Genomic DNA, 144,179 nt, shown 5'->3' with positions numbered 1-144,179 from the left:
TCTTTGGTTGGGATAGCAATTAATACATGTACTGCATTATATTTGCTTGGAAAAATGATTATGAAACGGGATGCGTATTGCAAAGATGTTTTTTTAATGAAGAAGTATTTGTTGTTCTATAGATGGCTTCTTAAGCCAGCAGCTGACTCAGCTGATGATGAACTATCACACAAAGGTATGATGTCTGGTGCAGCAAGGCTGATGTCTACGCTGTCACGTTGGCGGCCCTGACGTTCTATTTCTAGAAAATGATCTTCAACTTTTGTCAAATCTCTGGTCTGATTCTAAAAAAGGCTCCGTTTGTCAACCCTTTAACATGTATGAGTTTGAATGTTGTGTTATGTCTTGCCACTAACCCTTTTGCCCAGATAAGCTCAATAGGATTGAGCTCACAATGTCTGACTGGTGTACGTAAAACAACGTGTCCGTGCTGTGCCACCGGGACATCCGTCTTGTACTTTGGCTGTTTCTAATTCTTGAGTTAAACTTTCGTCTCGAAATCGACATTGCAAGATGTGAGATGTGTCTGCATGGTCGTGTTCAGACTACTCCTGGTTTGCGCGACAGTATCTGGTTCCCAGACGTCATGATAACGGGCGTTATCCATGACAATGGCACTGGGGTTGTTTGGATTGGGCAGTAGCTTATGTTCCAACCAGTCTATGAACACATCATCATTCATGTCCTCATGATAATCACCTATTTTCTTTTTCGCCTCGAAAACTAGCTCGCCTCAATCAATAAGCCCAAGGCCACCGGTTCCGGGGTTCAAAACAATGACACGATTACCTTTTCCTGGTGGTACTATGGATGCTTTTTGTCCATCTGACGGCAGCCATATGTAGTCAGTGGAATGATTCTTATCCACCCAGGTTTCATCAAGGTAAATGACCTGGAATGCCTGCCTGCGATAGTCATGAATGACGCAGAGATAATGTGACCTCATAGACAGGATGGAATACTTTCCCATGAAAACTTCTCGGTCATCGCCACGTGCAGTGTATCGAAATCGTGGAGAGCAATAATTAATGTAGTCCGAGAAACATTAATTGTGTCTTTACTTTGCCGCCGAAAGTCGGGGGTACCTTCTGCTCATAAAGCCTGAGCAGTGTACGCCTAATCATCCCTTTATCAAAGTTGTCGAATATTCTTTTCCGTCCGGGTTTTGTTTTTGAGACGGCCCATACTTTCTTTGTTTTATTTATCATACTTTGGACCGTATGAAAGCCCCAGAGTTTGGGTACTTCGGTAATACACCCTACCTAAACTCATAACTCTTCTCTCTCTCAAGTGTAGAAAATGTACCTACTACAGACTCCATGTCGTGAGACCGCCTCCGTGGTCTAGTGGTAGAACGTCCCCAGCTGCGTCATACCAAAAGACGTTAAAAATCTGGCGCTCGGCATTAAGGGGCTTAAACAAGGACTGGTCGGCTCGGAGTCAGTATACTGTGTCTGAGTGGGGTACTCATGTTAAACTGATGCATTGTATCTCAGTGTGCTAGCACTATAAATCGGCATCAGTCCGGACTAGTACAAGCAGCCAAACACACATGCACGTGCATGCACGTCGCTATATAAGTGCAATAATCTTGGACGCGACGTTAAACCCCATTTCACCTCACCTCACCATTGTCGTGAACCATGGCAATAGGAATGCACGTGTAATGAACGCATCATGAGTCATGGGAGCAGTCTTGACAAAACAAATGCAGCGTCATATTGTTATTTTCTAAGATGCACGTCTAGAATTTTCTCCAACTGACTTGTTTTTTGTGTTGATTAAATGTGTTATGAAAACAACTGATTATTTCCATAACGGAGTCTCATACGCATTATTCTATTTTAGACTCCCCTCATTAGACTTTGGTGTGATTACAGTTATATGACGACGGCCTTTAAATCATTGAATCTGGACCAGACAAACCAGTGATTGATATTATGAGCAACGGTCCACGCCGACGGTGAACCTCACACGCCATCACAGGTGTGATAGTGTCCATTGTTTACATGAATGTGTAACGTTGAATGTTGAATGTTTGTACAAGCAAAGATATGTATGGATATATATGCAGGTTACGATTATAATGATGATCGTAGATGATGAATGGAATAATAATGTATTATTTTTTATGTGATTGTTGTTGTCTCTTACGACAAGCATGGGTTGCTGAAGATCAATTCTAACCCGAATCTTCGCGGGTATTTTTGTGCTTGAATGTCTCATAACTTTTCGTTGTAGTGTGTGGTGATGTCACATTAGGCCATTCGGGCCGGGTTCTGTCCATCCACTGTCAGACAATATCTTCTCTTCCACATGGGGTACAGCACGTTGCATCTTAATAGTATGTGTTTCTTCTTCTTCTTCTTCTTCTTCTTCTTCTTCTTCTTCTTCTTCTTTCAAGTGAGGTCAACTCATGACGCCTTGTTTGGTGTCAACAGCATATATGCATTTCACAAAGCGCAAGGATGTATTTAGTCATTGTTAGACCGTACCCCTTTCGGTCCCAGACAAATTCTGTGGTCAAATTATCAAATGCATGCGGCTAAAAATACAAACTTCTGCGGTACATTCTGCGATAAAACCATGACCTTTCCCCAACAAGATTAATACAAACCCAAAACTCGAATCTAAAACGAAACGAAATAATTCCATAAACTGTCATTATCAACAGTTATCGTTGAATTATGCAAATAAAGTTTGGCTGATATTTTTGTTTGTTAGATGTTACATAGTCTATGGAGTCAAAATACCACAAGAACGTTTAAAAGTGAGAATTATCTATTTCAAATTAAATTTTATTGTTGGATCCATATTTTGTATGTTTGAATCGCTTGTTAAAAGCATCTTTCGGGCGAAGAAATAGATAGAAAAGCTTGAAAATAATGCACATAATGCAAATTAGTTTTTATTATCCAAAAGGTAAATTCCGCGATTGTTACATTTTATTCAAGGCTTTCTGCGATCGCGGAATAGCAGTATTCGTCTGGGACTGCCCTTTTGCCAGGACACCCTTGTTTTTAACGGCTACTAAATACAAAGGTAGACTAGTCCAAACCATAATTCGTTCATCCTAACGAATGGATGGGGTCATCATGTGAGCTTAATGCGTATAAGTCAGTTATTGGTAAGGCTGTTTATCATATAACGGGAAGTGTTATCGACGTGATAACCCAATCCGATATACGTGGCCTCACAATTCGATACACCAAATGGTCTATTGGCAGACCTTCTTTGTGAGATATGTTCAGGGATGTACTACATAATGGCATTGTGTACTTTATAACTTTAGATAGTGGTATCCCGATGTGTGAGTGCAAATGTAAACAGTCATGGCTGCAAATCAGTTGGCACTATATCCTGCACTGGGCGGTTTACGCAGGTGTCATATTCCTACGCGGTGCCTAATGTTACATAAAGAAATACGGCAAGATGATGTCAACCATGTCTCATGCCGCAGGCTTATCCCAAATCTCTGTGTCCATGCCACAACAGTCACAAATTGTTCGAGGCGGGCGTTGGTGCCCTCGGAATTATGTCTGTTTATGAAAAAAGGAATGAGCAATCCTTGAAAGGGTTCATAACCACATGTACACCTGTTGCTCAGCGTACGGCATTTTGCAATATAGAGCTAATGAACCGGCCCCTGTTCCTCTTCCTCCGCCATGTTTGTCCCACGTCGACGCCATGTCACGCCCCAGGCCGTCGATTCACGTCGGTTTCGGTATCGTGAAGTGCAGCTAGCTCAGTAAGCACACTATTTTATGGCTTGAGTTGCTGCAACTGGTAACATTTGTGACGGAAACAAAGCTGCAACTGGTAGGACACAAAGCACCTCTATTCACAGTTACCAGCGACCGCCTCCGTGGTCTAGTGGTAGGGCGTCGGCCCGGAGAGCGGAAGGTCCGCGGTTCGATCCCCAACCGCGTCATACCAAAAGACGTTAAAAGATGGTACTTGTTGTTACCCTGTCTGGCGCTCGGCATTAAGGGGCTAAACCAAGGACTGGTCGGCTCGGAGTCAGTATACTTTAAGTGGGGTATTCATGTTAAACTGCGGCATGGTATCTCAGTGAGCTAGCACTATAAATCGGCATCAGTCCGGACTAGTACAAGCAGCCAGACAAACACACACACATACATGCACGTCGCTATATAAGTGCAATAATCTTGGACGCGACCTTAAACCCCATTTCACCTCACCTCACCTCACCTGGCGTTGACGTTTTACATTCAATTATAATAGGATGGAGGTATTGATAGTCAAGTAAATATAGAAGCGGGGTGTTGTCATAAACATTAATCTTTGAAGATACGACAACGTCATCAAAGATTGCTTTGCGACAATTAGAAGCATAGTTTCAATTCGTACAACTGCTACACCGACAGCCTCCTTCTTCTACATGATGTCGTGACTGTTGGCCTTTTCACCAGAAGTCGCAGACGATTAAAGAAGGCCTGTCTGGTATGACTCTCCTCTCCCCATTCCAGGTAGGTTGTCGTCTGCAGCATTGCTCTCAGCGACTTGGTCACGTGACACGGGTCTATGTCTTCAAGCATCACCACCACCAGGAGGCGCTGACCACATTCTATGACATGCCGTTGAATTAAATTCAACTCAAACTGGCACCAGTCACTTTTAACAAAGTTATTCGACAGAACAATGATCATCTTCCGGCTGTTCTCAACACTATGAGCTATGTTGTCGACTATCAATCTTCCCACTTCAAAGTCTCGGCTATGGATGCATAATTTGAGTCCATCGGATCCTTCCAATACAGGCATCAGGTGCTGCCTCACCCAGGCCAGGTCGTCGTAGCTGTACGCTACGAAGACGTCGTACAGAAACTGTCGTCTGTCTACCACCTCCCGTTCACTATGTTTCATCATGAACACCCGATACATCAAGTTCCACCCATAGTGGTAGAGGAGAGACAGGGTTACCAGGAGAGTGATGAGGACAAGGAGGATCATCAGGACGCTCCAGCTCAACAGACACTTCTGTTCGGATATTTGCACATCTAGGAGGTGGATGCCATGCAGGTCTCTGGGACTATTACAAATATAGCCTTCTTTGTGCCATTCAGCTCGGAATAGATGAGGGTCTCTTTGAAAGGTTTCAATGAGCCACAAAGATTCGCATCCACATGAAAATATGTTGCCGGATAAATCTACATATCCAGATCCTTTCATGAAATGAGGTGGGAAGCACGACTTATTGACTGAAGTGATTTCGTTATACGCCAGAAATAGATGTGTAAGTTCTGTCATGTTGTTAAAGACGCCTGGTTGTACGTTTTTAATTTCGTTGGAGCTCAAATCAAGCTGAATGAGATGCTTAAGATGGCTAGAAATGGCTCTTGGGATGTCTTTAATTCTACAATCTCCTATATTTAACACCTTAAGATTGGCCAGGTTTCGGAATAAAGTATCATAGTGCACATCAAGTAAATTTGGGAATTAATTAGAATTTAAATTCAAGGATTGAAGTGAAAGGCATTTTTGAAAAATCTTAAGAGGAATTTCCTTTGACTTATTAAAATGGATATGGTTGTTTCGAAAGGAAATGTGTTGAAGAGTCGAGCTGTTGAGTGCTTCGTGTTCCATCTTCCTCAGGGTACATCCAATAGAAGACAGTCTGAGACTTGTTAGAGATTTCAGACCAGAAAATTGATTATTCTATAACTCCAACAAAATGTTCCCATCCAAGATCGGCTCCCTTAAATTATCGAGGCAGTCATATTGGCTCTTGGACAAAACGCGTATATTGTTAAACATGATTTCTAGTCGAGTCAAATTTGGAAAGTGTGATGTTTTGTTTCGACACAGTTTGGGGAATTCTTCTAACCGATTGTAGTCGAAACAGAGACGTTGTATATCTGTACATAGTCCGTTCTCATAATAGACATATGAGTAATGGAGTTTGCTTGAGATAAACGAGTCCTTTCAGTGGTTCAAATAATTCCACTTGATACATCTTTAGTTGGTTGTTGACAAGGCTGAGGGCGAGGTTGGGGGGATGAGCTAGAGGGAGGAAGAAATCTTGAGGGAGGAAGAAATCTTGAGGGAATAACGTCACATTCATAAGGCTGATAGTCAGACTCCTAATTGATACGTTCCCAAGGCTGGCGACAGCTGAATCTAGTGAACCCATGCTTATGTTGTTACTGGAGAAAACTATTCCATTCAGGTTGAAGAAACTATTGAAGGCATCACTAGAGATGAAGGCAATACGGTTGGCGAACAAGAGCAGAGATCTCAAGCTGGACTTGGATATGTTACGGAACATATCTCCGGTCACATTGGTCAGGATATTTTGGTCTAATGTCAAATACAGGGGAAGGGACTTGTTGGGTGGCTTTGGGATGTGTGTGAAGTTACCACCTGAACAGTTCATATACACAGCATGGGTGGGATGTGGTCGACAGAGGCATTGTCTATTTGAGCACAGTTTCCATATCATGTCACCATCGACGCCGAGCAGCCCCAAGACACACACCAGGGCGACACTGGACTTTACCAGGAACATTTTTATCAGTTCAAGTTACCTGCGAGGCCACCGACCTTCCTTGGGACGTCTTTGTTCAACTAGAAATTACGGATCTCTAACGTCGGATTTCCCTGTGTGGCATGTGATATTGGTGCAGTTCTCCTACTCGGGAAGTTGATAGACCTCTTGAATCAAGTCTACAAAATAAAAGGCACGTTTTACTAACAACAGTAATTTAGTGTCGTACCTAAATCGGAATTCAAACTTATAATTATTTTGTAGACTATAACGATTGACACATACATTAATCAACGGAGACTAATACTTTCTATTTAAGAAATTACTTATTCTACTGTCTAAATCCGAACAGTGAGCACACCGGTTTAATTTTACGTTTGTTTCTCCATAAATTATGATGCAGGTCTCAGACGTTTACCACTTGGGTGAAACCCACGAGCAAGGGTATGGTGCTGACAAACCTAGAAACATACCGAGATTCGAACCCACAAACATTGGTTTCTGGTATACCCAAGGGACGTAACTCTGCATATCGAATCGCGGCGCCTTAAACGACTGGGCCACCCGAGCCCACCTATTCAACTAAGAATATAGTAGGTCAAACTCGACTGTGGCGTCACCATTGTATATCTGTGGTGGCGTAATAGATACTGCAGGACGTTTATGGTGTTCCTCGTCTTGATAGTGCTGAAATATTGTTAAAAGCGGCGTAAAACCTCACTCACTCACTCACTCACTGTGTCGGACAACAAGGCACGCCGCTTGTGAAGCACTACCGGGTACGATACAAGGCTTATAATCAATGTTATGAGATACAGGACACCTGGGGTCCACTCGAAGTAGGAAGAACATCCTTGTAAATGTAAGAAAGATCGATAGTTGCGATATTGCCGTCGTATGACAGGAGTTGGCTGCTTCAGTTAACAAACACACATTTGCCTGTGGCTGGGTCTACGTGTAAAGCAGGACACGTGTACCCTTTTCGCGAACACCTCGTGTCACGGAGTTTCAGTGATCCATTTATAGAGTTTTTATTACTTTGTTTTTCCTTCTACCGCCAATGGAATATATTTCGGCAGATAATCAAGAATGATAATTCCAGGTGTTGACGTTTTGAACTCCAACATGGGACTGCGGGGAAGTGGCTCCTTCAAGACAATGCAGGTGCAGGAGTCCGCTTCAGTGGGAAATCCCAAAATATACGAATAACGGGATGGGACTGGGAACGAAATATAGATCGATCACACATACCGTACTCGACGTAATAAGCGCCCAGGGCGCTCTCAAAATTAGGAAAAGGGGGCTCTTATAAGAATAATAGTTTGGTGAAAAATAAACTGAGTTGAAAGATAAATTTCGTGGTTGAAGCTGACAGCCTGAAATGTTTATGTACGACAGATATATTTTTTCAGAATTTAATTGCCCATAATTAAGGGTACATATAACACATGAGTGCGTATTATACGCTAAAAAATAAGTTTTGTGTACAGTGATCAATCGGAAGGGTGCCAATTGGGATTGTTAACAAGCCAATATATTATCGCCGTGGACACTTATTAGAGCGGGGCGCTTATTACGTCGAATACTGTATACTTGAAGTCTGGCAATAAATTGTATGTGATACAGATGCGCAATTGCAGATGAATGGCTACGCCACTTTACGCGGAGTCTACGTCCATTTTTACCGCCATAAATGCAAAAAATAATATTAAAGTCAATTCTTAAATGAATAGGTATTTTCGGATGTGCGATATATCATGGATATAACCGTCGTTGGATATATTGTGTATCATTGTGTAAATTAAAACACAAACAATTTACCATAGCGTACATATAGCCGAAGTGTTACGATCTTTCCTTGGTTGAAGTGTCTGTATCAAACATAAGGAATAAGTACTTTAGCCACACGATTCCTGCTAATAATATGGTTCGATTATGGAACACCGTTTTCTGTGAACTTTATGAAAAATACTCTTTAAAACAACAGCGGATATTCGGAAATAACTTCATATTTCCAAATTTTATAAAAATAGTTCTAGTATTAGTTGTATGATAACGAACGAATTGGGAACACATTACAGCCGGTTGGTTGGTTGTTTAACGCCGCACTCAGCAATATTCCAGCTATATGACGGAAGTCTGTAAATAATCAAGCCTGGGTCAGACAATCCAGTGATTTATATTATGAGCATCGATCCACGCATTTGGGATCGATGACATGTATCAACCAAGTCAGCGAGCCTGACCACCCGATGCCGTTAGTCGCCTTTTATGGCAAGCACGGGTGTTGTCGGGCTGAAAGATAAACTGACGACCCAGACGCCTTGATTAAAGGACAACAAAGGGTTTCAGTATGTTGTATCGATGGTACTGTCCTGTGACCCTCCCTTGCACAATATGGAGTGTGGTTCGCTCAGTCACAGTTATGCCCACACTATAACCGATACACCATCGAATCAGCTATGAGTTCTCAGTTTGAAATTGGTTTGACGTTCATTTCGAAGTCGCCAGACACGACCACGCCTATCAAGGAAGTGCAAAGTGAGTCGGGACTCATCTGAATACATGACACGTGACGAGCGACGCTTGACATATTTTCGGCGTTCTGTACGACGTCTGTTGGAAAAATGACGTTTTGTTTGGGGTGTCACAACACGTTGCCGTGGAGATGAGCTGCACGTGGACGATTTCTAATCGTCTGACCCGTAACTCGTACTCCTGGTGAAACAGGGCAACAATTTGATTCGCCGTTTGAGCTGGATTTCGTTGAGCCTTGTTTGTCAATCGATCATGTTCTCTTGTTGTTGACCTGGGACGCCCTGAACGGGGTCGAACCTCGAACGGTGTTATCGAACGATGAAATCTTTATTATACTGTAATAGAGTGATATTACAGTGTAATAAAGAAATTGTTAGCCATAAATAGTTCATTGTCTGTTAGTAAATCACGATTGTATGCTAAGCAGATTCAATAAGATTGACATAAATAATGGTTCACAGAGATTAATCGACCTTTCTTGAAAGTAAAGGACACACTACGCCTGCCTGGTTTCCTCGGTATGCTGCGCTGGCTCAGTGTGGCGCCAGCGCAGCATACCCAGGGAACCAGGCTGACCCTACACACGTATGTAGTGTTACCTTGGCCCCGTCTCTAATATCAAAATATAGGAGATCTATACTTTTCACAGGTGTGCCCCTCCCCTGTATCGGCATTAGCGTAGTGTTTTTAATTTTGGCCTGTACCGGCTCCTAGCATGGTGTAGGTTGACGACGAGCATAGGGAGCCGGGAACCAGCTTAGTATGTAGTGCTGCTGCGTGAGGTACGAGAAAACTATTGGCTGTGTTTTGGTGTTGATTTTAATACAGATATAAACGTTCTTGTTTGTCTACAACACTTATCTTTGTTCTAATACTTTCTATTACATTAACATTTCACGATCCCTCACTTTTGTTCAAGAGTAGACTTGAAGAAATAACAATGTTTATATTTCATCCAATGTCTCCCCCGAAGACGATTCACATGTTGATATCCCTTTCACGTCCCAGTTTGATCAACAGCGTACATCGAACACCAAACCGTGTCGGCAACCGGCGGTAAAGTGTTCGAACATCAGTCATACATATAGAACCAGATTGAATGAGACAAAGCACGCATGCCTATCCGGTAGAATACACTTAATTCCTGGTACTACGTAGCTCTTACGTCTCATTGCTCCTACTGGGTAATGGGCGAAACCGCAATCAGTGGTTCATATCAAGCTTCTCACAGCGATAGCCCGTTCGCGGAGCTCTCTATACTATATTACCGAGAGTATAACGAAGGTGTTACGCGCTGGGGAGGAGCTTGGGTTCATATTGGGAAAGGGAGGTCACTCTTATTTGAATCGGGAGCTATCTCCGTTGTTTTCGTATTTGCGAGAAATGGCGTCAGTCACGTTGTGCGTTGTTATTGGTCGAGATTTTAAATGGCCATCTAATCCATAAGGTAAACCGTATTCTCAATTAAGTGTTTATATATCAGTCCACCCGTACTTTTCTTAGTGCCGATAAAATGTGCGTCCACTTCCCCCGTCTTATCTAGTGATCGAAACAAGTGGGCCCGCATTTGTATATCGCCTAGCTTCGTTAGCTTTAATTAGTGCAGATAATCAATTCCTAAATGTTGACAGACTTTCTTCTGTCATAGCGATTGCAACAAGAGGCACCACATTTATAAATCGCGAAATTCCAATTATTGATATCCATTTTCTAAACTGTGGGACCGGGCGGTCGGGTAGCCTAGTGGTTAAAGCGTTAGCGCGTCACGCCGAAGACCCGGGTTCGATTCCCGACATGGGTACAATGTGTGAAGCCCATTTCTGGTGTCCCCCGCCGTGATATTGCTGGAATATTGCTAAAAGCGGCGTAAAACCTCACTAACTCACTCACTCACTAAACTGTGGGACCACATTTGTATATCGCCTAGCTTCATTAGGTTGCTCAGTTAGTGCTGAATATCAGTTTCTAAATGTGGTAGCTCCCGATTCAATTTACGTAATATAATTTTTACAATATAGATCTTGATTATCGATCAGATCGTCTTGACTGGTCGCCGCCATTTTGCTTGAAGCAAATGCAAGTGATATGAGAGATGAAATCTGATTGGTCAATCGGAGGGACGCTAGGGTCGAGCCCAGAAATTCCATCCTAGTTCGGCAAGGGTAGAAACTGGACTTTTATAGTCAGTTAACGCCCTTGCCTCGGGAGGGTGGGTGCTGATACACCCAGTATCACGACTGTTGTCTAACGCGGCACTCAGCAATGTTCCACATAAGCATTTGTACAAACCAGAGACTAATACGCTAAGTTCAAGATTAAAGGGTCTAAATGATGAGAAGCATCGCTTTTCTGTATTTATTCGTGCTAGGGAATTCTCAGGGGTTTCCCCCCAGAAATATGATAGTAATCCGTCAGTGTTTACGTCATTTCAGGACTACAAGTTCGTAAAAAACGCATGAACGTCAAAACGTGTCGTTACTTATGAAATTTTCGTCCAATGGGAAAGCCGTATTTTGTGTGAACTTCAGATAAAACACTTATTACGTATTCAAAATATGAAGTTGAAGCGGGATATGAAACTCGTCCCACCACATGCGGACGTTTTTTAGCATGTAAAACACGCTGCCAATCAACTGTGTTATTCTTTGCGAGGACGTCACACAGGCATGGTGTCTTTAATCAATATGTATATCTAAACCAATTCGTTGGTGATGAATTTCAGTGTGGTATTCTCTCTTTACTTCTGATACATATTGTGAATTTGGTTATTGAATACATGTGCAGTTGATATTATATATATTTTCAAGATAGTCAAACACGGTCATGACCAAAGTTGTATAGACTAAACACCGGTATGTCATTAAAAGGAGTGAGTGAGTGAGTGAGTATGGTTTTACGCCGCATTTAGCAATATTCCAGCAATATCACGGGGGGGGGGGGTGTATAAAAGACAACTTTCCAAATCTCATGAGGAAGCAAGAAGAACAATGGAACATTGACCAATGTGTGTATTTGTTTTGACAGATTGAAAGCTATTCATGAACACTCGGTGAGTGAGTGAGTATAGTTTTACGCCGCATTTAGCAATATTCCAGCAATATCACGGTGGGGGACACCACCAATGGGTTTCACACAATGTACCGATGTCGGGAATCGAACACGTGTCTTCGGCGTGACGAGCGATCGCTTTAACCACTGGGCTACCCGACCGTCCCTGTTAAGAGGATTAACACTTGTAGCTAGACAAGACACCGGTATGTCTGTTACAGAAAGCAACATCTTTCCTCCAAACAAATATTTTTTTAAAAACTTATTTACATATGAATATGAAAACCAAAATACAGTATTTATATAAAACTAGGATTTGTTTAATTATAAATAACATATATTACACTGACAAGAAAAATAAATTATCATAATATTCTAATTACAATTTATTATTTTTCACTATAAATTATGACGCCCTACACATCACTACAGCGATATTGTGACTACTACATATATTCGTCCTATGCTATGAAGATAACTTATAATATTCGCGGATTTTTACTACAAATGGCCGTCGGCATTTGACAAAGGTGAAACGCACATTTATTTCGGTGTGCCGCCATAGTAAACATCACTTTCGATTTCCCTCCATCAGCTGAAAAGCTGAAATACTATTCAAACCAGCTTTAAACCCAATGCATGCTATCGCTGCTGTTTCGACATAAATGTGTGTTTGAGTAATTATATATCCCCCAACTACTGTTAAACGTGAGCGAGTAAGTATGGAATACTGTAAGGGACATTCTCGCCATCTCGCATTCTCGTGTTTTGGGCATATTTAGCTCGTTTCCAAAGATCGAGATAGCGCGAATGCGAGATCACGAGAATGTCCCGTACAGTATTCCATACGTAATGCCTCTTCTATGAACAAGTTCTGTCTTTCAGCAGGAATTAGACACCAAATCTTTTATCATCTTCCTTGATCAACTTTGTTTAGGTGTTTGAACCAATAAAACTGATTTTATGAAAATCGTTGCAGAAACGACCGGGTTGATCCTATCAACCTGATCTTACGAAATTCGTAGCAGATATTGTTTAAAATTCGTTAGGTTAAATCATTTTGATTCTCAAAAATAATATCTACAAACAAATCCTTGTCTAGGGTGTATCGCATCCTGAAAATTGTTAGGTGCGACAATTTGAGGTGGTTGTATTTGCGGTCAATTTGACATCAACTTCGAGGTACATAACAACGAATATGATCTGTTGACTTTAAATGGACATCTCACTGTTGATGAGGATCAGCTTTTACAATTGTAATACAGATGAACGGGTGAACGTTATATATTTCACTTATATAGTTTGTTTGTTTGTTTGTTTGTTTACTGTTTAACACCGCACTCAGCAATATTCCAGGTATAGGACGGCGGTCTGTAAATAATCGATTGGACCAGACAATCCAGTGACTGGCATTATGAGTATCGATCTACGCAATTGGAATACGATGACATTCATCAACCAAGTCAGCGAGCCTGATCATCCGATCCCGTTAGTCGCCTTTACGACAAGCATGGTCGCCTTTTACGACAAGCATAGTCGCCTTTGACGGCAAGCATGGGTTGCTGATCATGAAGACCTATTCTACCCAGGATCGTCACGGGTCTCACTTATATAGCGACGTGCTGCACAAATACAGATCATGGTGGTGAGTGCGTGCGTGATTTCAGTTTATAGCCTCTTTGAAAATTATTTCAGTTTTATCACGACGTGCTAGTTTGATATTTGGATAAACGCCTGAAGTGGGTTTCAGAAATATGTGGCGCTGATAAACGAAAAAACATTGTCAGATACATGATCATAGGTTTCTGTGCGCAATATGTCATCGTGCAGCGCCCTAGACGACTGGGCCGCCCGTGCCACAGGAATTTAGTAGTGAGTGAGTTTGGATTTACGCCGCTTTTAGCAATATTCCAGCAATATCACGGCGGGGGACACCGGAAATTTGCTTCACACATTGTACTCACGTGGGGAATCGCACCTGGGTCTTTGACCGCACTGTTGGTAATATTATAAGGAAACAGTACTCATTATAATGTGACAGTGTTTCTGTTGGAAACAAACTTTATCCTTGTCGAAGCCATGTTAAGTAGAAATGTTGACGTAATACACACGTGATTGTTGACATATATGTATTGACGTGATAATGTACACTGAACCAAAAATGCTTGGGATCATGAATATTTTTTAGGGGATAAATATATTCATGATCCCTATCATATTTTTGGTTCAGTATATAAAGTTTAACAAAATTATTTCGTTTCAAAGGTAATGAGTTTATTTTTCTTACCACCGTTTATGAAACATCTCACCAGAAAGGGACTTCACACATTGTACCCATGTTGGGAATCGAACCCAGGTCTTCGGTGTGACGAGCGAATGCTTTAACCACTAGGCTACCCCATCGTTGACTCAGAGAAAACTGTACTTGGAAAGATGTGTAAAGTTACACGTATAGTGACTGTTAAATTATTATTAAGTTCTGTCATTGAACATCGTAATATACACTAAAACCATTTGTCTATTTGTTGTAGGAATCCACAGTAGGAATACAGTTAAGACAAGACGTTTGAAATCCGGATTGAAGATAATACTGAAGAGGCCATTAGCCTGCATGTGTACATAATATTATATTCGGATTCACAAAGAATTGTAACCGCGTACTAACTGTAATCCAACCATTTATACCAAACATTTATTCAAATGTGATTACATGTCAACCGGATGGCATTGTTCTTCGCGAGCACCTTGTGTCATCACTGATGGTCGAATTAAATAATTTCCACAGCTATTTGCCCTTTGCGCCAAGTGGAATCGGTTTCAGCAGAAAATCTAGGCTGGTTATTTTCTTGCATTGACAGTTTATATTTTGTTGTTACAAAATGTTGACATATGCAAAAAAACAATAACATTACAAAAAGAGATTTTTGCAATCCGGATTGAAGACAAACACTGGAGAGGCAATTACCGTGCGTGTATGTCATGACAAAACATTATTTTCGGATTCACTATCACAACGTACGAACTGTAATCTTTATTGCACCCCAACGATGTAACCGTAGAAGGTGATACCGATTCCTCAAGGATGTTAACTGACTTGTATCAGATGCAATATGACACATTTGGAAGTTTGAAATATGTGTTTGTACTATCATACTAGTCCATGCCTGGGCTTTTTATAACGGGTAAAAAAACGATGCTAATATAACGGATCACTATGAATATATATATGTTCCTTTTCCCCGCTAATATCCTTCCGAAGTTTCAGCGTTAGGAATATAAGCGACACAACTCTTTCTTTAATCCTAAGAAGTCCATAGTTCGAATCCGACTATGTCATAAGTATGTGTTCATGAATCACTATCAAACAGTCGTGATACCAGGTGTTCGTTGGGCAGTCGGGTAGCCTAATGGTTAAAGTGTTCGCTCGTCACGCCGAAGACCGGGTTCGATTCCCGACATGGGTACAATGTTTGAAGCCCATTTCTGGTGTCCCCCGCCGTGATATTGCTGGAATATTGCTAAAAGCGGCGTAAAACCATACTCACTCACTCAACGAGTGTTCATTAAAAAGTGAGGGAAAGAAACCAGTGCACATGTGAAATAGCTTTCAATCTGTGAAAGCAAATACACACATGGGTCAATGTTCCATTGTTCTTCCTGCTTCCTCGTGAGATTTGGGAGGTGTCTTTTATTTCCATCACACGATTTTAGATTCGAGTTTTGATTGTGTTTACACAGATGTTTAGTTTTGATTACACGCAATTGTCCGGAAGGTTCTCAATGTACATGCATAGGGTGTTATTTCCGAAACAATATGTGTTTCCATAAGTGAAAATAAGGTTGCCTCACGTTTTACACACTGTGACGGAGCTGTGCTCCAGTGATCAGGGGTGTCATAAGATAAGAATATAGTGATAAAGAAGACGTGGTAATAAGTTCACATGTTTATTAAATAACCGCCAATTGTACACATGGTAAGATAAGATAAACCCAATCTGCGCAAATTAATTCTATCGGCGCAAATATACAAGCAATCTCGCTACAAAACTGTATTACAGCAATATAAAGGAGAATAGCCAAAACAACACTTTGACAAGATACGGAACAGATGCGTAGACTGCCAATTAAGTCGGCTGCGATCAATTAACACCTGAGTCAATTAACTCCACACTCTAATGAGTGAATAACCTCGGCTGAGGAAAATAACGGGAATTAAACACCCCCAAAAAAGTCACTGAAGACTACAAAATAGACGATTACGTCTGAATATCAACTAGTCTTAATCCACTAAAGATTCTGTCACCTTAACTGAAAAAAAATACTAAAGTTCCCATATAGTTAGTTAATCACGGGAAGGTTGGTTATCCCCGGATTACTAGAAAAACACCAGTTACTAAGAGCTTAGAAATCACGGGAAAGTTCGGATTACCAGCAAAACTAAGTGTTACAAATCCTAGTAACTAAGTTTAGTTCAGTACAACCAGACAAAGTCAAAATCTAGATCGACATAGCCCCGAACCCGCTTAATGACGAAACCTGAATTTCGACCGTGACCACTCTAGTAGCGAGACAATCGTGAACTTTTTAACGAAGTCTGGAGGGTGAAGATATAAAATCTGGAAAGACTCTCCTGAACCGCCGGGGAATACAACTGACTGGGGCCTCACTAACGTGTGTTTCTGTGACTTGACTGATGCGTTGTCATCGTACCCCAAGTGTCTGTGACTTGACTGATGCGGGGTCATCCTTACCCCAGTGTCTGTGACTTGACTGATGCGGTGTCATCGTACCCCCAGTGTCTGTGACTTGACTGATGCGGCGTCATCCTTACCCCAGTGTCTGTGACTTGACTGATGCGGTGTCATCCTTACCCCAGTGTCTGTGACTTGACTGATGCGGTGTCATCCTTACCCCAGTGTCTGTGACTTGACTGATGCGGTGTCATCGGACCCCCAGTGTCTGTGACTTGACTGATGCGGTGTCATCGGACCCCCAGTGTCTGTGACTTGACTGATGCGGTGTCATCGTACCCCCAGTGTCTGTGACTTGACTGATGCGGTGTCATAGGACCCCCAGTGTCTGTGACTTGACTGATGCGGTGCCATCGGATACCCAGTCTCTGTGTCTAGACTGATGCGGGGTCATCGGATACCCAGTCTTTGTGACTTGACTGATGCGGTGTCATCATACCTCTAGTGTCTGTGACTTGACCGATAAAGGTGTCATCGGACACCCAGTCTCTGTGTCTTGACTGATGCGGTGTCATCACACCTCTAGTGTCTGTTATTTGGCCGATAAAGGTGTCATCGGATACCCAGTCTCTGTGTCTTGACTGATGCGGGGTCATCGGACCCCTAGTCTTTGTGACTTGACTGATGCGGGGTCATCGGACCCCTAGTCTCTGTGTCTTGACTGATGCGGGGTCATCGGACCCCAAGTCTTTGTGACTTGACTGATGCGGGGTCATCGGATACCCAGTCTCTGTGTCTTAACTGATGCGGTATCATCATACCTCTAGTGTCTGTGACTTGACTGATGCGGGGTCATCCTTACCCCAGTGTCTGTGACTTGACTGATGCGGGGTCATCCTTACCCCAGTGTCTGTGTCTTGACTGATGCGGGGTCATCGGACCCCTAGTCTTTGTGACTTGACTGATGCGGGGTCATCGGACCCCTAGTCTCTGTGTCTTGACTGATGCGGGGTCATCGGACCCCAAGTCTTTGTGACTTGACTGATGCGGGGTCATCGGATACCCAGTCTCTGTGTCTTAACTGATGCGGTATCATCATACCTCTAGTGTCTGTGACTTGACTGATGCGGGGTCATCCTTACCCCAGTGTCTGTGACTTGACTGATGCGGGGTCATCCTTACCCCAGTGCCTGTGACTTGACTGATGCGGTGTCATCGGACCCCCAGTGTCTGTGACTTGACTGATGCGGTGTCATCGGACCCCCAGTGTCTGTGACTTGACTGATGCGGTGTCATCGTACCCCCAGTGTCTGTGACTTGACTGATGCGGTGTCATCGTACCCCCAGTGTCTGTGACTTGACTGATGCGGGGTCATCCTTACCCCAGTGTCTGTGACTTGACTGATGCGGTGTCATCTTTACCCCAGTGTCTGTGACTTGACTGATGCGGGGTCATCCTTACCCCGGTGTCTGTGACTTGACTGATGCGGTGTCATCCTTACCCCAGTGTCTGTGACTTGACTGATGCGGTGTCATCCTTACCCCAGTGTCTGTGACTTGACTGATGCGAGGTCATCCTTACCCCAGTGCCTGTGACTTGACTGATGCGGTGTCATCGTACCCCCAGTGTCTGTGACTTGACTGATGCGGTGTCATCGTACCCCCAGTGTCTGTGACTTGACTGATGCGGTATCATCGGACCCCCAGTGTCTGTGACTTGACTGATGCGGGGTCATCCTTACCCCAGTGCCTGTGACTTGACTAATGCGGTGTCATCGGACCCCCAGTGTCTGTGACTTGACTGATGCGGTGTCATCCTTACCCCAGTGTCTGTGACTTGACTGATGCGGTGTCATCGTGTCCCAGTGTCTGTGACTTGACTGATGCGGTGTCATCGTGTCCCAGTGTCTGTGACTTGACTGATGCGGTGTCATCGTGTCCCAGTGTCTGTGTCTTGACTGATGCGGTGTCATCGGACCCCCAGTGTCTGTGACTTGACTGATGCGGTGTCATCGTACCCCCAGTGTCTGTGACTTGACTGATGCGGTGTCATCGGACCCCCAGTGTCTGTGACTTGACTGATGCGGTGTCATCCTTACCCCAGTGTCTGTGACTTGACTGATGCGGTGTCATCGGACCCCCAGTGTCTGTGACTTGACTGATGCGGTGTCATCGGACCCCCAGTGTCTGTGACTTGACTGATGCGGTGTCATCGTACCCCCAGTGTCTGTGACTTGACTGATGCGGGGTCATCGGACCCCCAGTGTCTCTGACTTGACTGATGCGGTGTCATCGTACCCCCAGTGTCTGTGACTTGACTGATGCGGTGCCATCGGATACCAAGTCTCTGTGTCTAGACTGATGCGGGGTCATCGGATACCCAGTCTTTGTGACTTGACTGATGCGGTGTCATCATACCTCTAGTGTCTGTGACTTGACCGATAAAGGTGTCATCGGATACCCAGTCTCTGTGTCTTGACTGATGCGGTGTCATCACACCTCTAGTGTCTGTGACTTGGCCGATAAAGGTGTCATCGGATACCCAGTCTCTGTGTCTTGACTGATGCGGGGTCATCGGACCCCTAGTCTTTGTGACTTGACTGATGCGGGGTCATCGGACCCCTAGTCTCTGTGTCTTGACTGATGCGGGGTCATCGGACCCCAAGTCTTTGTGACTTGACTGATGCGGGGTCATCGGACCCCTAGTCTTCGTGACTTGACTGATGCGGCGTCTTCGTACCCCCACACGTGGATCGCTGCTCGTGTTATCAGTCGCTCATTCAAGAGGTGAAAGGTGATCTAAATACAATGTAGAGATCGAGTTCTGATAACGAATGTTGACAAAGAGTACTTAAATGCATCAAGAAATGTTGACAATAAGTAATATGAGATTAGATGGTGACAACAATTGTTGACTACGAGTAGTAAGAGGCTATATCAACGATGATGATGCTGATGAGTGATGACAATGAATAGTAAGGTACCGAGTATAGTAAGATTCCGAGTGTTGACAATGAATGTTGACAATGAATAGTAAGATACCGATTGGAGTCAATGAATGTTGACAATGAATAGTAAGATTCCGAGTGTTGACAATGAATGTTGACAATGAATACTAACATACCGATTGGAGTCAATGAATGTTGACAATGAATGGTAAGATTCCGAGTGTTGACAATGAATATTAAGATATTGATTGGAGTCAATGAATGTTGACAATGAATAGTAAGATTCCGAGTGTTGACAATGAGTGTTGATAATAAATACTAACATACCGATTGGAGTCAATGAATGTTGACAATGAATAGTAAGATTCCGAGTGCTGACAATGAATGTTGACAATGAATAGTAAGATTCCGAGTGTTGACAATTTATAGTAAGATATCGATTGGAGTCAACGAATGTTGACAATGAATAGTAAGATTCCGATTGGAGTCAATGAAAGTTGACAATAAGTAATAAGCTATTTGATATATCAATAGTTGCTGACAATGAATATTAAGATATCGAGAGGTGACAATGAATAGTAAGTCTGTGACAAGAAAATCAAGTGATTGACATCATGAACATCGATCTAGACAACTGGGATACGATGACATGCATCAACCAAGCCAGCGAGCCTAACCACCCGACAAGCACAGTCGCCTTTTACGGCAAGACTGGGTTGCTGAAGACCTATTGCAACCGGGACCTTTAGGGTAAATTATTAGTAAGAGATTGGGTGATAGACACTGCAAGGAATATACTAGTAACCGATTCCATGTTTCGACTTAAAAACATACGTTATATCGTAATGCTTTTTAACGGTAAAATATAATGAGTGAGTGAGTGAGTCTGTCCACAAGATGTCGAAGAAAAGCTGTTGCTGTGTGACGATGTTCTGCAGCTGCTAAGCACTGATGGTAAAGGACCGTAGACGATGTGTTGCCTTAAAGTTTGCCTCTTCAAAATCTCTCACTTCTAATAATGAAATTCCATGCAAGCTACGACCCATCCAATCAAAATGACATAACACCCGTGTCAATGTGACAAAGATATATTCAAGGCCGCGCTACACGGAGCGACCTGAGTTCGACAGCATCATTGAATAACTCGCCAACATCTGGTGTCATCACTGATTTAAAGCGATCCATTCATATAATTTCCTCCGCTATTTGCCATTACGCCCAATGAAATCTTTTTGGGCGGATAATCGAGACTGGTTGTTCTCTGGTTTTGACATTTTATATTTCCGACAACAGTCGCGCTGAGGTCGCTTTTTAGAAGGGAGCCAAGGAACACATTAGTCAAGCCTGTCCTACTACTCAACATCAATAGTCTCGTGTGATTTCAGTGCGTTCTTAAACCTGGATAAAATTGTTTTCTTGAAAACTCCCACGAGGATTGGATCACAGGCATCGCTTGTAGCCAGCCTGATTAACTCCTCAATCACCTGTCGGATGATCAGTCGTTCACAGGTGAAGTATTTCCCAGTAGACGTCTTCCTCCGCAGACTAACATTCACATACTTCATCTCAACCTTGTCAATAACGATCGAGATGCGTATCAATCAAACGGTGTTTGCAACTTTGAAGGTACATATTTGTACACTTCCATCCAGGAAGTGATCCAAAATGAACATGACGGATAGGTAGGTAAAGGATATACGGTGTTTCGTCTAGACAAGACATCTTCGTCTCGACGATAATCGTTTTAGACAGTTCACAATCTTTGTCTAAATAATACGCCACACTTCCCTCATCTGATAAAGCTGGATATACGTATACCCACATATATCGTCATCCTGTACAAGATATACGTGCATGTTTTGGTTACACTGAGAGACTGGTGAGTGAGTGAGTATGGTTTTACGCCGCTTTTAGCAATATTCCAGCAATATCACGGCGGGGCACACCAGAAATGGGCTTCGCACATTGTACCGATGTGGGGAATCGAACCCGGATCTTTGGCTTGACGAGCGACCGCTTTAACCACTAGGCTACCCCAGCGCCCCTGAGAGACTGGTCTGCTGGCCTTGGTACTCTGGCCTCACGTACCCTGAAAGTGTTTGTTTTTCACCTATCTGCTGTGTACACAGGAAAGTTAGACAAGGAACCAAGTTTAATCACACAAAGACAAGCTTCGAACGTTGATTCAATCTAAATCCCTTATATGTGTTAATATGATGATATATTCATGAATCTTTACCACCCTGAAAAGGTTGACTTGAGTAATTGTTCATCCCCAAATCCACCCTCAAAGGGAGCTCGGCTCGGACGAACTCGAAGTCATAGTGTTACGAGTGATTGTGAAGCACATGGGTATACCTCAAGAATGATTCAAATCAGTCATTGTTTGCAAGAATTGTTTGATTTATTCCAGTCTATCAGTTAACGATGGGCCTAATGGCATGTGAACAATGCCCCAATTTCACAAATGGTACCAATTACAACGTCCAGGTCTACTCTGGAAATGGGCATAGTCCCCATTTTAGTATCTGAATGACCTCTTATTGATCGCTTTGTACCACAGCCTAAGCCTGATCGCAACGCCACAACATCTTACACAACTGTTGCTTAAGAATGATATATCGCCAGTCACCGGTCGGCCTTTCCATTCAGCGTTATTAATGAGTGAATGTATTTTGAAATGTATGTGACATAATGTGGTTGATTTCGGCCATTAGAAACGATGTGCCAATATGAGACAAGAAGTGTCTATTGAGCTGGAACGTCCTGATGATCCTGGCTGGTGCCAGTTTGAGTTGTTCCGAAACCTGGCCAATCTTAAGGTGTTAAATATAGGAGATTGTAGAATTAAACACATCCCAAGAGCCATTTCTAGCCATCTTAAGCATCTCATTCAGCTTGATTTGAGCTCCAACGAAATTAAAGACGTACAACCAGGCGTCTTTAACAACATGACAAAACTTACACATCTATTTCTGGCGATCACTTCAGTCAATAGGTCGAGCTTCCCACCTCATTTCATGAAAGGATCTGGATATGTAGATTTATCCGGCAACATGTTTTCATGTGGATGCGAATCTTTGTGGCTCATTGAAACCTTTCATAGACACCCTCATCTGTTCCGAGCTAAATCGCACAAAGAGGGCTATGTCTGCCATAGTCCCAAAGACTTGCTTGACACCCAACTCCTAGATGTTCGGATATCAGAACAGAAGTGTCTGTTGAGCTGGAACGTCCTGATGATCCTCCTTGTGGGCTCGAGTGTCCTCATCACTCTCCTGGTAATCCTGTCTCTCCTCTGCTACTACAGGTGGAGCTTGATGTATCTGGTGTTCATGATAAAACATAGGGAACGGGAGGTGGTAGACAGACGGCAGTTTCTGTACGACGTCTTCGTAGCATACAGCTACGGCGACCTGACCTGGGTGAAGCAGCACCTGATGCCTGTATTGGAAGGATCCGATGGACTCAAATTATGCATCCATAACCCAGACTTTGATGTGGGCAGGATGATAGTTGACAACAAAGTTCATAGTGTAGAGAACAACCGGAAGGTGATCAGTGTCCTGTCGAACAAATTTGCTAAAAGTGTCTGGTGCCAGTTTGAGTTGAATTTAATTCAACGGCATGTGAATGAATGTGGTCTTTCAAAGAGACCCTCATCTATTCCGAGCTGAATGGCACAAAGAAGGCTATGTCTGTAAAAGTCCCAGAGACCTGCATGGCATCCACCTCCTAGATGTTCTGATATCAGAACAGAAGTGTCTGTTGAGCTGGAACGTCCTGATGATCCTCCTTGTGGGCTCCAATGTCCTCATCACTCTCCTGGTAACCCTGTCTCCCTTCTTCTACTACAGGTGGAACTTGATGACACTGGTGTTCATGATGGGATATACAGAACAAGGTGTGTTATTTGCTATTCGTTATCATACTTTATGAATTGTTACGTGTCGATTCCCAAAATTGAAGCAATATGTTAACCAAGAAAGAATTTAGTGTGAAACCAACAAACAACAAACAGATGGTGTACAATCAAGACATGTATAACAAAATTCACTAGGTTTACAAATCAATACACATTACTGGACAGCAATTAAAATTGCTGTACACAACAGAGTGATAGTACAATATTCAATAGCATTATATAATATGATGGCAGTGGTCAGTATTAAATTTAAAAAAACAGTGGTGATGGCAAAAGTCTGTGATATTCACCCAGCAGCGATAGTGGCTAAGCTTCCGAGATAGGCCTGGGATAGAATTCCAGGGTGAAAAGTGATCTTCACACGAAAGCTGTTCTTTATGCAATGAAATGTGAGATGAGACAGGCATGCTCCACTTATATGGTCTGACTAGCTTCCAGAACTTTCCACATAGTACCATCACATCACAGAATATTCCAAATGTTTCTATAACGGTTGACATCCAACCATGCTAATCCGGAAGTTTCCTCATCGCAATAGCATTTAAATGTGGTAACATCCTCACCACTTCTTACATTAACTAGTACTACATTCCTGACAATTAATCATTGTCCAAATACAATGCAATGAGCTTCTACCGAATCTCAACAGAAACAATGTAATACAGTTACAATCATTGTTTAACGATAAAATACACTGCCATATAACCATTATAATCTCACTTCGATACTCGAAGCTTTGTGTCAACCTGATTAGATATTCCCGTGTCATGTACCCGTCAGGGGACATACTGGTCCTGCAACTGCTACTTGTAGTTATTATACACCTATTACCACGTTACCCCATATTGTATTAAACCTTGAAAACCAGCTCATCGTCCAAACCTTTTGAAGCGGTTCTATTCCAAACCTAGGTTTTGAAATGGAACCCTTTTAAACCTGCTTAGAGGTTTTACATTTCAATTGTATTATTAAGTTTTAATGAAATGAATTGATGGAATGGCTTTAATACTGTGACACGCTGTATTGATTTCACTATAAGGTTTATGGGTGTTTTATTTTTTCTGTTATTCTTGCATTTAGACGGTTCATAAGTTGGATAAAGCACGCCTCCTCGGTTTTGATTAAATATGTAAAACCTTGAGCTCGGACTTTTCCCTCGCTCGCGGTTTTACATTTTCAACCAAAACCTCGGAGGCGTGTTTTACCCTGTACTTAATACATTGGTAAGTTTTAGAGGGAGATGATAATATTTATATATCAAAGATTTGGGTTTTTTAAAAAGTATATAGCCCCGTGTTTTCGTTCAAGTTCCTTTGTCAATACAGTTCATGTTCTGCAAACATGATAATATTTATATCAAAGATTTATTTTGTAAAGTATATGTATGCCATTATGTGTTTGCAGACAGCCTCGAGTCTTCGTGCAAGTCCCTTTGTCAATACAGTTCATGTTCTGCAAAACATCGGAGTTATATTTCAGATAGTGTATAATGGGCAATATCAGTTACACGTTAACACATGCACAGAGAGGCTGTATCTGTGATCCTCCAGCGATGAGAAGAAGAAGGACATGTGTGGACAGTCGGCATTGTGAACTGCATCTTTACAAATTGACGTATTTTGTATGTTTCATGCCAGATTGTGTAAACTGAACATTGTAATCATGACATGGTGTTAGCGTCGAAACACTAATCATGAATGTAATATCCATTATGCGTATTACATTAGGGTCATACAGAGAGTAGGCCATTGAGATTAGAACAAGTATTAACTATATGTGCATTATACAGTAAAAGGACAAAGGAAATGTGTTTTGAGGCTCAACGTGTATGAACATAGGCTTATGACTTTGACCCGCCTTGCTATTTCTGGCATGTATATAATTCGGAAATAAATGTGATGACCTGTGTATAGATTAAACCTTTTTTAAAAAAAGTCAGTCGTCTTTGTAGAGTAAATGCATATAAATGAAAGCGACAAAATATTTCTATAATCATAAGACATTACTGCCAAAGGCAGAGTCCATATCATAAACATGAAATGGTGACTATATCAACAAACACATGCAAAGTCAAGGCAATTGTTTACCTGAAAAACATGGGTACATAAGAGGGAATGGCATCGGACATCGTTTTTGTCACTGATCAAACTCTGTAACTCTGATCAAACAACTTATGAGCAAGAATCAAATTACGATCTTTAAAATCTTCGTAGAAAAAGCATGCTTGATTGCATCTGAAAAGTGTGAAACGTGGACACCAAAGATTTGAGCTGCTTGGTTATTGCTCGATATAAAGGGAAAGTTGACTTTGGAAAGTTTAAGTCATCCCTAATTTTATACAGTCTTGTGGAAAATATTTTTTATCAGTCTGAGTCTTTATACAGAGATCTAAATATGAGTGAGTGAGTTGAGTTTAACGCTGTTTGGAGCAGTATTCTAGTTATATCACGGCGTGTCAGCTTAATGTGGGATGAAAGCCCGAAGTGATGCAAGTATCAACCGTTTACCACTTCGGTGAAACCCACAAGCATAGGTATGGTGCTGACAGACCTAGAAACATACTATACTCACTGTCGAACAGGGATTCGAACTCCCAATCAAAGGAACGCACCTTTGCACAGCGAATTCCGGCGCCTTAGACGACTGGTCTAAATATAAAACAGATGAGGCAGATATCCGTTAATGGCAGTTAACGTAGGCGCAAGATAAGAGCCTATAGGAACATCGTAGTTTCCTTTACGGATTACCGAGACAGCTCTTTCGTCAGGCTTAGAGAGGGGTCGGTCGTGTAGCCTAGTGGTAAAAGCATTCACTCGACACTTCCGACATGGGTACAATGTGTGAAGCCCATTTCTGGTGTCCACCGCCGTGATATTGCTGGAATATTGCTAAAAGCGGCGTAAAACCATACTCACTCACTCAGGCTTCATAGTATTATATCATCGTCGTAACACATGCCATTACTGACTGCTGTGGCGTCTGTGGGTTTAATTACCTTCATTAAGGTTTGGATTATAGTTACTTCTCTATGTAGTGTACTGATATGTGTATCATAAGAAGTTATTTTATGCCCTTCAAGAGTAGCATGTATTCACTGTATTCACTATATTCACTGTATTCATTGTACTCACTGTATTCACTATACTCACTGTATTCACTATACTCACTGTATTTACTATACTCACTGTATTTACTGTACTCACTGTATTCACTGTACTCACTGTGTTCACTATACTCACTGTATTTACTATACTCACTGTATTCACTGTACTCACTGTATTTACTGTACTCACTGTATTCACTGTACTCACTGTACTCACTGTATTCACTATACTCACTGTATTTACTGTACTCACTGTATTTACTGTACTCACTGTATTTACTATACTCACTGTATTCACTATACTCACTGTATTCACTATACTCACTGTATTCACTATACTCACTGTATTCACTATATTCACTGTATTTACTATACTCACTGTATTCACTATACTCACTGTATTCACTATACTCACTGTATTTACTGTACTCACTATATTTACTATACTCACTGTATTCACTGTACTCACTGTGTTCACTATACTTACTGTATTTACTATATTCACTGTATTTACTGTACTAACTGTATTTACTGTACTCACTGTATTCACTGTACTCACTGTATTCACTATACTCACTGTATTTACTATACTCACTGTATTTACTATACTCACTGTATTCACTATACTCACTGTATTCACTATATTCACTGTATTTACTATATTCACTGTATTTACTGTACTCACTGTATTCACTATACTCACTGTATTCACTATACTCACTGTATTCACTATACTCACTGTATTTACTATACTCACTGTATTCACTATACTCACTGTATTCACTATATTCACTGTATTTACTGTACTAACTGTATTTACTGTACTCACTGTATTCACTGTACTCACTGTATTCACTATACTCACTGTATTCACTATACTCACTGTATTCACTATACTCACTGTATTCACTATACTCACTGTATTCACTATACTCACTGTATTCACTATACTCACTGTATTCACTATACTCACTGTATTTACTATATTCACTGTATTTACTGTACTCACTGTATTCACTATACTCACTGTATTCACTATACTCACTGTATTCACTATATTCACTGTATTTACTATACTCACTGTATTCACTATACTCACTGTATTTACTATACTCACTGTATTCACTATACTCACTGTATTCACTATACTCACTGTATTCACTATACTCACTGTATTTACTATACTCACTGTATTCACTATACTCACTGTATTCACTATACTCACTGTATTTACTATACTCACTGTATTTACTATATTCACTGTATTTACTATACTCACTGTATTCACTATACTCACTGTATTCACTATATTCACTGTATTTACTATACTCACTGTATTCACTATACTCACTGTATTCACTATATTCACTGTATTTACTGTACTCACTGTATTTACTATACTCACTGTATTCACTATACTCACTGTATTTACTATACTCACTGTATTCACTATACTCACTGTATTCACTATATTCACTGTATTTACTGTACTCACTGTTTTCACTATACTCACTGTATTCACTATACTCACTGTATTCACTATACTCACTGTATTCACTATACTCACTGTATTCACTATATTCACTGTATTTACTATATTCACTGTATTTACTGTACTCACTGTATTTACTATACTCACTGTATTCACTATACTCAATGTATTCACTATACTCACTGTATTTACTATACTCACTGTATTCACTATATTCACTGTATTTACTGTACTCACTGTATTCACTATACTCACTGTATTCACTATACTCACTGTGTTTACTATATTCACTGTATTTACTATATTCACTGTATTTACTGTACTCACTGTATTTACTGTACTCACTGTATTTACTATACTCACTGTATTCACTATACTCAATGTATTCACTATACTCACTGTATTTACTATACTCACTGTATTCACTATATTCACTGTATTTACTGTACTCACTGTATTCACTATACTCACTGTATTCACTATATTCACTGTATTTACTGTACTCACTGTATTCACTATACTCACTGTATTCACTATACTCACTGTATTTACTATACTCACTGTATTTACTGTACTCACTGTATTCACTATACTCACTGTATTCACTATACTCACTGTATTCACTATATTCACTGTATTTACTGTACTCACTGTATTCACTATACTCACTGTATTCACTATATTCACTGTATTTACTGTACTCACTGTATTCACTATACTCACTGTATTCACTATACTCACTGTATTTACTATACTCACTGTATTCACTATATTCACTGTATTTACTGTACTCACTGTATTCACTATACTCACTGTATTTACTATATTCACTGTATTCACTATATTCACTGTATTTACTGTACTCACTGTATTCACTATACTCACTGTATTCACTATATTCACTGTATTTACTATACTCACTGTATTCACTATATTCACTGTATTTACTATATTCACTGTATTCACTATATTCACTGTATTTACTGTACTCACTGTTTTCACTAAAGGCCAATGGAGGGGGTTAGAGGTTATTAATCGATGCAGAGGCGGATCCAGGATGTTCCGTTTGTGTTGTGTTTACAATTATGGTTGAATTGAGTACTCGTAGTTTATTAAATATATCCTAGGCCTATTTAATTATCTATGACATATCGAAAGTCTTGCTAAGATCCGCTCTACACATACAGGTTGGGCATTGTCTTGCCTTCACTATATCAGTATCAGTATGGTTAAGTTCCAAATAAGACAGGTCAGTGTGGTTAACTAACATCTTTGCTGTAACCAGGCTCTATGGAATCTGTACAATAGCTTCAGTGTGCTAAAGTAATACGTTTGCTGTGTGGCATGGAATCCTAGAAGGGACATCGTCGCGTGGTCGCACTTACCAAAAATTAGCAAAAGGTGTCAACATTAACCACACAGTATTATTGTTATGTCGCATTGGCGTCCTTTCAATAATAGTTTTGATTGCACCAAAGGACTACAAGGCCACAACGCGACAATGAGTGAGTGAGTGAGTTGGGTTTAACGCCGCTTTTAACAGTATTCCAGTTATATCGCGGCGTGTCAGCTTAATGTGGGAGGAAAGCCCGAAGTGATGCAGGTCTTAGACGTTTACCAGTTCGGTGAAACCCACGAGCACGGGTATGGTGCTGACAAACCTAGAAACATAACTGGGGTGAACCGGGATTCGAACCCACGATCATAGGTTTCTGGCGTGCCTAAGGGACGCAACTCTGCACAGCGAATCGCGGCGACTTAGACGACTGGGCCACCCGTGCCCCCCAACGCGACAATGTCCCTTCCAGGACTCCACAGTTGTGAGAATCAACATGTTAACAAATTGAGTCAAAGTCTGATCTGCCAGAACCTCTTCACTCTAAACATATCAAGCATTGCTACATAATAGTCATATAATGAATTATCTGTATCTAAACATTGGAACTTGCATAATGACGTTGTCATATATTTCGACAACATTTTGGTAAAGGGATATTTTACGATGCCACAGCTGGTTAAGACTTTTACCAGTCTATTTTTTCTATAAAAGCATTTAAGTACCTTAAATGAAATAAACGACAGTTTGACCATGCTCAGATGACCTTGTCAGGAAACGAACATGATTATGTCAAAGAGGTGATCTATCAGTGACTTTTCATGTACCAGCATACTGAAAACATATACCTTCAAATAGTAATATTAACTTTATGTTTTTCAACTACAAATCAGTAAAGAGTACGTTATAGAAGACCCCCTTGGTATCGACTTGTCTGCTGATTACCAACCGCTCTGTATCTCAAGTCGCTCAGTCATCTCAAGGCCTTGAGTGTCATCTCCAATGTCATTTGGAGTTCAATCAGAACACACTGATGCAACCTGCACTTATTGACCTCAGTGAAGACTATGACTATAAAACAGGCACCTCCCGATTAGGGCTTCTATTCCCGGCTTTATTCAGACTGCTGTGTAATTATGTTCTTCAGGTAGAGTGTCAGGCATCCACTTGTTGGTCAACAACAACACTAATCAACTCAACCTTCTGACTGGGAATCACCTCATTATCTGTTGTAGAGACAAGTGTATGATTGGCAATACCAGGAGAAACAATCGATGTCGTCAACACAGAGCCACATCTTCACCTTGCCGATGTGATTATCTATCATCTCAAACTGGCTTCCACAAGTGATAGAGCTTGGGCAAGATCAAGCGAGAACCTTGCACCTGCCAACATCAGTGAACTCTTACCGATTTACTCTCCTCAACGAACTCCCCGATCTCAACAACAACATATCTTCATAGTTCCCCGTGTTAAACATTTGTCTCATATGCTGAAGCGTCTCTGTGGAACAAACTGCCGGAAAGTCTGGAATCTGCCCCCACTATATCCACTTTCAAATCTCAGCGTAAGACATTTCATCAGTCTTACAGTCACTAACGCGCAGAGAGCATATTTAATTTGTGAATTGTTGCGCTGTATAAATGCATGTATTATTATCATTATTATCATCATTATTATCTGCAGATTAGAATTTTAAAAATGCAGCAAAGATGGTTTCGGTGATCCTTGCACGGTGAGGCTGGTTAGGTTCATCACCAGCTCAGGGCCCTTGCCCCCTCTACACGCAGCCCAGACAGCGAAAGGAACTTCTCCCAGGAAGCACTGCCTAGTCGAACCCATCCAGAACTTTTAGGAGAATGTGAAGACTCACCAACACTGCAGCTTTCTGCATTACCCACATTTTGTATTCCTGGCAGCAAACTCTTCCAATGTCAGTCAACAGATTTGGAGGTACCAAACCTAAGGTACTGAGAACAATGGTGAGTCGGGCAACTTGGATGCAAGCGTGACATTTCGAAAGTGAGGTCCGCATATTTGCCATGTTTTTCCTGAATCTTGTCACCCATGATTATAATTATTATTAATTTTATTATCATTTGTATATGTCCTAGGAGATATCGCTATAATGAAATTGCATCACAGTGCTTTGCGGACCATTGTGACGTCATCGGCTTTTCTGCCACTGACGCTGGTTAGCAATACGTTTTACACTAAGAGACACTTGTTATTACTGTTTACAAACTGAAAAAAGTGGGAAGAATGAATCTTAGCGTTTTAAACTTTTATCGACTTGTGATGAGGTTGATATCAAAAGACACAAGGGAGATTTTAACAATAGTGGTCTCCGGATAGTTTATTGCAAGAGTGAGCAGATAACGTTTTTAAAGTCGTTATGTCAGAAGACACAAGTGCTTATTTCAATGAGAACCTTCAAGAGAGTTTGTGTTTATTCATTGACAATAGTAGGAATCACGCCAAAGTGTGATATTATAGGAATCAAAACTCTGTTTACAACCCCGTTTCAATAAACGAAATTCAATGTCACACGTTTTGTATGTATTTACATACAAGACAGGTAAGACATGTTTTTGTGCCAATTTGCTGCCATGTGGAACCAGGCTTTCACAACCAAGGACTGAATTGAATGCACGTGCTAAAAGAAACTGATGCTGAATGCAACTGAACTCACTCACTCACTCACTCAATCTCTCTATGATACGAGTACAACTACAGTAAACTACGGTTATAACGAACTCGAAGGGACCACTAACTTTAGTTTGTTATAACCGTAGTTCGTTATAAGCATATATACAGCATAGCTATAGCAAATAGTCGGGACAAAAAATGGGTTCGTTATATCCGTCAGTTCGTTATAAGCGTGTTCGTTATAAACGTACTTTACTGTATTCAAGACACAAGCGCATGTCAACCCAAAATTCTGCCCTTCGTAATTACAAAGAACAAATGAATCTATTCTTCACAGCCTGAGTTACATTATTTAACAGGAGTGGAAGTGGTTTCCGATGTATTGTATTGTGTCAGGTTTTATACACTGCAGTGGCTTTGGATGCGTTAAACTCCGCACAAATATGTAGCTGTGGCAATGAGTGAGTTGGGTTTAACGCCGCTTTTAACATTATTTCAGTTATATCACGGCGTGTCAGCTTAATGTGGGAGGAAAGCCCGAAGTGATGCAGGTCTCAGACGTTTACCAGTTCGGTGAAACCCACGAGCACGGGTATGGTGCTGACAAACCTAGAAACATAATCGGGGCGAACCGGGATTCGAACGCACAATCATGTTTCTGGCGTGCCCAAGGGACGCAACTCTGCACAGCGAATCGCTGCGCCTTAGACGACTGGGCCACCCGTGCCCCCTAGCTGTGGCAATGACTTTCTGCCCAAGTGATTACATCAGTATGAACACGGAGTCACTGTTGCCAACTGAAAGATTGTTTTTCCCGGTATTGCCAATCATACACTTGTCCCTACAACAGATAATGACTTGATTCCCAGGCAGCACGATGAAGGTAATTATTGACGGGGGGTTGTTGTAGCGTATCATGTGTATGTCTGACACACTCCACCTGAAGATCACAATTACACAGCAATCTGAATAGAGCCAGGAATAGAAGCCCTACTCGGGGAGGTGTCATGTAGTCTTCGCCGAGGTCAATTCGTGACGGTTGCATCAGCGTGTTAAAGCCTTGAGATGACTGCGCGGCTTCAGATAAAGAGCTTATGGGGATCGACGTACAGACAACTTGATCTTAACGAACATTGTACAGGGTTATCTGAACTTTGTGTCGGGTAACTACAATTTCATTTGGCAAGAAATGTGATTTAATTACGCCACGGGAGATGGATCGCCAAGGAGCGTTAATGAGAGATATCCTGTCCATGTAGCTTTTCCACGTGGTAGGGGCGGTTGGGTAGCCTAGTAGTTAAAGCGTTCGCTCGTCACCCTGAAGACCCGGGTTCGATTCCCTACATCGATACAATATATGAAGCGCATTCTGAGAGAGAGTATTTATGGATGTGAGGAACACAATGTTTCGGAGTACAGTAAAGTACGGTTATAACGAACTCAAAGAGACTACTAATTTTAGTTCGTTATAACCGTAGTTCGTTATAATCATATATACAGCATAACTACAGCAAATAGTCGGGACCAAAAAGTAAGTTCGTTATATCCGTCAGTTCGTTATATGCGTGTTTGTTTTAACCGTAGTCTACTGTATACACTTACTCCTTCATCAGGTGAATGACTGCTAGGATACAGATAGCATATATATTTAGATGTAATATACGCGTATACTCCAAAACGTTGTGCTCCTTAAATAAAGTTGATATCCATGCATTCTCTCTCTCGTGTCTATCACTTCCAAATGCCAATCAAGGACGAGCCTATTCCAGGTGTCACCTGCCATGATATAACTGAATTATTTAATTACAGAACAGTAAACTACGGTTATAACGAACTCAAAGGGACCACAAATGTTCGTTCGTTATATCCGTAGTTCGTTATAAGCATATATACTGCATATATACAGCAAATAGCCGGGACCCAAAAAACAGTTCGTTATGAGCGTGTTCGTTATAAACGTAGATTACTGTATTGCGTAAACCCATATGCCTTCATTAAGTCATTCCAAATTTTATAAATAAGAATTAATGGTTGTCGTTCATCAGACAAATTTAGCGGAGGGAATATAGTAAGTTGTTGTTTTCTTTTGGTTACATCAGCCCTGATCGAACATATTGAGAAAAAAAACATGCAAGGCACCGGTAGGGCAGGACATGCTTACTCTTTGTCGCGAACGCTTGACGTCATCACTGATTTTCAACGATCCATTCGCATGTTATTTTCACCACTTTTTTGCCTTTTACAACCAATGGAACGTTTCGGCGGATAATGGAGACTGATTATTCCCTGGCGTCGACGTTTTATATTTAATCAGTTCGACTTCACAGTTCATGACACATCTTACAATTATAAAACATGTGCAGATTTTCTGCACTGTCAGGTTTTAGAAGGTCGAGAACAGAAAACATATATATATATGTATACACACACACACACACACACACACACACACACACACACACACACACACACACACACACACACACACACACACACATACATACATACATATATATATACTCTGCAAAGAGAAACACAAAAGTAGTAAAATCGGAAATATCCAAACAAAATTATTACCAAAAGTGAATACGTCATTTCTGCATGGATTGGGTTTGATTTGTGTGGAAAAAAATGAGATAAGGAAACATCGCACAAACACAACCACGTAAGAGCCTGGCGCCGAAACACACTAACATAACATGCACGCGCAACATCACTTGTTTGGGCTATTAAAAAGTTGGGTTTTCATTTGCATGCCATCACAATCTCACAGCGGGTGAACAGCGAAAACATGCCACGACTGACGGAAGCCCATCGCAACAACGCCATCGACGATGTCAGCCTCTAATGGTGGCAATACAAGATATTGAACACAGACAATGAAAATCTACTGTTCCATGTGTGTCATATGGAATCTGGGTAATTGAGAATGATAGGTGCAAATTTTGAACAATCGATTACCATCTGTTGGTTATATATAAAATACATCTAACATCAGTAAATCAGAGTGGGTAAATCAGTAGGAGGGGATTGGCTATTTGATGGATATTGAACGATATCAGATCATCGACATACCTGAAACTTTAGTTAAACCTCTTGGACCAAGTCCCTTGTTTTGACTTCGCCAATCCGAGCTAAAAATTCCAATTCATGTGCATAAAGAAATAGACCAACAACAAATGGAGCACGATTGTGTCCATGGGGATGCCTACTTCTTGCCCAAATGTCTTACCTTCAAATTTTACACGGATGTTATCAAAGTTCAGCATTTCACATATTGTTTTCTAAAAAAAAAAAAACTTAGACAAATTAGACATACGGTCACTTTTCATGAGTTTATAGCTATGGAATCATGTCCCGACTACTTTGACGCGGTAATTCAATGTACAGAGTTGCCTCCCTTATACGATCCGACGATCGTGGATGAGTCGTTCTGGTCTGTTGGAACAATGTCCGTGGTAGACGTCATGTTGGCTAGCACTATAAATTCGGCATTAGTCCGGAGAGTACAAGCAGCCGCGCACGCACGCACACACGCACGCACGCGAGCACGCACACAAACACACGTGCATGCACGTTGCTATATAAGTGCAATAATCTTGGACGCGACGTTAAACCCCATTGCATCTCACGTCACCTATTCAATACGGCGTTAAACCAAGCTCAGTCACCCACTATGTCCCTTGGACGTTTTTTTCAAATTCTCATAACAAGAATCAAGCATGTTTGTGAACCATATTGTATGATAAAGCAGTTTAGCCATTCTTGAGTCTCTACTCCATGCGCGAGTCTTACTGAGACAGCTGCCCCAACCGAGAGTTATTTGCGTTATCGAAACACGTGGCTCGTCACACACAATGCATGCAGTGTGATCAGCCACTGGAAATACTTCACAGACAATCATCTCAAGCTCTGGCGATACTTCACATACAATCACCACGACCACTGGAAACTTTCAGATGACAGAATCACAAATCTGATAAAACTCAAATTTTCACATGAGAAAATTCAAACCAAATATTTCCTGAACATTCCCACAAGGCTTTCTAAAGTAGCTGTTAATTGATTCCTGCGTTGGTGTGATCAATAAACGATTAGTTGTCCCTTAAATTACAGGGAGGGTTATAAGGTCGCCTTTGATCATCCCCCTTTCCGACTTCCAACCGAGAGACTGGGCACGTGGGAGACATTGCATCAGAAACACAGAGGAAACGCAAGACTGGAATCAATGGTAGGGCGTCGAGTCTGTCAGGGGTTGATTCGGCGGCACATCACTCTCCTTGTTAATGTTGCCAAGTCCTCCACCAACATCTTTAACATTCATTGAATGATGCCAAGATGGCAGTGTTGGGAACGCGGTTGCATAATGAAGTCATTTGCTGTCTTTAATATTCAGGTAGAGGTATGCATTCCTACTTCATCAAAATCCTTGGCGTTTACTGGTGATAAACTAACCGAACTTTTCCTACCAGGTGATATATTCAGTTTATACACTGGCATATGTTGAGTTTTACCTTGAACAATATCGACCGTTTAAGAAACGATGCAAGAATTTCAGGCCCGAACGTGCATAATGTATTCCTTCGACATCAAACGATATAACATAGTGCCACTGTACCTTGTATTATCCTCTGAAACAGACTCCATTAGGCGTAAAAGGCCAAATAGCGATGAACATTATATGAAAGGATCGGGAGTTCGTGAAAAGGGTAAGCATGTCCTGCTCGAACGGTAGCACCCGCCACAATTTGCAAAAATGTAAGTGTTTGTTTTTTTGCCTAAGTCCATGGCCCTAACTCAAAGGTCAAAGGAAGGTCAAAATACATAATATTGCAAAAAGCGGAAAAGTGGGTTAAACATGCTAACTAACTAGACTTATGATGCTAACTATACACATACCAAAGTTCATTAATTATGAATAAAATGGCTGAGCTAATGCCAACATTAGTGTGTCTGTTATTGAGAAATAACACGTTACTTTCATGTTAGCGGTAGGACAGGACTCGTACTCGTTTTCGCGAACACTTGGCGTCATCACTGATTTTCAGCGATCCACTCATATATCATTTTCATCACTTTCATACCTTTTACGCCCAATGGAACGTTTCGGCGGATAATGGAGACTGATTATTCCCTGGCGTCGATTTTTATATTTAATCAGTTCGACTTCACAGTTCATGACACATCTTACAATTATACAACATGTGCAGATTTTCTGCAATCAAGTTTTAGAAGGTCGAGAACAGAAAACTTGCTATATGTATGTATAGCAACTAACTTCATAACAGTCATAAATAAGTTTTTCAATTTGTTTGCCTTGGAAAATCGGATTCAAACCTCAAGAACAAATGGCGGTGTCGTCAGTGGTGTTAACAAACACAAGAAGTTGTAGCACCAATGGTCTACTGGAGCATGGGGAGAAGATGATTACGAAAGACTACTCAGGACGGACGCTGGGCGACGGAAAATAAGACACGACATCATCTCTTCACTTTTAGTCAGGTGAGCTAAAAACACAACTTGACCCAAATGGCTCCTGAGCCTTATGATTGATGGTACTTAGTATTAAATGGTTGTATGTATATTTTACTAAAACAAATATTGAACTACAAAAGATTTCCTATGTACCTGTGTTTTTCATGTTCAAGATCTGAAGATAAGTTTTCCTGAAAATATGCGTTGTCAAGCGTTGATAGCTTTCGCACGTAACGCCAGAGGTGTGCAGTATATGAAGAGCTTTCGTTGTGTCACTCGCTATGATACAGCTGGAATATGCTGAAAGTAAAAAACATACAATAATTCTCATTCATGGGCGGATACATGGGTGTGGGGGGTTGTGTGGGTGCCCCCCCCCCCCCCCCCCCCCTCCTTTTTTTTATTTCGAAAAAAATCTTTATTTCTGTATAAATTATCACCAAAGACAATAAACAGATCTTAAATGTGCACCCCCCCCCCCCACCCACACACACACCCCACCCAACCCCCCACACACCCCCACACACCCACCCCCACACCCCTTTTCAAAAAAGCTGTATCCGCCGATGTCACTCACTTATAGAAGTCAAGCAGAGGAGGGGGCGGGGAGTGTTGCCCTGGTATCGGCTTTGGTGCCAGCTTAATCCTCATAAAGAGTTGTTCAAAACTAAATCTCTGGATTCCTACTGGCAGCCACTTAAAAGAAACAGATGAACTTATCTGGTCTGACCATATTTATTTCCTTCCTGGCACTTTTCTAACTCTCTTCAATCTCAGAATAATTTCCAATTCACACGCATAAAACACATTTAGTCTTTACGAACTACATGTTATCGCCTTTCACCAGCGCATACAGGCGGGATAAGCTGTATGAACGTACAACATATTAAGGATGTCGTAATTCCCGGTCTAGGCTTTCGAAATTGGAAATCAATAGACCCCTTCAGTGATTCGAATTGAGATCTCTCCGCACCAAACTCTTTGAAAAGGGGGTGATATCATTTCTGTACAGTCGTCTTTTCATTCGTGTCCTGCAACATACACTATACGACCTTGGATCTCGTGTTTGCAGTCTGTTACCAAAGGCAGCAGTACTTAAGGATATAAACATGATAATACGAGTGTAGACTTCATTAGCAAATAGACCCGGAATACGTGATGGCCTCCTTCGTTGATTTCTCGGAATTGAGGGCTATATCCAGACAAGACTGTAAGGACAATCGAATCAAAAAGGGCAATTGCTACAATTTTGCGTTGTTATGAGTTAGTGTCTACTAATATTGTATACTCGGACGAAATACAGAAAAACACGTGACATGTTTGTTTGGTTGGTTTTTTTCTTTAACGTCGCACTCAGCAATATTCCAGCTATATGACGGCGGTCTGTAAATAATCGAGTCTGGACCAGACAATCCAGTGATTGATATCAGGAGTATCGATCTACGCAATTGGGTGACGATGACATGCATCAACCAAGTCAGCGAGCCTGACAACCCGAACCTGTTAGACGCCTCTTACGACAAGCATAGTCGCCTATTACGGCAAGCATGGGTTGCTGAAGACCTATTCTCTCCCGGATCTTCACGGGTCACGTAAAATGTCAAGAAACATTGAGAACATGTATCATAGGCACGTTTGTGGGATATGGGTTTTACTACATTGGTACACAGTATCAGGGGATTGGTTGTTGGCTGTGGTGACTTTCTTGGCGTCCTTTCTTCTCCTGGGTACTGGATTTGTATAGCATCAGGAGATTTGTTGTTGGCTGTGGTGACTTTGTAGGCGTCCTTTCTTCTCCTGGGTACTGGGTCCGCATAGCATCAGGAGATTTGTTGTTGGCTGTGGTGACTTTGCTGGTGTCCTTTCTTCTCCTGGGTACTGGGTCCGCATAGCATCAGGAGATTTGTTGTTGGCTGTGGTGACTTTGCTGGTGTCCTTTCTTCTCCTGGGTACTGGATTTGTATAGCATCAGGAGATTGGTTGTTGGCTGTGGTGACTTTCTTGGCGTCCTTTCTTCTCCTGGGTACTGGATTTGTATAGCATCAGGAGATTGGTTGTTGGCTGTGGTGACTTTGTTGGCGTCCTTTCTTCTCCTGGGTACTGGATTTGTATAGCATCAGGAGATTGGTTGTTGGCTGTGGTGACTTTGTAGGCGTCCTTTCTTCTCCTGGGTACTGGGTCCGCATAGCATCAGGAGATTTGTTGTTGGCTGTGGTGACTTTGCTGGTGTCTTTTCTTCTCCTGGGTACTGGGTCCGCATAGCATCAGGAGATTTGTTGTTGGCTGTGGTGACTTTCTTGGCGTTCTTTCTTCTCCCGGGTACTGGATCCGTATAGCATCAGGAGATTTGTTGTTGGCTGTGGTGACTTTCTTGGCGTACTTTCTTCTCCTGGGTACTGGATTTGTATAGCATCAGGAGATTGGTTGCTGGCTGTGGTGACTTTGTAGGCGTCCTTTCTTCTCCTGGGTACTGGGTCCGCATAGCATCAGGAGATTTGTTGTTGGCTGTGGTGACTTTGCTGGTGTCTTTTCTTCTCCTGGGTACTGGGTCCGCATAGCATCAGGAGATTTGTTGTTGGCTGTGGTGACTTTCTTGGCGTACTTTCTTCTCCTGGGTACTGGATCCGTATAGCACCAGGAGATTGGTTGGTTGGTCTCACTGGTTGTCGGAACGAAATATTTCGCAAAGTGGCACAGAAGACGTGTGGTCCTCGGTCACGCTGTGCACTATTCACAACACAGGTGCTTGTTAATGATGCTTGAGTGCTCAGCTTTATTCTGTGATCTTAATATATCACTACATTGTAGTAAAGCAATGACCAGGCTGCATATTGGAGGGGGCTTCAGTGACCCAACCTGCATAGCCGCTGCCCGAGAGTCAAGTCCCGACTAACAGAAGCGTACTATATTTAACCCCAAGGTGAATCACTGTCAGACTGCCGGGGAATATATAGCACATTAACTCCCTTTAAAAACCCATATCTCACAAAAGTGCCTCTGGTACATGTTTCGTGAAACCATCTTTTTCATATTTAGAGGTTACTTTCCATTAGTCAAATTTCCCTTCATTTCGAACAATATTCCACCAGCTTCAACCTGTCTGTGTCTACATTTGACAACTTTAAAGGTAGAATCGAACATGCTGTTTCTTTGAAGATTTCAAGGAGCGGCTTACGACTCTCAGGCCTTAGCAAAGCTTTCAAAACGTTTTATGGTAGATTCGGCTCTTTTGGCCTTCAACAGTATGGCTTGACGACTTTAACATTCATGAACGTTAGGGGCGGTCGGGTAGCCTAGTGGTTAAAGCGTTCGCTCGTCACGCCGAAGACCCGGGTTCGATTCCCGACATGGGTACAATGTGTGAGGCTCATTTCTGGTGTCCCCCGCCGTGATATTGCTGGAATATTGCTAAAAGCGGCGTAAAAACATACTCACTCACTCACTCACTCATGACCGCTATTTGCGTTACCGTATTCGACGTAATAAGCGCCCAGGGTTCTCTCAAAATCAGAAATAGGGGGCTCTTATAAGAATATTATTTTGGTGAAAAAAGATTTCGTGGTTTATGGTGACAGCCTGAAATGTCTATCTACGACAGATATATTTTCCAGAATTAAATTGCCCATAATTAAGGGTGCATATAACACACGAGTGTGCATTATACGCGAATAAATAAGTCTTGTGTACATTGATCAATCGGAAGGGATGCTAATTGGGATTGTTCACTAGCCAATATATCAGCAAGTATCGCCGTGGGCGCATATTAGAGCGGGGCACTTATTACTCAACTTAACTTGAGAGAGTATGTTACATTTTTCAAGACAAGAGAAGACTTATAACGCTATACAATATAGTACAATACCATTCGCTGTAGTACAACGCAACAAGTAATGGTACAATACCATAAAATATGGTACAATACGGTTTAGATATTGAACATTACATTTTTTAATAAAACAAGCTAACCGAACATGCGACAAACGCTTCAAGAATATTTCGGCGTCCATTGTGCCATATCATATTTCAAGTTGAGTTTATGAATATACCAGTACGTATCCATGTCTAACAAAGAGGTGATGGGTTAGCGTAGTGGTTAAAGCGCTCTCTCGTCACATAGAAGACCCGGTTTCGATTACCCACATGCGTACAATGTGTGAAGTCCATGTGTGGTGTTCCCGCCGTAGTATTGCTGGGATATTGATAAAAGTGTCGTAAAACCATACTCACTCACTCACTATTCTGAAACATACTAAGACAGAACGGAAGTGAGATAAGCTGCTGCTGCTGCTGCTGCTGCTGATGATGATGATGATGATGATTATGATAGGTGTAGAAAACAGACTCAAAGCAGTCGAAACAGTTCAACCATCATACGTCTCTGCTAGTGCATAACTTCCTCATCTGACTGAAACCAGTCCAGAACGACTGTTACCAGTAACGTTCAAGACCGCGGTCTCAAGTTTGTGCCAAAGTGCCAGTGTTAATTCCGTCTAGTCTGTGTCTAGACAGTACCGTCTTTAAGGAGAGCCAGGAGGTCAGTGAGGAGATCACACGCTCCGAGCTGCTTGGCTGTCAACTCATCTGGATAATGACGTCAATTTGAAGATCATTGATACAATAAGGACAAGAAACTGGTTGTAACCATGGTGATATGATTGTCTTTTGCCATCTTTTCTGCGCCTGCGGTTTGTTTTCTATCAATTACGCGTGAGGCTGATATAAGTTATTGATGATTTTGACATCGTTGAACTTGTAATAATCCTCCAGAAAAATCCTCCAAACCTTCTCCAATGTGACGAAACCAAAGCAACTTTCATTCTTTTACTGCTGATGCGTGTGTTTGTTCAATGGCGGGGAACTGAACGTGCGTGGATAACCAGTGCCGGAAGTTGGGGAGGGTGCTCGTGCCTTGTCACTCATTAGCTACAGGCCATCAACAAACAGCGTCAAATTAGTTCCTGTCATTAACGATCTGTCATAACTCCAGAATGTCGGGGGTCTGCCTTCCGCTGTAGGGAATGTCTGTATGAACTCGCTCATAGACGGTCACTAGGGACATTTGGCGGTGGGGTAGGCTAGTGGTCAAAGCGTTCTCTCATCACGTCGGGTTCGTTTCCCCACATGGGTACAATGTTTGAAGCCCATTTCTGGTGTCCCGCGCCGTGATATTGCTGGAATATTGCAAAAAGCGGCGTAAAACCATACTCACTCATTCACTCACTCACTCACTGGGGGCATTGGGTTTAACCCAACTTCCGTCGGTACATAAGCTAAACATTCAGTGTATATATTATAATACAGTTTTCTGCTAAGTAGGACCCAAGACGTGTTTCAAGAGATGGTTTGAAACGAGAAAGACGAGTGTTCCATTCTTGTGTATAACTTATGGAGTATTTTCTTGGTCTCACACACCGTGTTTTCGTCGTGTTGCTGTTAATTCATCATACTGCGAATGTTTCAAAATCCGTTTAAGAATTGTACGGCTCCATAAAACAATGGCATGGGTAGCCGAGTTGTACTGGACACCGCAAATCGATGTGCAGAGTTGCGTCCCTTGGGCGAGCCAGAATCCTATGACCGTTGTTTGGAATACCAAAAATCGCCAGTATAATGATTTTGGTTTGTCAGTACCTTATCCGTTCTCGTAGGCTATAACTAAATGACAAACGTGTCAGACCTGCTCCAAGTTGGGATCTCTCACACAATGACCTGAAACGTCGTGATTAATTTTCAAAACGATGTAAAGCCCAACTCATTGACGAGAACAAAGATTGCCTTCGCGGACACCTTTCATCGTTGTAAGAGTACTATGAATTGTGAGCGTCGGTCTCTGTGAATTCCCGCCTTGATATTGCTGAAATATTGCTAAAAGCGGCGTAAAGCTATACTCACTCACTCTGTGAAGTTGTCTCTTCCCTGGCAACTAAGGCCCTGTCCCACACAGCGATCGTAGAGTTGCGACAGTCGTAAGTCTATGTTGAAGCATGGGAGTTACGATAACCTTAGCACTGCGATCGTGTTGTGGAATGGACCCCAGCTGAATCTAGACCGTTTAGACTTTGGAGTCATGTACATCTACACTAACGAAAGTTCAATGTACCTTGGTACTATCGCATTACTGTTGGAGTATCGTTGTAACTATTTCAGTACTTAATCTTTTATATCCTCAAAAAATGGAGGGGCTCCATTTCTTTGAGAGCGCTACGAGTGTCAATGCATCAAGGCTTTAATTCGATATCCATCACGCCCTCGCTTTCGTTGTACGAATTTGAGTCTGATTACAATAACTACATCTAATCATTACAGCAGAGAATTCTTTGGGTTTAATGCAGACATATCATTGTTGAGAGAGCAGAATTCGTCCACGCAATATGATTCCTAACACAGTAATTGGTCCAGTCCTGTCCACGATCAGAAGGCTAATGGCCGACCCGATGAGCTAGCGTCAGAACATAAACCTAACGCCGCACTGCCAACACCGACATGCACCATGACTGTTGAATACAACTGCAGATAAAACATTGTCCAAGGTCGCCGGGAGAGAGGCGGTACATTAGACCGTGGATGCAGAGACACTTTAAACCGGAGGCGGAAACCGCTGGGATGGGATAGCATTGTTACACGACGGGTGAGTTAGGTTTAATGAGGAATTTCTCAGTTTTATTGTTTGATAGTTCATTTCCTAAGTGGGTCCTTGTGCCACAAATCTTCCTTCGTCCTGTGGGTTTTGTAGTCATTGCAGGTTTACTTGCATGAAGTGGGGTCAGGGTGTTCCACTCGACTAAAGCGCTGAATTTCGCTTTGCGAAGTTGCGTCCCTTTGGCATTCCAGTATCCTGTAAATCCTATATTCTCCCTGATTGTGGTTCTTGATTTGTCAAAACATTACCCCTGCTCGTGGGTTTCACAAAAGTGGTAATGTCCAAGATCTGGCAAGACGTCGTGAATACAGACCGTCGATGTATACAGAAACCAAACAAGCAGTCGTGAATACAGACCGTCGAGGTTTACAGACACCAAACAAGCAGCCGTGAACACGGACCGTCGAGGTATACATAAATCAAACAAGCAGCCGTGAACACAGACCGTCGAGGTTTACAGAAACCAAACAAGCAGCCGTGAACACAGACCGTCGAGGTTTACAGAAACCAAACAAGCAGCCGTGAACACAGACCTTCGAGGTTTACAGAAACCAAACAAGCAGCCGTGAACACAGACCGTCGAGGTTTACAGAAACCAAACAAGCAACCGTGAACACAGACCGTCGAGGTATACAGAAACCAAACAAGCAGTCGTGAACACAGACCGTCGAGGTTTACACACACCAAACAAGCAGCCGTGAACACAGACCGTCGAGGTTTACAGAAACCAAACAAGCAGTCGTGAACACAGACCGTCGAGGTTTACAGAAACCAAACAAGCTACTGTGAACACAGACCGTCGAGGTTTACAGAAACCAAACAAGCAGCCGTGAACACAGACCGTCGAGGTATACAGAAACCAAACAAGCTACTGTGAACACAGACCGTCGAGGTATACAGAAACCAAACAAGCTACTGTGAACACAGACCGTCGAGGTATACAGAAACCAAACAAGCTACTGTGAACACAGACCGTCGAGGTTTACAGAAACCAAACAAGCAGCCGTGAACACAGACCGTCGAGGTATACAGAAATCAAACAAGCTACTGTGAACACAGACCGTCGAGGTATACATAAATCAAACAAGCAGCCGTGACACCCATGCATTGACGATGGTGAACTACATCTTACGATCCGAAAATACACAACGTTTATCCATAAAACCTCCACAACGCAATTTCAAAACACTTTTGGTTTGTAATTTGTTTTCTACACAAACTATAAACTATTAAGTCACATAAGCATCCCTCCCAAGTAGACGTCCGTTGGACAGAAACGATACATGATTAGTGAATCTCCGTGAACCCTGAAACACAGCAAGCATGCCCCCTGTTCCTCATCTATCTACTATGTAATGAAAATATATTTTGTCTATGTGCGTGCTGGAACCCATATTTATGACTGCACTACATGTGACATTTTATCTAAAACGCTACACAATCGCGTATAAATGATGCTATATCTTGCGTGAGTGCTCCGTAACAGTCAAAGGGAGAGCCCTAAAACTAGATCTTGGTATCCCTGGTGTATAAAGAGTGATCGGAACTTTAACTGCAAATAGGAAACTCAACACCCGAATGTTACTTTTCTATATAATTTGACGATGTTTTTTATGGCCTGGAAGGGTCTTTATATCCGACCGCTTTGTAGCTGGACCAGCCAAATAATGTCATTACAATGTCTCTTCGAGAAGCCGGGCACACTACACATTAAAGTGATGTTATTCTAACTTCATCGTTGATGGATAGCTCAAGGCTTCAATCCGTACAGGGTAATTGCATAACAGTAGCGTGAGTGAGTATGGTTTTACGCCGTATCAGCAATATTCCAGCAATATCACAGCGGGGGACACCAGAAATGGGCTTCATGGAACCATGTCGGGAATCGAACCCGGGTCTTCGGCGTGACGAGCGAACACTTTAACCAATAGGCTACCCAACCGGCCCATAGCAATAGAACCCCTTTACTCCGGACTGTATATTTCCCAACGAAACCCTTTGGATCAACAAATTTACAGTTTAACGAATCTTGTGCATGTCCCTTTAGACAAAAACGTTCTAAGCCATCATCGCGTCGTTTTCGGACTACGGTGATATTGATAGTACAGGTACGTAGACATGTCTTATTGTCTTATGTGATAAAAAGTACGCATTGAAATAAAATAATATTCAACTAATTATATTAGTTACAAAGAGGACATACACATAAACAGAAGTCGATCCCCATCCACCTCCCTTCATAAATTTCCGGGGGCACGGGTGGCCCAGTCGTCTAAGGCGCCGCGATTCCCTGAGCAGAGTTGGGTCCCTTGGGCACGCCAGAAACATGATTGTGCGTTCTAATCCCGATTCACAACAAATTACATGTACGTTCCTAAGTGAGATAATTATCCGGTTCTAATAAACCTATGTATTCTTTATACAAATTGTATCTTGAACTGGATTGTATCACACCATTCCAAGATTGAAAATTCACATTAGCAACATTTCTTAACTTCTTATGGGAAACAAATCAACTCTCATCATCCTGCGAAGTCTAGAAAAAGCCAAATTCGTACAGTAGATGTATAATTGTGGCAGCTACAGTTGTCATAAAAAATGTGCATATCATTGTTTTCTTTGATATAAGTTTAAGCCAGTATTTTATAATACGACTGAGCACAAGGGCCACCTTGTACTGTACACGATGAGGTGTCTGGTGACCAACATTTAGTGCCTGTTGAGCGTCTTTCTGAGTGGGCTACACCGATACGTGATGTTGCCACTGGTAGAAAGTACAAACTGAAAAAAAAGAGAAAACAGATTTGGAAAAAACCCAACTCTGTCCCAGATAGTTGTCATCAAATGTCTGGCTGCTCTACGTGAAAGATGTGTAGGTGTTCCCACTAAAATAGCTTCAAATTTACATAACCATTATAATATATAAGCATCGCTACATTAATTTATTATTTGAAAAAGAACTTGGTAGGAAGGAAACATAAAATAATACCATATATGGGGCCAATGTGTTAACTGGGGAGGAAATCTGCCCAAACCACGCATCAGTACTTTCTTTTGGTTTGACTCTAACACCTGAAGACAGGTCCTTCCCCTTTCTTATGTTTACTATATTCCGAAGTCCCATAAACATCCTTACAAATAAAGAAACATTGCTGGTTTATGTTCACAGTAACTATTTCAGACAAGCGAAAGAAATACCATCTGAATTCTCAAAAATTCAAAGGATATAAATTATTTGCAATGTAAGAAATGATCCAAGTTCGTTTATGTCACAACATTTGATTTTTCCACTTGGCACACGACTATCCCACACGTCAAACCACACGAAATCCATAGGGACATTAGTCGCTAAAAGTGGTGGTCATAGCTATAATTTCATTTCTATCTTCAAAGGCTCAGAATAATGTGTCAAAAAAGAAGTAAATGTCTTATGACGTTGACTGGGAAAACAATATGTGAAACGCTGGACCTCCTCGTCGAAGGCATCTGTGTGAAAAAATGGGTTAGCCATTTAAGGTTGTAGGTAGGCATCCCCATGGGCACCAATGGTGCTCCCTTCCTAGCTGATCTGGGGGTTTTTATGCATAAAAATTTCTTCACGGATTTACAAACATAAAAAAGGAATTTTGCCAAAGCAAATGTCATCTGAAGTTTATACGGAAAATCTGTGAACTGTCGGACTTCCTCACGGAGTAAATCTATGTAAAATGGGGCACTCCCCAATGGGCCTCACCTGTTCCATATTAAGATAAATGCATAACAATTCGGAGTGACATAACAGAACTCTCCACAAGACTGTGAACAGAGGGATGACTTCAATTTTCCAGTAGTCAACTTTCCTCCATGTCCATCAATACAGGTATTCCAGCAGCTCCAGACTTTGGTGTCTACGCTTCACAACGTTTGAGGTATAATCGAGTATGCGCTTTCTACGAAGTTTTCAAAGAGCGATCTACGACTCTTGCTCAAAAGTTGTTTAATAGTGGTTGCATCATTCAAGGTCTAAAGTTAAGCTTACAAATGTTTTGTGGTATGTTTTTTTTGTTTATATGTGTTTTGCCGCAACACGCAGCAATATTACAGCTATATGACAGCGGTCTGTAGATAATCGAGTCTGAACCAGACAATCCAGTGATTGACATCATGAGCATCGATCCGCGCAATTGGGATACAATGACATGCATCAACCAAGTCTCCACCAGATCCCGTTATTGGCCTCTTACGGCAAACATGGTCGCCTTTTACGGCAAGCATGAGTTGCTGAAGACCTATTCTAACCCGGATCTTCACGGGTATGTGTGGTATGTATCGATACTGCAATGGTAAATAACCCTGACACTCTCAACTGTATCCCGAGCCTCCATGGTGGCAGGTAGTTGTTGTACTAGATGTTGGTACAAGCAGGTATGGCGTCATCTTTGCTTGGTCGTTTTGTTTGTTGCTTAACGCCGCTGTCAGCACTATACAAGCTGTATGACATCGGCTTGGAAATAATCGAGTCTGGACCAAACAATACGTTGTTTGATGTGAGCAACCACCAACGCCATCGGAGTAAGATGACATGCGTTGAACAGTTACGGAACCTGAGAAACCGATCGATGACGTCGGCGACTACACAGCATAGGTCGCTGGGGACCTACTTCGCCCCGGAATTTCCGCGGGGCCATGGCGATATCAGAAAAAAATATAGCATATCATATTTTAAACCTTTATAAGTCCCCTTGGACTCTCGGTCATCATGATAACCTGTACAATGAAATTTGTTGATGTCAGCATAAATGAAATGTGCTCTCAAGTTCAGCACACGCCAAGATATGGGGTATGTTTATGGCCAAAAGGAACATGACGAATGAAAAATCACTTTTATCATAAATCTTTGTGCAAATATATTCATTACAATTTCCATGCATAGATCTATGTCGGGACATGATGACCTAGATTAGTTGTTTCTTTGATTTCATGTTCTAGTGGATAAATCGTGTATATATATTCAACTGTTTCGGTGGATAATCGAGACTGATTATTCTCTTGTACCATCTACGTAGATGTGGCACTAATACGCTTCCATACATATCAGCTGCATTGTCTAAATCTGCCCATCAAGTTTTCAGACGACCTTTTCCATGAGACAGTTGAACCAGTGTCAAATATATTACTCTGTTGTTGTTTTTAGTTTCGCACACAACACATTAAAGTTCTGATGTCAAGGCGGTAGCACGTCTGTGGGCTCTAAAAGGGAATTGAGTTACCTTTGTTGTTTTCTGTGACAATATCGGACCAGACAACACGCTGATAAAACTTAACAAGTATATATCAAGTATCGATGCGATAAAGACAGCTGTCTGCATCTGAAAATAAATTAGTAGTTTTATTGTATTGAGTGTTTGATCTAACGTGGGAAATGTAGAAGGACATGTGTGTGATTCCTTTGCCATTTGTCAATATGTCTGGTGGCATTTCCCAATTGTATAGATTCCAACCACTTTATATTTTTTAATGGAACTTTTATCAGCATCATATCGGGTGGGCTTAACGATAGCATCGAGCGGCCATTTCACAAACGGCTTAGAGTAGCTTTGTGTATCAAAAACACAGCCAACTACGCAATGTTCACATTTAGTTGGTTTGCGGGAGACGTTATCTCAAGATGTGCCGTTGACGTGTGCAGAAGGAGAATGCCACTGTGACTTATTTAGATCACGTGTTACTTTAGGTCGTCCAGCCTTTGAGTATGATTCGATGACTATCTTTAAATTGTAACGTGAGTTATATTCCGGGGGAATCTTTTCGTGAAATCTCTTCTCAAATAACATTAACGTCTGACAGGGAGATTCTAACGTCGTGTGCTAACGAAGCTGGTGCACGTCAAAGTGACAAACATGAGTCTAAAATAACATATTGATTAAGAGCTGTCTGAACCAGTTGTGAGGGACGTGCAGAATCGGAAGACGATAGGGAAACGAGATGGCCAGATTTGTAGAAATGTCACATCTAATAGCAAAGGATCTCTTTCTGATAATGTCACAAAATACGATATCGTGGCGATTTATTTTTACCTATGGAGCTAGAACAAAGACAGCGTCGGAATACATCGTGGCCTTGGTTGTGAAGTTGGTACCTTGGAATACTGAAACTAAAGAACGCCGGTGTAAAAACAGCGTTTCAAAATACAACCAGTGTCACTTTGTAGATGTTATTTAAACATTCCATCGAATGAATCACCTTGCTTCACTGTAAACATTTTGATTGACTTTCTTTTGCAGAACACATGATGACAGAAGTACGAATTGGACTTGAATTGATTTTATTTCTACATTTTAGATACTGATAACTATTGTTATAGCAAAGAGGGATATGTAGCAGGTTGTTTTTAACCCAGGATGTGGGTAAAGTGAAATGGTGTTCAACCTCTCGTTCAATATTATTGCACGCGCGCGTGCTTTGTGTGCTTTGTGTGCTTTGTGTGTGTGCTTTGTGTGTGCTTTGTGTGTGTGTGTGTGTGTGTGTGTGCGCGCGCGCGCTTTGTTTGTGTGTGTGCTTTGTGTGCTTTTTGTCTCTGTGTGTGTGTCAGAGAGAGAGAGAGAGAGAGAGAAAGAAAGAGAGAGAGAAAGAGAGAGAGAGAGTCAAGGTAACAACAAGTACATCTTTGAACGTCTGTTGGTATGACAGGGTCGGGGATCGAACCACCGACCTTCCGAGCAGACGCTCTATTCACTAGACTTCAGTGCATTTATATAGTTACTATTCAGAGACGGAATTGTTTTTTATTCCTAAGTCGCGGTGGCATGTAAAACATGAAATTAATGCGAATACTGTGAGTGTCAATTGCATTGGGTATACTGTATTTATTATTCAGTCGAACTGTTATTCACTCCATACTATATGATGGAATTATAAGTCTATACAGTCATTGTTTTAACGTTTGCTGGTTGGCTTCTAGAAGTCAAAGGTAGATCGCTCACATTAATTTGGTGACGCATTTCAGCCTTAGCAGACGACACTCGCATTAATTTGGTGACAAATTTCAGTCAAGTTGCCGACACTCGCATTAATTTGGTGACGCAATTTCATGATTTACAGCATTGTGTATCCAGTGATGGTTCATGTGTTGAATTCATGTGTCTCACAAACGACTGAGTAAATTGGTTGTTTACGCTCTGAACGGTATTTCATGTATATTACGGTGTATGACCTTAATTTGGAGGAATGCCAAGCCTAATGTAGGTTGTCAACGTTAACCACAACGAGGTGACAGACATCCGGGAACTACCAAAGCAGCGGATCCTGGCACAGCTTACAGCCAGCCGTGCAGACCGAATATGTTACATACGAACAACTGCCTCGAATAAACTGAGAACAGAGCCATTAACCCTACAGACATTTTATAAACTAAATTTATTGAGCACTAGTCCCATATTTATTTGAGCAGCTACATCAACTGGGAGAAACGGGTCATATATATTTTAACCGAGGTTTCGGTAAATGCCAGCTAGCTTGTTATGAAATTCAAACGTCAAGGCCAGAGAATAATTTGTCTCGATTATCTGCCGAAACAGCTTTTCCTGCTGATTGAATCAAATTTTAAGTCACACGAGCAGTATTATCGTCACGAGTACAAGTTGTGTACACAAATAAGAATACTTTTGCTTTTACGCCCAATGAAATCTGTTTTGTCGGATATTTGAGACTAGTTATTCTCTGGCGTCAATATTTATATTTACCCAGTAGGCTATTCCCCGAGTTTCATTAAATCGGAATCATACACACACGATGGTTATATCAATTATCCATTGCTCGGCTTTACCCTGATAGAGAAGTGACGGTCTTTTGAAGACAGAGAACAGCATTATTTACATTTACGTTTTTTAACATGAAAGGATAAAGCCTTTCACAGTTACTTTCAAGAATTGTTATCTGAACTTCACTTTTTAAGACATTGGTATACTTTATGATTGAAGTTAAATGATCCATTGTCCGATGACGTCAGTGAAATTGTAGCTTACGTCATTGCCTTATGCATATGACGTCGAAGTGTAGCAAGGTACAATAACTTTATGCTATCAGTCAATCAGGACTAAAACTGCGAGGGGATTTGTCAAAAACAAGAATTCGTCGTCACGGTTACGAACGTGCAAAACCAATGCATACTTTGTTCTATGCTTCAGATTACATTGATAACTGTCTCATCGGGTTTTTATTTTTATAACATATCATGATGACATAATTTCCTTTTCAAATAAGAGGCTGTTGGCTGTTGGCGAAGAGTGATCTCGGTAGTATCAGACACGAGTTGACATTGATTCCATGATGGTAACCCACAACACATCACACACCACAAGTGCTGTACCAATCGATAACAATGTGTCACCTCACTTGGATAAGAGTAGGCAGTAATAGGGATAATGCATTGGATGTCCATTATCGACCAGGATCGACACGCACCTCTACCTATGACACTGCAATGGATGGGGTTTGATACACACAGATCAACAGGAATCGAAGCAGCCTCGAGTGACAGGACATTGGCCATGCACCACCTGAGATCAAACACAACCGGTTCAACCAATCACATATCAATAAAAGGATTTTCTTCAGTGTGGGGAATGTTTTCGGGAACTTCCACTCTCTTGAGTACACCACGTGCATGCTGTCTTGTGAAGTTTGTATAAACTTGGGCTGTAGGTGGATAAAGAAGATTCCTTCCGTGAATAAGCGATTTATCTTGTACGTGTATCATGTGCCTCAGGCTAGGTGGAACCTCTCTTTACACGACTTTACACCAGACAAATGTTAGGGACTGAGTATACATTCAATATTTAACCAGCAATTAGACTGCATCGATGATGGCCAACGAAAGTACATTGGGCGTCCGAGAAAGACACAAAGTCATAAGCTGATCTAGTTGAGGTCGACTTCAAGCAAACCCCAAATCATTTAGTCTGATCTTCAAAAACCCTCATTTATTCCTACTTAGGAAAACATCTGTCTCTGTGTAAAATATCTGAGGAAGGACATATTGATAGGCTTAAGGGGAAATAAAAGCAATAGAGAACATTTACAAAACTTAACCCTTTCTGAAGAAAGTTTTACCAATATAATCAATAGTCAACTGTGCCTAACCTCTGACAAGCTGCCCTTGATCATGAAAGCGTGGTGTTGGTAAGTATTTACAAACACCTATTCAGACACGTTCATTATTGAGGAACCCTAGTCATCCAGCACAGCATCATTCTGGAACCTAACCCATCAGTTACGTACACCTCAGCATGGGTGTATCATTCTGGAATCTAACTCATCAGTTACGTACACCTCAGCATGGTTGTATCATTCTGGAATCCAACTCACCAGCTACATATATCTCAGTAAGGGTGTCTCATTTCCGAATGTCACATTACGTGTATATCAGCATGGGTGTCTCATGCTGGAACCTAACTCTTCAGCGACGTACACCACAGCATGTGTGTTTTATTCGAGAATCTAACTTATCAGCTACGTACACCTCAGCATAAGTGTCTCATTCGGAAATACAATTCATCAGCTAAAGTACACCACAGCATGTTTTATTCGAGAATCTAACTTATCAGCTACGTACACCTCAGCATAAGTGTCTCATTCGGAAATACAACTCTTCAGCTACGTACACCACAGCATGTTTTATTCGAGAATCTAACTTATCAGCTACGTTCACCTCAGCATAAGTGTCTCATTCGGAAATACAACTCATCAGCTACGTACACCTCACTTTTGCTGTCTCAGTCTCAACAATGCGTTATCAGGTCATATCACATGCATCATAACACGAGAAATCATTATGAAGTAGTGATTAACCAACACAAACCCATTTCGTGATCACATTCATTTCTGTAAACATTACTTGGTCGTTTAAAGATTATTTTTACAGTTTCATGGATTGCGCTTGTTTTGATCTTTTCTCAATTCTTTGCATCAAATGCCATTGAAATTTCTTCAAACGGCTGACCGCAAGAAATATTTCCATTAAAAGACGCCATCAAAGTAAGAGAAGCAATGCTGCTGACGCAATAGCCTGGAAACATGGAGTCGGATCAACATACTTGACAAGACAGTGGACAAACATCGCGAGTGCAGCACCGAGAGTTGTACCGTATTTATTCCACGGGGATTCTCCAATGTTATATTGGTCTGCATGATTGTCAGGGTATCTTACACAGAGAGTACCGGTAATGTTCAAAGTGTTGTTCTTGTGTGATGGTTAATTGTTGTATACCTGCTATCATGCATAAATCACAGTGCTTTCACGAATGATGGATCGAATGAGTTTGGTTTAATGCTGTATTTTCATATTTCAGTTATATCTAAGAATGTCTGTTAAACCCACGAGCATGGTGCTGCCAATCCTAGAATCATCAGAGGACATCCGCCCCCAGTGTCAGCAGAATGATGTGCCTGTAACCATACATCAGTGACAGTGGTTAAATAATGAGTGAGTGAGTTGGGTTTAACGCCGCTTTTAACAGTATTACAGTTATATCGCGGCGTGTCAGCTTAATGTGGGAGGAAAGCCCGAAGTGATGCAGGTCTCAGACGTTTACCACTTCGGTGAAACCCACGAGCACGGGTATGGTGCTGACAAACCTAGAAACATAATCGGGGCGAACCGGGATTCGAACCCACAATCATAGGTTTCTGGCGTGCCCAAGGGACGCAACTCTGCACAGCGAATCGCGGCGCCTTAGACGACTGGGCCACCCGTGCCCCCGGTTAAATAATGAATGTATGGTCCCTGTTATGCGTGTTATGTCCCTACAGTGTTTTCATAAATCGACCTCACTGCTTTAATAGCGGATCAACAGTGGAGATAATTTTACACAATACTCAAGGTGCTTGAATAACGATGCACCTGTTTTCCTGTGTGTACCTCATCTAATAAGAATAAGTGAGTGAGTGAGTGAGTGAGTTTGGCTTACCTATTTGAACGGTATATCACGGCCTGTCGGTTAACGTGTTGGAGGAAAGATCAAAGTGATGCATGGTTTAGACGTTCACCACTTTGATGGTGCCGATAGACCTAGAAACATAATCAAGGCGGGCCGTGATTCAACCAACCACTATAGGATTCCCGGCACGCATAAGGGACGAAACACTGCTCAGACAGTATGTACGCTCCACCAGATTGTTGTAAGATGACTTCAGTGGTGATAATCTCTCGACTGAATCACATGGATCCAAAGTGCATTGCTTTCCTTCCTGTATGGTTCAGTACCGACAGTGTAATGACTTCGACAAACGTCAGGTCCTCTTTTGTGTGAGTGAGTGAGTTGGGTTTAACGCCGCTTTTAACAGTATTCCAGTTATATCGCGGTGTGTCAGCTTAATGTGGGAGGAAAGCCCGAAGTGATGCAGGTCTCAGACGTTTACCACTTCGGTGAAACCCACGAGCACGGGTATGGTGCTGACAAACCTAGAAACATAACTGGGGTGAACCGGGATTCGAACCCACAATCATAGGTTTCTGGCGTGCCCAAGGGCCGCAACCATGCACAGCGAATCGCGGCGCCTTAGACGACTGGGCCACCCGTGCCCCCGGCTCAGTGAAGGTATCGGTGTCCGTCGTGACACTGTGCTGTCTTCAATAAATAACTCCTGGGGAGGAAAGGAATTACATCGGTACCGACATTATTTAACATTAAATATATATAAGCGACCAACCCCTTTCCATCCTTATATGAAATCGAGGACATAGTACGATTCCAACTATATCAAAATTATTTTTATTTATTATTGAATCACTATCAAAAAGTTATGATACTAGTTGTTCGCGAAAAGGTAAGTGTATCCCACCCCACCGGTGGCATCCATCAAAAACACCTGCAAAGGCAAGTCAAATGTTCGCCTAAAACACGAGAATATATGGTACAAAATAGGGAAATGCATCGAACATCATCTTGGTCAGTGATGCATCAAATTTTGAATGTCCTCCACATGACTATCATAAATCTCTGCACCGCTTTAACAACACGCGTGTCATAAGCATGTGGGTTGACCGACAACTCTTCTGGACAACTGTGGAGATTCCATGTAAGAATAAAGGTCCCCAGCAACCCATGCTTGTCCTACGAGGCGACGACATGAATCGTGTGGTCAGGCTCGGTAACTTGGTTGATTGCATGGTGTTGTATCCAAATTGTGTGTAGGTCGATGTTCATGATGTCAATCGCTTGATGGTCACATACAGACTCAATTATTTGCAGGTCTCCATCATGTATCTGGAATATGTCTGAATGCGGTGTTGAACAACAAACAACAAACAACAAACTTCTGCGCATTCGTTTCGGAATCTTGAAAAACAACCTTCCATGGTTTTTCCAACTTCTTGCTCTCTTCTTAAGGACAGACCCGTGAAGATTCGGGTTAGAATACACGTAGGTCTTCATCAATTCATGCTTGCCGCCAAAAGGCGACTATGCTCGTCGTCAGAGGCCAATAACGGGATCGGGCGGTCAGGCTCACTGACTTAGTTGATGCATGTCATTGTAACCCATTTACGTGGATCGATGATCGTTACATCAATCACTGGAATGTCTGGTCCAGACTCGATTATTTACAGACCGCTGTCATATAGCTGCAATATTACTGAGTACGGTGTTAAGCAACAAACAAACAAAATTCAAATTTTAAGGACACTATTTTACGCATTAAACAATGACATTTGTGTGTTATCATTGCGTCATACTGACCTGTCAGATCGCTCGTATAAGCTCCGTACACCTTCCGCAAATGGACAATATTTTACGCACGACAACCTGAAGATACACCTGTCAATTTAGCTTATGGGCTATTAAACATTGAAAATTACTTTGTACAGGAGAGAACTATTTCTTGGGACTTTGGCAATCTTCACGGCGTAGAGTGATCTCGACCATCCTGAGCGACAGGTTCTATTAGTAGAATAGGATATGCTCACACATTTCGCTAATACATGGTAGCAACATTGAATTATACTATAACCCGCCAGTGAAAGGGGTTTTATGAATTAATTGCTATTGCTTGGTTTCTTTTCAGAAAAGAGAATTCATTCCTTGAAGCATTAACTTTTATTCTTATTTGCCTGTTTGCCGGATTAATTCCTTTACATTGAATGTTAAAAATGATAAAAATGATACCTGAAAAATATGCATATACAAGCACTGGTTGCCTAACAAAGCAATATTCCAGCTATATCAGGCCTGTAAATGGTCAAATCTGGGTGAAATACTTCAGTGGTTGATAGCATGAAGAACGTCGGCTCTACCGTAGGTTGGTTTGTTGTTTAACGCTGCACTATACATTTGAGCTAAATGACGGTGGTTTGTATATAAGTTAGTCTGGACCAGAACAACCAGTGGTTGATATTGTGAGCAACGACCCATGCCGTTGGAGTACGAGGACACGCCATCAAGAAAGTCCCCGAGCATGATCAAGTCATCCGATCCGTTTGGTCGCCTCTTACGACCAGCAGAGGTTGCTGGGGAAATATTCTAACCCGGGTCCCCATGGGTGTGGCTCTTAAGACAATCATGGAGTTATTCGGATCCATTCTCTCTCGGATCCAGACAGTGTAAGAGACGATGAATCTTTTATAAGGTTTATTGAACGGTGAGTCTATCGGTATTAGGAACAGATTGTGGGTTTGTGCTTCTTGGCGAAACAATTTTCGAAGTAACCTTCTTGAGGCCTACTCACAAAAACGATCATGTGGCCCAGGGACAAACAACAACCTTTGGCTAAAATAAATACAAAGTCACACCTAGACGGTGACAAGAATGCCCGAGTCGAAACAAATCACGGAAACAAATCAGCTTAATGGCCGATCCCTACATCCCACCATAAGGCGCACTGACTTTATCATCATTGCAGTTTATCATCAAATTGATCATCATGGTCCACAGACACAGCATCATGTTGTGAAAACACCTCAAAGGCTGTTTAGTTTGAAAAAGCAATACATTAGATTAACTAGTGAATGAGAATGCATCAAGAATCCATTCTGATAATGGTCTCCTCGTAAGCCTTATCCGATAGGATGCTTTGGGTCATTCTCAAGGCCAGGTTTGCGTCACTCACAACATAAACGACTTTCCCAGTGACACGCACCGTATGTCCTCTGTGCCTCCACCTTAGATGTTCAATCAATAACGATGGGCCGTGGAGAATCCGGGGCAGAGAAGGTACCCAGTACCCCATGTCTGTTTGTTGTTTAACGCTGCACTCAATAGTCAAGCTGTAGACGGAGGTCTGTAAATAATCGAGTCTTGACCAGACAATCCAGTGATTGACAGCATGAGCATCTATCCACACAATTGGGATACGATGACATGCATCAGCCAAGTCAGCGAGCCTGACTATCCGATCCCGTTAGTCGCCTCTAACGAGAAACATTGTCGCCTTTCACGACAACCATGGGTTGCTGAAGACCTATTCTGACCAGGATCTTCACGGGTGACCGTGAGGATCGGAGGGTCACAATGTATGATCTGGTTGATTACGTGTCATTGTATCCCGACGATGTGCTCATAATGTCAACCACTGTTTTGTATTGGTCCAGACTCGATTATTTTCAGCCCCCGTGTTATAGCTGGATTATTACTAAGTGTCGCGACAAATCATTTATTTTCTTATTTTTTATGACTTTAAAATTGTACTCGTTTGTATACGTGTTTTTTAAGATTCGTAGAGGCACAAGCTATAGAGAGTACAACAGGAGTAGAACATTTGAGTCCTATTGTATTAGCCAATGAATGCTGTGTAAGATGTAATTGCACGCACGATCTCTAAACCACCTGATGGAGGTGCCCCCGTGCCTCTCTCAAGGGACACTACGGTAACTATAGTTGCATGGGTGAACGACCTCTCACGACTTGTCCCTTCTGACGTCTCGTGTGACCGCCACGCACCCTGTGTATTGGCGACTGTATCGCCGACAGTTATCTTGATTTACTCAAAGCTTGGCAGAATAACTCGTGAATTATTGAATAGTCTCTCGTCGCCTTCAGCTGCCAGTCAGGTGCACAGAGAAGGCGCTGGATTAAAAATCTTCAGAGACGCTGGCACCATTCAACGTGTAACTGAAATCGGGGACCCCAGTCGTGACATGTGAAACATGTGCTACGTGGCATGTGATCAACCACAAGCTGCTTTGAAAATTTGTCACGCAATGCTGACGATTTTTTTCAAGGTTTTTAAGCGTAACTTAAGCTTAACATCAACTTTAAACGATTGTCAATGGAGAAAATGGTCGCTATCAGGAACATGGATTGATTGTTCCCTTTATAGCTGAGCTATATCTAAAGTCGTAGAAATGTCTGTATATTTCAATCGAATTGTGGTCCATAAATCGCCTGATTATCTGATCCATACAGTCAATGAAAAAAATAGTAATATAATTTTCTTTATGGTAAATGAAAAAGATAAAAATATAGGTATCAGATAATCAGGCGATTAATGGTCCATACAATTTGTTTGTTTGTATGTTGTTTAACGTCGCACTCAGCAATATTCCAGTTATATGACGGCGGTCTGTAAATTATCGAGTCTGGGCCAGACAATCCAGCGATTGAAATTATGAGCATCGATCCACGCAATTGGGATACGATGACTTATCAGCCAAGTCAGCGAGCCTGACCACCCGATTCCGCTCTTACGACAAGCATGGGTTGCTGAAGACCTATTCTACCCCGGATCTTCACAGGTCGCTGGGAGAACAAGCCTTGATGACGACCCTAGGCCTGGACGTCCCTCAACTTCCATCAATGAAGATTCAGTCATGGAGATAGAAAAACTTATACTGTCAGATTGACGTACGTATGACCATTGCTGAACTTGAGGAAGACAGGTATAAACCATGGATCCATTGACACTATTATTCATGAACATTTACAGATGAATGAGATATCTGCTCGTTGTGTGCCAAAGTTTCTAAATTCTGATCTTAATGAAAAAATAACTGACATTACAAGAAACAAATTAGAGCTAATTGAGGAGGATTTCGTCAAATTCCAAAAGAGATTAGTGATGGGTGATGAAAAACGGATCTACCACTATGATCCAGAGTCAAAATGTCAATCCATGGAATGGCACCAAAGAAATTCAAAAGTCTTTAAGATCAGTGAAGAAAGTTATGGCCACTGTATTCTGGGATGCAAAGGTTGTGATCCTTGTTGGTTAAAAAAGACGATTACCAGTGCCTACTATGCTGATTTGCTTCATTGCAAGAGAGATTCTATCAAAAAAAAGAGGCGAGGAATGCCGACTGCTGGAGTTTTACATTTTCATGACAATGCCTCTTCTAACACCGAACGACTTGCCAAGGCTGCTGTGCGACAATGTGACAATGTTCGAAGAGCTTCCTCACACTCGACAGACCTGGCAGCAAGTGATTTCCATCCGTTTCCAAAACTGAAAAAAACACCTTCCGTCAAGAGCGCTACGAAGACAACGATGTCCAGGTAGTCCTGACAAATGCACCAGATATGAAAGTTTGTTGTTTAACGTCTCAATCAGCAATGTTCCAGCTACACTATTGTGCTGGTCTGTTTATCGCCTGATTATCTGATCCATACAGTCAATGAAAAAAAGATTAATGTAATTTTCTTTATGGTTAATGAAATAGATAGATAGATAGATAGATAGATAGATAGATAGATAGATAGATAGATAGGCAATTAATGGTCCATATAATACGTTTGTTTGTATATTGTTTGAAGCCGCTCTCAGCAATATTCCAGCTATATGACGGCAGTCTGTAAATAATTGGACCAGACAATCCAGTGATTAATATCATGAGCATCGATCCACACAATATGAGATAGATGACATGCATCAACCAAGTCAGCGAGTCTGACCACCCAATCCCGTTAGTCGCCTCTTACGACAAGCACTGGTCTGGATCATACAACCCATAGATTGATATTATGAACGACGATCTGTTGGGGTGAGAATATGCAGCCACTGATCTGACTACTGGATCCATTAAGACGCCTCTTACGACCACCATAGGTTGCTGGTGACATATTCTGACCCGGAATCACCATGGGTGCACCAGGTGTGAGCATTCATGGCTACACAGCCTCAAATGAGACCACGCAGTCAGTCACACTAACTCACTCTTTCCCTCATCTGGTATGATGTGTAAGTGATAAGAACAACAACAACATGTGATACTCAATTTATATCAGCAATATACTAGATGAGAGAAAATGGCCCATATGGAAATCAGACATACATTTGCCTTCATCAACAATACACAACATACCCATGTTAACATCGCACTCACACTCACACTCACAAAATCATTGTGGAAACAAACATTATTTAACCTAGTTGAATGTTTACTTTTTTAACCTAACTGAACATTCAATCCTGGTTTATTTTACTGAAATGAGACAAAAGACAGAAAAATAACAATACTTAGTTCTTGGGCAGAAACCTTTCTTATGTCAGGGGTGCTCAGAACTGGTTATGATGGAACATCTTATTTTTGTGTGTACATAAATCAGATATAATCCAAAGTATGAACTTAAATATTTAGATTCTGTTGAGAACTTGAGATACTGTCAAAATGTCACCACATAATATTTGTTTTTTGTTTGTGGTTTAACGCCGCACTCAGCAATATTCCAACTATATGACGGTGGTCTGTAAATAATCGAGTCTGGACCAGACAATCCAGTGATTGACATCATGAGCATCAATCCACACAATTGGGATACGATGACATGCATCAACCAAGTCAGTGAGTCTGACCACCTGATACCGTTAGTCGACTCTTACGACAAGCATGCTCACCAAATGATAGTGAGTGAGTGAGTTGTGTTTAACACCGCTTTTAACAGTATTCCAGCTTAATGTGGGAGGAAAGCCTGAAGTGATGCAGGTCTTAGACGTTTACCACTTCAGTGAAACCCACAAGCATAGGTATGGTGATGACAAACCTAGAAACATAATCGGGGTGCACCACATAATAACAGACATACAAAATACAAAAGAATTATGCCCAAGCATTCTTCAACAATCTGCCCACCTTAAGACACTGGTGGTAATACGTAAACAATCATGTAGGATGTATATGATATCAACAAAACATGCATCTCAGAACAATCAACAAGTACAGCTGTTAAAAGCCATATCCTACATCTTGACCATGGGAATCGAGGTTCCACAATGCGATCGGATCCTCTGCGTTATGGTTATGTAACCCGAAAATCGGATTGTGGAACGATGACCGGGACAGAAGGTAATACTGGAATGCTGAGCTGCCACACGTATCAACCTCGTATCCAGTCACCATCAATATCACAGGTACTTGCAGCTTGTGGTTTAAACATTATTTCACCAGGACAATCAAATGTTTAATGGTGTATCATGTCTGTAGGACTCAGATCTATGGTGGATAACCCATCAGAATCGTACACTTTCATGTAAAATGATGCCATATACCCCTTAAACCCTCACCTACAGGACGATATTTACGTGAAATGAAATAAATACTACGGTACGTAAAATAATTCTTTTATCCAGAAATCCGGATCTGGACAGTGATTTTCAATTACCACCAGTGCTTCTTTAACCGCACAATATTTGAGGTAACACAAGTGTCCGGATAAGCGAGGTTTGACTACACATATTTTGCTAGGACATATCACAGAGGATCGCCGTTTCTTTTTTTAATTGTCAACCCTTTTCTATCTGTCAACCCTTAAATATCCTTTGGGTTAGTTCCATTTGTAGGTTAGGTTGGCATAAGTTGTAAGCTCTTGATTACCGTAATTGTTAGGATAGGATAGGATAGGACACATGCCACAGATCAGAGAATCACCAAAGATCTGAGGCCTGCTACAGATCTGTGACCTGCTATAGATCTGAGTCCTACATACAGGTAAAAGGAATATCATTTGTGGTTCATTCAAAGCCCAATAATTAAGAGTCTAATGCTGACCTTTAAGACGAAATAACTAAAAATGATATTTTTCATCATAAACTTCACACACTATCAAACATACCATCAGTGCAAAATGTATTCCCTTCTTTTTGGACCCAATGTTTTCGTCTTTTAACGCCATCTCTACTGGATTCTTTGTATATTTGTTACAGAAATATAAATCACAAGCATCACAACAAAATCATCTACTGAAAAAATACTTGTATCAGTTCTCAAACACTGACGTCACAGAGTTACCTCCTTTTAAAGCAATAACTATACAAATAGTATTTGTTTCTAAAAAATAAACTTGTAAATTATGCCACAACACTATACCATCAACTTGAGCAAACTGCAACGTTACATCAGGAACATGATAGTTTGTGCAACAACACCATATTACTTTATGTCTCTAAGTAACGGTTAATTAATTCCAGTTGTGAAATCAATCAAGCTGCAAAGATTGAGTCATAATTAGATTAGAGACGTAAAAACATCAAATTGTTGTACATGACAATTAAGGACTAAATATCACTTCAAAAATGTCAAGAATATCTTTGGTAAATACAACACTGTCAGTCAGTGCTATCATCATCTCAATCCTGAGTCTCAGGTATCTGAAGCAAACAATAGCAGTTCAACCTGTGCCGATGGTAATGTTTTAGCTAAATCTTCCTATATATCCCCACAACATCTAGAAGGTCTAATTCCCTGATCAACAGCCTGTCAATAAAACCAAGACATGTATACAGCAGCATAAATACTATTATCAGAACACCATCTCTAACACAATCAGGTACAGTACACAAGGTTGGCATGCACATAAACTGCTTGTCGGACACCTGATAGTGGGCAAGATACAGGTCATCAATAAGGAGAATCTTATCTGACATATTACCCTGCTGTCCACAATTGGCATACAGGATCATCATACTTAACAAGAGGCGTCATGTTACCACAGCACATGTCCTTGTGATGTGCAATATTACACACTGACACACAACGGCTGTGCAATGATATATTAATCAGGGTTTTCCCTTGACCGACAAAACTAAGGGTCTTGAGGTTTAAATAATTGATTTCAAAGGTGCTTACAGGGTCCTGTAAAGTAATTAAATAGTGTATTGTACTGTAATATTTGATAATTACTTCAATTAAAGGACTTTTATATTTCTTTCAAGAATATTTAGTACAATGAATATTACTGTGAGTGAGTGAGTGAGTGAGTGAGTGAGTGAGTGAGTGAGCGAGCGAGCGAGTGTGAGTATGGTTTTACACCACTTTTAGCAATATTCCAGCAATATCATGGCGTGACACCAGAAATGGGCTTCACACATTGTACCCGTGTCGGGAATCGAGCCCGGGTCTTCGGCGAGACGAACACTTTAACCACTAGGCTACCCGACCACCCCGAATATTACTGTGAGTCCCTCGAGATGTTTGAAACATTTGTGCTTAATGGATGCACATTTCTGCATCATGTAAAACCCTATATTAACATGATTAATATCTCAACTTGCAGTGAATGGCTCTTCCTAAATAAGCTGATTATCCAGAGGAATCATTTGGCAAGCTCAAACATACCTTTTTGAAGAACCGGTATACAAAACATACCATTTCACAACCTTGTTTACTGCAACTGAACCCTGACCCTTCTGTAGACTAATACTCCTATAAGATAAGTCTCCTACAATCTCACGAAGCTATACATTTCATCTGAAACACATGTGGACAAGAGGACAGTGTCATGTAAGACTGGCTTAAACATGAATACTAATAACAGTTCATGTCTGATAGAGCATTGTAAATGATAATCCAAACCTTTCATGAGTCAGTGAGATGAAATAGAAAACACTCATACCAATCAAATCTTTGTTCGTTTGCCCTTCTGACCTACTGCTTTTGCATTCTCGTATAAACAAGGTGAAATGTGAAACATGGGTTTAGTACACACTATATTCTAGTACAATTTGTTCAGTATCTGTTTGGCACAATGACAATAGTTACTTTCCCATTTTTTAAACTCTAGGTTTATATGTAACAAATGTTATATTTGGAATAACACTTTCTTCGTAAAGTACGATTCAGATTCTCATACCCTTTTGGGATTCGAACCCACACTGCCAGAGTGAGGCACCTAATCGCCTGCACACAAAGTCCGGGATCTAACCCACTCAGCCACCGAGGCTTCCACAAAAATGAAGTCTGACAACTGGTAGTCTAGATCACATACTTTGTGTACCCCTTTGCAAGTGTAAATTGGCACGGCTCCCATGGCCGAAACTATGAACACACAATGCCATTTAGAAAGTGGTTAAATGTAACAAATGTTATATTTGGAATAACACTTTCTCAGTAAAGTACAGATCCTCGTACTTTTTGGGGTTGAGTCACGTCCGTCTAGGTTTATATAAATTCAGTCTCTTCGTCACAGGATGAAGTAATAAATAGCTCACATACATTGTCATTTTGGGTAGTCATTACCTCAAACATTGGAAGGGTAATGTACATCTAGATCAAACTGTTCAATACTCAATGTTTTCAATTACAACAATATGTACTAAAATTCATAGAAGTAAAAAATCTATACAATATATTCTACCATCATACAAATTACAAAACAAAACAAAAAAGTGATATTGCTTATTTTCTGCCCTGGGGTCCCTGACCCTTCTCACACAATGTAGATGTATCTTAATCAAAGAAAGGTTATGTCACATACATGCCTCAGATGTAAAGACTAAGAATATCCACTACATACATCAGGCCACAATTATGCAAGTTCCTATCAGTCATTGGCATTATCTCCTGTACTTGACCAGCAGTTGTTGGATCTCAGTCTGTTGTTCTTCATCCTGTAATGAAAAGTACACAGTGAGTGAGTGAGTTGGGTTTTACGCCTGTTTTAGCAATAATCCAGCAAGCCCCTGCCTCATCATTCAGTATCTTAGCTGACACCGAAGAGTTTGTGTTACATTTTGTCATGGGTGAGTGAGCGAGTATGGTTTTGCGCCGCTTTTAGCAGTATTCCAGCAATGTCACGGTGGGGAACACCACAAATGGGCTTCGTACATTGGGCCAATGTCGGGAATCGAACCCAGGACTTCAGCGTGACAGGCGAACGCTGTAACCACTAGGCTACCCCACCACCCCATAAAGAACACAGCATCATGGCATGAGGGAATGAGTCAGTTTTATCCCACTTTGGAGAGTGCCTCAGTCACATCTCATGTCAGTCTGTGAGGAAAGCTCGAAGTGAGGCAGGTGTTCTACTATTGCCACTGTGATGAAACCCAGCAGCTTGATAATAATTAAGACAAACAGGACTCAAACCTACAATCATATGGTCCTAGGAGACAATTGTGGAAGACGACATGCCACAACCACATCACCAGGTCTGACCACCCGATCCAAATAATCGCATCTTACAAGCACAGATTGCTGGGGACCTATATTGTGACCTTGAAACCCTACTGGTATCAGTCATTGATACTTGGGAGTTGGTTTGTTTGTTGTTTAATCCCGCACTCAGCAATATACCAGCTATATGAAGGCAGTCTGTAAATAATCGAGTCTGGACCAGACAATCCAGTGATTGACATCATGAGCATCAATCTACACAATTGTTATACAATGACATGCAGCGAGCCTGACCAACCAATCCCGTTCGTTGCCTCTTACGACAAGCAGTCGCCTTTCACGGCAAGCATGGGTTGCTGAAGACCTATTCTACCCTGGATCTTCATGTGCTGATACTTGGGAGTAGCCATTTTGTCCACACTATACCATCTGTCAACATGCATGAGGTATTGTTTGTTTGATTATTTTTACCTGCCATCCCCACTGGAGTCAACATTACAGACAAATGATCAGGTATTACTGTATCATTTACACATCAATTGGATATTGGCTCAGTGTTTGTCAATTACTCCTCGCACATTTAAAATCAGGGGACAGTGTCAAATAATTTCAGGGATTTGTTACAAAATAAGAAATAACATTATTGTTTTTAAAAACTACACTGTTGACTTTTCAAAAATACATCTCAATTAAACAACTGGACATGCTGACACAGACATTTTTGCGAATGAGGCACCTGTGTGTGAAGCCTGAATGAGTAATCTCCCTTTCACCAGCTGTTCACTCAAATGTAAACAACGGACAGGAAAGCAGTGGAGAAAGTGAGCAAAAGGTAGCTGGTAGTCTATCATGATTGTATATAACACAACCCAAAACAAACATGTATGATGTATGACAACAGATTTGACAAAGTTCGATAGGTGAGTGGCTTTAGCTGACATTATCAAGGCATATTTGGTTTCTTAAACATGTACAAGTACTGGAAACAAACAGACCATTTTAAAGAGATTATATCAACACTGTAAAGTGTTCAGTCTGTGTGAAGTAGTAGCATTATGAGAACTAAATATATGCACTTACGTCAGCACTCTTGATCTCAATATTCTCCGCCTTCTCCAGCCATTCTGTGGCTTCACTGTACTGCTTTTTCTCAATGTAGCTCTGTAGACACACAAAAACTCAAAACATTATCGTAAAAACATTATTTGCACAGTCTAAGAGGAGGGATCAATTCCACATGTTTCAGTCGACTATCTTAACACTGTCGTGTATGAAGTTTTCTATCGTGAACAATAAGATACGGACCAATAAACTTGAGAGGACATGTGAGTGCAAAGATGGAAAATGTTTACTGGACAGCTCAAGCAATTAGGAATTTGAACTCTTTGGCAATGTTTAGTATTCATTGTGTTTGTTTTATGCCACAGTCAGCAATATTTCAGCTGTATTACGGCAGCCTGTAAATAATCGAGTTTGGGCAAGAAAACAACAACATTGATTGATTTAATCACAATCAACCAGGTCCTCAAACTAGTTACCTGTCCACCCAAACTAATTTAGTTGCCAACCAGTGAAGATCCGTGGTAGAATAGGTCTTCAGCCACCCATGCTTGTCGTAAGAGGCGACTAACAGGATTTGGGGTGGTCAGGTTCACTGACTTGGTTGATGCATGTCATCGTATCCCAATTGCTAATCGATGCATATGATGTCAATCACTGGATTGTCTGGACCTCACTTGATTATTTACAGACTGCCGTCGTACAGCTGGAATGATGCTGAGCAGCGTTAAACAACAAACAAACAAAAAATTTAGTTGCCTCTGACACGGGGAAAGAATGTTTGCGACACACTCAGTATTCCATATTCCCAGAGTCCCAATGAGGAGGGCCTCTTTTGCAGAGAGGATATCATCATTACCAGTCTACATTATTTGGACTTATCACCTTTCCAATGAACAGCATGTTTTCTTTCCATCTGCCAGGGTTTAACTTCTCAGCCTGAAAATACAATGTTAGAAAGTGTGTTTCATCTCAACATATTTTGTCAATCAAAAATACAATGTTAGAAAGTCTGTTTCATCTCAACATATTTTGTAACTCAATTTTCAGAATCCTCGATCCCAGCACTGTCAGTCCATCTAACACGAAACAAAACTAACAATAACACTAAAACTCATAAATAACCAATGAATTGTAAGTAGAAAGTTAATGGGAGGATAGGTATTGGATGGATATACCAATGGATGAAGGACAACTCATGTGGATTGTGTTAACATGGTCAAGGACATTGTCAGGAGTCCAAAGAAACAGCAGATACAAACATCTACTGATCCTGTTGGATGGCCTCTTTCCGAGGCCAGGGGGTTGACTGACTGTAAATGTCCTGTTCCCACCCTTGCCGAACTAGGCTAGTAAACATTTTGGCTGGACTTAATTAATGAGTCCATATAGTCCAATCAAAATTGCGTTATGAACTACACAGATTCGAATGTGCAGATTTCAGTCGACTGCAGAATTTGCAAAGCAAATTTTGCCAAGCATTCCATGTTTTTAATAAAGATGCTCACAGGATCTGGTGCACTTCGCAGTGTGAGACCCTTTTTATTGCAACATAGATCTTGATTGTCAATCAGATCGTTTTGACTGGGCGTCGCTATTTATATTTTTATTTCGACTGACCTTGTGTGGAAAAGCTGGCATGAATCCGTGAAACATAAAACTAAAGATGTGTGGCCTAAGGAGATACAGGCACTAGGGCCACTTTGTGTCATCAGAAAAAAATGATTAAATATAAAACTAATAGACACAAAAGGCCCCTTATCCGGAAAAAATAACTCAGTCTTAAATAAGCTAATTTCAGCAGTTTCTGACACTATGCACTTTGTAAAATAACATGGATCAAGGGTCATAACTGTGTATGCTCAAAATCTCAAAACATGTAGCAAGGGAAGTAACACTGGAAAAAAATAATTTATGGCATATTAAATAATTTATTCAAACTCAGTCTTGACAAGTATCTCTTAGATAAGCCTGCAAAGTTTCATTGACGTTACTCAAGTAGTTTCAGGGAAACCTTGTCCCCATTGCAGACAATATGCACCAAGTAAAATAACATGGATCAAGGGCCGCAACTGTAAAAAAATAATTTATGGCCCTAATCTTCGAACTCCGTCTTGACGAGTATCACTTAGATAAGCATTCAAACTTTCATTCATGCAACTTCAGTAGTTTCAGACAAAAATTGACATACTATGCACAAAGTTGAAAAACATAGAGGAAGGGCCATAACTCTGTAAAAAAAGAATTTAAGACACCAATGTTTGAACCCATTTAAAATCATAACCATGTTTTTATCACAATTCACCAAATGGTTGGTCATTGCGTACCTCAAGAAACTCCCTAAGAGCATCATCTATAGAGGCTGTTGGAGGGGTGGCAAAGAGTGTGGCAGCAAGGTTCCTCTCGATCCAGGAGAGCATGTATACCTGGAAAATCAAACACTTCAATCGTCATCACTGGCATCTTCTGAACATTCACTATCAATTTTCGATTTGTGTCTGGTTGTCTTTTTGGTTCTGGTGTTTCAACACAGTTGTTTGTTGGTTTGTTTGTTGTTTAACACCAAACTCAGAAATATTCCAGCTATATGATGGTGGTCTGTAAATAATCGAGTCTGAACCAGTAAATAATCCAGTGATTGATACCTTGAGTATCAATTTATGCAATTGGGATACTTCAACATAGTTAGCTCTGGTGTTGTTACATGTTTCAACATAGTGAGCTCTGGTGTTGTAACATGTTTCAACATAGCTAGCTGTGGTGTTATAACATGTTTCAACATAGTTAGCTCTGGTGTTGTTACATGTTTCAACATAGTTAGCTGTGGTGTTGTTACATGTTTCAACATAGTGAGCTCTGGTGTTGTTACATAGTTATCTTTGGCGTTGTTACATGTTTCAACATAGTTAGCTCCGGTGTTGTTACATGTTTCAACATAGTGAGCTCTGGTGTTGTTACATGTTTCAACATAGTTAGCTGTGGTGGTGTTACATGTTTCAACATAGCTAGCTGTGATGTTGTTACATGTTTCAACATAGTGAGCTCTGGTGTTGTAAAATGTTTCAACATAGTTAGTTTTGGTGTTGTTACATGTTTCAACATAGTTAGCTCTGGTGTTGAAACATGTTTCAACATAGTGAGCTCTGGTGTTGTAACATGTTTCAACATAGCTAGCTGTGGTGTTATAACATGTTTCAACATAGTGAGCTCTGGTGTTATAACATGTTTCAACATAGTTAGCTCTGGTGTTGTTACATTTTTCAACATAGCTAGCTGCAATGTTGTTACATGTTCACTCCTCATCATGTATTTAAACTCCAGATCTTAGAGCCAAGCTTACACTCACACTGGAACATTCACCAGTATTTCAAAATAAAGATCATTCGTGGGGTCTTTGAGGTCAGCTACTATTTCAATCAAAGACCTCAACAAAGTTTAGTTTTTAACATAAGGGTAATGACAAGCATACAAATTTTAACAAAGTCCTCTAGGTATTCATGCCTTATTTCAAACACTGCCTCACTGCTAATGTGCTGGTAGTGTGTGTGGTGGGAAGTACTCACACTGAAACACCATCTGCCCAGCATGTGGTGGTTGGAGGGGTCACCCGGAGTCAGCTCTATCGCTTTTTCAATGTGTTTCTGACACAGAAGAGAAAATCATGTCATCTTAAATGTCAATTATAAACAGTTTTTCTCAATATGTTCAAATATTTGTTCATAAATCATGTAGATTTTCAGGATTAAGTTTGCTCCTTTCAAAAAATTATTAACAAATAGACACTGAATAAATATACATACATTTCAAACATTCGAAGAAAACAAAGAAAACATGTTACCTTGATATAAAACCCATTCTTGATTTTGTTCTGCGTTGTTTCGTAATCACCAACACTCCCGAGAGTTATTGCAAACCTGGAAAGATGGGGTCTTTTAAATCACAGAATCTGATAACATTACTTAACAGCAAAAGTACACAAATGTGTGAGAAGTTAGCGATCAATTGTCATCATAAATTGTATAGAAAGATTTAGTGGGTCCCAAGTATACAATACTAGCAAACAATCTTAAGAACCCTCTTAATTTCTAACACTAGTTAACATGAACTGGGTTGCCAAGCAACATATTATTATTAGTTTTAGTTCTATGATATAATAATAGTGGTGACAACTCACCACTCTTGGACATTTGCGCAGCTATCAATGAGTTCTACTACGGTATTAAAGTAGTTGTGTTACCTCAATCACCACTCATGGGCATTTGAATAGAAATCATAGATTTTTTTTTCAGTATACAGTGTAAAAACAACTGCATTAACTTACCACTTATGGGCATTTCCACAGCTGTCATTGAGTTTTAGAGCATCACTAGCATTGTCTCGGGCCATGTACAACAATTCTTTTTTCTTCTCATCATTTCCTCTGGTCCCCTCAATTCTTGAAACTAGGTAGCATGCTTTGGACAGCCTCCAGAGGAACTCAACATCTGTAGGGTGCTGATAAGATATACAGCATTCCAATTAAGTGTTTTGTCCTAAGAAATCACTCCTATCCTAAGCTTATAAATATCAACAGGGAATAATGCTTGGACCATTTCTTGTATTTATTTTAAGTGAATTTTAGGAAAGTCCCAAATATGTACTACTGTAACAATTCAAAATCATTTAGGTCTATGGTAAGTCTGGTCCAGAGAAACCAATGACTGAACAACGTCCCACACTATGTGGGTATGATGACACACAATCAACCAAGTCCTTGAGGCACCTCTTACAACAACCATCGCTCACTGGGGACCAATTCTATACTGGAAATTTTGTTCTGTGTTTTTTTTAATAAATTCTACATTCAGTAATATTCCAGCTATATATGACAGCAGCTTATAAATAATAAAATCTGGACCATACAATCCATTGATGATACTGTGGGCAACAATCCATGCCATCAGGGTACAATGACACACAATGAACCAAGTCATTGAGTGTGACTACCCCAGCAATTAAATCGCCTCTTATGACCAGTTTAAGTTGCTGGGGAGTAGTTTTAACCCGGCGTCCCTCCTGAGAACCACAGGGAGTAAAATGGTTGGTCAGTTACCCTTGCTTTGCTCTTGAGAAGCAGTCGGTATGCCTCCTCTTGGTCTGTGTTTTCCCCATCAAACAAGCGGTCAACACGAGTAAAGATATCATATCCTGTCAGGCTTCCTGCAGTGCTATTCAAGTTGTCATGGAGCTCTGCAGCCACTTCCTTCAAAGACTCAAGGTCACTTCTGGAAAGCATTGAAATATGGATGTACTTTTTCAAATTCACACCAAGGCGACTATGCTTGTCGTGGGAGGAGACTAACGGGATTGGGTGGTCAGGCTCGTTGACTTGGTTGATGCAAAATTGTGTGGATCAAAGCTCATGATATTAATCACTGGATTGTCTGGTCCAGACTCGATTATTTACAGACCGTCGTCATATAGCTGGAATATTGCTGAGTGCGGCGTTAAACAACAAACCAACCAACACTCAAACCTTTGTTGTTTAACACTGAACTCAGCAATATTTATGACAGCAGTCTGTAAATAATAGACCAGACAATCCAATGATTGACATCATGAGCATTGATCTACACAATTGGGATACGATGACATGCAGCAACCAAGTCAGCAAACCTGACCACCTGATCCCATTAGTTGCCTCTTACGACAAGCATAGTCGCCTCTTGTGGCAGGATGGGGTGCTGAAGCCCCTGTCTAACCCAGATCTTCAGGGTCACTCATACTTTGATCACAGTTAAGTGTTAACTGCACTATCGTACTTTTTTACATGAACAAAATACTGATTAATAATATGCATGCAAAGTGACATTACTCTGACACTACTAAAAACATTGAATTAACAAGAAATGCTGTTTTCGACATTTGATGGATAAACATCTGTAAGGTGCCCAAACAGCATGAACAGTTCGAATGAGGGATGAATATACAAGTTTGATGATTTTATCTTCAACAATAGGAGTTTAACAATCTAAAGAACGATCGAACTATGGCAATTATTTGCTTCACAACAGTTCTATATCGATAGGAATTTGAAAATGCCAAATGTATCGTCAATAGTAAGCATAACAATCGACAGTTTCAATAGTTGCAATTATAAATGAAGCAAGGATTACGACAACTTCAGATTTGAGTTACTTCCCTTTGGTTTGAGTTTGAGCAACAGGGAGGACAATGTCTATCTTTGAGACTGTCAGCAATACATTTTCATTTCTATTACCTGATTACATTAATTAACAAAATTGGTTTACTACTATCATGACTATCACAATACTATTGCAATGCTACTCCAACCGTGTGGGCTACTATTGCAATACCAGTCCCAAATTCTGCGGTAAAATTATCAAAATTCTGCGGTAAAAGTACCAACAGTCTGCTGTAAATACTAAACCATTTCCCCTAAAAAAATTGATACAAACTAATTTTTGTCTTTAAAAATCTTAATCTCTTACTTTGAGACACTTCAGGTTTGGTTTAACATGTCAACTTTATGTAGTACTATTAATACAAGAACTTTCAAAATTGAGAATTATTTATCATGTTTATTACAAATTTGTATGTTTGAATCAAATGTGAAATGTTTTGGCATAACGCAAATGCAAAATTTGATAGAAAAGTTTTAAAATAACAAAAAATAGTGTATTGATTGATAATGAAGGGCAAATTCCACAATTTTTCTGCAAATCTGTGTTTAGTAACATTTTCTTCAATTTTTAATTCATGAATTGCAGAATTTGTCTGGGACTGCAATACAATGGCAATAGTGAAAATAGCCCTAATAAAATAGTCACCCTTATTCAGCATGTTCAGATCCACAGTACACTACATATTCGAACAGTGCCGGTGTAACAATGTATCTACAACCAGGAGCCAGCATATGTGAAGGACACTATTTGAACAGATTTCACTGCTTCCTTTAACATTCACAGACATGTCATGCCTCGGCCGTAAAATTTATCCATGATACAATTTTACAAATTTGTCTCCCTCCCTTCTCTGACTTCACATTCAACACTAAATGATGACCCTTGTGTCGCCATCCTGGTCATATTATCCTGAGTATAGCATTACAATGACAGCATGAAGGATGTCATAGCAGGATATCAACAGGATCCTATTACATGATGCATTATGGAGATCTAATTGTAAATGGTGACACAATACTCTCTTCCCTTTCATCTCTATATCACACCACAACAGCCCAATATGGTGCTGCCAAAAATGACCCCACTCATCATTGTGACAACAGTCCCGTGAAAAAAACAGCAGAGAATATAACAGAAATTGATGATTTTTTTATGCATTTAACATGTTTAAACATGTCACCCTACATTTCAAGCCTTCATAAAATAAAATATACATAAAATATAGGTCAGGTAAAAAGTGTCATACTTTTAAAAAGACAAATATTTCATAAACATTTTTTTCACAGACATGAGAAACACAGATAAAGATTGTTCAGAAGACAGTAGACATAATTGATGTGGGACACAATGAGCACCAGTTCATTGTCTCTTGCGTAAACAGATTAATTTGTCCACAGATTAGGTGCTTACATAACAATTGTAAATCTCATATTCCGAGTGTCTCCACAGAGCGGGTTTCCACATTCATTCAGCATGTTCTACATTCTGATTATTAATATTATACACAATTTTTGATCACTGGAAAAGTCCTGAAAACATTTACATACAAATCTCAATGGTTTATGATAATATAATTGTGTATAATGTATTGTATTGTGTTGTTGGATTTTTGGTTACGTGTGAAATAGTCATGTGACACCCCTCCATCGACATGTCTTTTCTAAAGTTATATTGGAGCAAGGTGCCTATCAGGTGTTTTTATTATTTCCTAACAAGAGTCAATTTTGCAGTAAAAGGTAACAGAAGTCACTATCACTTGCACACTATAAGGGGGGCTTGGTGATAATTTTTCTTGTGCAATAACTTGTTGCTAGCCGGCATACAAATAGAATGTATATGACAACGTATCCATGCTTATCAAAGGCAATTCAACTTTACACTAACAATAGATTCACTGGGCATACATTACTCACAACCCTAAACAAAAAGCAAAGGACTAAGGGCTAAGAGTAAATAAATAGTAACGTTAGGTGTTAATGGGATCAGGAAAATATATATGCATGTTAAGGTTTACACGTCAGTGATGAAGGAACCAATTCACAACTGTACCCATACATTAGTGTTGAAAGATCATAGTACATGTCCATGCACTAGCTATTCAATTATTTGCTCAGTTGCAAGTTCAAGGAGTAGACTAGTCCTCTGACAAAACCAGTGGAAGTAACTCCTTTGCCTGACTCCAACTTTACAGAATAATAAATTGTTGATCGCCGTGGCAAGCAGAAAACACATCATTACCCTCCGTAAGCATCCAGATAGACTTCTTCATCGTCATCTCCGCTGCTTGTTGCAAGTGAATAAAATGAAGGATTCTTTCTTCTTCGACCAGAGCTTGTAGAAAGTCGATCTCTTAGTTCTGCAAAGTCAGCTTTGAGACTAGCGACAGTGGCTCCCAGCCGCTCAAGCTCCCGTGCGACGTGCGCCAGGCGAAAATACAAAATTGTGGCACCTGTTCCAAATATTACAGTGGTTCCAATTCCCGAAATAATCGCCGCGTGTTGTCGGAAAAATGACATTGCATTATAATAGCAGGGATATTGTCGCAAGAACTCGCCGATTGTCTCTGATTGTTTTGGAAAATTGAAGCGCCACCTATAAAACAAAGGTTAGTAAGGACAGATAACTCCCTACAATCAACTAGCCTTACTGAAGTCTTTAATGAGTAAACGTAAGCAATGTGACGCGACGTAACATGAAAAAAATCGTTGTTGAATAAGTTCAGACATGTATCAGACAAGTCCACTGGAAACGAACTGGTACAACAGTGACCTCAGTTAGATTAAAAATGAACTTACTATTATTTTGAAAAGATACTGACTTTGAAAAAAGCAGTTATGAAACGATTATTCGTACATAAAAAGTTCTAACCATATGATGTGTATATCAACATTATACAAGATTTTTTTAACACACACACCCTTTCCAACCAAACAAAAACAACATTTTAGACAAAATAGAGTGGAGTAACTATCGATCGAACACTCCGAACTATTCATGTCAAGTTGCTATACGTCAAATTAAAATATTAATAGTTTCGATGTCTGTAAACTGAAGTAGGCGATGCTGATAAACCAACATATTTATTATTTATCTATATAGACGTTTTACCATTCATTTCATTAAAAAACAAAAACCTTGTCTTAAGAAACACGCTCAAAACTTTATCAGACAGTAATCAGAGCGACCACTTTTAACTTCTTAAATACTTCACAATCAATCAATGTCCAGAATGTGTGTATGGCTTTGGTGTGTGAAGTTGTTAACCGACTATAAATTCATGCTGGGCTTTCTCATCATGACGAATGAAGTCACGAATTCTGCATTGTGAGAAGGTTTACTTGTTTGTTTGTTGTTTTACGCCGCACTCAGCAATATTCTAGCTGTATGGAGGATGTCTGTAAATATTCGAATCTGGACCAGACAATCCAGCGATTGACATGAGCATCGATCTACGCAACTGAGATATGATGACATGCATCAACCACGTCAGCGAACCTGACGACCCTCTCGAATATTAGTCGCCTGTTACGTCAAGCATATGATGGCCGAGAGGGGACATCGATGTCCCCTCTCAGCCACCATACCATACAAGCATGGGGCGGAATCTTCACGGGTCTGTGAGAAGGTAAACGCACTGGTCATACTATCGCAATGTTTCGCATAGTCACCCCAATGTATACATACTGTATAAAATATATACTCAAAAGTAAAAATAAATGCGATGATGTTCTTATTTATAACATTGTCTATTAGCACATACACCCCCACCCCCACCCCCTTTCTAAAAAGACTAAAATTGTTCTGAGCTTCTATTTCTAGAAAGTAATGGAATGTCGAATCTCGTTTTTGTTTTATTTGTTGTTTTAATTTTGACATTTTAACCACGATGTCTGGCCCTTTTTGTCCTGAATCAATACAGGATATGGTGTGAAAATATCAACAAGAATGATGTAACTATTAAATCATTTATTATAATATAACTTATTAAATTATTTTTATGGGGTTTTTTTCATAAGCTTTCAGGATATACGTAAACAAAACTCATGGGGGAAAAGCTCATACAAATACAGCCTCGCCAAGTTTGGTGTGCAAAGCAGACGACGCGCACCTGCTTATGACAAGGGCAGTTAACTCTAGACAAGGAAGTTAGACGAGACCAAGTCTGACGTTGAGGTTCGATTCAAAATAGACTGAAAAAACAGCCGTGACAATGCCGTACATGTTGATAAGCACACAGATACGACTGGTACGTTTGAGATAGAAAAAAATGGGAGTTACCCCAAAATCATGTTACATGCTCCGGCCGACATTGTACGCATTGTATTTAAATAATTGTATCTATCAAAATCATGTTACGCATCAGCTCAGTCACCAGGTAACACAGGTAACAGATGGAGTTGCATAATACATGAACTGATTTTCTACAACACAATGAAGTCCCTTTCTGCACTCAACAGTGTAAATCATATGTAGGCCTACCTGTTGGGACTTTTGTGGAGAAAACGCTGTGCGTGATAGCATGCACTGAAAATAGGACGACAGCATTATTTGAGAATTAAACAGGTCATGGAATAAGGCTACCTTTAACACACAGTCAACACATGTTTAAGGAAAGACTGCCGTTCACCAGGCAACGCTCACATTATCAGTGTTTATAGTTCTCAGGTTGTGGCCTGCATTGTAACAGAGATAAAATATATGTGGCCTATATTCATAATGCTTGCAGTGTTTTACCAGACACAAGATATTGCATCCCATATGCATAAAAAATAAGAATGGACGCAAATAATGTGAACTATGTATCCCATCAGATGCAAAACAGTATAAATGTTGAAATGATTGAACCCATATTTTAATTGAATCTTGTGGATAAATATTTATGTATTACTTCTATTCTCATTAGAAATACAATCAATGTTGGACAGCCAGTGTAAGATTTTCTTCACTCAATCACACGTTTCGATTTAAAACAAGAAAATCCCAATCTGTAATAAGCATAAGGCATCACTCATACTTTGTATCTTATTTGTTGTTGATGCAGTGGTCACCCTGAGACCCCCCACTCCCCCTGTTAAACGCAAAGACCCCCAAAATCTAGTATCGAGGGTTCCTAAAACTTGCAAATATACAGACAAAGGTAAATCACTGTGCTTGTGTTGATCACAGTTATGTTTTATTTCCAGGAGAATGGTCCGACAGTTGTTGGAGATGAATGGAGTGACCTCCAGTTAATGGACTATCTTGGTGCATCGTTGTACAAACAGCTTGGAAACAACTTGTGAGAACAGCCCAAATTAATTTAATGCATTGTCATTTTGTAAATATGAATTCAGATATGACTAGTGCATTTATACACTATAGATATGGCAGATAAAATGAGGATTAGATCCGAGTGTCCTTTGACAACAAATATATTAACACTTTCGATAAATGTTAAAATGTTTAGGCTTGATGAAGAAGTTTAGACCTTTTTCGATGAGTGTTGATATATTGCATATCAAAAGCTATGAGGGTGAGATTATATTTATCGTCCTTAATCATTCTTTCAACATTTTCAGTTTGTGATAGTCCATAACAGGTGTCTTGAGTGTATAAAGTACAGCTAACCAGCTTCTGTGGCAGAGTGATTAGTGATGTCATTTGATTGTGATGTCAGGGTAACCGATAGCGTCACAATGTTCTGCAAAGCATTGTGATGCAGTTTCATGGTAGCAATATACAAGCATACAAGATCCCTGACCCGCCCTGTGTTGTCATTAATTGAAAGTTTGTCCTTACGTCTGTATATTAACTTAATTGTACCCTGGGGTACAAGACCCCTGGCCCGCCCCTTGTTGTCATTAATTATCCCCTGCCACGAAGTGGAAGGGAGATATAGGAATGGGTGTTGTCCATCTGTCCTTCTGTCTGTCCGTCCGTCACGTTTCGTTTCTGGAGCAGAACTCAAAAACAATGAGAGATATCTTAACCAAACTTTGCACATAGATAGGTCTAGTGGTGAACTGGTGCCTTTTGATAGTTTGGAGTTTTCCAAAAAATTATTTTTGAGTTTCCATAGCAACGAATTTGACTTAGACTGAAAATGGTGGTAGTGCTCTTTTCCAGAGCAGATCTTGAAAACCATACAAATGTCTTCACCGAACTTGGCACATTAACAGGTCTAGTGGTAAACTGGTGCCTTTTGATAGTTTGGGATTTTTGAAAAAATTATTTTGCAAGTTTCCATAGCAACAACTTTGACTTAGACTGAAAATGGCAGTATTGCTTGTTTCCGGAGCAGATCTTGAAGACAATATTTCTTGCCTTGCACACAACCGGACATGTCATTTTGGTTGGGGATATGAGTTGGTCATGCTTGTTGAAACTTCTGTGTGTTGTAGACTGGAGTACAAGCACCCTGACCTCCCCTTGTCGTCATTTATTGAAAGTTTGTCCTTACTTCTGTGTGTTGTAGTCTGGAGTACAAGCACCCTGACCTCCCCTTGTCGTCAGTTATTGAAAGTTTGTCCTTACTTCTGTGTGTTGTAGTCTGGAGTACAAGCACCCTGACCTCCCCTTGTCGTCAGTTATTGAAAGTTTGTCCTTACTTCTGTGTGTTGTAGTCTGGAGTACAAGCACCCTGACATCCCCTTGTCGTCAGTTATTGAAAGTTTGTCCTTACTTCTGTGTGTAAGAGTCTGGGAGTACAAGCACCCTGGCCCGCCCCGTGTCGTCAGTTATTGAAAGTTTGTCCTTACTTGTGTGTGTAAGAGTCTGGGAGTACAAGCACTCTGGCCCGCCCTGTGTCGTCAGTTATTGAAAGTTTGTCCTTACTTCTGTGTGTTGTAGTCTGGAGTACAAGCACCCTGACCTCCCCTTGTCCTCAGTTATTGAAAGTTTGTCCTTACTTCTGTGTGTTGTAGTCTGGAGTACAAGAGCCCTGACCCGCCCCGTGTTGTCCTCAACAAGTTGGAGAAGAAGGGATTCTCAGTTGTCAGCATGACAGGCGTAGGGCAAACCTGCATATGGACTCTGCACCGACCAGAGGATTCGGAGGATGATAAGAACAAGAATCAGACCAGCTGAGTGGGGACAAGATGGTCTGATTATGTAGGACAACAAGGAAGTCTGTTGTGAGGAACAACAAAGTATTCAAGTGTATATATGTATTTGTTGTGGCTGTGATCTGGAGAACAGTGGTCGAAATAACATTTTGCATGGAAATCAATAAAAGTAAATGCTAAATTCAAGTATTATTATAATTATGTGAAATAAGTTGGGAATATTATTGAGGGGTGGTAGGGTAACCTAGTGGTTAAAGCGTTCAATTGTCACACCAAAGACCCGGGTTCGATTCCCTACATGGGTGCAATGTGTGAAGCCCATTTCTGGTGTCCCCCGCCGTGATATTGCTGGAATATTGCTAAAAGTGGAGTAACACCATACACACTCACACACTGGGAATATAATTGCTACCATGGTGTGATAGATGTTAAGTGATTACTAGTCCATCTATCCATCTGTCCATCTATTTGGACACAAGAGGCAAGGAGTTATTTCAAGCACTGTTGAAGGGTGAAGGGTATATGTATCTCTGTGATATTATTTGCATGGGCTGCATCTCATACAGGACAGACAGTGTTAATGCAGCTCCAAGTCCAAAATAGGGTTTCCATGTGGTGCTGTTAACATAAATGTTTTGAAATAATATGAATATGCTGTTTAGTTTTCTCGTGTACAATTTTACTTTGCAACTTTGCAATGAACTTAAATACAAATGGGCCTTTTACTTATACTTTACCAGCTTCATAATCCTATACGGTTTATAAGTATTAAACACAGGACACTTATTTGTAGTACCACCCTGCTGTGCATATCAAGTTTGAAAACATTATTTCTAATATTGATGACTTATGATTGGACCATAACAATTTGGTAACTGGTTCTTGTTTGATGCAGTGTTTGTCATTGTCTATGTATTTTTCTATGTGTTTATTTCTAGGAGAAACATTTAGCCTGGAGACAACATATAACTACAATGTTGGTTGGTTGGTTTGTTGTTTAACGCCGCACTCAGCAATATTCCAGCTATATGACGGCGGTCTGTAAAATAATCGAGTCTGGACCAGACAATCCAGTGATTGATATCATGAGCATCGATCCATGCAATTGAGATTGATGGCATGCATCAACCAAGTCAGCGAGCCTGACCACCCGATCCCATTAGTCGCCTTTTATGACAAGACCTATTCCACCCCGGAATCTTCATGGGTCTATAACTACAATGAAAAATTAGGACCTTTTGACATGTTTGAGAAGAGGGTGAATTTGGTGTCAATTTAAAGAAAACAGGTCCTCAGTTTTAACCTTACATTTGGTCATGTAATGAATTTATTTATTTCCAGTATATGTATATGGTCTTTATATATGTGAAAGGCATTTAGAAGTGAAGGAGTAAGCATATACTCTGAAACGTTGTGTTCCTCATAAAAAAAAAAGAGTTGACATCCATATATTCTCTTCCATAAGTATATGTATATATTTTACAGTGAATTCTTCCAGTGTTGCAGCTCAGTTTGTCGTTTCCAGACATTACATAGACAAGATAGTGTTGGTTTACTCATGTGTCTTAAGTGAGTGAGTGAGTTGGGTTAACGCCGCTTTTAACAGTATTCCAGTGATATCACAGCGTGTCAGCTGAATGTGGGAGGAAAGCCCGAAGTGATGCAGGTCTTGGACGTTTACCACATCGGTGAAACCCACAAGCACGGGTATGGTGCTGACAAACCTAGAAACGTAATCGAACGGGGATTCAAACCCACAATCATAGTTTTCTGGTGTGCCCAAGGGACGCAACTCTGTACAGCGAATCATGGTGCCTTAGACAACTGGGCCACCCTTGCCCTCTCATGTGTCTTAAGACAAAGTTAGGTTAGCAGTATTCACAAAGCATACTACTCTACTTTTGATGAGAACAACAGATAGGTCATTCTATGTAAATATACACTTGACGTGAAAATCAAATTTGTGTGTCATGAAAGATAAAAATATCCAATGTCAAAAGTCGAGTACTATGAGTGAGTAACTAAAATATTTTGAACTAGTTTGCCCATGAATTTAATGCCTTACTGTATTCTCATATTTATCCTGTGCATTTACCATCATCAATATGATTCGAATTTTTCTTATTTAAGTGATGAGTTTTTAGATAATGAGAGTGGACCAGTCTGGAAGGTACCATGGTTATGATGTGTTAGAACTCATTTCCCCATTCTAGACAGTAACCTTATAGAGTACACATGATCTAAGGCACGAGAAATGGCATGACTAAGAATCTCTGATGTTAATGGGTTTGAATCCTGGATTCACAGTTAATGATGCTTGGTTTGTCAGCACCATACTTGCATGTTGCCGGGGTTTCACAAATAAGGTAAACCTGGTCACTTTGAGCTCGACGACTACATAAAGTTGGCATGCTGTGGTATAAGTGAAATACTGTTCAAAGCAGTGCTGAACCAAATTATCCAGTTATCGGTTATGGTGTTATGAAAGAAAATATCAATAAAAAGAGAGAATGTGAGATGGTTATCTATATTTTGTATGTGAGTACATGTATGTGTTAATTAATGACTTTGCATTTTTTTGCTCAGCAAAATTTAACAATTCCTTTCTTTTGATTTATATGGAGAGGATCAATAGATGTCAGAAGCATGTATATACATACTTACAGCCTCAGAAATTTAGGTTGTTTGTACTTGTCCAGAGACACTTTATTTCACTAATCCTCCGAGTTTGTAGCTCATTCCGCTTGAATGACACAAAAACGTTTACAATATTTACATTTTCTGTCACTATTATTTAGTTCCAGTTCGTAGTTAAATTGAAGCATTGAGAACTGGATTAGAATTATAACCCTTATATGCTTCTAATCTATGAGGACTCCTTTCATTGCAGGTTCACTTGTCCTCAGCGCAATTTACTAGTCTCTGGCTAGCAGACTAGCGTGAATTTCAAAGACTAATTAGGTTCTTTGTATGTGCTCATGTGTATTTGTTAAACAGGAAATAAATGTAACTATTCATGTCATTTAACATTGGAAACTTGGTCTGAGTGGGTAGATCTCATCTTTAATCCTGTTCTTCTGCAAAGACTTAAGACATTGGTACCTGCCTCGATATGTTCTGTAATGTTGACTGGAACACAAGCTGTTGATCTCAGGCACATTTGTGTGTGACATGTTTTGCAATATTCAGCAATTATTTTACATATGAAGCTGTACAATATTCATTTTCTTCCTATTATAAATGTTGATTTGTCTTGTTAATAAAAAGAACTGTCTTAATACCATTTTTCTTTAGTTTGTTTAAAGATATACTAAGGCCACACATTTTTATTTTGTGGTTTACATCTTTTTAGCTCACAAACTAGCTCACATACAACGGAGAATATTGCAGAACAAAGTATTAAATGGTGTCAGGCAAATACTTTCTACATGTCATTTTAATATGATTTCCATTAGCCTTGACTCTCTATCCTTCAAGCTACTTTAAATCATTCCAGACTGGTCCATCAGCAGTGTTCGAAATACCTACCTGGGTTGATTTCAACTCGGGCTGCCAGATTTTCAAATCCCCCTGCCCGACGGTCGGGTTATATTTAATATCTGAAAATATTCTAAATATTTCTCGATGATAAGCATTAATTCACATGTAAAGATGAATGATAAAATGTAACCAAAAAGAAACCCCGTTAGCTTATCCGGAGAAACATATGATTAAAGTGGGCAGGCAGGTTTTGGTCAGGGTATTTCAGCTAGCCAGTCCTGTGGTCTGGCTGAAATTTTTGGGAGTTTCATACCCTGCCATCAGACACCCTTCTGTTTAAGCCTCCAGACTTCCATCTGACATCTTCAAACCAGGTACTACAAAGAATTATACTTTGTTTGTTTAATGCCGCACTCAGCAACATTCCAGCGGTCTGTAAATAATCGAGTCTGGACCAGACCATCCAGTGATTGACATCATGAGCATTGAGCTACATAATTGGGATATGATGTCATGCATCAACCAAGACAGCGAGGATAACCACCTGATACCCGATATCTCAATACTGCATACACAACATTTTGTGAGAAAACCCAGTCTTTAGACTGAGAATGCACTCCATAGACTCACTCTTAAAGTTGAAAAAGGACACCTGACAAGAGACTTATACCCATCAACATCACACTGAGTCAAGTCAACTACTCTGTATGAGAAAATAATAAAAAATAAACATAATGTTTTACGTACTGTATTATGACAAGCAAAAGGAAAAAAATAGTGCAAGCTTGCCGACAATGCACCAGTGTCGCTTCTCTCTTTGAGAATCTAAACTACTCCTGCAGCAGGATTTTGTATCTTATACTATGAATTTTTTTATTTGCCCATTCTATTTTTTTTTCTGAAAGTGGATTTTGGCCCCGGGCAAATCTGTAAACCCAAAGATTAAAATTTCACCAAATGTGTACTGATTCATGGTATCCATACATAGTGACAGCTGGGGCACTTTGCATGTTGACTACACCACATATGGTCTCTGATCGCAGGTTACCAATCAGTGTTCAAAAATGCGTAAAAGAAATATTGCCTCCAAGTTTATTTATGCTGTCTTTACAGACAGTAGCCCAGTCTCTTGTCACGCCCAGTTGCGTTAGCGAGCCAATCGACGCACAGCAGCTAGTGAGCCCTAGGGGCCAGTGTCAGACAGCCGAGAAGAAGCCAGAGATTAGTGCCCCTTTAAAGCGTTAACTTCATGCAGAGGACCCGGGGTCGATTCTCCACATAGGTACAATGTGTGAAGTCCATTTCTGGTGTTTCCTACCCTGATATTACTGGAATATTGCTAAAAGCTGCATAAAACCATACTCACTCACTCACCCATGACAAAATGAAACAAGAACTCTTTGGTGTCAGCTAAGATACTGAGTGATGTGGCATTGGTCAAGTCCAATGAAAACAAAGTTGGGGACGATAAAACATTTTTTTAATCATTATACTTTAGTTGTTATTGAAAGTGCCTGCAAGCACTGTTTAGTTGTACATGCAGAGCACATCGCTATTATATGACGTCACACTGCTCATTCATATTGATGCAGAACATATATGGTGTCAGTCATGTATAGCAAAAAGTGCTAAATTTCAAGCTCTCTGTGGTCCAAAAACTTCAAATACACTCTCTTCGTCAAAATGCATTGCCACACATACTTTGAATACCGTATTCGACGTAATAAATGCGCCACTCTAATAAGCGCCCACGGCGACATTTGCTAAGATATTGGCTAGTGAACAATCCCAATTAGCACCCCTTCTGATCAATGTACACAAGACTTATTTATTCGCGTATAATACGCACTCGTGTGTTATATGCACCCTTAATTATGGGCATTTAATTCTGGAAAAATATATCTGTTGTACATAAACATTTCAGGCTGTCAGCATAAACCACGAAATTTATCTTTCAACGCTGTTTTTTTTCACCAAAATAACATTCTATTAAGAGCCCCCTATTTCTAATTTTGAGAACGCCCTGGGCGCTTATTACGTCGAATACTGTACTGTAAAGTTCTGTTCTACATTTTGTCACCTGGAATTCTATGTACAAAACTACTGACAATGATGGAGAAAGAAGTACTTCTCTATCAATTTTAGCTTCCAAAGTGATGCAGATGTCAAATTGGCAGTTTCAGTCCGAGGTGTAATTGTGATTTGATACCTCTGACTGTTTAGGATATAGCAGTCTTACTTGTTTATTGCAGGAGAGGATGGTGACCAGTTCCCTGACCCACATCCACTGATCCAGGCTTTGTGAACATAAAACCTACATTTATTGTCATGAAAAAAATCAGAGTCAGGCAGCCATTAGCAGCAGCCCAAACCTACAAAAATAGGTTATGAACGAGCTTTTTTTTCATTTTATTTGGAATCGAACTCTCGTAAGTGAATTTAAAATACGCAGAACACCATCGATATTGACACAGAGTGATTGCCCTTTACACGGAAGTTGGTTATACGCATGCGTGTAACTTTACAGCGGGAAATACTAAATGATCGTCTTGCGCCAAATCTGACAAGAAGATAACAAGTAATTTCATCGATCTTACTTACGGATTATATTATTACAGACATGACTGGTGTGTTAGAAGAAGCTGAGGATACAAAAGAGGTATCTAGTTTTAGTCGTTCTGTGGACAACACAGACAATGTAACATTAATGATGAGAGAAAATCGTCTGCTTCATCGTTCATGACTATTTGTTGTCATTTGTCCATGTTTATGGGGATGGAGAAAGATATTATATTATTTCATGAACCTGCATTCACCCTGTAGATACGACATTGTGCGGTACTTAGCTGAGATTCATAAATATCAGAATACTTTTAGTCGAGAGACAAAGTGGTTTGTAAATTTTCGGACAAGTTTTCTAAACAATGATTGACACGCTTGCTGTTTCACATGTTCAGGGTCACATATTGTTTTGTTAATATGATAGTCGATTTTATGGTGGGGACAATGAATGCATAAGGTAAATTAAAACATTATTTAGCTCCACCCTTTTTGTTTTGTGTTCACAGGTTCATAACTTTTGACAAGATACATTTTCTAACAAAATATTTCGTGTACTTAAAATTTAACATTAAATGGCTTGGGAACTAGAGGATATTGAAATTCCCAGCATATTATTTAATTTGCCTTCTGATGACGCTTGTGAATGGTGAGGACCAGTAGAAAATCAGCGTCGGACTTCAGTAGGATATTGTGAAGGAGTGAATATCAAGTACAGTAAACTATGTTTGTAACGAACATGCTTACAACAAACTGACAGATATAACAAACTGTTCGTTTGGACCTGGCCATTTGCTGTATATTTTACCATATAAAATTGATGGATATAACGAACACGCCTAGAACAAAATAACGGATATAGCGAAGTCAACTTGTGGTCCCGTGTGTACTCTGTCAACGATAATGTTTAACAAACTGTTAATCCCTGAGCTGAGCTCCTCTCATGTCACCAATCTGCAATCAAAACATCCGCGGATGTTCAAAAAGGCAATAAACAATTGAAGGCAATTGATTTACTAATTACTGACACCTTGTCTTCAAATTACATCCTCAATTAACATGATTAACAATAGCAATACAGTGATTAGGCTATAGCCTTTGAAGTAGATATATTCACATAACCACACTAGACTGTTGGTCCAAAGTGGAATTTTTAAGGACTTGTTTTAGATGTGGCTTTTATCATCTTCTAAATACTATTAACATGATTAATCTGTGAAAATCCGGGTTTGAATAGATCTACAGCAACCTAAAGGTGACTAACGGGATCGGGTGGTCAGGCTCGCTGACTTGGTTGATGCATGTCATCTTATCACAATTCTGTGGATCGATGCTCATGATGTCAATCACTGGATGGTCTGGTCTGGTCCAGACTCGATTATTTACGGACCACCTTCATATAGCTGGAATATTGCTGAGTGCGGCATTAAACAACAAACAAACAAAAGTTAAGTAAACCAAACACACAAGCATATGAAAAATGACATGATTTATATTATTATCGTATAGTTTTGAGGCAGGCTGATGTAACAACAAACAAACAAACTAAAAAATGTTAACATGATTAACAGTGTTTGGTAGGAGAGAGCACACCTGCAAGACATGCAAGCATGGCAAGAGGTTCATATATATGTCACCTTTCAGAAAATGTCAGAGGTCATCACAGATTTTCAATGATAAAGAACAAACAACTTCCTTCATTTGACGTTTATATTATTAAGGTGAACTTTGCCCCTTAATAACTATTCTCTGTATCCAAAATTAGAATAAATAGAGGTAAAACCCTTTAGACGTGTAAGATCACTTTCTTCAATGTTCTTGTGACCACTTTACCACAAAGAAATCATCAATTATCATGATTATGGAAGCATGTAATAACTCAGTATATAATGATAGAACTGTGAAAGAAATTTGAAACCAAGTAAAAATCATCTTCCTGAGGCAAGGGAGTTAACGGACTATAAAAGTCCAGTTTCCACCCTTGCCGAACTCCCTTGCCTCCTGGAAGACGAGTAAAAATGTACATATGACCTTCTGCATGTAAGCATGTGCGCATTATGATCATGCAACCTGATGATCCATGTCAGGCTGTCCCGATTGCTGAGGGCACTAAGGATCCCCCGGGAAAGCGGATGGAGGATGAAACCAGTGAGAAAATGGACTCAGGGATGGATGATGAAATGACAGGAACATCTCCAGATATTGCAGGTAAGACAGTCGATTGTGGTGGCATTTAACCCTTTTTATGTTGTCTAATTATGCCATTAAAAGAATGAAATGGAGGAAATTGGTGGCATATTTGTGAGAAAAAGTTTTGACTGCGAGAAATTATCCAATCTTTCCTGAGATCTTTCCTGAGACCTGAGTTCTCGCTACCGCTAAACAAAGATCTGAGGACATCCAATTATGGGTCACGTCAGAACGACCTTTCATCCGACCAATCAGAGCATCGCTTACCAGACTATGAAAGTGACAGTCGGAATTTGATTTCTGATCATGCAGCCTCGAAAACTTTAACTCCAAACGATAGTTACGGGTTTAACAACTGTATCCATCCAATCTAGACCATCTATTAGCCATTCCAGAATGTTCTTTTGTTCAGGTTTCAAATTTGTAATTGAGAATTTGTCAAAATATGTTTCGAAGCGTAGTCGCCAATTTGAAATTGGTGCCGTAAAGCACGAGAAAGCTGCCTTCTGATTTTACATTATTTACCAGCAAATTTTCCAGGGATAGACAGTCAGTAGTTTGTTTGTCCAGGATTAGTGAAAAGTTGGGAGGGACTACTTGTTACCTCCACAAATCTAGTATATGTTAAATGAGCTAGTATACCGAACATGCCGACAAGGTGAAATGACCTCGGTCTAGTTAGATGGGACCAATGGTGTCTACCCCTGTGTCTGTTCAACAGTGTCTGAAGCACTATTTGCTATATGGGGAAATGTTATTTGTCCAACCCTGACTCAATCGTGTTGTTGATATTGTAGACCTCAACTCTGACAGTGACGATGAGCCTGTGGTCATAAAGAAGAAAAACAAGAAACATGTGAGTGTGTATTTTCATTTGTAGACAGCCCTGATAAATTATCAAAAGCACAAACAAATCTGCTCAAAGGGATAGAGAAACTCTTCTTATAAGCAATGACAAGTATTGAAAATGTGTGTACAACTTATGCTTGTTAATGTTACAGTTGATGATTGACGACGACGATGATGACAGCAAGGACACTCATGGTGATGTGGACCGTGCCAGCAGAGATGGGGAGAGCATGTCTGATGAAGGAGAAGCTAAGAGTAATATTAAAACTACGAATGTAAACGGTGCAAAGAAAAAGGTACTTTTATTTAATAAAATACTAAGGTACTTTTAATAAGTCCGTTCCATTTTTATTTCGTGTTGTGTAGATATCAAAGAATAATATGTCAAGTGGAGCTGAGTGTCACCTGGTATCTTGCGATACGATACGTATCACGATACGGACTGACAATACTACTGGTATCATGATACACCACATCAAATAGCAAGAAATGATGAAATCACTGAAATACAGTACTAATACCTCTATCTTCAAACATTTATTTATTGTTATCTCAAAAACGTTAACAAAGAAAACCACAAGAACAAAAAAGTGTTAAATTAAGGGATAGTTATTAATGTAACAGTTGGTACGTCCTCGTCCTTGTGTTCTGCCATGCTTACAGGTGGCGCTATGCTACTTCTTCCATTATGGGAGGTAACTCTATCAGTTAGTTCCTGTTCTATTTATTGCATATCGTGATCTCACAAACTGACGATTCAAGTATCGTGTACCTAAGTACCCATGATATCGTAGGTATCGGCCCTAATGTCAGCATTTTAGAGGCAAAAACAAAATCTGAAAGTCAGACAAGACTATCTAGACCTCCTCAGAGGTTCCTTTTTTTATAATTTTTTATTTTTTCAATCATTTTACATCTATTTGATAACGTGACATTCCAGTACATAGTTGATTAATCATCTAAATAGATGATGGCATGTTGACCAAAATTTATAGAATAGGTCAATGTCACACTCAATAATCGCTGCACATTTAGTAAGGTTGTATTAGTTTCTTATTTCGTTCTGAAAGACTTGAAATGATGGGAGTCTCTTATTTAACTTACTCTTAAATATAAGGTCTTTTGTTATCAAAAAGATGATATTTAGAGGGTCATTGCGCTTTTCTGGAAAGCCAATCATCACATGTTTCTTTGTAATTTCGATTTGGATGTTAACCTTTTGAAGTAGCCAAACTTCAAGTTGACGCCAGATTTGCTGAACCAGAGGTTCCTGCTTGGATTTGGCTGGAATGTTGTCAGAGGTGGCATTAAGCCAAACAGACTCAATATTATTCTGAAGATACCTACTTTCATTTAACTTTCAGATTCTTTGTTATCATTTTGATTTCAAACTTAAATAAAAACTATCAACGTTTAGGTGACATAGGCCTTTGGTATACATGGTATAAGCAATTAGCATTCTTCCATATTTTCCTATCATTATCGTTCTCTGTGCAAAGTTTTGGGCAGGCCCATCTGCGCCAGGAATCAAGCATGCATCTGAACGTGTTGAATATGAATAATGATTTATGTCACATATATAAGAATTTTTCTATTGATGTTGCAAATAATTTTGTAAAGAACCGCATGCTTTTAACCAATTCTATTAACACATGGTCTGTGCATACCACTAAGAATATCTTGTTACATTGCATTTTCCAACCGCAAAGACCCAGCACTTACTCATTATTGTCTTTGGTGGTTCCAGACAATTTCCGAGGCTCTCTCCAGCATCATGGATAGTGATTCAGACAACGAAGAGGATGCTCAGTCAAACTGTAAGTTGAAGCTTGTGTTTCGTATGATCTACAGTGTTCTAATTAAGGGGGTCCTGTGATCATTGAGGCTTTCACAGATAGTATTTGAATCTGGGGTCCCTCTCGATTTCTAAACTGGACCCCTTGACTTTAATTTTGAACACTGTGTCCCCACTGTGTCAGTGTTTTACGACTTGAGGCTTTCAACCGACAGAAGCTGACACACCATGATATTGTTCTGTTTATTTACTAAGGAGGAGCATCATGATATTGTTCTGTTTATTTACTAAGTAGGAGCGATGTGATGTTATATTGGGGGCGAATTGGGCAAGCGGACAAAAGCGCTAGGTGCTGAGATCGTATCCCACTTGTGACCGGGTTGTTATTCAGCCTTGGGACCAGCAACGTTTACAGGACCTTACACTGTTGTCACTCGCCTTAGTGTACAGTACAAACATACACCCTGTCCACTCAGAAGAACCCATTCGTCCGATGGTAGATGACCAGATGGTGGAAACACGAATACGTACATAAACCTGAAACATGAGAATTAAATTTGTGGTGTCACCGTGGGCAAGTGACTTAGTTCAAATGTGTCTATGGGTAACCAATATGTGAGATGGATGCACCCCTGGGCAGCTTAAGTTGTATACTCTCCAAGGAGTTGAGAATGATAACTGGAATGCGAATGGATCCACTGGTCGGGGGAAAATAAAACAAATTTGAGCAGATACTAGTACCTGGGTACCTGCGGTATGTGAATGTATAATGTAATTATAATATTAAACTATTAGGTAAACTGCCTGCCACCCGATATGAGTTTTATGTTTATTTAGTGACTCCTTGTTTTCAGCTTCTATGAAGGTTGATGAAAAAGGCAATGCTAGTGGAGAAGAAAGTGACAGCTTGACAGAGGTCATCAAGAAAAAGAAGGTAATTTGTGCTGTATGTACAGTGATGATCTTCATGTGTCTCACAAGTGAGATCTTGCTGTTATAAATCGTGTCATTTTTTACTTATCCTACATTACACCTTAATGCATTGACTGCTTACCTTACGACAAAGAAGACAGCGCGGTAATATGGATTGGATGTGACATGGACAATATGTCACATGACAGCGGAGGTGGTCCTGTAAAAAGTGGACTTGAGTCGGAAACAGCATTTCTTTTTTTCACCCAGGACCATCGCGAGACGCTGTCTTCTTTGTCGTAAGGTTAGCTGTAAATGCAGGATAAGTATACAAATGTAAAAAAATACTTAGATTTTACTAATTATGCCCATAACATATGTTTGTTTTTTTGTCTACAGGCAAACAAAGAAGCTGTTGACAGTGAGGATGAAGGTAAATGCTGCTCACATGCATCCCCAGTGGTTCAGGAATTGTACAGATGTAATTGGTTGGTTTGATGTTTAACACCGCACTCAGCAATATTCCAGCTATATGACGGCGGTCTGTAAATAATCGAGTCTGGACCAGACAATCCAGTGATTGGCATCATGAACATCGATCCACGCAATTGGGATCGATGACATGCATCGACCAAGTCAGAGAGCCTGACCACCCGATCCCATTAGTCGCCCTTTACGACAAGCATAGTCACCTTTTATGGCAAGCATGGGTTGCTGAAGACCTATTCTACCCCGGATCTTCACGGGTCTTATTGTTATCCCTCGAACATATCAGAAGTAACAAGATTTTAATCAACCCTGTTAAAATGAATATCTTTGCTCGTTAGTGATGTTTGTGAGCCAGGAAGCTGGGAAATGCTGTGACTATTCATAAAAATAAATGAGTCCAACTTATAAATGGCAAGCTAATAATAATGTGTGATTATTTGATTTCACTTTTTCAGATCCCAAACAAGATGCCTCTCAAACAAAGGTGAGCATAGATGCAAAATGTGTAAAAACAGGTCTGAGATGCTCTTATTGAATTCCAACACTGGGTTATGGAGATTGACCTCTTGCAAAGAGCTAGAGGTCAATCTGACAGATGGGATTGGCTTTAAATCTAAATTTGAAAAATGACATTATAATACCTTTGCAACCAGCTGACATAGGACCAATGGCCGTAACACAAATGACATATTTCTGACAAATGACTTGTTATTTTTCTAGTAGGATATCAGTTGAAGAATGTACTACACATAACTAAAGTTACCTTGAAGCAGGGGATTACCATGGGACCTGGTAAATTTCCTTGCATTTTGCTCAGACTTTATGGAACGTTTCTGATGACCCTGGCCAGGCTTTATTATTGTTGTTTGTTTCTTGATGCCGCACCCAGCATTATTCCAGCTATATGACTGTGGTCTGTAAATAACTGAAACTGAACCAGACAATCCACTGATTGACATAATGAGCATCGATCCATGCAGTTGGGATACGATGACACTCATCAACCAAATCAGCAAACCTGATCTCCTGATCCCGTTAGTCGCCTCTTACTTTGTTATTGACAAACCTGTGCTGGTCATAAGAGGCGACTTAATGGGTCGGGTGGACAGACTCGGTGACTTGGTTGATAATGTGGCATCTTTCCCTGTCAACATGGATGTTGTTCACAATTTCTAGCAGTGAATTGTCTGGTACAGGCTTGATTATTTACAGGCGCCATCCTTTGGCTTGAATATTGCTGAGAGCAGTGAAGGACAAAAAAAAAAATATATACATGCTGCTATGGTATAGCTCTAATATTGCTGAATGCTGCCTAAAATTCATTCACTCTCTTGCTGACTTACTGAAACAACGTACGTATGAATGGTTTCACAACAACTGGTGTCTGATTTCAGATGAATATATTCAACAGTGACCTCTTTGATGCAGAAGATAGTGATTCTGGTTAGTAAACATACGGTTTTGGAGAATTTTTAAAGTCTTGTCAGACAGAATCTTATTATCCCATGTTATTGTTCAGCTTACGTGTATCCACCCAAGAAACTGTTACAGTTTGGTATTTTCACATCACAATTTGGGAGCAGAATAAGTCCTTAGTAACTTTGCCTACGATATCGATACTTAGGTACACACGATACTTGAATCGTCAGTTTGTGATTTGTGATGAATACCACAGGAACTAATAGAGTTACCTCCAATATTGGCAGAAGTAGCACAGCGCCTCCTGTAAGCATGACAGAACACAAGGATGTGGTAGATGAGGACGCAGCGACTATCCGTTACATTTAATGACCATCTTTTCATTAAAAACCTGTTAAAAGATGGTACTTGTTGTTTCCCTGTCTGGCGCTCGGCATTAAGTGGCTCAAACAAGGACTGGTCGGCTCGGAGTCAATTTAGTGTGTCTGAGTGGGGTATTCATGTTAAACTGCGGCATGGTATCTCAGTGGGCTAGCACTATAAATCGGCATCAGTTTGGACTAGTACTAGCAGCCACACACACAAGTGTGCATGCACGTCGCTATATAAGTGCAATAATCTTGGACGCGACGTTAAACCCTATTTCACCTCACCTCACCTCACCTCACCTCACCTCACCTCACCTCACCTCACCTCACCTCACCTCACCGTATCGTTATATGAATCATATCGATACTCAGCTCTAGTGTCAACCAATCTCATTAAAATCAGATCTTAGTTCTCGCTACAAAGATCTGAAGACATCCCATTATGGGTCAGACCGACCTTAGGTGAAATTTGACTGACCAATGGAATGACTGACAAGAAGTTGACATGAGCCAATCCGGAGGCTTCTTTCTTGTGCTTTACGGCACTAGTTCCAATCTGACGACTATGCTTCAAAACATATTTTTGACAAATTCTCAGTTAAAAATTTCAAAACGGAACAAAAGAACATTCTGGAATGGCTAATAGATGGCCTAGATTATGTGGATTCAGTTGTAAAGCCCATTACTGTCTTTCGGAATTCCCTGTATTAGATTTTACGTGGTTGCATGATTAGAAAACACATGCCGACTGTCACTTTCCTGATCTGGTAAGCGTCAGTCTGATTGGTCGGATGAAAGGTCATTATTACATGACCCGTAATGGGAAGTCTTCAGATCCTTGTTTAGTGGTACAACATGTAGTGAGAACTAAGATCTGATTTTAATGAGATTGGTGTGTCAGCATACCCCGAATCCTTGTTCATGCTGTAACGGTGGAAGTGGAACCATCAGTTTGCTTGGCAAAGATTGGATTATTAATAGGCTGCTATGATACAGCTACAATATTGCCAACTGCAGCATAGATTGATAATAACTCACTCACTCACTCACTCACTCACTCACTCACTCACTCACTCACTCAGATTTAGCGATTACAAAGATATCAGCGATGACGAGGCAGAGTGAGTGATTGAAAGGTGGAATTGAGGACATGACATAATTTAGATGTGATGTGATGTAATTGCTAATAATACAAAAAAGTACTGGTTTTAGCTGGAAATATCTGAAAAAACAGTAACACATGAAGTGATTGATAATGCTACCTGTGAAAACATTTAGCTTAACATGATTACTAAACTTATGATTTGTGAACTTTCCGATTCATATTCTCAACTGCAGTGTACGTTACTCTATATAAGTTAAAGAATCAAATGTGACATGTCTAACCTATTACAAATCCTGCAAGAGCTATCAGTAAAGCTGAGTGTGTATATTTGTAGATACGGCAGCACCCCCTAGGGACGGGGACAGTGACGGCAGTGGAGGAAGGAGCAGTGATGAGGATAATAATGCAGATGACGAGGGATTTGATGAAGACAACCTTGATCCCAAGCTCAAAGCCAAACTCCTGAAAATGAAGGTATTTCATTATTGACAACTTATCATTACTGAGAAAAATCAAATAAAAAAGATACTGCCTCATAAACGCAAAGTGAAACAAAAAAGATGTTTTTACAAATGATCTAAACATTTTCAAGCAGCTTTATGATTACCTAAAGTGATATAACTATATCTTTTGTACTTGTTACCTATTAGTTTTGCACACACAGTTATTGGGATACGATGACATGCATCAACCAAGTCAGAGAGCCTAACTGACCAATCCCGTTAGTCACCTTTTACGACAAGCATAATTGCCCGTAAGGTGACTTAACGGGATTGGGTGGTCAGGGTCGCTAACTTGGTTGATGCTTGTCATCGTATCCCAATTGCATGGATCGATGCTCATGATGTCAGTCACTGGATTGTCTGGTCAAGACTCGATTATTTACAGACCGCCGTCATATAGCTGGAATATTGCTGAGTGCGGCATTAAACAACAAACAAACAAACATATTAAGTGTTAGGAATAACAAATTTAGAAACAATAACTGATAGAAGTTCAATTATCCAGGGAGCAGCCAAGAAACCTCGCCAGGGAAAAGACAGGAAGGCTAAACCAAAACGAGACGACTTAATGGACATCCACAGTGAATCACAAAGGCTTGTCCGAGGTCAGTGATTGAGAGCATACAGGCAGAGGGACTGAACACTGTCTGCAGCTAGAAACTAAGACAAATACAGACATTTTCATAGTCATCCCAGTCACAGATTGTCAGTCCTGCTATGTTTCGTCTCGTTATCTATGTATAGCTGTTTTCAGTGGGGATTTAGTAACATAATATACCCCAGTATTTTGCTTGTCCTAAAAGAGCAAATACCTTGTAAAATGAATGTAAAATAAATGTCGGAGGCTGCACGGTTTTCCTGATCCGGACTATGTACAAGATACTATGATATAGCTGGAATATTGATGAAAATGTCATATATTCAAAACTACTTTCACTACACTTCAATAGCTGTTTCTCTGATTTAAATACTTCTCTGTGACATGTTTTTACGTTTTATTCAGAGTCTCAGGTGGCATTGCCATATCACCAGCCGACGCCCAAGTCTCTCAATGACTTTCTGGCACGAGCGACAAAGAAACAACAAGATTACAAAGCTCTCAGGGCAGTCCGAGAATTCAAGTAAGATAAACTGTTGTTTCCTTCTGTGTACGTGTTGATTCATGGGGTAGTAAGTATTTGTCGTGGTCTTTTATTAGTGAGTGTTGCATTTCACTGATCGGAGATGTAGGGCTGCAATGCCACAGAGGGAGACGCCAAGAATGTTCTTCACGCATTTTCTTATGTTTGAATCGAACCCAGGCTATTGGTATAAGAAGGTCTGCTAGCCTAGTGGTGGCAATATTTCTTACACCCCTGTAGGTGTACTATTAACTATTAGCATTTAAGGGATGTAATTCTGAACCAGTTCTCAACTAAATCAGTTCTGACAGAAAATGTAAAAATAGGAAACATTTTTGTCTCATTCAAGCAGAACCGGCTACAATGACAAAAATAAAGGCTTACCTAACTCAATCACTGATAATCCTTATGCCAATATTGTAGTGTGTGACTATTGGCTAGTCCAAAGCCCAGCGTTAGAAACAAACAGTTTTAGACCACTAGTCTCCACTTGTCCTTCTGATACCTTAACTATTGAGCAGTTTGGCAAGGACTATAGGACTAGCGCCAATTTCTAACGCTGAAAAGCCTGAGTCTTGAAAGATTCTGTTAGGTCGTAGCCAATAATTTGGTACTTAAATTATTTGGGGGATACTCAGATTTTGTATTACCGCAAAATAATCTATCTATGATTCACAGTTGCATTTGTCGGGCAACATACCTTCAGTCGGCTCTCCCCATCAGGGTCATCTGTAGCTAGTTTATAACTGTCAGGGTATTGTTTGTCAGCTGCGCTGTTATCTGATGCCTGTCTGGCGTTAAGAGTTACATCCGACTGAAGGCTTAACTTCAAATTGTTGTTACGTAGCACGCCCTTAGTTTGGTAATCTTCCCGAGGCCAGGGCCTGTTTATAGAAGTCCACTTTCCACCCTTGCCGAACTAGGCTGGAATTTCCAGGCTTGTTCGTAGCGCCACCAGTGGCTATTACGAGTTATGACCTTTCTTTGTCCCTCCTATTGACGAATCAAATTCTATCTTTTCTCATATCACTTGCATTTGCTTCAAGCGAAATGGCGGCGCCCAGTCAAGACGATCTGCTCGATAATCAAGATCTATTTTGTAATAAAACAGGTCTTACCCTGCGAAGTGCATCAAATCATGTGAGCACCTTCATTACAAGCATGAAAGAATTTGTAAAATATCTGTCGAAGGCACATGCTAATATTGAGATAACCCCGAAATGTTTTTTATTTCAGGAAACCAAGTGTGATTCAACATGTGATTGCCAACTGTTCCCCAGCTGTCCTATGCTCCTCCAGTCAGCCTCAACACAGTGATACAGTTTCCACACCCACCCCTAGTTATGCCACGCCCACCTCAGATCCAGTCACAAAGACTCAGGATCTCAAGGATGAATCCACACAACAGGATGCCCTCAGTAAAAAAATGGACTTTGAAGGGGATGAACTCCCTGACTTGGATGAAAACTTTCATAAAAATGACAATACTGTAAATAAAATGGAACCGACAAACCCTGAAGAAATGAATACAGAAACTGTGAATGAAGTTATGGATGTCGATCACGATACAACTTCAGAAGTGACGGTGGAAAACGTACACAAAGATAACAGCTGCCTAGAAAGTCCTACAGACTTGGAACATGCTGATGTAGATAGTAACAATGACACTAAACAGACTGATAGCGTATGTGTTCCCGGTGAGCTTCCTGGGGACAAGGACCATAGTGCTAATGACAAGGAAGAAACAGCTCATAGTGATGTAACTCTTGGCATGACGCCCAAAATCCATGTTTTGTCCTCTCTGAAGAATGAAACGCCCAAGTTGAGCGGTGCGCCGGACTCCTTCATTGATCTGGATGACGATGGTGAAGCGGAGCCAGTGTACACTGGTAGAGATAAACTCATGAACCGATTTTTGGAACATTCTAAAAAGAAGCAACACAAGCATGCCAAAGATGTTGATATTAGGTAAACATGTAAATATTGGTATTCACGAAATGCTCAAATGCTGTCTTTGTTTGAAAACATGTGTTTTGTTGAAATGTTAAGTTCAATATGTTCAAAGGGGAAACATTGAAGCTGTGTTTATTTTGTATTAGCTGTTTCTGTTTTTAAGAAAAATTAATTTGGTTGTGGCTTTTGGTAAAACCTCACAAAAGTTAATAAATGGACCCATTAACATGATAAATCAAAGCAAAGTAACTCTATCAATACAGCAATAGGAACTAACTATTTTAGCCCATTGGTCCTTATAATGATAACGTAAAGCAAAACCTTTAAAGAGGGCAAATTTCTACTAGTCCTTATTGGGCAGTTTGACAAGGACTAGAGCTTTGACCACTGATAACATTTCTTTGCTTGTTGGATATTACCCAGAGCTAGATTTCCCAGTTGAAACATTTTAAGAAATTAGATAAAATATGTATTCATGTCAATAACTTGAAGACCGCCTCCATGGTCTGGTGGTAGAGCGTCCGCCTGTGAGCACACGCATGCACGCACACAGACACACACACACTTGTGCGCACGCACACATGCATACACACACGCACACACACAGACATGCGCGCACACACACACGCGCTCGCGCACACACACATGTATGCACGTCGCAATATAAGTGTAATAATCTTGGATGCGATATTTCACCTCACCTCACCAATAACTTGAACCAATTATGGTACATATGTTGCAGTATTGTAGAGAAAGCAGCCGTGTCTGACGATACGACGGAGCTGAAACTGACGTCCATTACGTACCACGTGGCTGAGGAAGAGGACAATACACTACAGAAGCTGGACAGACCAGGTGAGGTCATAGGTCAGCGGGAAACAGGAGTACATGTATATTGTAATGAGTCTGCGTCTTCATCAACTGCTATTTCAACTTCTTACCGTGTTTTTGTTAACTAATTAGTTAACAGATCAGTGTGTTGTTCCACAAAGCTATCTTAGAGCTACAACTGTCGTAAGTGTTAAAGTATGAGACTTATGATTGTCTTAACTCTAAGATCACTTTGTGGAATGGGGCCATGTTCGCCCTAAATGTCTCAAGTGGTTTTTTTTCTTTCTGAGACTATTTACATATCATTATGCAAGAACTTCAAACTGTGGTGTGGGTATTCAGTAGTTTATTCGCTCGTCATGCTGAAGGCCAAGTCAAGCATGCCTAGACACGTTTCAATTTAACATGCAAATCAAAGTATTTGAGCATATTTCTTGGGTTAACAGTTATTGTCAGGCAGTTTGGTAGCCCAGTTGTTAAATATTCACTCATCATGCATGGTGCTATTCCCATGTGTGAACCCCCAAATCACCACTCGTTGAAACTTGGTTAATAGACAAAGGGAGGTAACTGTTTAAACCAAGTACCACATGCGTGTCTTATGGTTTGGGATGGTAACAATGTACGACATGGCTCATGGTGTTTCATCATAGACATAGCTGTCATGCAGTCGCAGTGAAACACTCAACATGCTGCATGAACTTCAGTTGGTTACAGGTTAATACAACAGGTTAATTACTGTAAGAAATAATGAGTGTTTACTATAAGTAATCATGTGAAGGGTGAGTCATTCTCCTTGCCCGATGCTAATAACCACGGATTTGCCTAGGCTTAATATTTTTATCCCTCCTTTTCGGGGGTTGGGGGGTAGTCAAGTGGTTCAGGTCTTTGCTCATCACATTGGAGGCCCAGGTTTGATTCCCATCAAGTATGCAATTTGTGAAAAATATTTCTGGTGTCACAGGCAATGATTTTTCTAAAACTCACTCATTTCTAATGTCACATTAATTTCTTATTTTTTGTGTTTGAAGGAGCCAAGCTACTGGCCCTGAAAGAGCAACTTCAGAACAAAATGAAGGTGAAACGCGAGGATTCCCGTCAGAAGCGGCAGGAGATCTATGCACTGGAGAATGAGGAGGGTTTTGAGGGCGGCACTGACACGGAGGAGGAGAGAATCCTGGACAACGCTGATGAGATGTCGGAGAAGTCGGACACTGACATTGAGGATGATCAGTTCGATGCCGAGTTTGGGGAGGAAGAATTTGAGGAAGAGGAGGAAGTTGAAGAAAGAGAGGTACGATACAGTAACAGGACTTTGTTCAACTGATCAGTGGTGCAACCCGCTGTCCACCATTATGTTTTGGATTCTGGATCTTTAAAAATATTGAAACGATTTCAATGTTTAACCAAAGATCGGTTACTGGAGACATTCATATTGCCAGCTAATTTGCCAAGTTTTGAGAGAGTCAGAAGCCACACATGCCCCCTCAGTTGAGCACAGATTTCTGGTATTGAAAGGTAAAAGTTGTTGATGAGGGCCATTAGTCAGAGACTAGTCACAATACAGACGGACAAGTTGGTTCATAACCACAAGTCCGAAGAGCTGAACCTATCCATCTACTTTTTATTAGGGGTGAAGTCGTCAGTTTTCATGAGCCAAAACGATACATTTCTTTCTTTATCGAAATGAGACGATACACTGAAATAAATTACTAACTACTTGTTTAATGATTACTGACGTTTGTGTCAGTCAGATATCGCAAAATGCATTGTAATTAGCGTTTCAAGTTCACTACTAAAAATAGCATCGAAGAACATGTGTCTACAGCTAGCTTTCCCTTTTGAACTTACTCTGAAGTATTTTATTTTTTTATTTTATTGTTTATTGTTTATTTAAGTTTCCATGCGATTCGACGTAAATATGACCATCATGACCTATGTATCGTGATACGTATCCTATCATGACCTTGCTGTATCATTTCACCCATACTGTTTATGCTCAGTTGCCCTTGTGACCAGCTCAACTGCACCAGAACCCGAGACTATTTGGGAACACGATCATGATCATGATTAATTATCATTATGAGCAAACACTGGCAAAACACAGATTCTCATGGGTATTCTGGGTTATAATAGGTCTCCAGCAATCTGTGCTGGTCGTAAGAGGATTGGATGGGCAGACTCGGTGACTTTGTTGACTGTCATCCTTTTTCTGCTTGGCAACCAAACGACAACCCCAGTTTCACATGGATATGGTGAGTTTGACTGTTTGATGTGTTGTGGCAGGCAAACCCTTTCTTGGACGGGGAGGCAGAGGAAGATGATGACGACTACAACCCTGACAAGGACGTCAATGCTGGGCGTGCTGATGACGATGATGACATTGAGGATAGTGAAGAGGAGGAGGGAGACACCATGAAACTAAAGCTGGACACATCTGATGACGATGCAGACGATGACCTTGAGAATCTTTCACAGAGTAAGACCAGACAGATTGTTTTTCCCTGTGGGGACTCCAAGTTAGAATTGGTTCCCAGTCTGTTCTAGTCGTAAGAGTGTGTCCTCGTACCCTGGATTGTCTGGTCCAGACTTGATTATTTACAGCACGTTTTTGTGTGGAACCTATAACAAATGTAAGGGACACTTTACATACTAATCGGAGAGGTGCAGTGCAAAGTTTGATTTTGATGTGGATTTTCAAAAAAAATATGTTTTTGATAACTTCGAAATATGTTGGAGTTGAAGTCAAGCTTTTGGAAGTTTAGGGTTTGGCTCATGCCAAATAGTCAGTATTTGAGCACTATGGGTGAAAAGTGTACCAAATGTGTGTTATGTTGTCGATATATCTGAGATTTTTTGGACCTGCTCATTTGGCCCAAGATCTGAAGCAAATATCAGTAAAACTGCCAAGTCATGTTTTTTATTGTAATAACAAATGTTATTGATTTGTAGAGGTGACTTTCATGTCACAGGACCAATAAACAAGAAGAGGCTTTTTAAGTTTAATGTTTAGTTTCATATGTTTGCATTAAATGAAATATGACAATACTCCTGAATTAAAGAAAACAAGGACTTTTCAGAAAATCCCAATTGTGATAAAAATCAAGTTTTTTTCCCCATTCATCTACCAGGGATAAATCCCAGTTCATATGAACATGATGTAAGGTACAATTACTGTGGCATTATCATGTGTGTCATTGTGTCAGATGTGCGGTCCAGCTCCAAGAAGAAGCGGAAACACGTGCGTCAGCTGACCATCAGTGATGACGAGGAGAGCAACCTGCCGCCCGCCCAGGCCACCAGACAGGAACCCAGCACAGGTAAACAGGATAGCTTGAAGGTTTGGGTGGAATTTCACTGCTGTCTCCGCTGCTGCAGGGGATGTTTCTAATGTTAACTACACAAAGACTATTGATAACACTGCCATATAGTAACTTTGTGGGCTCTAATTTTGAACCAGTTCTCAATGCTTCAATTTTGCTGAATAACTGTAAACATAGAAAACATTTTTGTCTTTTTCAAGCAGGACTAGCCACAAACTCTTAGGACTTGTGAATTAGTCTTTAAAAACCCGAATTTCAAAGCCTGTATTAGGTATTATTCTTCCCCTGAATACTTCCAAATGGCCAAAGGGCATTAATACTTTTGGTACATTTGAAAAGGTCAAGGTCACACAATTGTGTGCATATGAAAAGGTCAAGGTCACAAGATAAAAAACTCACAAAAAGGTTTGTGGTTACAATTTTATGCATTTGTCATTAGACTTGGTACCCATATATACTTTCTCTGGGATGGAGCCCTGCTTTGAAAAGGGTTTGGTCAAGTTACGGTCAAGGTCATCTATGTTATTGTGATGGTTGTCAGAGTCATTGCCAGTTACTGTTACATTTTTACGTGTAGAATCCAGAGACTTGGTGATAGTGGTCATGTTTAGGGTCAAGGTCTGAAAGAAATGTTTTGGGAGCTTTGAGGAAATGGTGGTGAATTGTCTCCTTCTGTTTTTGGAAGTACTTGCAAACACCTAGTTGATTAAAGTCGCCATAGGCAAAACATTTCATGTGAATTTATAATCAATCTGACTCACACAAGAAATTAGTTCAAAAGTGTTTTTATTTCGACTTTATTTTGTTTCTAGGTGTGTTGGCACCATACCCCTTCACGTGGGTTTCACCAAAGTGGTAAACGTCTAAGACCTGCATCACTTTGAGCTTTCCTCCCACATTAAGCTGACATGCTGCGATATGACTGAAATATTGTTCAAAGCGGTGTTAAACCCAACTCACTTACTCTCTATATTGACTTTTCTTTCCAGCCAGTTTCAAGATTCCAACAGAAGGGGTATCTCCAAAGGACAATTTGGAAGAAGATGACGACCTCATGTCCCCCCTCACAAAACACCTGACAGCCACACAAACACAGGTGAGTAGCAGTCTGGCTTCACTGACTGAAAAAAGGTGATATTTCAGTGTCAGACATTCCTTCATGAATAAGACCCGTGAAGATACGGCGTAGAATAGGTCTTCAGGCGACTAAGCTTGTCGTCAGAGGCAACTAATAGGATCAGCTGGTCAGGCTTGCTGACTTAGTTGATGCATGTCATCATATCCCAATTGGGTGGATCAATGCTCATGATGTCAATCACTGGATTGTCTGGTCCAGACTCAATTATTTACAGACCGCCATCATATAGCTGGAATATTGCTGTGTGTGGCAGACAACATACCTACCTACCTACCTTTATGAATAATGTACTGTTTGCTGTCCATACATGACCTCTTATGAAGCAGAAACGTATCACAATGTATAAAGTTGGTGGTCTATAATTGCATACCCAGCATTTGAAATTGGCAATAGTCCTTTAGTCCTTGCCAAACTGCCAAATAGTAAAGGTAACATAAGGACTAGTGAAAAAAATGTCCTTTTTAAGGGTTTTGCCATATGTTATCATAAGGACCAGTGGACTAAAACTGTTAGTTTCTATAGCCGATTCCTAATACAAACTATTTGACTAATCCACCTCTCCAGAAGCCCAAGAAGACGTCGAGCCTGTCGCTTCCTATTGAGGACTCCCAGGACCTGTACGGCACTGCAGCAGAGCCCTTCTCCTCCTCCATGTACCCCGCCAGTGATGTCCAGCCGTCCCAGGGCCTCAACTTCCTCATAGAAGACTCGCAGTCTCAGATGTTGGATGCTGATGGGTAGGCCAGAAATGTTACAATGAAGTCATTATATGCCACATCGTCCCGTGTACAGCACACAGGTCACGCACCTCATCTATTCACTCCATTCCTCATTCAGTGGCCTTTGAAGACCCAGGTTAAGGTCTTCAGCATCCCATGCTTGCCGTAAAAGGCGACTGTGCTTGTCGTAAGAGGCGACTAACGGGATCGGGTGGTCAGACTCGCTGACTTGGTTGATGCATGTCATCGTATCCCAATTCCGTTGATTGATGCACTGGGTTGTCTGGTCCAGACTCAATTATTTACAGACCGCCATGATATAGCTGGAATATTACTGAGGGCGGCGTTAAACAACAAGCAAACAAACAAATCAAACCTCATTCAGGTATAAGAATTAGTTTGAGAGTCCTCTCATGTTCGTCATCTTCTAGGTTCTTCAAAGTGAAGTCCACCACCAAGAAGCCATCACAAGCCTCTCTCGGGCTGAAAGACATATCTAGCACCCAGGACAACATGGCTGAATTCATGGGCCTGTGCTCCGGCCAGTTTGTAGGTGAGTTTCTGGTCCTGCTGTGTGTTTGTTGTTAAACACTGCACTTCCACACAACTGCCAACTCTCCCGAATTATTTGTATATATTATGAAGTTGCTTTTTACAAAGTCGCTGTATGGCGACAAGAATTCTTTTCCAGGTAGCCAGTGGTAAAATCAAGAAGTCAAGCCAATATTGTCATGATTTTATCAAATAACTATTATAATATGTACAAGTCTTAACACTAGTCTATCCAATGAGCACTGTCAACTGAAATAAAATTCCAATTACCGTACAGCAATATATATGTATTTCTGTTCATTGTTGACTGTAGGAGGTATTATACGAGAGTACAATTATGAGCAGACGTGTTTTCCACAATCAGCTGTTATTTATTTTTGTGTCTTCAAATACAAAGCAATAGAATTTAGTTGCCACAAGATATTTTTCAAAGTAATCATTTGGCTACGTCTGAATTTTAGACAGTAGACAAATTGAAATTTAGGTCAAATTGGCAACTTTGAGGCCTGTTTTAAAATGTTTTTCTTTCTGATTGCAATCAACATTCTGTGTGAACAACAGGGTGTGACACTTTACTTGGTACTTCAGTAGAAAATGTTTCTTATATACTTGCTGACGTGTGCAGTCCATAGCGATGAGGGTTACTTTAACAATCTTCAGCTTTAATGATTGGGTGTGGGTGGGTGTTTAACGCCATACTGAGCATTATTCCAGGTGTATGGCTGGTCTGTAAATAATCAAGTGTGGGTCAGACAATCATGGACATGAGCATCGGTCCAATTGGGAATTGATGACATGCAATCGACCAAGTCACCCGATCCATTTAATGGCCTCGGGGATACAAGTACATGAATCTGTTCACAATAGATGTGGATGATAGATGCTGGGAAATCCATTTAATTTTCACAAGGGCCATAAATGCAACTATGGCCAAATGAGTGCTTGAGTAACATAATGCCACGTCTCATCGTGGATTACTGATGTTTTTATGCTTTAAAAAATCCGTTTTTTGTTTTTTTTGTGAATAATATTTACATATCCATTTGACATCATATTCAATCTTGATCTTCCAGAAAGTCAAGATGACAGTAAGAAGTCGTCGTGCAAGCAGCTGTTTGGCAACAACGCGGACTCTGCTGCTGATGCAACACAAGGTGGCATGGATGAGTTGCTGGGTCTGTGTTCAGGGATGTTCCCAGGAGAGTGAGTAACACTTCTTAGAAAGTATCGTTGGTTCATAGGTTTCCGATATACGTTTTCGGACGGCCATGTTTATCGCAATTGCCCTCGCTATAACATCACACAGAAATTGTAAATACTCAGATGATGGCTTGCTATTAAGAGAAAGTCGCCTTTTATGAGCGAATGAGATGTTTTACTGTTGTTCATGTGATTAGAGAGAAAACTACAACTGTTTCTTAAGCGTCCAAAAATCCATAACACAGGGATACACATAGGTGTGGAAAATTACCTCATCACATTTACTTATATAGTTATACTAAAGTTCTGTCCGTCCGTCCAAACACTTTGTCAGCGCGATTTCTCTTAAACTATTCAGTGGATTCATCTCAAACTTAGTACATATAATCTGTGTCATATGGCGGGGTGCAGTCAAAAGAAAAAAATTGTTTTTATTAATTTTCCATTTTTTTATGAATTTTTCAAACCCTAACCCTATCCATTATTTGATTTAAAACTTCTGACACATAAGGCGGGTCGGGGGTATTAGTAAGCCACGCTCACTTTTGCCCTTGTTTTCTGATAGATTACAGCTGATGAAAAGTACTCATTCATCATTGTCAGTAAGTTAGTTCCCTCGCACATTTGTTCAGTGTCAGTGAGGATGTTGGGGACTCTGGAATCTTCCACAAGATACTCTTGTAGTTCATTGCTGTATCTCACATTAAGCAGCCACGTCAGTACTGTTAAAGATGCGTTAGACCCAACTCACTCTCAAGGCATCACATACCCATGGGATTCAGGGTTAGAATTGGTCCTAAGCAACCTCTGCTGGCTGTAAGAGGCAGCCAAATGGATCAGGTCATCTGACTCAGTGACTTGGTTCCTTGTTCCCTTGTACCCCAGTGACATGGATCGTTGCGGACAATATCAATCTCAGGATTGTCTGGTCCAGACTTGATTATGTACAGACGCTGTAGGGCGGTCGGGTAGCCTAGTGGTTTAAGCTTTCGCTTGTCACGCCGAAGACCCGGGTTCGATTCCCAACATGGATACAATGTGTGAAGCCGATTTCTGGTGTCCCCTGGCATGATATTGCTGGAATATTGCGTAAAAGCGACATAAAACCATACTCACTCACTACAGACGCTGACATACAGCCTGAATGTTGCTGAGTGAGGCGTTACAAAACAGACAAACAGTAAGATCATGACATTTGTTAGCAAACTGACAATGTACTTCAGGGCCACTCAGGGCAAGTCTCAGGGACGCAAGAGGAAGCTGGAGGAAGATGAGGAGAGTAATACGTCCTTCACCTTGCTCTCCGACAATGAGGCTCAAATGGACAGTGATAAGGTATGACTACAAACATTCCAGTAGATACTCAGTCTGTTAGATGTAGATCTTACATCTGTATAACATCTGTATGAAGCTCAAGATCTACAAAACTCATTTAGTCAGGTTTAAGATTGATTGATAAGGTATGACTACTCAATCTGTTTCATGTTGATCTTGCGTTCTCTTTGTATAACATCTGTATGAAGCTCAAGATCTACAACACACATGTAGTCGGGCTTAAGATATTTTAGACTATTGACTGATGACTGATCATTTTCCAAAGAATGTTTATACATGTTATGAGACAGGTAATTTATGAAGAATAATGTCTTGGAAAAATCCGAGAAATTTTCTGAGGCAAGTGTTTTTATCAAGCTGTAACCTGATTCATTGTCACTTGCAACTTGTGCAGGATGAGCTAGCTGATGATGAGAATCCTGATGAAGACTATGATGAGGTTGATGGAGACATTCCTCAGAAACCTCAACAAGTGAAGAAATCGTTCCGAGGGTTCAGAGGAAAGATAACAGGGTAAGAACTGCTGTGTGAGAATTGTTCCTTTGTGTGTTTATGTTGAATGGATATTATGTTAAGATTAGTATTGACAGTAAACATTGTATTGCAATATTCACAGATATCATATTGTGACTAAAACATTATATGATAACGATTTAGCACTAATTCTGTACATTCAATGAAAAAATATGTGCAATCCTTTTAGTATAAATTATTAACTTAAGTATATGTTTGTGTTTTTTCCCTGGTTTTAATAATTCATTATGCTGTTTCAATTTATCTTTTAATTTCTTTTAAACATCTTGTTTGTTAGATTTGGTCTTCAGCAACTCTTATTTATCGTAAGAGTCAACTAATGATATCGGGTTGTCGGGCTCACTGACTTGGTTGACAGCTATCACTGGATTGTGTGGTCCAGGCTGGATTTGTATCTAAGATAATATTTAATAGTTATCAGCAAGATAGCATCTATGTGTACCACATTTGATGAAATAGATTACAGTTGTCAGCATGTGTTATTTCATCCCAGTGTTAAAGTGAGAAGTGACTTAACAAGAAAAACACATTGCTGACGAAAACTGTGGATTTTCATATTCAGGAAAATGCGACAAGAGTTTATCGAGGATGAGGCAGAGTTGTCCGGTTCAGAGGCGGAGAGTGATGAGGATCTGGACCTCCCCGAGGATGAGGACATCATGGAGATGGAGCTGGGGGACCAGGATATAGCAATGACCGAGGACGAGCTCCGCAACCAGGTTGGACGAGCCCATCTGTGAGTACATATACATCTCAACTCTGTGTAGACATTCTCATGCTTCACAATAAATACCTGCAATATTATGTAATTCATGAAGTTTTCATTGTTTAAATTGTAAATATTTCTGTGTTGTATAAAATCATATTGAAATAGTGACTTTTGTGTAGGCTTGATTTATTAAAGGTAGTGTTACGTAATTTCATAATCATCCTTGTCATCAAGGACTTCATGAGTATATTGTTAACCCAAAACAGGAAGGAAACTATCGATGCCGACAAGCGTGAGATTCTCCGACTACAAGAGATGTACCTGCCGGATGGAGATCTGTACTCAGAAGGGGGAGGCAGGATGAGAAGGTTTAGATGGAAAAATATGGGTAGGTTGCATTTTTAATGCTTTCATATTTATGGTTCAAGAGATCATTGAAGCTGGAAATAAGATAAGCTGACTTAATTTAGGGGTGGGGTCTTTGAAAATGTGTTTACTTTAGTTGTTTGTGTACCAAATCAAAAGTGTTGTTGGAAGACATGACATGACATTCTAGTGAATGCAATATATTCTGTTATAGCCTGGTCAAGTGGGTTATAAGTAGAAACTGAATTTAACTTTTTGTCAGCATCGTTAAACTGGTAATTTTGTCTGTTTTAGTTATTGTTTCTTTCATAATTATTACTATTATTTAGTTGGCTAACTTCCAACCCAAGGAGGTATTGGTGGCCCAGTCATCTAAGGTGCCATGATTCGCTGTGCAGAGTTGCGTCCTGAGGGCTAGCCAGAATCCTATGATTGTGGTTTCGAATTCCCATTCACCCCGATTATGTTTCTAGGTTTGTCAGCACCATACCCGTGCTCGTGGGTTTCACTGAAGTTGTAAATGTCTGAGACCTGCATCTCTTTTCTCCCACATTAAGCTGACACGCTGTGATATAACTGGAATACTGTTAAAAGCGGCGTTAAACAAAACTCACTCACTCACTCACTCCAACCAAGACTTCCACAATGTGTAATACAGAAAGGTCGTCTTCCTGACGATTGTGCTTACAAAACTTGTAGAGCTGCATTCTTCAACTGTGCCATGATCCATTGTTCGAGGGCTTGAATTCCAGATTTGCCTTTGCTATGCTAATGGGTTTCACGGAAGTGGCAAAACTTGGACTTTCCTTCCATGCTAACAGACACAATGCGATAAACTGATGTCACTGGCTAGGATGTACTTGTTCATGGACTTACATGCCGGTGTTTCAGATGACGATACCCAGCAGGACATGTTTGGAGGTGGGGGGTCTGACGAGGATGCACCAGAGGAGGATGCTGACGAGTTAAAATGGAGGATGGAGAGATTTGAGAGGGAGAAGTTTTTACAGGAAGAAAGGGTATGGAATGTTGGAGATTTACACTGTATTCACCTAGTCTGCTAGAATGTCAATGATCAGGATTATGTGTCATGATTCCCTGCCAGGGTGAGACCTTGATCTTAATACCAATCACTGGTTCAGACTTTATTATTTACAGGCCATCTTCAAATAATTGGAATGTGAATGTGACGTTTGATAGAAAACAATAAAATGAAACAAATGTGTATCATCTTTTTGTTTGCAGGAAAAAGATGAGAATGAAAATGCGAACAGCCAGTTTTTCAAGCTCGGCAAGAAGTTTGCTTTGAAAGTAAAAGGTATCCTTGTTTTGTTTGACGTGAAAAAGTAAATACTTAAAGATGATTCTAACCGGTGGGGATTCTGGGTAAGAATATAGGTGGTCCCCTGCTACCTGAGCTTGTTGTATGAGGCAACCAGATGGATTGGGTGGTCAGGGGAGGTGACTTGGTTGATTGCATGTCATTGTATATCAACTGTATGGATCAATGCTCATGATGTCAATCACTGGATTGTCTGGTCCATGCACGATTATTTACAGGGCGCCATCATATAGCTGGAATATTGCTGAGTGCACCGTTGAACAACAAACAAACAGTTGGAAATGTATACATTTGGTTATGCTTGCTCTTTCATAGAAAGTTAACTCTGTTTTCAGATCCCGTGAAGATACTCCCTGAGAGAGAATGCAAGAAGCCCCAGGCTGAGAAGAAGGCTGCCCCAAGCCCGGCCAAGCCAGCACTGAAACCAGCGGTACATACATACGTTACTTACACACCACCAGGCTGTGTATTTGTTGATAGTGTTTATTGAACCTGTGTCGGACTGAAAATCATCTTCATTGAGTCACACACCTCCATGTTATGAGTGATTTAGATCAATGGAGTAGCTTTATTCTTGATGATGATGTACAAGACCAGGGCCCTGTTCCACAAACCGATCGTAGAGCCACGATTGTCATAGGTTAAGACTAAAAAGATAATAGTTGGTTCTCAGGCACCGCCCACTAGGGCTGCAACGAATACACTACGAGGCGAATACGATTCATATCACGAATATAGGGTAACGAATATGAATATTAATTCACAATTACAATAACAAGTCAGCAGTTTATGTATTATTAATTATATTCAGTGAAACAATAACATCATAATTTATTTGACATGGTTTGTTAATTATGAAAAAATCATACATTTATATACTGCACTTATCCAGGTACTAGTATCTGCTCAAATGTGACAATGACCTGTGAAAACAATACTATCAAATTAAATATTATTAGAGTGTTGTCATTGAAAGAAATCCATGCATGTAATATGTTGTTATGGACATTTTTAGGTACAGGGTATGTAAATGTTCATGATAGCATATACATAATTATTCGATTCTAGTGGCCATGAATAACGAATTCAATTCATGAATGGTTACGGTTCGATTCGCCAAATACGCAAGTGAATCGTAACAGCCCTACCGTCCACATCATCACAAAGTTCGCAGCACGCTTCGTTTTTATTTCCATTTTTGAAAAACCAAAACAAATCCTTGAATATTTCAAGGCCAACAGAAGTCAAATACTGTATTCCATTATTTTACTCATCAAGGAATTCATTTATGTAGAGAGGCCCTTTCCCAGGTTGATTTACACAACTGTTTATTTGGTTACATACTAGTTTGAACATCCCTAAAAAAAAGAAAGAAAAGACACCACCCACCCGACTATATTTTCAAAAGACATTGCCTGAGAATGAATTTATCTTTACATTTTTAAGCCTTAAAAAAAAATCATTTATGATCGTCTTCACGCTACAAAGGCTTTGTCAAATGGGCGGTTTTTCGTGACCCAATTGTACCAATATGTGAAGGCCATTATTTGTTTGCCATTATAATGAACTATAACTATTAGCTGCTTGAAACATTGCTCTTCCTCACCTTTCAAAAATATTTACAATGTCTTCAAATTTGTTCTCAAATTTGTTGATTTATGATTAAATAACATTTAAAAATATCATCATCTCTATTAAGTTGAAGCAGTATTGCCTCCTGTTTATCACACTATTTTAGGATAATGTCTTGTTCGTGTCAACAGAAGAAAATTTTTGTAACCAATTTTAGACACAGAGGAATGCAGCTGAAGAAATGCATGTAAGGTTGTAACAACTGAACCATGCATTCTTGGAAGTTTATATTTTCATAGTGCACATTTGTTTCAGAATCAGCGAAAAGGGTCCTTCCTCACACGTGGTAAAGAAGCACTGGCAAAGATTGCCGAAAGAACAAAATCTGGAGTCAATCCCAATGCCACAAGACATTCGAAAAACTTTGTATTCCAGGTTGTCTCCCCTGAAAAATCTGAAGCTGCGCTACAGGTTTGTGTTATAAGCAAGCACCTGTCTGATATTGTAATAGTTGTACTGCATATAGTGTGATGTGCATGTTTTTCTTCCCACAAAGCAAACTATTATCAACATGATAGAATCTAACATTCCCGTTAAACATTAGGTTTAGGCGATTGCTGTGGGAGCTAGCTCTATGAACATGTTCTTAAAGTTGTATTTTTAATCAGTACTTCCATATTTTCTTGATTATAATGCACGCTTTACTACACAAAACAATGCTGTGTATAGGGGTTGCACATATTACGTGTCTTCAATGAGTTTTGATGTTAGGTATTGACATTTTGATTTGTCATTAATGATTGTGCCATGGACCATTGTTAGTTCAAGCAGTCGTTACACGCCTTCTATCTGAGAGTCCCACTTAATCATAAAATATGGTAATGACTCCATTGTTTGGGGTTCCTTTGCTGTGTGTAGAGTTTGTATTTAATTTCTACATTACCAGTATTGCTTCTAAATGTTCCAAATTATTTGGTGGGTTTTGAACATATGTATATATATATATATATATATATACTTTCAGTCAAAGCCAGTTTCCCGTCCAGCAGCGCACAAGAGGCCATCTAACTTGCCTCCTGCTAAACGCCAGAGAACCAAGACACACGAGTCAAAGTCCAGTAGTAGTATATTCAATCTCCTAGAGAGGTGACATGACAGTGTAGCAGCCGACGCATAGGACATAACCTGTCACCACATCGATCTCGATAGGGCATCATAGGTCCCATGCTTGTCGAATGAAGATGTTATGTGTGACGTGTGTACAGACTGATTATGTATCATCTGATAACACTCAGATGATGTGGATACTTGTGCTGTTTGCCACATGTGTGGTTGGCCTCGATTCAATTCATTACAGTGCTGTAAAAGGCGACTATGCTTGTCGTAAGCGGTGACAAACTGGATAGGGTGCCAGGCTCGCTGACTTGGTTGATGCATGTGATCATATCCCAATTGCGTGGATCGATGCTTGTGATGTCAATCACTGGATTGTCTGGTCCTGACTCAATTATTTACAGACCGCCGTCATATAGCTGGAATATTGCTGACTGCGGTTAAACAACAAACAAACAAGCAGATATGATATGGCCAATACATTGCTGATGGTGGCATCTCACAACATCCACTCACACGCTTCACATCATCTACACTCCAACAAAATGTTTGGACTACTGTTGAGATGGCATGCTGGAAGATAACAAAGGGGACATATGTTTAATAGCTCAAATATGTATAGATAACATGTTATCATTTGAAAGAAAAGATGATCATTATTTATATGTGAAAAATAAAATATGTAAAAAAAAACAAGTATGTTTGTCACAGTCAGTATTGAACTGCTTGTACATTCAAAGCAGGCACAGGTCAGTTGTTTTTTATGTCAGTGCACATGTGCTTGCTATGTATATATTATGTAAAAAAATTTTATTTATCATCTGTCCAGTGGTTTCACAAAGATTCTAAATCTGATGCATGAATCACAAATTTTTTCTTTATTCGATTTTATGAGTCTGATAGTTTGTTGTACATAGTGTCAGAGATGTATATGTAATATAAAATAAAATACTGTGAAATAAAGATAGCAACAACATTTGTTTGTTTGTATTTTTGTTGTTTAACGCTGCACTCAGCAATATTCCAGCTATGTGACGGTTGACTGCAAATAATCGAGTCCGGACCAGACGATCCAGTGATTGACATCATGAGCATCAATCAACACAATTGGGAAATGAGCACATCCATCAACCAAGTCAGCGAGTCTGACCACCAATCCCGTTAGTCATCTCTTACGACAAGCATTGTCGCCTTTTACCCCCGATTCTTCATGGGTCGATAGCTTCAACAGAAAATCAGGTGTTTTTATAACTTTTTATATAAAGGTGGAGAAATCAAGGCTTGGATGATATACCATGTGGTGTGTGGGCCAATTCTGTTTATGGCCCAGGAGTGTTCTATGGGCCCTGGAGTCAAGTTTTACAGAAGACCTCAAGTATAAAATTTGCATAGTCCAGACTAATACAAGTGCACGTGCACGTATGCACACGCACACGCACAAGCACACGCACACACACACACAAACATGTGAATACAATTGCTATATAAGTGTGGTAAATCTGATTTCACCTCACCACCTGAGGGGCACATGTAATGGAACTACTTTCACTCGACTGCAGCAGCATGATGAAACATCTTGCTGTAGGAAAACCTAACAATACCTTTGATAACTCCTGATGCTTCAGTGTTCTACTGCTGATGACAGCCGAATGTAAGAACCTGAAATCACTCTTCACAAAACAGGATATAAGTATTCAATCTCTTATCCTTCCTACAGATACTATTCCTACATACTCCACCACCAGTATTCACTCGGTAGACCTGGCTTTCATTGATCAGTCAGTTTACAAATTCAACTTTCTTCATCTCTGAGACCACATGGCCAATGAAGCTGTAAATCTGTTTCTAAATATGGCAGAACAATTCTGATCTGAATATAGACATGGAAAAGTAATATTAATATTTGTAAAATTATTCTAAATTAAGATCAGTCATACAAGTGTCAAAAATAGAAGAAAAAATACATAGATGTAAAAAAAACATTCCGTATAAAAATATTCCTTCCACACACTGCCTTGCTGAAATTATTTATCAGCAATATCACATACCCTGTATACAAACAGTGGATGCGGTCCTGTTCTGCCCTGCTGTGGGAGCTAGCTCTATGAACATGTTCTTAAAGTTGTATTTTTAATCAGTACTTCCATATTTTCTTGATTATAATGCACGCTTTACTACACAAAACAATGCTGTGTATAGGGGTTGCACATATTACGTGTCTTCAATGAGTTTTGATGTTAGGTATTGACATTTTGATTTGTCATTAATGATTGTGCCATGGACCATTGTTAGTTCAAGCAGTCGTTACACGCCTTCTATCTGAGAGTCCCACTTAATCATAAAATATGGTAATGACTCCATTGTTTGGGGTTCCTTTGCTGTGTGTAGAGTTTGTATTTAATTTCTACATTACCAGTATTGCTTCTAAATGTTCCAAATTATTTGGTGGGTTTTGAACATATGTATATATATATATATATATATATACTTTCAGTCAAAGCCAGTTTCCCGTCCAGCAGCGCACAAGAGGCCATCTAACTTGCCTCCTGCTAAACGCCAGAGAACCAAGACACACGAGTCAAAGTCCAGTAGTAGTATATTCAATCTCCTAGAGAGGTGACATGACAGTGTAGCAGCCGACGCATAGGACATAACCTGTCACCACATCGATCTCGATAGGGCATCATAGGTCCCATGCTTGTCGAATGAAGATGTTATGTGTGACGTGTGTACAGACTGATTATGTATCATCTGATAACACTCAGATGATGTGGATACTTGTGCTGTTTGCCACATGTGTGGTTGGCCTCGATTCAATTCATTACAGTGCTGTAAAAGGCGACTATGCTTGTCGTAAGCGGTGACAAACTGGATAGGGTGCCAGGCTCGCTGACTTGGTTGATGCATGTGATCATATCCCAATTGCGTGGATCGATGCTTGTGATGTCAATCACTGGATTGTCTGGTCCTGACTCAATTATTTACAGACCGCCGTCATATAGCTGGAATATTGCTGACTGCGGTTAAACAACAAACAAACAAGCAGATATGATATGGCCAATACATTGCTGATGGTGGCATCTCACAACATCCACTCACACGCTTCACATCATCTACACTCCAACAAAATGTTTGGACTACTGTTGAGATGGCATGCTGGAAGATAACAAAGGGGACATATGTTTAATAGCTCAAATATGTATAGATAACATGTTATCATTTGAAAGAAAAGATGATCATTATTTATATGTGAAAAATAAAATATGTAAAAAAAAACAAGTATGTTTGTCACAGTCAGTATTGAACTGCTTGTACATTCAAAGCAGGCACAGGTCAGTTGTTTTTTATGTCAGTGCACATGTGCTTGCTATGTATATATTATGTAAAAAAATTTTATTTATCATCTGTCCAGTGGTTTCACAAAGATTCTAAATCTGATGCATGAATCACAAATTTTTTCTTTATTCGATTTTATGAGTCTGATAGTTTGTTGTACATAGTGTCAGAGATGTATATGTAATATAAAATAAAATACTGTGAAATAAAGATAGCAACAACATTTGTTTGTTTGTATTTTTGTTGTTTAACGCTGCACTCAGCAATATTCCAGCTATGTGACGGTTGACTGCAAATAATCGAGTCCGGACCAGACGATCCAGTGATTGACATCATGAGCATCAATCAACACAATTGGGAAATGAGCACATCCATCAACCAAGTCAGCGAGTCTGACCACCAATCCCGTTAGTCATCTCTTACGACAAGCATTGTCGCCTTTTACCCCCGATTCTTCATGGGTCGATAGCTTCAACAGAAAATCAGGTGTTTTTATAACTTTTTATATAAAGGTGGAGAAATCAAGGCTTGGATGATATACCATGTGGTGTGTGGGCCAATTCTGTTTATGGCCCAGGAGTGTTCTATGGGCCCTGGAGTCAAGTTTTACAGAAGACCTCAAGTATAAAATTTGCATAGTCCAGACTAATACAAGTGCACGTGCACGTATGCACACGCACACGCACAAGCACACGCACACACACACACAAACATGTGAATACAATTGCTATATAAGTGTGGTAAATCTGATTTCACCTCACCACCTGAGGGGCACATGTAATGGAACTACTTTCACTCGACTGCAGCAGCATGATGAAACATCTTGCTGTAGGAAAACCTAACAATACCTTTGATAACTCCTGATGCTTCAGTGTTCTACTGCTGATGACAGCCGAATGTAAGAACCTGAAATCACTCTTCACAAAACAGGATATAAGTATTCAATCTCTTATCCTTCCTACAGATACTATTCCTACATACTCCACCACCAGTATTCACTCGGTAGACCTGGCTTTCATTGATCAGTCAGTTTACAAATTCAACTTTCTTCATCTCTGAGACCACATGGCCAATGAAGCTGTAAATCTGTTTCTAAATATGGCAGAACAATTCTGATCTGAATATAGACATGGAAAAGTAATATTAATATTTGTAAAATTATTCTAAATTAAGATCAGTCATACAAGTGTCAAAAATAGAAGAAAAAATACATAGATGTAAAAAAAACATTCCGTATAAAAATATTCCTTCCACACACTGCCTTGCTGAAATTATTTATCAGCAATATCACATACCCTGTATACAAACAGTGGATGCGGTCCTGTTCTGCCCTGCAAGAACTGAGTTGGGGAGAGTAACTTATCCCACAGGCCTATAATCCCATAAAATCAACAATTTTATAATAATAATAATAATAATAATAATAGAAAATTCTTGTTTTGCCTCATCTCTTAAAAGTTCAATATTTTCAATCGTCGCTATGCCACTTATATTACAGAATGTTTATTCTTTATGATCAGATAAAGGCTGACAAGCTCCTCACAGCGATAGCTCGTTCCCGGGAGTGTAACGAGGGTGCTGTCGCTGTGAGGAGCTTGGTAGGCTGAAATGGAGGGGAGATAACTCTAATCACATGTAACGTACATGTAAACAAACTTTCTTCTTGGTTGTGCAATCACAACAGTGGTTTCATACCATGCATGGATGTAATCTGAATTTAATACACAGATACGAGTTCTTGTATCAGACATGACTTCCGAGTTTGTAGCAGGGACCGAAGCCGGCGCCAACGAGGAGGGCGAGATACTATACGATGCGGGGGAACTGAAGCATGTGTGTTGTCCACAGGAGGACGGGTTCGCCCAGGAATCGGTCAACAGGACCGACATCCTAGACTTCGGGGACGAGGGATTCCTGCTTCACGGTCTGTTGAGCAATCAGGAATGTCGGCATTATATTGACAAGGGAGAGGAAGTGGGTTTTCAACCTCTCATCGGCGTGAAGGAAGAATACAGAAGTTGTCACCGGTAGCTGCACCGTTCACATCATTGTCGTGTGCGTGTGTTCTTGCGTCTGTGTGTGCGTGTGCGTGTACGTGTGTCACACTGTTTTTATGAAACGGGCATCAAAAGTAATTTCTTTCTCATTCACCAGCTGTTCAGACGTAACGATTATTAACGGCTTCTTGTGTACAAGGTGTGACAAATACAGGGGCAACGTGAGGTCATCAATGATGGCCTATAACGTCATTAATATTGTGACGTCATCACGTCATGTCAACAATAATGTCTATTTCGTCAGCAACATATACTTTTTAAATAGGTGTGGTTATTTAGATTTTTAGTGTCTTGCTTTTTGTGAATTATATATGGATACAAAATTTACTAGACAGGAAAGAGTCTCCGTTTTCAGTATGAATTGATGAAATCCTTTAGAAAATCTAGATGTTTAGATGTTCTCTCCTCATACCCGAGTGTTTTGAATTCTGGTAGAAGAGACTCTTTTTATCATACTTTTTATTACAATTCTTTAAATTTCTTTGTAATTTGTTTGTTTGCTTGTTTAAGTGATGTGATAGAGAAATTGTGAGTTGCAAGTGTTTCCGTATCATAAATATCACACATTAAGAATAAAAATTGTATAAATGTATCTTCTTCTTAGAATTTCCTTCAGGAATCAGGAGCTAGCGGAGCTTCTGTGGGCAAGACTGGAGCCCTTCCTGTCCAGTATTGTCATCGACGGTGACCCCAAACAGAAGCATATACAAGGCATTGACTACCTCCTCCAGGGTACATGGCAACCATTGGGACTCAATCCGGTCAGTACAGGACTTGCACCAGACAGACCCTAAAAACACATATTTATTCATTGTTGGATCTGGGGACATGGGCGGCCCAATCGTCTACAATCTCATTAAAATCAGATCTTAGTTCCTGCTACCGCTAAACAAAGATCTGAGGACATCCCACTGAATCGTCTAATTCGCAACAATACACTGTGCAGAGTTGCATCCCTTAGGTGCGCAGGAAATGTGTGATTGCGAGTTCAAGTCCCTGGGTCACCCTGTTTATGATCCTTGGTTTGTCCACACCATGCCAGTGCTCATGGTGCTTGAGGGTTTCATTGAAGAAACGTTGTAGGACCTGCTTTCACCAAAATCAATCTGACATGCCATGATAGAACTGAAATACTGTTCAAAGCGGTGTAAACCCTCCCACCTCACCACTGTGTTTGTTCCAGGTCCACACGTGTTGAACAAGATAACATAATAGTCCATGGTTTGAAGATACTGTACATGACATAATTAATTACCCCCCTTCCTAAATACTGTCACACATTTCTGTATTCTGTACTTATTTGCTGATTACTATTCAGTTCACAAAATGTTTTTATATGGCACTTATTATGGTTCAATCAGTGGAAAATAATGCTTTATATGGCACTTATTATGGTTTATTCCCCGAAAAACAATGTTTTATATGGCACTTATTATGGTTCATTCCCAGAAAAACAATGTTTTACATGGCACTTATTATGGTTCATTCCGTGAAAAGCAATGAGGAAAATCACTCCAAATGACATGACTCATTTACCTGTTTCCTCCAGGTGTTCCGACTATGTCGTTACCTGCCAGCGGGACACTTCAGCCCCCACTTTGACGGTCACTTCTCCAGCAGCACGGACGAGCGGTCACTCCAGACTCTGATGCTCTACCTCAATGGAGACTTCAGTGGGGGAAGCACCAACTTTGTGGACGAGAAACAAGTTCTGTACAAGGTGGGTAGCGACTCGTGTAAGAAGTGTACTCCCTATGGAGCTTTATGTGTATCTAATCTTCAGACCCGTGCAGATCCGGACTTCAGCAGGTGAGGTGAAATGGGGTTTAACGTCGCGTCCAAGATTATTGCACTTATACAGTGATGTGCATGAACGTGTATGTGTTTGTGTGGCTGCTCGTACTAGTCCGGACTGATGCCGATTTATAGTGCAAGCCCACTGAGATACCATGCCGCAGTTTAACATGAATACCCCACTCAGCCACAGTATACTGACTCCGAGACGACCAGTCCTTGTTTTAGCCCCTTAATGCCAAACGCCAGACTGAGTAACAACAAGTCCCATCTGGTCTTCAGCAACCCATGCTTGTCATATGAGGCGACCTACGGGATTGGGTGGTCAGACTTGATTGATGCATGTCATCATATCTCAATTGCATATATTGATGCTCTTTTCAATCAGACCGCCTCTTTGGTCTAGTGGTAGAGCATCTGCCTGGTCATGGGTTCAATTCCCAGCTGCGTCATACCTAAAAACATTAAAAGATGGTACTTGTTTTTACCCTGCCTGGTGCTCGGCATTAAGAGGCTAAAACAAGGACTGGTTGGTTTGGGGTCCGTCTACTGAGTGGGGTATTAAACTGTGGTATGGTATCTCAGTGGGCTGGCACTATAAATTCGGCATTAGTCCGGACTAGTACAAGCAGCCACACACATACATGCACATCGCTGTATAAGTGCAATAATCCCTATTTCACCTCACCTTCTGTCAATCACTGGATTGTCTGGTCCAGACTTGATTATTTACAGACCGACTTCATATAGATGGAATCATGCTGAGTGCAGCATAAAACAACAAACAAACAAATATACAGCATTCATTGATTGACATGTCATTTTGATAAAGGTCCAACATACTACCGATATCTCTTGGATATTTGATACAAGTACACTATATTCCTTTAGGTGGTCACAACTGTTCTGGGTCAAGATACAAAGCAGAGGAACCAGTTAAAAGTGTAGTCCAATAACGACAGTTAACCTTTTTCTAAGTGTATATGTGGCATGTTTCCTATCTGTGGTAAATCTATACCATGGCTACAGACGTAATATGTAAACTTTCACAGTTGTAGCCCTAAAATACGGAATGTTACAAAGGCAAAATAGTTAAAATAAAAAATGAAGAAAAAACCATAAGAAAAAGACAAAGCTAAAGAAACTGTGTTTGTGTTCAGGATGAGACTGGCAAGTTCTGCGCAGAGGAGAAGAACGTCTTGTATCGCATCCGGCCCGAGTCGGGCATGGCCATCGTCTTCAACCATCACCGCCTACATGAGGGGGAGAAACTGGGGTCAGTGGAATGCCAGGTGTCGACCTTTCAACAACCTGACACACGAGTGCTGTAGATCATAAGATCAGATTCTTCTTTGTATATAAAAACATATCTCTGATGATTTACTTTTTTCCATACTGCATTATGTAGATATGTTTTCATCTTACAGAAGTCATTGGTTATTAGAATATCAGTGTAGCAATTTTTTGTACATATGCACTTTATTAATTAACTTTATTATGTGCCTACATTTATGTCATTTCCCATTTTGTCAAACACTTAACCAGAATGAGTGACGTAAAACATACAAACTGTAAGGCTTAAAAAAATAAAAGAATTGGTTCTCAGGCAATGCTTTTTTAAAATATAGTGTTGCCAGGTGGTGTCAGGGTTGGTGTTGGGGGTATGGGGATGGGGGGGGATTGTGTTTAAAAAAGTATGTAACCAAATAAACAGTTGTGTAACCAAATAAACAGTTGTGTAACCAGATCAACAATTGTGTACAATCAACCTGGGAAAGGGCCTCCCTACATAAATGTATTCCTAGCTGAGTAAAATACTGGAATACAGTATTTGACTACCGTTGGAATATTTAAGGATTTTAAAAAAAAAAGAAATTAAAATGGAAATAAAAATGAAACGTGCAGTGAACTTTATGATGATGCGGGCTATTTTTTAATAAAAATTTAGGTTAATGTACCTCTATTTACCATGCCTTGAACAGTGTTTCAGATATAAATATCATAGTGCGTCAGTTAAATGAGGGAAGAAAGCCCAAAGTGATACAGGTCTGAGATGTTTACCACTTTGGTGAAACCCACAACAAACCTAGAAACATAATCAGGCTGAACATGAGCTTCAAGACCACATTCACTGGTTTCCAGCTTGCCTTAGGGACACAACTCTACACAGTGAATTATGACTGGGCAACCCTACCCCTTGCAAGATACAGTTGCAGTAACATTATGACTGGGCCACCCTACCCCTGACAAGACACCCTACCCCTTACTCGACACCCTACCCCTGACAAGACACCCTACCCCTTACAAGACACCCTACCCCTTACAAGACACCCTACCCCTTACAAGACACCCTACCCCTTGCAAGATACAGTTGCAGTAACATTATGACAGGGCCACCCTACCCCTTACAAGACACCCTACCCCTTACTCGACACCCTACCCCTTACAAGATACAGTTGCAGTAACATTATGACTGGGCCACCCTACCCCTTACAAGACAGAGTTGCAGCAACATGAGTTTGGTGTCAGTGCTGACACTGGTGTTTGCACAGAATATTCAGTAATGAAGATGTAACATCGATCCTGTATTGTAAATGCATTGAAAATCAAAATTACTCTGATCAATGAAAGTACATTACAAAAGGCATACTGTGATTTATTTATACTCTGTTGTTTAGGGATGGCCGGAAGTATATTCTAAGGACTGACATAATGTTCCGCAATGTGAGTCCCAGTACTTGTTCTGAGGCGGACCAGAAGGCCTTGTTGATGGTACAAGATGCTGAACGCAAAGAGGTGAGATACGACAGCACTTGAAAAATGTGCACACAAGTGTTAAACACCTCATGTGTAAAGACAGTGAGCTAGCCCGGTTCTCTAAAGATCCTGTTGGAGTACAATGTGAAATGTGACATTAAGTGTTATGTCTGCTGCTGAAACAGCGGTGATGTTTTGTTACCATGGTTACACTTTGTCAAATATTGCTGAAGAATTAGGAAATCTGAGTTGGGTATTTTTGGTTTAATGAAGAAATCATGAGAATGTCTTGATTCCAGAAGTAGAATCAACAAGCCATGAATATAATTTCTCCATGGTTTTGCATATTTATGTATAGTTGTGTCAGTTTACTTGTTTAAAATATATGTCCAGAATGACCATTGAATTCCTGGCTCAGAATCAACTGCATCAACAATAGCATGAAATCACCATGATAGTTTAAATGATGTGAATCGGTGTGAACTATTATTTCAGGCTTGTGGGGAGTGCATGGAGGCAGCAGACCTGTACAGGAAGGCCTTCAAACTGTCGCCCTCCTTAGCCAAGGCTTATGGAAACTGACAGTCACTACCAACAACTTGTACACTGGCCCAGCTTGATAGACATGCAGCAGGCACCACAAACTTTGCTAAATGTCTTCAGTATTTACTGGGACATCCTGCCTATGATCTGTGGAGGTTCCAGCTTAGAGGATGTCCGTTAGAGCTGATGAAAATGTGGTTGGGGAGGTCAGTCAGTCATTGTTGAGGCCATCAGCTCCTGGTTTGCCAAGTTCATATCGATTATAATCGACATACCTGCAATATTTCTGGATGCAGCATAAAACAACATTCACTCGTACATTCCTATGCTCATAGGATATCCTGATTGAAGGAGCTGTCTGTGATGTGACTGTATACTACTCAAAAGAAGTTAAAGAACATGACATTAACTATAGTCACATGAAATATTCTTTTGAGTGGTATATTTGAAATATTTTGTTAATAAAACTGTTATCGACCATTCTGTAATTTTGTCTGTAAACATGTAACAACCATGTGTTTTGAAAAGCAGTTTATTTGTGAAGCAAAATTAATACAAAGAGAGCATACCAGTATGAAAGTCCAGCTTCCTACTGTCCGGTAGCATTTCCGTGTCGGAAGAGTGTATAATACTGTACAATACAAGCAGGACTGTTAGAGCATCAACAACATGGGAGACACACCCTCAAGAGGTTCCACATATGGACAACTTGATGCAGAGACAGGAAAGTAACAATGTACTGCCAAAGGGTTCTGTGGTTCACCAATACTCAAGGCTTCAACTGGTCAGAGCAACTGAATGAACCAACAAACAGACCAATGATCCAGGAACCTACATCTTTACCATGCAGAAAATATGAAGAAAACAGTTTCATCAGAATAATGTAGAAAATAACCGTAAATGACATTCATAAAACAAAGATGTTAATGATAAATGGCTAATTTTCTGTAAAAGTATTTAACAAGTGTGATATGTATTAGCCTTCCCAAACTTCACAACTAGTATTACCAGGTCCTTGTTTCAAACAGCCATGCAATATAAAAAGGGTGGCCTATTTTGCAATTCGAAAATCTCAAACAGGACCTTTGGGAATAGTTTTAGTAAGCAAACATTTTATTGAAATACATCCAACCCCAAACCCCATTCTAGTCCCCTAGAATCAATTACAATCCAACTAGCCTCCTGATTTGTCGACACTGTTAATTTATTGTCCAGTGCTGACATCTCTGAGAGCTATCTCATTCAGATAATGTTTCATTTGACTGGTCCTCTTCGCTCAAAGACTGTTTTGACATCATAATATTACAAACAACAAATAAATAAAAACATCAGGATTAAAACAGTTTGGAAGAAGGCACATAAATTAACAAGAATTGTAGAACCCCTAACCATTATAGTTCATGTATTATACATACTGAAATGGAATATATGAAGAATGAAAATCAAGGAAGAAGTTTCGAACACTGAAAGCACAGATTTGTCTGTTTCTTGTTTAACGCGAACTCAGCAATATTCCAGCTATAGTACGGCCGCCTGTAAATATTCAAGTCTGGACCAGACAATCCAGTGATTGACTTAAGCATCAAACCACACAATTAGGATACAATGACATGCATCAACAAAGTCAGCGAGTCTGACCACCTGATCCCGTTAGTTGCCTCTTACAACAAGCAGACGCCTTTTACGGCAAGCATGTGTTGCTGAAGACCTATTCTAACCAGGGTGTTCACAGGTCACAGGTCACGGGAACTTCTGCTGACGACAAACTACCACTTTACATGAACTGAAAAATTCATTGGTTCACAACAGAAACTGTCAGCACAGAATCATCTATATTACTGCATAATTCTTTCCAGAATGTATGCAGAGTAAACAAGAATTGAAGGTCATGTTTGTAAACTGTTAGCATCTCAATCATATTTTGTTTGATTTTGACTGCATATGATTGTACACTGTTTGTAATCATCCCAAGTTCATATTGAATATCCCTTCAACAAATCATGTGTGTGTGTGTGTGTGTGTGTGTGCGTGCGTGCGTGTGTGAGTGAGCGTGTGTGTGTGTGAGAGAGAGCATGTGTGTGTGTGTGTGTGTGTGTGTGTGTGTGAGTGTGCTTGTGTGTGTGTGTGAGTGTGCTTGTGTGTGTGTGTGTGTGTGTGTGCTTGTGTGTGTGTGTGTGTGAAGCCCTCACCAAATAAATAGGATTTAGTTTTGGAAACATACACACACAACAAACTATTGTATAAAAACTGTCAGCTTAAACACTGACGTCCCCAAAAATGTAAAATCAAAAGTAAAAGCATCAAAATGCAAATATTTGATTTGTCAAATTGCAATGCATAAACATTGTCACATCTCTGAAATGAAATAAATCTGATTTTCACACATGCTGACAATGATTTGAGCAAACCGTACACATATATACCTTACATGAACTCTTAAAAATATCAACAAATGATTCAGTATGATTCAAAGTCAAAGCTCACATGTTTGAAAGTGCAATGTCCTTGAATCAACAAGTTTTGGATTCTTTGTAATCATCCAATTCATACAGTACAGCTCCTCAGACGTGACATCAACAAGATGCACACAAAACACCTTTTCTCCTCCTAAACATGTCACAAATCAAAGAAATGTGTGTTACTTGTGCAAAATCACATATACACTATTAGAAAATGTCAACTTATAGGAACATGAGTTCCAGTCAATATAGTTGTGATAATAGTAACGTTACATATATAAATCAAAAGACGAAACACGCAAAAACAAAGTCTGTTAGTTAAAGTGAAACATGAACTTCAAAATATACCTCCATGACAGCATTATCTTTAAGTTTAAGAATAAGATCTGAGAAGAAAACTTATTCATACTGATAATGACATTGTATTCGAGGATACCTTTCTTACCTCTACTTGGCTTCAATTTTAAATACTATGCAGTTGACAATTTGCAGTTTCCATGAATGTTCTTTTTACACGCCAACATGCTTCTTTCTAGTTTACGAAATATGGAATGCAAATATTGATGGGAGTTACCATGAAGCAATATATTCAGTAAGTCACATGATAAAAAACAGTTTTCCATTCTGTTAAAGATAATGAGGGATTGAGTTGGGTTTAACGCCGCTTTTAACAGTATTCCAGTTATATTGCGGCGTGTCAGCTTAATGTGGGAGGAAAGCCCGAAGTGATGTAGGTCTCAGATATTTACCACTTCAGTGAAACCCACGAGCACAGGTATGGTGCTGACAAACCTAGAAACATAACCGGGATTCGAACCCACAATCATAGGTTTCTGGCATGCCGAAGGGACGCAACTCTGCACAGCGAATTGCGGCGCCTTAGACGACTGGACCACCCCTGCCCCCGTTAAAGATAATGCTCTCAAGTACCTGGACATTCAATACAAATAATGTCCACTTACGTGTGCTTTAAAATACAGCATTCAAGCAACAACATACAGCATAATCAGATTTAATATACAGCCTGAAAGTTAAAATAACTCAATATAAATGAAAATTATTACAACATAAATATGGTGCACGGAAACTTCATGCAGTACATTCATAAAACATGAGAATCCTTAACTTAGTGCTTTCGAAATCCGTGCTGCATTTCAACTAGCCTGTACATTCATACTGCACATGCATTTTGTGCGTTTTGATCGCTGTAGCCAGTACATTCATAATGCATGAGCTTAAAATTTGCATTGCATCTGTAAATCTTCAATTTGTAACAGACAATCTACAGCTGAAATAATTGTGACATCAAAGCTTTATTCTAAGTAGATATAGCAGCAAAGACAGCATTCTTTACATATATCACATAATTCAGTGTTCAATGTGTCACCGATTTGCTTCAAACTTAAACAGATTCTGATCATTCAGTAAAGAATGTATGGATTTGGTTCTGACAAACAGGATTAATTTGAGTGTCAGCTACATATTACAATTATATCAATGAACTGTATTTCGTCCACAAATATGAAAATAAAAAGGTTTTAAAAAAACAGCCAAAAACTGTTTTCTAATGTGCCTGTCATAAACATGGCAAACATTTTGATCGAAAACATGCCTTTCTTAAACATTCTTTTGTTTGAATGTTTTTATGATTGTAGGGTACAAAAACATTTTCAACTAAAAGTCATTAAACTGTGGTATGTAAATGTGTAACCATGGTAACAAGTTACAAAGAACAGGACATGGGTAACAATACCATAAGATAGTATGTAAAAAATGTTATAAATAACAACAGGGTAACTACATCAGCATGTTTTCTCACAGACAGTGTTAGAACAACACCATGGGTAACATTATCATAAAAATTACAAGCATAAAAAAATATTTGATTATCAAATACTGTAGGTATTATCACATATAGTGTTACTTAATATTGACAGTGTGAAACATCATTTGGTTTGTAGGAATGTTTGACCAAAGGCATGAACATTGCAGCCATGCAATAATTGAGATTGGAACAATCTTAATGAAACTATAGCTTCGATACTGTGCTTCATACATCTTGTTTCCAAAGGAATCAGATTAATAACAAACAATGCTTGGTTGTTGGTGACACCTTCAGTTGCTATTAATGATGCTTTTATGAAACACTGTTTGAAGGATTCCACGAAAATTATTTCCAATAGTAATTTTAATATTGGTTGTGGAATGATAAATATTCGTGGTTCCACTTTCGTCAGTCTCCCTTTTATGATAATAAGCATAATGAAAAAGACCATTTGTATTTTCTCAAAGGGATGAAAATCTATTAATTATCTTTCAACTGTACAGCCAAGGCTTCAACAAAAAGAAAATCATTGTTAATCTTAAATCTGTATATCATCCATGATATCTCATGGGCTGACTTGGCAGTGCTTTCCTTAAAATCACTTAAGATCATGCTGGAGAATTATGGGACGTCTGCTCCATTTGCTAAAACTTTGCCTTGTGACCTTTTGTCTTACCATAACACAAGCTTCTGACATAGTTAAACAAAAATATTTCTTTGCGTGAATAAAAGAATATTAATGTAACAGTACTGTTGCAGATTCTCAAGAGGAACGTAGGTGTTTCCATCCATACAGCCCTTACCGGCTCATATTCCAATACTGACAGTGAGTGAGAGAGAATTTAGGCCAGTTTTAGCAATATTCCAGCAATACTCCAGCAATACTCCAGCAATATCATGCCATGACCTATCCTGTGACACTAAAAACATATCCCAAAAGAAATGTAGTATGAACCATTTGGAATTCCATAAAGCTGTTGACAATTAACATTGTCTGATGTACAATACATCAATGACAGTGTCCAAGGTTAAGCATGATATTGAAGGGGTCCCTGTCAAAACCCTGATGTTAAAACGTACAGATTCAAGGGGTCACAGGGTTCAAATCATATTGCAGCAATCTTCAATGACCCCATGGCTCTCCTAATTTCGAACAATGACAAGTTAACATATCAAATATTAAAAGGGATACGCTACACTATCAATAGTTTAAATGAACAGGAAAAAGTACTAACAATTTTCTACACCATTCAGTTTAAGACATGCAGGTAATTAGAAGAAGAAAAAATCATAAAAGGTAGTCAACATTCTACTAACAAAAGAATGGCGATAGTAGTTTCGACTGATAGCGATGGGAAAATTGCCACAAACACTAAAGCATGCCTTTGTTTCATAAGGCTCTGTTTTAAAACTTCTATGTTTAGCAATACTATCATACTATGGGGGTGTTTATGGGGAAGCTATGAGAATTATCAAATCTGTGGTCACTAAAATTTGTGGATCCACAGACGATTCTCACTGCATCATGTCAATTTCTTGTCAAAAGTCAGTAATACTACATAATACGACAAAATATATATTGATTTGTGCTGAACGTAAGCTACTTATTGCTGCAAAATATTTACGATTGGTTAAATACAGGCATTTTTCACGCGGTCAGACAAACTTTTTCAAAATGAATAAAATATTAAAACTTAGTTATACCTTTGGAGGCTCACAACAAACAGTGATTAAATATAAATATACCTTCAACTAAAATTATAAACGATCTGTTCAGCAAGCTCAGTGACCTTTCAGAAAGGAAGATACTTTTTTAAGCGCTGGTGACTGGACCAGGTATACACTTGGCACAAAAAGAAATAACAAAAATTACCTACATATAATCATGATAATGGGTCATAAAGTTACAGTATTTCAAAATCTCAATGTTACATACATGTTTCGGTATCATAAATATTATATATTAGGAATAACAAAACACATATTATGCTTGCCATAGGTTTGCAGAATACAATGTATACTCCTAATATATGATATTTATGATATATGACAAAAACACACTCGGTTATTAATCTCTCTTTCTGACAAGCAATGTAGCAGAAGAAATAAACACCCATCTGGTAACCCAATGCAAAACATATCTTTGTCGTCAGTACAATTGTACTTATCACATTTTTTCAAATAGCATCTGGTCACCTTGTATTAGTTGTCTAAGTTTGATCAGTAGCTATTTTATACATGTTATACGTCCTATTCAATATTTCAGAAATTCTTTTAAGTGTCGCGACCTAAAAATATTTTGATTCAACACTCACTGACGATCATCTCAACGTGATGAAGTCAAGCATATTTGATCTTCTTGGTTGAGGCATACTGGTAGTAGTAGTACTTGATGCGCATGTAGAAATAGTGCAGTTCTCCCTTCACCCACTGGCAGGCCAAGGTGTCCGACATGGAGCACAGAAGCCACAGTCCCAAGATGCACAGCAACAGGAAACAGATGGCAAACAGCACCCACAGCAGAGTGTGGGATATGAACTCCTCTGTCAAACAGAAACAACGTAATGGTTGTCAGTGCTATCAGTATCTTACACTCAAGGGAAATGCATAACCATGTGGGGGTCAGAAGTAACACTTTTACTGCACACTTAATATGAGAAAGTAGAGACAATTTATGGACAACAACTTCTTCATTTACTGTTAAAGCAAGCCTTGCTTGACAACGGTATAAGATTCTATACCAAAACATCTGCTTAACAGTAAATAAAGAAGTTGTTGCCCATTGTCTCTACTTGGTCATCTGTTAACTTCCAAGTAATGCCTATCAAACAATTCACTTAATATGAGAACTTAGAATATTGTGTATCAACCATTAGTTTCAAGTTCACACTTCTCAGGACTGACATCCCTTCACAATTCTTGACTGGCTGCTGTTGTAAAAAATGTTGTTGTACACATATGCTGTAAATGATGCAGCCCAAACCAGCATCATGGAATCGGGTGAGCGTTAATTGTCTGTATATTTACTTTTGTGTTATGCAATAGGTCATGTGATTCCAGCTGTATGATGGCTGCCCATAAATAATCAATCCAGTGATCGATATTGTGAACAACCAGTGATCAATATTGTGAGTAACGATCCACACCATCAATGTACGAAGACAATCAACCAAATCACTGAGTCTGACCACAAGATCCATTTGGTCACCTCTTATGACCAGCATAAGCTGCTGCTGACCTTTGATAACTTAAGATTCCCTATGGGGGCCCTCAGTGAACTTTTAATCAACATCCTATTGTGGACATACATATGCTTAGTTCAGAGGTCCCTCCTTATATCACTACATACCTTGCTCCCTGGTGCTGTCTGATGCAGTGCTTGATGACCCTCCCTCTGGCTCCTGGAAACGAACCTGCTTTTTCTCTTTGTCTGTAACAAAACAAACAAGTGTCTCTCTTATAAAAACACACAAACTTTACATACTTGTACACTGAAGTGCTTATAAATAACCACACCAAACTTTTGTTCATATTTACTTTTGAACTCATGTGGAATATAATCAAGCAATTCGAAACATGGTTTCTAACCATAATGGATAAAAGAACTTTTAGACTTTTATTTCTACATGATATCTTTACATATCATTTTCACGATTATAATATCTTCAGTGGTGTTTGAATGACTTTATGTCCACTGTATTTTCTCACCATCTCCTGTTCTCCTCTGGCGCAGTATGGAGGATGGAGAGCGCTCCATGGAGGGGGTCACGGCTGGACTTACAGATGCCCCCTCACTCCCCTCGGAATCATTCAGTTGTGTTATGGAATCTGTATCAATATATCAAACACTGTTCATGCTGTAGGTCTCATACAAAAGACACATAAATCTCACTTTGCCAGACAACTGCAAAACTTCAGCAGTGTTAAATTAAACTTGAAAGTCAAGGGGTTCTAGCCCGAGCGTTGAGAGGTAAAGATTTAGGCACTTCCTTGATTCAAATAATAGAGTAGCAAGCCTCAAGCACCCCCAGTAATCCAAACGCTGATCAATCTGAAGTTTATCAAATTTCACACATTAACATCTGTCCATAAAGGCCTCTGATTCTGTGTATGGTAAACAAAAATATAACTGATATTTTCCACTACAGCTAGACCACATTAATCATAAATCATCTGGTCCAGATTGACTTTCACTGGAACTTGTCTTAGCACTCAGCAGTATTACAGCTACATAACGGCTGCCAATAAATAATCCAGTGATCAACATTGTGAGCAACGATCAATGCAATCAGAATACGCTGACACAAAATCAACCAAGTCATTGAGCCTGACCACCCAATACATTAAAATACCTTTAACAACAAACATAAGTTGCTGAGGAGATATTCTAACCCAGCATTATCAAAGAGCCCCATGCCAGCTGAACAGCATATTTGCCTGGCCTTACTAACAGTCTGCACTAACCTGAATACTGCTGCTTGCCGACCTCAGCATATAACGTAGCAAAAAAGTCCAGGCTCTCCCTGGTGATGGGATTATCGTTTCCATAGATCTTTTGCCGTAGCTTTGTGGCCTTAGATAAATGAAAGTTCTAGGTTAGTTTGTAAAACACCTTGCCAATGCAATGTCATAAAAACTAAATAAAAAGCATATACCATTACTGGTCCTGTCACCTGTGAAATACAAGTCACCTCTACAATGCCGTAACATTAGTTGAATATTATGTGTTGGGAAAGGTTTATTTCCAGTTTGTGAATGTTTACTGACATTTGTTGCAAACAAGTATCGGCTTCTGAGCAGGTCTAGATAAATCACTGAAATATTAATGTTACATGTATCTAGAAACAGTGGAATGTTTCCCTATAAAAAATGTTCTCATGTAGTTCGCATTTGCCTGTTTGGCAAAACTCACCTTTCCAGCATACTCAAGTGCCAGTTGGGGCCTGAAAATATATGAAGGCGATCTATAGCAATTTAGACAAAACTAATATGCATGTCCATCTTATTCTTTATAAATTTCAGCAGAATAAATATAATCAAAGACTGTTTCGCCATACAATATGTATAACACATGGATGAGTGAGTGAGTGAGTGAGTGACGGGAGGTTTGATACTGCTTATGAAGTAGTTAAGTTGGATCACAGTATATAAGGTTGAGTGCTGCATAGGCTGTAAGGATCCTAATGTGAGAATTTAAACCTCAATGGTATGGCCATGCTACTTCCCAGCAAGTGACACTTTCGTTACCCACCTAGTATCATTGCCTACCAGTGTGCAAGCGGCCATTACAAGAATCTTGAACAGTTTCCCTCAAACCCAAATATATATTAATTCATAAATTATTAATATTTTTGTCTATGTCTTTGGGAATGCCATTCTAGTCAACTGAGAAAAGTCTTTTCTGACAGACTGATCATTTCCCAGACAAATTTACATTTGTTTGTTTAAACAGATTGGATCGAGATTGCAGACTAGCGTAAAAGACATAACTACCCCCTTGTATTCTCACTAACATGGTAAACTAATCTAATTACATTCAACTGGACAATCAAAACAATTTAGCTGGGGGGGAGAGTATTCAACATCACAACATGACAGTCATCACTTGTTTGATAATATACCAGTCTGTTGCAAGTTCAACTCCATGCATGGTTGTAGGAACCCTAGTACAGTGAGGAGTTCTGACCGGCAGACACAATAGTAGTGAGTGAGTGAGTATGGTTTTACGCCGCTTTTAGCAATATTCCAGCAATATCACGGCGGGGGACACCAGAAATGGGCTTCACACATTGTACCCATGTCGGGAATCGAACCCGGGTCTTCGGCGTGACGAGCGAATGCTTTAACCACTAGGCTACCCGACCGCCCCGACACAATAGTATATATAGAGCTCTGTGAACAGGTTATCACTGTGACATGTGTGAGGAGCTTTGGGTATGGCTATTAAAGGGATGCAACTCTGCACAGTGAAATATGACCACTGACACAATCCCCTTCTGTCCTTTCCACACACACACGTAAGTCTAAAACCGTACCATTGCTTTTTTCATGGTCACACAGTCAGCAATGTCATGTCAAACAGATCACTTTTTCAGTTCTACTAGAACTATCATGTACAGGTTTATAACAATGTGTCAAACACTTCTCAGTATTCCTCCTACGGTTTACTGGTAATTCTGTGTAACTTACCAGTAAAACAGGCCAAGTACCATTAAAGTTTAAACCTATGTGTCCAAAATATTGAATGTACCAGTATATTTAAACCTAAACAAAATACTTTTACTACAATATACTCACTGTTTCTTATCAACACAGAGTTTGGCTAGATGTTCATATTCATCTGCCCGAAGTGAGTCAGCAGCTATCTTAGCATCTTCATTAGATCGGGATGAATCAGAGTTACCTGCCCCTTGACGCAACGACTCTGTGGATATGGACAATGATGAAGATGAAAAGTCCGACCACATAAATTCATGTTAATAAACTTGTAAAGATTAGAACATAATAATTTCATTCCCACACATGAATGTCCTAGAAATGCCTGCCTGTAAGGCAAGTTTCTCAGTTCATCCTCACACAATCCTCAAAATGCTTGTCTGTCTGTTGTTTGACATCAAACTCAGAAATATTCCAGCTATATGTGGTCTGTAAATAATCAAGTCTGGACCAGACAATCCAGTGACTGATAGCATGCCCATCAATCTACACAATTCGGGATATGATGACATGCATCAACCAAGTCAGCAAGTCTGACCACACAATACCCTTAGTCGCCTCTCGCAACAAACATGGATTGCAGAATACCAATTAACTCAGATCTTTACAGGGGACAATCCCCAAAATGACCCTTCTCACATATACCGTATTCGACGTAATAAGCGCCCAGGGCGCTCTCAAAATTAGAAATAAGGGGCTCTTCTTAGAATATAATTTGGTTAAGGTCGAAAGATCGTAAATTTTATGGTTTCTGCTGACAGCCTGAAATGATACAAAATAAAAGTCTGTGCGTATTGTACACGACAGATATATTTTTCCAGATTTTAATTGCACGTAATTAAGGGTGCATATAACACACTAGTGCGTATTATACACGAATAAATGTACACGAATTGTGTACATTGATCAGTAGGAAGAGTGCTAATTGGGATTGTTCACTAGCCAATATATTGGAAAATATCGCCGTGGGCGCTTATTAGAACAGGGCGCTTATTACGTCGAATACGGTACATGTAGCACACTTTGTACTCACCCTAAAAACACATACCAATAAATTTTCTAAGAATATGTACCCAACAAAACAACGATAAAGTCATCATGATCATATATTACAGATTTGTTTATGTCTACTCATGGAAATTATATCTATTTCTTAATGTGGTCTAACATCTGTCTGATAGATCCTGTTAATGATAATGCAAGACTCTGTCACTCACCTATCTTCTGTTGTATTTCATTTGTATCAACCAAGGCATTTTCATAGAAGAGCTTCTCAGCTTGGATAAACAAAATTGCCTTTTCATCTTGTGTAGTGGTTAAGGAGAAATGTAAAGTCAGTAAACATTGTGTTATCCTGGTTACCAAGTATAATTATTTAATAGAATCTAAACTGGAAACAAGCCACACATACCAAGCATAAATCAGATTGTAGACTTAAATCAAATTACGCTTAAAACATATCAAATATACAAAATAGAGTAATGCATGGTTCTAAGTCAGATAAATCAACGCTCGTGATCAGTCTGAAGGATACATTCTTCTTTTCTGTAGTAAAGATCAGCAATCTGTAGGGTAAGAAACAAGATAATATTTTTCATAAAAAGCATAATTACCACCTGATAATTAATACTGGTTATGGATGCTTTAACAATCTTCAAAACACCAGATAAGGATTAATTGGGATTTTTTTTATAGACAAGTCTGTGTACTAACTCAGGGACACACCAACACACTTGACTCTATAGTCCATCAAACTGCCACTAATGATGGTAATATGGTAAAATACTAGTATTCTACATCACGTTTAATGCTAAGCATGCTTAGTGTCATAGATATTGCTATTACAATTTCTGAAAGTAAAGTTTTACAATGGCTGACAAGAAACATGAAGTATTCAGAAAGTTTTCAAACATTTTGTTGGTTCAAAATAGAGAGATGATCAATTTCTGAGCAGTCAGGGTGGCCTCTTTGGGATGTGGATTACCAATTCCTACTGCAGGACCCCGTTTTTCGCGTGGGTGGGTAAAGTCACTGAAGCGTGCTTAAAAAGACTTTGAATATCCTTTGTATTGGTGTCACTTCACCGTTAGCGCTTGGTTGATTCCCGGCCTTCATTACCACCAGGAGACTCGTTTAGGTGTCCGTGGCCTGTGCGGTTAGCGGCTGAATGTGAAGACATGCGGAGACGTGTGTGTACTTGAATGTGTATGATTTAAAACTGACGTGTTGAACTATCAGGATTATTTGAAAATTATTAAGTGAACTTCACAAGTTGAGTGGTTTATCTATTCATCTTAGCACACAACGAATGGTCTACGATTCAATATGGCATTCGGTAGATGTTGAGAGTTCACATTATGTGTGTGGGCATTTCCTATATCAATTAGCAGCTGATTAGTTATTTCATCCACTTCATGGAACAGTTAACATGCTGAATGTGCCTACTTGTCACATGACATAACTCCTTCACAACATATGGACATGAGAACTGCTTAAACATGTTTGTTTTGTTTGTTGTTTAACGTCTCACTCAGCAATATTCTAGCATACTGACAACGTTCTGTAAATAATAAAGTCTGGGCCAGACAATCCAGTGATTGACATTATAAGCATCCGTTACGAAATAGGGATACAATGACACGCATTAACCAAGTCAGCAAGTCTGACCACCCAATCCCATTGGTCGCCTCATACGACAAGTGTGGGTTGTTAAAAACCATTTCTAACCTACATCTTCACAGACATGCAGAATAGAAGTGTACTGACATTTCTGAGACACTGTGGCAGCAGAACAAAGTTGGACTGAGGAGTCAGGTGGGACAGGCAGGCCAAGTAACACTTTAGGGCACAGTTCTTCTTGCTGTCACGTTCATACACCAAGGCGCGGCCAAACAGAATGTTGCGAGAATCTTCTGTCAGTTGGGATAAATCTCCAACATTTACTTCCTCGTCTGAGATATGAAACCAAGAAGTATTTGAAATATTGACATAATTAACATTGATTATGTAGTGTAGGAAATTTAGGGGTGTCCCCGATCTCATTAAAATCAGATCTTAGTTCTCGCTATCGCTAAACAAAGATCTGAGGACATCCCATTACCGGTCACATCAGAACGACCTTTCATCCGACCAATCAAAGCATCGCTTACCAGTTCATGAAAGTGACAGTTGGAATGTATTTTCTAATCATGCAACCTCTTAAATGTTAACACGGGGTATTCCGAACGACAGTTAGGGCCTGTACGACTGAATCTGTCAAACCTATTGTATTGTCTGTCTCTCGCTTCCATGGGATAAACATTTGAACGGTGGAGGCGTTGAACAGTATGTGGGAAGCACTGCTATACAATCTCAACCATTATTTAGACATTCCGGAATGTGCGTTTGTTCAGTTTTCAAATTTTAATTGAGATCTGTGTAAACATATATTTACATACAGTTATTTACACTGGACTTGTCATCAAATAACATGAAAATAATTGTAGAAATAAATATATTAAACAGTCAAATTTGGACAAACATGACTTTCTTCTGTGTAGTATGTACATATTTTTCTTCAAAGCTTTTTCAAAGATTCATTGTTGTCACTATTGTTATTTTCATACAGAAACAAACATACCATTGTCAATGACAGTTTGTTTATCTTTTTTCTTCTTCTTTCCTTCCTTCTGCGTACGCACCCCTGAAGCTACTTCCTGTTTATCATCCTCAGGTGGCTGTGGATCTACCGCACTCCCTTCCATATATTCCCCACTTCCTGTCTCATCTGTCAAAGCCTCAGCTCCCTTGCTGGTCATTGACTGATTTGCATCATTATCCACCTTACCACCATCATGACCATCCATTGTGATGGTACTTACTACATGGCCGCCATCACACTGAACTTCATCCACAGTTTCATCTCTTCCAGCATCATCAGCAACACTGAGAATCTCAATGTCACCGCCTTCCCCGCTCCCCGTTTGGTGGTCTGCTTCCTCAGTAGTCTCTTTCTCCCTGTTTTCTGATGAAAACCCTTTAATCTGTTCTACTTCACCCTCAGTCTTTGAAACGGGAGTGGCAGTCAAGTCAACCGAGCTCTCTCCAAACAGCTGCCCCTCACCTTCAGTTGTATCTTCAGACATTGTTCCAGCTCTCTCTAGTTGCTCCTACCTCCACACTGATACTATCCAGAGAGAAAACAATAAGTATTATACAAATAATTGCTCTTGATGAGGTCAGTATGTGAAAGCAAAGACCGAATCCCTTCGATGGTCAACGGAGTGAGTGAGTGAGTTGGGTTTAACGCCACTTTGAACAGTATTCCAGTTGTATCACAGCGTGTCAACGTTTACCACTTGGGTCAAACCCACAAGCACGGGTATGGTGCTCACAAATCTAGACACACAATCGGGATTAACCTTGGATTTGAACTATCATAGGTTTCTAGCTTGCCCAAGGGATGCAACTCTGCACAGCGAACTGCGGCACCTTAGACGACTGGGCCACCCGTGCCCCAAGTGCTCGAAAGAATTATTTGCTCTATGTATTTAACTGGAGTTACCATAGTTACAGGCGAAATACTCTATTTAAATATATAAACTATTTTGATTATGCACATGCATATATGTCATAAGTATAAATAGTATCATCTCCATGATCACCAGCACAAGAACATGTGTGCGAGCAGGTGCAAAGAAAGAAACATTAATAGACTTCATCAAACAATAATTATCTTGTTATTGAACAAATAAATAACAAGTTGCATGTCATTAATACCTCAGGTGTTTAACCACGATAGAAGCAAAGGGATGATATTTTGTCAAGACAATTAATAATATTGATTATTGTAGTTTAGTCTTGCACAGTGCTCCAGACAGTTGCTGTATTGGTGTATTATCAGGATGAAAAGTTGTCAAATACAGACGGATTGCAAATTACAACCGTATCTAATACATGGGGAAAAATACTATACACTGTCATGATTAATTGCCAATGTAACTTGTCTATTTATACTCAATAATCGGTGTTCAAAACAGTGGTAAACTACCTTCTGCCTAAATGGGAATATGTCATTTCGTGTTAGCAGCAAACGGATCTCCTCCCAATCCTGCATTGTCATTAGCTAATAATATCCCACTCAAATTTTCTCGTCTCAGTAATATTTACTTAGTTTGGCACCAAAATCCAAAGGGAGAACACACATCTAGTCTTTGAATGATGGCGGCACAATATCATACCAGTACTTGTTAATTCTACAAAGGAGCAGTACTGTACTCATATGGTTAAAAAATTATCTCGAGCACCGCTTGCAATAGTGCATTAAACATGTTGAAACATTCTATATAAATAGAACTTTCTTCTTGTCGGTGATGAAAATAACTTTCTTTAATACCCTTCCAAAGCTAAATAGAGTGAAATCTGCATTAGTAAATTTTAAGAATAAACATTTTCAAGTGTTTTGAAGCATTGTCCCAAGGTAAGACCAGTTTTGTTTATCACTAAAGATCTTGATTATCGATCAGACCATCTTGACTGGGCACCGTCATATAATTAAAATATCAAACAACATTCAATTTCTTTGAAAAATGGACAATGTACCGTATGTGATTTTTAAGTTCAGAGGTGCAAGCAAGCACTTCAGAGTGATAAATGTATGTGACGGTTGGCAGCACTGTTTCTGCAGTATACAATATATTCCCTATGCAAAGAATGGACTGCTCCACTGTAACATCATTCAACTCGTTATTGTGAGAGACATCGTGATAAACATGGCTATCTGAAAAGTTTGATGGAAACCCATAATCCAACGATAATATTGTCTTATGAATGAATAGTCGTTTGGAAACCTAATTAATGATAATATAGTCTTATAAATGAATATTTAGAAATACGAAAAGGACAGTTTCATATTTTAAGGGTAACACATTATTGGGGAACAAAATTTCTAAGCATACAAATTTTGTTTCAGTTACAAAAATATCACAACCTGCCAACAATGACATAAGTAAAATACTGTGAGGGTGTTGTTATTAGGGACCAGAATAATCATTTACTTACCCCAATATTTCTACCAGCAATTTTACTGAGTTAACTACTCTACATATATACTGTATACTTATTTGCTGTTTGTGAAAAGAAAACCTGCAGTGACACGGTTTAAGGACATGATTAATAGAGATTTGGTGAAAACACACATACAAACAAGGTACAGCCTACAGGAAACATATATACATCTATATACGTCTTTGGGATAGGCCTAAACATGGCAGGGAAAGGATTATGCTTATGAAGATCAGCTGCACCCTTGGGATAATGAACAGCTAATTCCAGTGAGCGTTAACCCATTTAAACGTTTTTATTTTGAAAACATGACTACAGTCTACACCACATAAGTTGATGTGCCTTTTCGAGATACAAATTACAAATCACATCACTGTGGAGCCGAGCTTGACTGCGCGAGATTTCAACTCAAAATGGGAACTTCAAACATGAACTTTACCTCGCTAGTATCAACAAAATTCAGTACGGCTATGAAATTTTAACAATTACTTCATGGATATGAGATGATTTGTTATCTATTCAGAAACGAAAGAGCGCATACGTGGTATAACACCACCGCATATCAAGTAACCCACCTTGTGGGCATGTCACGACCGAAACCACAGACGCCATCCGGTAGTTTCCGGTTAATACAAATTACGACCCGGAAGTTAATGAATATAGGAAACGAATTATGTTTGTTTGTTTTTAAAAAAAGAAAACAAAACAAAAAACGTCAAGAGTAAATACAGTCAGCCCAGATGATTACTATTGGATATTTCAATATGATTGACAAAAAGCTGTGAAAAGGGTGCGGCATATGTATGGCGTAGACTTACTTTTTGTTAATTATTGTTTGAAACTAATTCATGATTAAATGTGAGGGGGCCTTGCTGTATGGTACTTAAGTGAATGCACGCGGATTTAGATGACCGTGTGCGAGATACGCATTAGTCGGAATGCGCACGTTAAATCTCCCAGATTGATTGATTGATTGATTTAGATGGTCTTTTGACTGATCTCCACCAGAGACTACATACCAATTGGTATCGATATATGGCGCTGTGTATACCATATACCCCCAAGACGCACACAAAATATACCAAACAAAGGAAATTAGGGAACATGAATATTTTGGGGGATATTTTTGTGAAATTGTGCGCTGAGTCTTCACTACAAAAAATATCCCCCAAAACAATCATGATCCCTAACATCATCCACTATTTTAACATAGGAAACAATGGAAAAAGGTTTTACGATAATTTATGACGCTATAGTTCCCTGGATGAGTGGATGTGAGTAATTGCATAAATTGCGAAATAAGAGAATATTACCAATTTACCGAACACGTTCCAATTACGTAAACTTGCCAAGGGTAAAATTCATAATTTGCCTCGGATTTCACATGGACAAAAACCTTATAAATTTCTGGTAACTAGACTTATCTGCTTGACCCGTGAACATCCGGGTTACATCACACAATATAATCACCTTTATCATCAATGCATCGGTCAAATTAAATGATACGATTCAGTCGATATAGCTTCACTAAAGTTTGCGATAACAACTTTATCGCCATTGTAATCGGAAAATGAGAATATCCTCATTGTGCTATGGAACAGACCCTGTACATAAATATGGACGTCATTCAGTCATTCTTCACTGTGAGCCTGACCTTTAAATTCACTGTTGATTCATTCGGGTAAGCAACGTTTACTATATGTTTTGTTTGTTTGTTTGTAGTTTAACGCCGCTATATGACGGTAGTCTGTAAATAATCGAGTATGGACCAGACATTCCAGTGATTGACACCATGAGCATCGATCCACGCAATTGGGATACGACATGCATCAACCAAGTCAGCGATCCTGTCCACCCGATCCCGTTAGTCGTGTCTTACGACATATATAAAGTATATGCTATTACCTTTGGCAATATCTGCACGTTCTTGCAGTAATTGGAACATGTCATACTTTTGTTTATATAATTTAGATAAATTTGTAAATTTTCTTTGAATAAATCAGTCCTTCTTAACTTTATTATGTCTACATACTTGAGTGTCATCCTCGAACATGGACAAGATGGAACATCAATACATGGTAAAAACATAAACATGTGTTAATTTATCCCTGCATGAGCCTCTGGGCTATTGATCAGTGATTCCGTACGCAGGGTTAGAAATTAGAAAAGTCCTGTAGTCCTTGCCAAACTGCCCAATGGTAAAGGTATCATAAGGACTAGTAGAAAATTGTCATTTATAAGGGTTTTGCTATATGTTATCATTATAAGGACTAGTGGACGAAAACTGTTAGTTTCTAACGCTGCGTACGTCTTACCTGTTTCAATATATTAACGAACAACAATTTATAAAATGGTGGAGAATATTATTAACACCAGCCCAAATAGCTATGAGGCCGAGTTTTTACAAAATGTAGACAATAACTTGTTGAAAATCGATACAGCATTAAAACAACGTGGGTAGGCGTAAGGTGCATGATATTGTCAGGTGTAAATTCAGATGCATCAGTGAATGGTGACAACCCTACCTGGTTGTGCCGACCCCCTCCCTTATGTTGCCAACATGTTTCTCCGTGCACTATACGAAGAACTAACTGTCAAATAAATAAACCTCACGCACTGTAACAACAAACAATAAAAGAAAGGATAGAGCTGTTTGTTCTCCCTCAGTCAGTAGTTTAATTATTGGTTGTTGTAACTAGCTTACATGTTTATCTCAATCACGATATCAAAGATATAATCC

The 144,179-nt window shown here is 40.0% G+C and overlaps 6 protein-coding genes and 1 pseudogene across 7 annotated transcripts; 4 read left to right on the top strand and 3 right to left on the bottom strand.

Moving 5' to 3' along the window:
* Window positions 1–4,284: 4,284 nt before the first annotated feature.
* LOC139444205 (toll-like receptor 3) lies at window positions 4,285–6,528 on the bottom strand (annotated as a pseudogene).
* A 15,936-nt stretch (window positions 6,529–22,464) lies between these two features.
* Window positions 22,465–23,409, top strand: LOC139443674 (toll-like receptor 3). Its single transcript, XM_071224615.1, has one exon. The coding sequence runs from the start codon at window positions 22,465–22,467 to the stop codon at window positions 23,407–23,409; it is 945 nt and encodes a 314-aa protein (XP_071080716.1).
* A 38,135-nt stretch (window positions 23,410–61,544) lies between these two features.
* Window positions 61,545–76,470, bottom strand: LOC139443134 (regulator of microtubule dynamics protein 1-like). The gene is made up of 9 exons (XM_071224082.1): window positions 76,129–76,470; window positions 72,798–72,969; window positions 72,027–72,199; window positions 71,544–71,619; window positions 71,269–71,346; window positions 70,033–70,131; window positions 68,591–68,644; window positions 67,727–67,807; window positions 61,545–66,141 (listed from the first exon to the last, which is right to left on the bottom strand). The coding sequence occupies exons 1-9, from the start codon at window positions 76,404–76,406 to the stop codon at window positions 66,088–66,090; spliced, it is 1,065 nt and encodes a 354-aa protein (XP_071080183.1). The 5' UTR covers window positions 76,407–76,470; the 3' UTR covers window positions 61,545–66,087.
* A 1,552-nt stretch (window positions 76,471–78,022) lies between these two features.
* On the top strand, window positions 78,023–83,906 carry LOC139442123 (GTP cyclohydrolase 1 feedback regulatory protein-like). 2 transcript variants are annotated; one of them, XM_071222926.1, is made up of 4 exons: window positions 78,023–78,136; window positions 79,074–79,168; window positions 80,793–81,002; window positions 83,824–83,906. In XM_071222926.1, the coding sequence occupies exons 1-3, from the start codon at window positions 78,101–78,103 to the stop codon at window positions 80,953–80,955; spliced, it is 294 nt and encodes a 97-aa protein (XP_071079027.1). In that variant the 5' UTR covers window positions 78,023–78,100; the 3' UTR covers window positions 80,956–81,002; window positions 83,824–83,906. The 2 variants fall into 2 exon arrangements, with proteins under 2 accessions (XP_071079027.1, XP_071079026.1); XM_071222925.1 differs by having other exon boundaries at window positions 80,793–83,906.
* Window positions 83,907–89,029: 5,123 nt separating this feature from the next.
* Window positions 89,030–114,558, top strand: LOC139443673 (claspin-like). The gene is made up of 29 exons (XM_071224614.1): window positions 89,030–89,180; window positions 89,960–90,018; window positions 90,164–90,307; window positions 91,759–91,828; window positions 92,661–92,740; window positions 93,118–93,151; window positions 93,663–93,691; window positions 94,602–94,650; window positions 96,434–96,573; window positions 97,108–97,207; window positions 97,606–97,723; window positions 98,960–99,691; window positions 100,419–100,531; window positions 101,539–101,801; window positions 102,794–102,986; window positions 103,714–103,827; window positions 104,820–104,926; window positions 105,533–105,705; window positions 106,119–106,240; window positions 107,313–107,442; window positions 108,663–108,774; window positions 109,169–109,287; window positions 109,871–110,044; window positions 110,284–110,405; window positions 111,275–111,402; window positions 111,629–111,701; window positions 112,061–112,155; window positions 113,613–113,768; window positions 114,322–114,558. Exons 1-29 carry the CDS (start codon window positions 89,030–89,032, stop codon window positions 114,445–114,447), a joined length of 4,026 nt encoding a protein of 1,341 aa, XP_071080715.1. The 3' UTR covers window positions 114,448–114,558.
* Window positions 114,559–119,387: 4,829 nt separating this feature from the next.
* LOC139442672 (uncharacterized) lies at window positions 119,388–125,369 on the top strand. The gene is made up of 6 exons (XM_071223537.1): window positions 119,388–119,773; window positions 120,408–120,564; window positions 121,353–121,523; window positions 122,758–122,873; window positions 124,276–124,393; window positions 124,850–125,369. The coding sequence occupies exons 1-6, from the start codon at window positions 119,496–119,498 to the stop codon at window positions 124,934–124,936; spliced, it is 927 nt and encodes a 308-aa protein (XP_071079638.1). The 5' UTR covers window positions 119,388–119,495; the 3' UTR covers window positions 124,937–125,369.
* A 1,662-nt stretch (window positions 125,370–127,031) lies between these two features.
* LOC139443430 (consortin-like) lies at window positions 127,032–142,062 on the bottom strand. Its single transcript, XM_071224420.1, has 11 exons — window positions 142,015–142,062; window positions 139,017–139,562; window positions 138,164–138,348; window positions 136,932–136,962; window positions 136,615–136,701; window positions 135,479–135,605; window positions 134,094–134,124; window positions 133,646–133,754; window positions 132,890–133,009; window positions 132,531–132,611; window positions 127,032–131,724 (listed from the first exon to the last, which is right to left on the bottom strand). Exons 2-11 carry the CDS (start codon window positions 139,519–139,521, stop codon window positions 131,522–131,524), a joined length of 1,479 nt encoding a protein of 492 aa, XP_071080521.1. The 5' UTR covers window positions 139,522–139,562; window positions 142,015–142,062; the 3' UTR covers window positions 127,032–131,521.
* Between the last annotated feature and the right edge of the window lie 2,117 nt (window positions 142,063–144,179).

Source organism: Haliotis cracherodii, unplaced genomic scaffold (genome assembly GCF_022045235.1).
Source record: "Haliotis cracherodii isolate W230 unplaced genomic scaffold, xgHalCrac1.p SCAF_5, whole genome shotgun sequence".
In the NCBI taxonomy this organism is placed as follows: Eukaryota; Metazoa; Mollusca; class Gastropoda; order Lepetellida; family Haliotidae; genus Haliotis; species Haliotis cracherodii.
This window is presented reverse-complemented; position numbering and strand designations above follow the sequence as displayed.

What these genes read in the sequence shown, in the direction of transcription:
- LOC139443430 (XM_071224420.1), bottom strand. Translation starts at nt 139,521, where the DNA reads ATGTCTGAAGATACAACTGAAGGTGAGGGGCAGCTGTTTGGAGAGAGC. An exon ending in ACAAACTGTCATTGACAATG is followed by an intron (nt 138,349 to 139,016) that starts GTATGTTTGTTT and finishes TTCATATCTCAG; the next exon opens with ACGAGGAAGTAAATGTTGGA. An exon ending in CACTTGAGTATGCTGGAAAG is followed by an intron (nt 133,755 to 134,093) that starts GTGAGTTTTGCC and finishes CATTTATCTAAG; the next exon opens with GCCACAAAGCTACGGCAAAA.
- LOC139443674 (XM_071224615.1), top strand. Translation starts at nt 22,465, where the DNA reads ATGAGACAAGAAGTGTCTATTGAGCTGGAACGTCCTGATGATCCTGGC.
- LOC139443134 (XM_071224082.1), bottom strand. Translation starts at nt 76,406, where the DNA reads ATGTCATTTTTCCGACAACACGCGGCGATTATTTCGGGAATTGGAACC. An exon ending in AGAATGGGTTTTATATCAAG is followed by an intron (nt 71,347 to 71,543) that starts GTAACATGTTTT and finishes CTTCTGTGTCAG; the next exon opens with AAACACATTGAAAAAGCGAT. An exon ending in TGGGCAGATGGTGTTTCAGT is followed by an intron (nt 70,132 to 71,268) that starts GTGAGTACTTCC and finishes TTGATTTTCCAG; the next exon opens with GTATACATGCTCTCCTGGAT.
- LOC139443673 (XM_071224614.1), top strand. Translation starts at nt 89,030, where the DNA reads ATGATCATGCAACCTGATGATCCATGTCAGGCTGTCCCGATTGCTGAG. An exon ending in CAGACAGGAACCCAGCACAG is followed by an intron (nt 103,828 to 104,819) that starts GTAAACAGGATA and finishes TTTTCTTTCCAG; the next exon opens with CCAGTTTCAAGATTCCAACA. An exon ending in AGCCAGCACTGAAACCAGCG is followed by an intron (nt 112,156 to 113,612) that starts GTACATACATAC and finishes CATTTGTTTCAG; the next exon opens with AATCAGCGAAAAGGGTCCTT.
- LOC139442123 (XM_071222926.1), top strand. Translation starts at nt 78,101, where the DNA reads ATGCCGTACATGTTGATAAGCACACAGATACGACTG. An exon ending in TAAGCACACAGATACGACTG is followed by an intron (nt 78,137 to 79,073) that starts GTACGTTTGAGA and finishes TTTTATTTCCAG; the next exon opens with GAGAATGGTCCGACAGTTGT. An exon ending in AAACAGCTTGGAAACAACTT is followed by an intron (nt 79,169 to 80,792) that starts GTGAGAACAGCC and finishes TGTGTGTTGTAG; the next exon opens with TCTGGAGTACAAGAGCCCTG.
- LOC139442672 (XM_071223537.1), top strand. Translation starts at nt 119,496, where the DNA reads ATGACTTCCGAGTTTGTAGCAGGGACCGAAGCCGGCGCCAACGAGGAG. An exon ending in GAATACAGAAGTTGTCACCG is followed by an intron (nt 119,774 to 120,407) that starts GTAGCTGCACCG and finishes TCTTCTTCTTAG; the next exon opens with AATTTCCTTCAGGAATCAGG. An exon ending in CATGAGGGGGAGAAACTGGG is followed by an intron (nt 122,874 to 124,275) that starts GTCAGTGGAATG and finishes TCTGTTGTTTAG; the next exon opens with GGATGGCCGGAAGTATATTC.